Below are 144,179 nucleotides of genomic sequence, written 5' to 3'. Positions count from 1 at the left end.
ATTAAACATTAGGGTTTTACCACCTGCTGGTAATTTAGAAGCCCAAACCTTTAGACCTGTGGGAGTCAGAGGGTAGGCCTGAGCAGCTGTTCCTTATGGTCAACTTTCCAAGTTCACGCGCGGACAGCTTGTTTATCCTCAGCCATATGGTAAGTGTAAACTTTCCAGAGGACCAAACTCCACTCTGGGTGAGATTCAAAAACCTGAGACGGGATTATTTTCAGGGTCAGGGCATTTTATAGAGAGACTAAAAACTGGCACCAGCAATGAAAAAGCAAAAGAATGTAAATCATTTCAGACTTTTCTGAGTTCTGCATCTGCGTTTAGAGTCAGAGGCTATGGGCTATGGCTGTAGATCCTAGAACAGTGCTGACTGTGAAACTGATGGGCTCAGGCCCTCTGCTTCACACAGGAAAAACCTCATACTCATCAGGCTGTGATTACTTCCATTCAAAGGCGAGCTTTGGGAGGAAGCAAAAATTTTCTCTGGGGTGGCATCTGATACTTTAGGAAAGTAATCGGCCAGTTGTTTGCAATCCATTTCCCAGTTCAGGAAGGCTCAGAGATAAGAGGACAGACTGTGAGAATCAACTAAATTGGGTATTTTCTGTCAAAGAGCTAGCTCAGGCAGTAGAACATGAGACTCTTAATCTCAGGGTCCAGGGTTTGGCCCCCTTCCCCCCAGTATCACACTATAAAATATCTCTCTCATTGTATGGATATTAGCTGATTTCCTCAATTGTCTATGTGCTTGGTGGCATATCACCTGGCTGTAAAGTCTCTGCCTTTAAGCAGAGAATTGTTTGTCATCGGATGTCCTAAAACTCAAACTACTAGTCTTAGGATAATCATTGTCCAGAGGATTCTCTGCTTCAAGGTCCCCTTGGCTCACAGCACCAATATACTTGGTGCTGACAATCCAGGCCAAATAGTCATTTCAGACCTCAGTTTCCCCAGAATCCTAGAAATTCCCACCTTTGGGATCACCTCTTTGTCTTTGGGTACACCAATCAAATTAAGTCTTGTGTCTATACTGTCTAATCAGGTCTGCACTTCCTCTATACGCTCCCTTAAACCTCGACCGTAGCCAATTACGAATAAGTGTTAGAGCAAGGGGCAGTCTTACATCAGGGGTAAAAACTGAGGGGTCCTTCCGCCCCGTGTGTGTGGGGTGTGTGTGTGTGTGTGTGTGTGTATGCATGCTGGCTTGCCTGACTTAGATGAGACACGCACACCCTTCTGCAGAAGTAAATTTTGCCTGGTCTGTCAGCTTTTGAGAATGTGTCTGATTTGTGATTGTGGCAGCACCATGATATTTCTAATAAGACTACTACCCAATATATTTATTTTTAATTTAACAATTTTCACTAGCAGTGTCTTTCACTGACATATAATATGTAACATGAATTGTTACCCAGGAGAGGACAGCTCTGAAAGAACACAGAGAAGTTGAATTTGATGAAGTAGAAAGAAGAATGGGGATAAATGGTAGGGAACAGCCTCTGCTACAGGGAAGGAGAGAAGAGGATGTCTGGAGAGGAGAACCACTCTGTCTCCCATCTGTTCTCATGGTCCAATGTCAAGAAACATTTTCTATGTCTTACTGATATTGTTCTAACATTGCCAGAACATTGCTGAGGAAAAGGCTGTAGCCAATAGTAATTTACTTTTCCATACCATGTCTTGGATCCTGGATTCTGAGTCTACTATAATTTACTCAGGGTCTCCTATGGGCTGTGTTCAGTGCTGGGAATTTTCATGTGTAATATTTCTGCCCATGCTTACAGCCACCCTTTGTTTTAGGAAACACCAAGTACTATGCAACTCTGCTTTAGCCCCAAGTTTCCTTTGCATGTCAGGAGATTAGATAAGGGAGGACAAACAAACCAGGGCAAGATTCAGGTCAGATTCACCCATTTATGTACTCATGGGGCAAATGCCTTCTTTTCTTCTCCCACAAATTATGTCTATAATCATTTACCAAGAAAAAGAAACAGGAATAGGGGAGAATCCATTTTACTATTCCTCTAATGGAGCCATTGTTCTAAAGAAATCCTCATCACTTTCTGGTCAGTAATGAAAGTGATATCCTTACCCTATTGGATGAGTGGCAGCTGAACACTTTATTCCTGTTTTCTCATCTTTCCTTCACTGGATTCTGATGAAGAATTAAGTTACTCTTTACTGCCAAAATCCACATGGGGTTAGAGATGAGTGATGACAACAATTGGTTGCCTTATCTTTGATCTAGCCTTTGTTCTTTGAATAACAGAAAAAGCTTTAGTACCTGGAGCTTCAAAGATATACCAATCCCTAACTCTTCCTTCTAATTCTCTTGGTGCTCTGTAAGCCTTTAAATGCCCAAGGAAGGAAGGCCCGACCACCTCATCAGAATAATCTAGTCCTTACCTTCTTGTTGGGCATGACAGTGCCAAGGCTGTAGGCATATGATGACTGTAAATGATTTAGCAGAACTTGTTTTACCATTACTGTCTTTGCTGGGAAGTACAGGGTGGTGAGGGAGAACTTTTGGACAGTGCAATGCTGTGAGGATGTGGAGTGGAGAGGGTGAGTTTTCCATTCTGAGATGCCCATGGTGTCTACACTCTACTCATCCCAATGGTATGTGAAATGGAAAATATTTTACCATCATGAGAATTTTATTCCTTCTTCAGAGTTTCCTATCACCAATATGAACAATTAGAGAACTTCAAATTTCTTTTTTCTATGATATTTCTTAGAAAACAGTCAGGGTGGGGTAAAGACCACCCCTTTCCACCATGATTACAATCCAGAGCCTTCTCTCACTGTCAGACAATGGAGAACTCCATAACTTCATTCTGAATCGGCTTTTCTCCTTTGAGCACTAGAGTGAAGGAGAAAGAAATGTTTTATTTCATTCTACAGATGCTCTCCTTGTCCCCCATCTGAACCAAATAAAGACTGCAGCCAACAAGCAGAGAAGGCTGGTCTTTCTCAGGTAGCAATCAGGAAGCCACAGAACACATGTGCACGGAAGAAGCTATGGAGAAAAAGACCTATACAAAGAGAGCAAATGGGCTGCTTACTCAAAGGTTTTTATGTCAAGGAAGTCAGCTACCATCACTTGTTGCTTGGCAGAGACTCAAAGGCAAGTAGAGGAGTGGAAAATTCTGATGAATGGGGAAACTAGAGGCAGAATGATTAGAAAGAAGCATCTTATGTGACTCATTTAGGGAACATTTATGGTTTTCTCTGCTTTGGCCTGAGTTGGAAGTAGGGGAAGTCATTGCTGCAGTGTTCTATTTAACATGTAGCCAGGCCATTGTCCCTCTGTATGTTCAGTTTCTCTATGCTTAACCACCCTGGTTGGTCTGTACTTCCTGCAGCTACCTATAGTGAAGAGGAAGATAGCCTTGAAACAGGGTTGTAAAACATGGTAAACTGTCAATTAAAAGCTGTAACCTCGGACAGAACTGTAAGGAGTTGCCCATTAGAGCCATGCAAAAGTTTGGGACCAAGATGAAAGGCACCATGCAGAGATAAGCACCCATTCCTGCCTTCCTTTGTCTCCACTTGTAAATAAACTTTCCAAAGCAGGCCTCCCCCCCCAACCCCCCACTGCTCTTATCTAAAACTTAGGTCTCTAACCCACTACTAGCCCTACTTTATGGGAGAGCACATTCCTTGTAACCTGATACCCTGCACTGCCTTTTAAATATCCTGTGAATCCTTTGTTCGGGGCTCAGACACTGGTACACGTCTGGGCCCGCTAGCGTAAAAATTAAAATCTGAGTTCTCCACTCCTCCGAGTGTTGCTTGGTTTCTCCTCTGACTATATTGCCACAACAATAGGAGGCAGATTCTGTGTTCCCAGGTCTTAGATCTGCTATGGAGGACTCCCACCATGAACTTTGATTAGTTACCTATTGCTGTTGTCTTTATCTGTTTTGTGCTATTACAACAGAATACTTGAGACTGGGTAACTTGTAATAAACAGAAATTTATTGGCTTACAGTTTTGGAGGTTGGGAAATCTAATGTGGAGGTGCAAATATTTACCTCATTCATTGTGAAAGGTGAATGCAGAAAGGGTGAGAAAAAGCAAGAGAGGAGGAGAATGTAAAAGAGTAACAGGAAGCCAAATTCTCCCTTTTAGGAACCCATTCCCAGGATAACTGCAGCAACCCTTTCATCCCACTCTCATGTCCTCATCACCTCCCTTTAGGCCCCACTTCCTAACACAGTTTTACTGGGGATTAAGTTTCTATCAGACATAAAATCAGTAGGAATGTGAAGGGGGTTCTTTTATAGAAGGTTGCATACAAGGATAGGAAGAACCCACTGTAGAGATATGGAATGAAGGAGGTGGCTCCAATGGCTAGTAATTCAGAAAGCATTTTACGCTGAGGCCAACCTCCTTTCTGGGAAGGACTCTTAAGACAGGCTATAGTTGGCTCAAGCTGCATGTGGTCAAAGTTCAGGGGCCTGGATGAAGGTGAGAATTTTAAACCAAGTTTGGCTAGCAAATATTTTTTTCTTATTGATCACTATGGACCAAACAGTTTAGGTAATTATGAGACCTTGAATGGGAATTTGGAGTCTCTTGTCTGGCATTGTCCTTGTTAAGACTTTTGTCTTACCTAAGTCAAATGGGAAGAGTTTTTTTAATTTTGTTTTGTTTTTGCAGTAAGCTGTTTCTGGAACACAGATGTTAAAGAATTTTCTTAACTTTCCATGTTTTCCAGGTCATAGAGCTCAGGTAAATTTCAACATGGTCACTTCTACTTCTGTCCCTCCCTGCTTCCAGCCTGGGGATACTTCTACAAAGGCCATTTGCCTTTATACTCCAGTTGCTTGCTCAATTTGAGCTGCCTCAGGCAGGATGAGGAGGAAGAAGGTAAGGAAAGGAAAGATAAAAATGGAGGAGATGAACCAATTTGGGATGTAATACATATATACATGGAAATGTCATAATGAAACTTACTGTATAGGTATCTTAAACAAATAAAAATGTCTTTTTTGTTTTTCAAAAATAGAGGACAGGAAGGTAAAACTGATCATGTCTGGGGGTTGGCTGAAGGATATAAGGAAAGGGTGAATATGGTAGAGATATTATGTACTCATGTATGAAAATGGAGAAATGAAACCTGTTGAAACTAGTCTAAGAAGGGGGTGGAGGGATAAAGAAGAGTGATGGAGGGAATGAATTTAAGATATATTGTAAACAATTTTCTAATTGTCACAATGTACCCCTGATAGGTAGCAGTTAGAAATAAGCAGTGACCATAAGAGGAGACAGGGAAATTACACTATTTTAATGAATATTTAAAGGGCCAGACTCTGACATTGGAACAAGGAGAGCCAAAACAGCCAGTCTCCTCCCATTTTTTAGATGCTAAAGGTACAGGAACAGGGAGACAAAGAGGAGCTACCTGCTTCTGCTTTCCTCTTTGAGAAGTTAAGGAGCTGCAAGGATTGATTCTTTAACGGGAGGAGAAATAATCATGTCTAGGAAAGGGAAGTTCTAAAGTACCCTATTGTCTCTGTGACTTGGTGGGTTGTGGGGTGTGATTTAGGAGGGTGACCCCTCCCTGTTTTGTCAGGCATCTTAGCCACCCAGCCCCATTATCTTTGACCATGTGTATTTCCCCCAGCTCTCCAGTATAAAATTAAGAGTTGGGGACCACCATTTTGAGTCTTTGCTCCCATTTCCTGCTTGGGGAACAGGAAATGCTTCTCTCTTTCTTTTCTCCCCACTGTTCCTTTCCTACTAAATTTTACTATTACTTTTACTAAATTTTTGCATCTTGCTTGAATTCTTCTCCTGCCAGACACAAGAACCAAGGTAATTTTCAGGATCATTTTCTGGTAATGTCCCCAGTACAACAACTATATGATAATTTTTTTTAAAAAAACTTAAGAATTGTTAAGAGAGAGACAGAGAGAGAGAGAGAGAGAGAGAGAAATGTCCATTGAGTATTTGTGCCAGGAGTTACACTAAATGCTTTATCCATGCAGTCTTATAATGTTCCTCTTTACCTGTCTTCTGCACCCACCCTTTTAGTTTAGCACCATGAGAACTAATGAATCCATGCTACCCTTACAAACTCAGGATCCACAGAGAGAGTCCTTTGGAGTACAATGTGCTGGGCAGTGCTCACCTGAGCAATTCCTGTGGTTCACTGTGTTATTATTTGTCTCAGTCTATTTGGGCTACTAAAAAGAAGGCCTTAATCTACATAACATATAAATAAATAGAAAATTATTACCATAGGTCTGAAGGACCCAATTATCAATCTATCTAACTCCATTTTATTTCTATATGATGTTCTTTCCTTCAGTTTATCTTAAATTCCAGGATCATAACTCTGAAAGATAAACATCTTTCATCAAAATTTCAGGATCACAGGTCTGGTAAAATTCTGCAAAGGAAAATGAAACTACATTCCCATCCCACCCCTCAGCAGTGCCAACTTCCTTGGTACTTATAAGATTCTATGACCAGTCCCAGGATAATGACCAACCAGATTATGACCTGACAAGATCACTAGCTACGCATAATCCCTTGATGCTTGCCTTTGTTTCTTCTCCACAAAGCTATGTCTTAATGCTCTAAAGATAACCTTTAGATCTGTCTTTCTAGTGAAGCCACACTGAAATAAACTCCTTTCCTGATTAAGCATTAATTTTTCCATGTGGTTTTCTTTTGGAGCACTTGGGCAAATTTGGTCTGATAGGATCCACAGAATCAGGCCCCATGAGGTAGGACATTTTCACCTAATTTAACAAAGGATTTACAGTTGAAATGGAGCTCTCTGGGCTCAGAGGGGATGAGTAAGGGAGGGCTGAGCCAGGTGTGGTAAATCAGGCTATATAGTTCTTTAAAAGTCCTGAACTTTCCCTAATGTCTAGTCTAGTCTAGTCTGTCTCAATCTCATCATTCAACTCCTATCCCCTAACAAAACCAAGGAGCAAGTAGGGAGACTTTTGATGTTTGGCTGCTTGGGGAGGTTTATTTTTTTACCTCCTTTCCACTGTTTTCTAGAATTCCTTGACTATAAAATAACTTCTTCCCTTCTTCAATCATTCCTGACTTCCTGGCATCTACCATCTTTTAAATTCAACCTGTCCAATAGGAGAAACAATTTCCTGTCAAGAGGGCCATAAAATACTACCAATAAGAGGAAATAGGAATGTAACAAAGAAAGGTAATTACATAAGCAACATTAAGAGCTGTTTGGCCTTGGGGAAAATGTGACTCATTTGCTCTGCAAAATCACTTGTTAGAAGACAGAACAGAGTGGAGAGTAAGTTCCACTTACTTATAAATTCTTCTGTTTTTCAAGGGTAGTATGATTGTAAATATAAACCTGCAGTTTCCATAGTATCAGTATACATTAACATACATTATCTTTCTCAGTCCTCCTAGTAGCCCTTGGGAAGTTTGGTATTATAATCCCTGAGGAATGAGGTACCAACTTTGTGAGCAGTTGCCCAGCTCAGTTTACACAGTCCATATGTGGCAGAGCCTTAATTCAAACCATCATGTCTGCAAAGAGGATCCAACATGCCTTGTATTCTTCTCTCCCCCCAAATGTTGTGTATTCCTGAAGGCATGACTATATTTAACAATTATTTGTGTATCTCACACAGTGATTCACATATTATTGGTCTGCAATAAGTAGTTAAAATCCAAAACCTATAGAAACCTCATATCAGAGTAGGTTCAAATGAACAGCAGAAAGTTTAGCTTAACAGTGGCTCAAATAGATAGGGGCTTATTTTATTCACATAAAGGTAGGAGTACCTTAGTTTCTACTGTTTACACCAGCATCTCTGGGGTTCTCTCTACCTTTCAGAAGCAGCCCCAAATTTTCATTCTACAGATAAAGAAAGTATAGCACAGGAAGGTTAAAAGACTTGACAAAGATTTCTCATGTAAGTGGCCACTGAGGTTTTTTTTTTTTCCTTTTTTTTCTTTTATTGTTTTATTATTCATATGTGCATACAAGGCTTGGGTCATTTCTCCCCCCTGCCCCCACCTCCTCCCTTACCACCCACTCCGCCCTCTCCCTCTCCCCCCCACCCCCTCAATACCCAGCAGAAACTATTTTGCCCTTATCTCTAATTTTGTTGAAGAGAGTATAGGCAGTAATAGGAAGGAACAAGTGTTCCTGGTTGAGATAAGGATAGATATACAGGGAGCTGACTCACATTAATTTCCTGTGCGTGTGTGTTACCTTCTAGGTTAATTCTTTTTGATCTAACCTTTTCTCTAGTTCCTGGTCCCCTTCTCCTATTGGCCTCAGTTGCTTTTAAGGTATTTGCTTTAGTTTCTCTGCGTTAAGGGCAACAAATGCTTATTTTTTAGGTGTCTTACCTATCCTCACACCTCCCTTGTGTGCTCTCACTTTTATCATGTGCTCAAAGTCCAATCCCCTTGTTGTGTTTGCCCTTGATCTAATGTCCACATATGAGGGAGCACATACGATTTTTGGTCTTTTGGACCAGGCTAACTTCACTCAGAATGATGTTCTCCAATTCCATCCATTTACCAGTGAATGGTAACATTTCATTCTTCTTCATGGCTGCATAAAATTCCATTGTGTATAGATACCACATTTTCTTAATCCATTCGTTAGTGGTGGGGCATCTTGGCTGTTTCTATAACTTGGCTATTGTGAATAGTGCTGCAATAAACATGGGTGTGCAGGTGCCTCTGGAGTAACCTGTGTCACAGTCTTTTGGGTATATCCCCAAGAGTGGTATTGCTGGATCAAATGGTAGATCGATGTCTAGCTTTTTAAGTAGCCTCCACATTTTTTTCCAGAGTAGTTGTACTAGTTTACATTCCCACCAACAGTGTAAGAGGGTTCCTTTTTCCTCCGCATCCTCGCCAACACCTGTTGTTCGTGGTGTTGCTAATGATGGCTATTCTAACAGGGGTGAGGTGGAATCTTAGTGGGCCACTGAGTTTTAAATCAAATTCCCTAAACCATGGCTATTTTTCTGCTTCTAAGTGATCCTCCTCCTACAATCTTGTTTCCATTAGAGCTAACCTGATATTTTTAAACACACTTTTGATCATCCACCTTCTTACCAACTTAATAGGATTTTTTCTATCCTAACCAGAGTTTTTAATGGTCATAAGGGTGGAAATTCAGTTCCTACATGGTTCAAAGTAGTAAGAGATGTTTCAAACTAGAATTGAGAGAGCCTCATATAATGTGTCTCCTAGAAATCACATGAGAAGTTGGTGACTGACATGGGTTATCTATCTACTGAACTTGTAATCAATGTTTTAAACCCAGATGAGTTATAATAAATAATTTGTTTCCTCCTTATCCTAGATTACTGTCATGGAGCCTCCAAATCCCTTGGAATTTCCTAAGTGATAAGTGTATCTTTTTATGCTTTGTTTGTCCCTAAATAGCAGTTGGATGGAGGCTGGTTATCAGAAAGTCCAACCATGTGATTAGACTCCAGGGAGTTTAGAGAGAAAGGGAGCTAGAGATTGAGGTCAATGACAAGGCCAATGATTTCATGCCTATGTAATGAAATCCCAATAAAAACTTTACACATTGAAGTTGAGTGGAGCTTCCTGTTTGGTGAACAGATGATGTTCTAGGATGGTTAGATACACTCTGATTTCCTAGCACAAGGGCACAGAAACTCCTAGACTTTACCCTGTGCAAATCTTTTACAATAAAACTGTAATCATAACTAGAGCTCCTACCTGAGTCCAGTGAATCTTTCCAGCAAACTATCCAACTTGAGGGAGTTGTGGGAACTCCTGAAATGTTGGCCACACAGTTACAATTGCAGGTGCCTGGGGACCTCTAGAATTGGCATGGAGCATTTGAAGTGAGTAAATGTAAAAATGGGCCATCATGCCTGGCCCAAGCCCTTTGAGAACTGTCTGTTCAATTCATTTGCCCATTTATTAATTAGATTATTTGTTCCTTTGGTGTTAAAGTTTTTGAACTCTTTATATATTCTGTATATTAATCTCTTGTCCAATGAATAGCATGCAAACATTCTCCATTCCATTTCTTCACTGACAATTGCTTCCTTTAATGTGTAGAAACTTTTTAATTTGATGCAATCCAATTTGTCAATTCTTGCTCTTATTTCCATAACTGTTGGAGTCCTATTCAGAGAGTTATTGCCTAAACCTATATCTTCTAGTGTTTCCCTTGTTTCCTGTAGTAATTTCAGAGTTTCAGGTCTTGCATTAAGGTCTTCAATCCATTTTTCAGTGATTTTTATACAGGGTGAAAAATTGGGATCATATACTTTTATATCTTCTAACTAACTACATTTGTATCTCCTAAAGAAAAAGATTGCACCCTGCCAGTTTTACATGTGTTTCTTGCCACTGTGCTTGGCACACATTTAACAAAGTAATGGCTAAATGAATATGTGAATATTCAATACTCTCATCTCTCTGGTCATGATTTCCACCTCATATGTTTCATCTACTTTCCTGCTTCTTGTATAAACCAGGGTAATTGACCACTCTAGCACCCCTCTAGCATGGGTACTTTTTGTGTTCAGCTGAAGAACAGAGTCTGTCCACTGCAAAGGAGTTTAATTCATTTGTGTCTTTTGGCTGTACCTCAGTGAGAAGTAACTAGCAGGATGTGGCCACATGAAGAGCTGCATGTATACACAGGCTCTGAGCATCTCTCAGGTGCTGGACAATATTTTCTGGGCTTTTTGCTTTTGTTTCCTAGAAAAAATAGAATAGCAGTATTTATAATGAAATCAAGTACCTGAAATAAGTATCACTGATGGAACACAGTAAGAATAGTTAAATAATACCTCATTCCATCTTTGTTGCTTTCCTGCTTCCCTACCATGTTGGACATGATATGTGCTTCTCTCTGAAGCTTGAAGTCACCTTAACTTATATCTGAGAAAGAGGAGCACCAGCCTAGGTATTCCTCATCACTGCAACTTGTCTGTCTCAACCTTCAGCCCCCTCAAGCACTGGGAAGAGAGGCATGGTTTAGGGAGAGCACTTGTATCTTTCTTCTCTATTTTCTATTTTCTCTTTTCTTCTGTTCATTCCCTTCTTTCCTCTTTTCCTCCTCTTCCTCCTTCTTTGTCTCCTCTCTCTCGCTCTTTCCCTCCTCTTCTATCTTCTTCCTCCCTTCTCTCCATTCCTTGCTTTTCCCTCTTCCTCCTTTCTGCCTTTCTCCCTCATCCTTCCAGCATCACAGGGGTTTTTGCTTTCCTTCTTCTACCTGGAAAGAGCTCCCTTTTGTATAGATTCTTTTATTCTTGTATGGGCTTCTTTCTTCTAGATTATTTCCTTCTCTTATGGCCTAGTCTTAATGTTTTAAGACTAGGATGGGAGAGGAAGATCTTTAAGAGGAGAAACTGCTGAAGTATTTATAAAGTGTTACACAAACATTTGGCCAACATCTATTCCCAATTATTCTATGCTGTGCACTCAAGAGAAGTCTATCTGAAGGGTAAGACATCATTTCCTTGCTGAGGCAACAACCAAGTTAATGGGAGAGACACGCAAGCAATGAATCAAAAACATAAAGAGTAGTTGGAAGACTAGTTTTCTTTTCATTCACAGACAAAAGGCACCTAGCCTAGACTTGGGGACCAGGATTTAGGGGCATAATCCTGACCTAACACTTGAAAGAAGAGTTAAAGGACAAGAATCTCTGGTTTGGAAAAAGGAAAGGTGGAAGGACTCCTAAGCAGGAATATCTTCTTGTGCAAAGGGCCAAAACATCAAAGGGACGTTAAGCCAAAAATCCAGCTTAGTGGGAACAAAGGCAGGAAGAGAAGGCAGGAGAAAGGCTCTTGTAGGCAACAGGGACATTAAAGAGTTTTAATAAGGGAATGACAGGTTCGGCTTTCAGTCAATTCAACATATGACATGGACAGCAAATTAGATACCACAGGACTGGCACAGGAAGACCAGTTTGGAGAATACTGGGTTATCCAGGGGAGGTGAGTGAGGTTCCATAGGCACAAAATTTAAGAAGCTGTTCACTCTCAGAGTTGTGCAAGTGCCTTCTTACATTTGTGCCTGCATCCTATTTGCCTCACCCTAGTCCCAGTTCTGACTGGGAACAGGAGTTCACTGATAGCTGATAATTTGTATTAATAAAAACCTTCACACTAAAGGAATAATTAGTAAAACTGAGATCCTGATAAATTCTAATGTACTTAGCAAACAACAGCACACATAAACATGCCCATGAGTGTGACAAAAAGAAGGAATTAATCCCTTTTTCTTATAGCCAGGAAAGGTGACTTGGCTGCTTAGAATGAGGCTCTTGGGAGGCAATAATGATAATGAATGAGAAAAAGATGTTTTTTCTACTGATGTGGGAGCCAGTCTATCTAAACAGAGATGGTGAATCCTCAGTGTGGGAGGGAGCTTAGTTTTAGGAGTTAAGATTATGTCAAGGTCAGGGTCCATCCATGCCCAAGACAGCCTACAACAGTGTCTAAGTTTCTTGGTACCCCATCATATGCTCCAGTGCAATGGCTTTCAACCCCATTTGTTTAGGTGTCCTGTAAATAAACCACAAGCCAAAACAAAAGCTTTAAGAATGAGAGCAGAGAGCATGATGAATGGGAAGATAGAGCATCACAGGGTTGTGAAAATTAAGTGAAAGAATAAATGGAAATCCTATAGCACAGGGCTGGTCATGTCTGCTCCCTTAATATCCATTCACTTCATCCTTTCTGAACTATGTAGGGGATCTTACAGATATTAATAAGGGTTACTTTTTATGGAATGATTACTAAAGTGTAAAAATTTTATCTGCATTATTTAATCCTTACAACAAAACTGTTTTACAGATAATGACATTGAGGCTCAAAGAAGTTAACTTAGTGTCCAAAGAAGTTGTAACTAGCCTTGGTTTATCTGGAATTAAGCCTCAGTTTATCTGCTGCTAGAAGAGCCACTACTTTTACCACTGCATCCTATAGTCTCTCCTGGTTTCTGAATCAGAGGAAGAGGAAAATACCCACCAAAGGACCTTTTTACTGAGCCCTATGTCCCAGACAAGCATCTCCAAGAAGAGAGATTTCTCAGCCTTCCTGAAGAAACAATTTCATATCTCAAAGCTTCACACTCAGACCACTCTGAGAATTTGTCAAAACCTAATTGCTTCTTGCTGAAATTTCAGCTCATTGCTTCTTATTTAGTTTAGCTGGAAAGATTTAGAAAAAGTGAAATTAAAGAGCAATTTTGAAACATTTACATTGCCATACTTCATCAAAAACAGCTCCACGTTGGCAACAGTGATTCATTTCTTGTCAAGAACAAGCCTCGATTGGTATAAGTAAAACATACTTTTGGGGTAACAAAATAAAAATTTATTCATTGCCAAACATTCACTGCTCAAAAATAATTTTTCCTTGGAGGGAACTCATGAAAACCTACCTAGCTGCTTTCTTAACTATTGACTCCCTCTTTGTTTCTTTTCCCCCTCATGCTAATGTCAAGTATTCATTAACATCTAATAAACTTTTACTATTTTACCTTCAAAAGAAAAAGAAAGGCACGCTGCCTTACTAGTATGAGATATTTTCAAAGGGTATCCCCACAGCTTTTACAAATTTCTCAAAGATGACACGTGAAAATGTCCACACTGGATACTAGTTGCCCTCCAAATTACATTTTCATCAAAAGTCACATATTTCATATATGCAACTTTATAATCTAAATAAGTTTTCAGTTTTTATTAAAGTTTTATCTTCCTTTTTTAAAGGAAGCACATTGAGGCAAACTGGACACCTACTGATAGTGAGTGACTTCCATCAAATTCTTTGTTAATTTTTTCCCCTCTGATCCTGTTCACATTAGAATCTGAGTCCTTTCTAACATTCCCTACTTTAAAGTAACTTGAACTTCTATTATCTGGTCAATCACAGTGACTTCTAGAAAGTAAGTGTAGGAAACTGCTTTATTCATTTTTTGAGATGAACAATCAGGATAAATGTTGTCAATGTGATAAAAACAGGGAAGTTTAAGCAAATTATATCTGCTGTCAATTGAATTATATGACCCCTTCTCCTGAATTCATGTGCTGAAGCCTTAACCTCCTGTGTGACTATTTGATGATGGGGCTTTTTTTTTTTTTAGTGGCACTGGGGCCTCACACTTGCTAGGCAGGTACTCTTACCACCTGAGCCACCACTCCACCAGTCATGACAGGGTTTTAAGGAGCTAATTAAGGTCAAAAGCAGTTATAAAGGAGCCAGAAATGAATGACAGTTTCTGTTACTCCACATCCTCTCCATAATTAGGTATTAGAATGGCCAAAGTCTGGGATGTGTGATGTATTGCTATATCATTATTTTCTGAACATTTTCATTACCTATAAAATTGTAATTTTCCTTGAAATTTTCAGTATATTTTAAATGCACACATCTTTTCTGCTTGATTTTTGTTCACCATGACTCTTTTGTTGTTGTTTTTCCCTTTTTATTATCATTTTATTGTTTTACTGGGGGTACATTGTGACATTTCATAGTGACTCTTGAATAAGCTTTTAACTTTTTGACTAAATTACACATATCTTCTCAAGTAGTTGATGTATAAGAGAAAGTGAATTTAAAAAACACTTTAAGGAATCCTTAGAGTACATTATTGGTGTTTTATTCAAGATGCATGACTGGGCTGGTTTAGGATGTTTCAAGCCTACATAGAAATGTTTAAAGGTAAAATGTAAAAAATACAGATATAACCAAGAAGTAAACTAATAGCTAAACTGGTAGGTAGGAGGTAATATCAGAACTTCTCACAGAGAGATCAAGGTTGAACGTATAATGTATGTACATTAGATATGGAAGTTATATTGCCTTTGAGGATATGGAGGTTACATTCCTTGGTGGAGTGCCCTGCATAAAGTTGGAAGACTATAAGTGGCTGTGTTAGCAGAATGAGTAGTAGAGGTAGGACTAGATTCTATCTGGTATAGGAAAGTGATGTGGCAGCTTCCCACTCATCCTGCGCACTCATTTATGTTCCTGCATGGAATATAGAAATTCAAAATGTAAGTCAGATCTATGTTTTTATATGAGGCCAAAGTCACAATACTTGCTAGGATGGAAAGTCTATGCTGTGAGGAGCCTCTGGAGTTCCAGCCCTCTGTGCATTAGGGGGTGCTCCCCTTTCACTTTTCTATTTCTCCTTGCTTTGTCCGACTATACTAAATAAATCCTTGTAAACTTCAAAAAAAAAAAAAGTAAAAATAAAAGAAAAAATTAAGAAAATCTAAGCTGAGAAACAACCTTTAAAACTGAGAGTGGTAATGGTAAAAGAACTGGGTCAGATTAATCCTTCTAGAGGAATAAGTAAAAATTTGGAGGATATGTATTAAAATAACTGCAGGAAGCCTGAAGAGCAAAAAGTATGTAGAGGCTGGATAAAAGTACCTTGAAAACACACCGATCCCCACTGGAGTGATTGGGGAGCTTAAGGTGCCCCAATCTGCATGATACTCAGGACAAGTTTCAGGGCTTCTTCATGGTTGGAAAATTAGGCGAGAAGGTATGGAGGAGAAGGAGGTGCAGAAAGAGTGAACCCCAAAATCTGAACAGACACAGAGCCCAATTTCTTAGCAGACCACACTAATGGTACATACGCTAGAAAGACCCAGAGAGTCTACCTGAGGACAGCAGGAGGCAGCTGGAGGAACTATAGCAATTTCAGCTGATGCCTGATGTTAAGGCTAATTGCCAGCAAGTCCAAAAACAGAAAAACAAAACTCCTTGGAGAAATAAAATCCAGGATGTCTTCATCATACCTTCATAATGTCAGCATGCAATCCGCCAATTATCACTAGACATGCAAAACAATGGAAAAATATCCATATTCTAGAGGAAAATCAGGCAATACGAACCAATTCTGAGATGACCTAGATGTTACAAATGAGAAACTCTAAAGCAGTTGGTATCATAATATTCAAATATTTTAAAGGAAAGTGTATTTGTAATGATAAACAGAACTCTCTGTAGCAAAATAGCATTTAAAAAATCCAAATGAAGAAGAATGGGACTCCTTTAATGGTGGCATTACGGGGTCAGGCAATTCCTCTGAAGATAGCGATAACTTTAAATACTGGACAAAATGATCAAAAGCTATTCAAAGGTACTACAAAAAAGTGCAAATGACAGGCAGAAACCTGCTAATGTGTCAGGTGAGAAATGTGGGTTCATGTCTATCTTTTCCTGGAGGAGCTCCCCAACTTGCCAAGCTCTGGGGATGAAAAACAGCAGGCTTACCAGCTGGTGATAGCATATAGTAGGATGCAGAGCAGCAAACAGCTGGAAATTTAAAAGGGAAATTCCAGAAATTAGAATACTGCAGAAGGGCTGAGCTCCAAAATCTGAGTATAAATTTTACACAAATCCTTGGCTTATCACAGGGACTTCCAAGGAGCTAGGCTCACCAAAGCAGAAGCTATGGGGTAAAAAAAAAAAAAAAATGTGAGCAGAGAAGTGTAACTTCCTGAGAAAGCTTAACTCCTCCCCAACTTCTCTTTCCTACTGATTATAGCAAACAAACTGTGGACAAAATTTGAAAGGCAACTAACTATCTAAATTGAGAGGTTGGGGGAGAGGGAAGAGAGAGAGGGAGAGAGACAGACAGACAGATGGAAGAGAGGCAGAGAGAGACAGAGAAATCAAAAAAAAGAAAAGGAAGGAAGAAAGGAAAGAGAAAGAAAGAAAGAGAGAAAGGGAGGAAGAGAGAAAGAAAAGAATGAAAAGTGGAAGTGAGTCACAACTTGGAGAGGTGGCTTTCTTGCCCCATTTGCAGAGTTGTGTGGTGGAGCAGCAGTGCAAACAATCAAAACTGCTATAGAAACTCCATAATTCTGACTAGTGGAACCTAAGAAAGAGCCTCTGTGTGTACAGTGGGATACAGGTGGGACAGTTTCTGATGAGGAGAGAATCTTAGAAGGTGATCTCCTGAATCTGTGTAGGTACCCATATTGGTCTTAGGCTCAATTCTGACCTTTGCCTCATGGAACAGATCTATAGAAGCACAGTGAAATCACTGCAGCATAGTAGGATTTGAAAATTGAACTGAGGTCTAAATGCTAGTTGAAACATATGAGACAAAACTTGTGGTCTGAACCTACAAGGATCAGTGAGCTCCAGAGAGAATATATTCAAATAAAACCAAATGTAGACATAGCATAACCAAGTTGCTGAGAACTGAGTTTTAAAAAAATCTTGAAAGTAACTAGAAAAAGCCAGCTCAAATAAATCCAGGTTTGTTTTAGAAATTATGGCAGAACACAATATAATAATTTTTTTTAAAGTTCTAAAAGAAAAAAGAACTGCCAACCAAGAATTATGTACTAAAACAAATTACTGATTTTGGCATATTTGTAGGATAAGAACTTCATTTGTGTACATGTGCACGCACACACACACACACACACACACACACACACACACACACCAGATAGGATTTATCTCAAGAATGCAAGGTTTTTACTGTACTCAGTTAATATAATTTACCATGTTCTTAGAATAAAGGCAAAAACCCATATGATCATCTAGATATATGGGCAAAAATTGTTTGACACAATCCAGTATCCATTCATAATAAATCTCTATGCTCATTAGGAATAGAAGGGGATGTCCTCAAACATGATAAAAGGTATCTACAGAAAATATATGCATACATCATACTTAGTGGTAAGAGACATCAGACACCATTTCTAGTCACTATTCTACAGGAAAAGAGAAAAATCACATCCATTATTTTCAGAAGACATAGACATGAACATAGATAAGCCTAAGGAATCTACAAAAAATATCTACTAAAATAAATTACTGAATTTATAATGTATTCAGCATAAGAGTTCAATAACTTTTTAAAAAATATTTTCTTTGTCTTGGATCTATAAGAAAGAATGAGAATTACCAGAAGTAATAACCCTTAGGATCTATAAGATCTAAATACAGCTACAGAATTTCTGAAGGGCAGAGGTAGATTATTCTTCCTTTTGAAGTGGTTGTCTAACTCCTTGTACTCGGCTGAAAACAGAAGTCTCTGATCCTAGGACCTAAGCATGTTACTTATATAAGAGGATATTAAAAACTGGTCCCTTCTGCTTTCAGTTTTACTGAAGGACCAATTCTATGTCTTTCTGATCAAAGTGAGTATAAGACAGACCTCAACCCATATTTCTTTAATTAAATTTCTCTGCTAAATCAAGGATACGTAAAGGGCTCATATCTGAAGAGGGAGAGAAATTTGTAGAAAAAAATCCTTTGCAAAGCTGTTACCTTTTTTCACCCCCTCCTCCTTCTTCAGATGGGAACTGTTACATTCTCTCTTCTTTACCTCAAACCTACAAAAGAGTTTCCTTGAAAGTCTGATACATATCCCTTGGAGTCTAGGGCCACTGTGGTCAGGTGTTTGACTCTGATCAGAGGATCATAGGAGTTTGGCTAAGGTCTTGATGCACTTCTTTGGTGAACTATCCAAGAGAAGGCTGCCATGTTAGAATCATCTAGAAAGAATCCCTAGGTGACTTCTGTGAATATGACATTAATCACATGGATAGTTGGAGCTACCCAGAGAGGGAATGAGTTTAGCATGCAAACCTAGTGGAACAGATCAGTGGTGAGCCAGAAACTGAAAGCATAATGTTCCAGAAAATTAAATGTAACTCCTTTGTTTTGAGGACTGTGTTTAAAGGGTTTCAGAGAACTGCTGCAGACCCACTGAAGGCACCCACAAGACAACTACCCAGACCAGAGAGGAGGAAGTCTCCCCATTAAGTAAGAACACTTATCTGTCCTTCATCTCTTTGACTCCTCCCTGATTCAGGATCAAAGTGGGAGCAATGAGTGAGGGGTTCATCATGAAGGATGTCAGATGGAGGCCAATCATACTTATGACCCCAAGGGTAGGATGGTGTTTCTATGGGGCAGGGGCCAGAGATTTAGCTTAGCATAAAGAATAAAGTGCTGATTCTTGTGTCCAACATTTTAATCTCTGAAATTAAAACTTGGAACTAATTTTTTTATTTAAGACTATATCCAATAGTAAGCAATAAACTGTTAGAACTTACAACATGAAAAGTAATGATTCATGAAAGAAAAAAATAGATTCAACTCCCTTAAAAGTTGAAATTTATGCTCTGCAAAGGACAGTACTAGATGATCCATCTGGCAATGGATTAGAGTTGAATACATCGATATGATCTCATGTTAACTCATGAGTGGCTACACACAGAAATATTTATAGCTATCTGTGTACACACAAGTTAGTATACACACACATATTTCTTCACTGCTTACTGAAAGGTTCTAGAATTAATGACACCCTAGAAGCAAAGGGCATACTTACCCAGATACTGATTTCTAAAACTATTTTCCAATAAAAGGAGCCTTTGGGAAACAGTTGATTCTAGGATGAAGGAGGGAAATATAAAGGATGATCCTAGAGCATATCAAATTCCAACACATAAGAAAGTACTAAAAAAACAAGAACACCCCCCCCAAAATAGCAAACCTGCCTAGATGGGAACATGTCAAATGGATACAAGAACCAGATAAAAGTCACAAGTGAAACAAAATAAGTTATAACCCAAGCATAAAATAAATATCCATGAATCTATATTGATACAAATAAATGACTGAAGAAATAAATAAGGGAGGAGAGGCAAATCTTCTGTGCAGCAGAATTCCAAATAATTTATGTAACTACTTTACCTTCAAGGAGGTGGAGTGTGTTAATACCATCCTCCCAAGGAATATAGTATAGAAAAGGGAAAAGGGATAAAAAACCTCAGAGTGGAAAATCTGAGGAACAGTGCCTCAGCCAGATGATCAAGTATTAATAATATGAGTGGGGATAATTCATGTTCATAGGAAGTACCTTCAATATGACGTGACAAGAATAGCACTTTGCTTCCATGATCTTTCTGCCCAAAATATATAACCTTATATGACCATGAGAAGCATGACACAAATCCCAGCTGAGGGACTTCCTTCAAAACACCTGAAGAATGCTCCTTAACACTGTCAAGATCATCCAAAACAAGGAGAGTCTGAGAAACTACCAGTCTCAAGGAACCTAAGGAGAAATAAAGACTAATTGAGATGTGGTATTGTGATAGGATCCTGGGACAGAAAAGCACCATTAAAACTGAAATATGCATAAAGTATGGATTTTAGTTCTGAGGAATGTATCATTATTGGATCACTAATTGTGACAAATACACCATACCTGTACTCTCTGTACTATCTTCACAAGTTTTCTGTAAATCTAAAACTGTTTAAAAAGATAAAAGTTTATTTTTAAAGCCATAAAGCCTGTGCAAGCTTTCATCTAGGATAGGAGAAGATTATATGAAGAATAAATTTTAAAATTATGATGGAGTGAAAAACTAAAGTTTGATTAAATCACAAGACAGTTCACTTAGAGTTCAGTGGCCCTAAATGTTAACTCATTCTTTGGGACACATGAAGTAAATCTATAGAAAATGAGTCCTGCCAAATATGAGTCATAGGCAAATACTACAAAACACAGAAATCTGCTCTCATGAAAGAGATTGAGCAGGCACAACAAACAGGAAAATTTGTAGCCAAGGAATGACAAACATGAGCTCCATCTCTGAGGGACTAAGACATAGAATGAATAAACTGTTAAAGGGATAAAGGGAGAAATATTGTCTATAACACAAGGAGAGGAAGGAGATAAATGAGTAGACATATTTCAGAACAAAATATATGGCTGTATGACGAAGATGAGAAAATAGTCATTGATAACTTTAAAAATGTAATAGTGGACTAGGTTCAGCTAGAGAGAGAAGTAATGAAATGAAACTCCTTGCTATAATTAATATATGCTATAAAATGTTAGAAAAGGATCTTTAGAAGTTATACAGGATGTAACACAGAGACATAAGGAGATGAAAAGTATCAAAGGCAAATTAAGAGTCAAAGAAGATCTATTACATTCTGAAAATGACAAGAGCTACAGCGTGACAGGCAAAAAGTTTCAGACCCTTTTGGAGTTAGTGATCTGTGTGTAACTTGTGTTCTGACACAGAACACACAGAAAATTAGGTCAAAGTGCTCTTCTAGTTAATACTGAGGTGGAGGCCTCTGGCTCACTTGTGACAGCTATGGCAGATTCTACTATCCTAAGTGTTGAATGATGGCCAATTTGGTTTTCTTTTAGCACAGTCCCAGAGAATAATTGGGCACTTTTCTTGTCTCTACTGTTCTGCTTGTATGGCATCCAAATTTCTTTTCCTTGCGATTCTGAAAATCTTATAATATCCTATAATAAATTGCTTTTAGTTTCAAACTAGTTATAATGGTGTTAGTCAGCTTTTGTTTGCTGTGACAAAGTATCTGAGAAAAACAAGTTACGAAGGAAAGATTTGATTCATGATTTTAGTCTGTTGTTGCTTGGCTCTGTTGTTTCTGAGTGTGTGGGGAGGCAGAGCATCATGGCAGAGAGGACATAGTAGAGCAGAGCTACTCACCTCATGGCAGCTAGGAAGCAGAGAGTGATAGCAAAGGAAAAAGACAAGATATGTCCTTCAAGGGAATGCCCCCAGTGACCTACTTCCTCCTTCTAGGCTGTACCTCCTATTGTTTCTGCCACTTCTCAATAGTCCATTCAGCTGTGAATGCATACATGAATTAATCCAATCACCTCTGAACATGACTGCATAGGGAACCAGGCCTAAAACATATGAGTCTTTGGGTGACTTCCTATCCAAACTACAACAAATGGATACTGTTTTCTACAAATAAAAAAAAAAAAAGAACACTGATTAACAAAGAATTTGTTTCACAAATGGTGGCAAGCTAAAGACTTCCAAAAAATGGAAGTAGCTATCTTCTTTCATATGGTTTGAAGGCAATGAGAATCCAGTTAGTATTATGGGATGAGGCACAGGCGTTCCATAGTGTGTAGTGACTAAGCAGTCAGTCACTGTTTTATATCCCCACTACCTGTGTGGACTTGTGGAAGTGAAGTGATAAAGGGAATGTGGGCTTGTGTCTCACTCAGTGTGGTCCATGAATTTATTCTGTGGTTAGTTCATGAGTTACTAAGTGTAGAGTTGAAACACCTAGCAACTGGCAAAATCTACACATGAGAAATAGTTACAGTAGTGTCAAGTGGAAGCCCTTGGAGCTCCTCCTCCTATGAAAATAATGAACCAAAAGCATCATCACATCCTTGGAGAAATCACAGAGACTGGTGTCAACATTAAGTACTTGAAAGATGCAGGGCATCAGAAAAGCATCCAGCTTCTCTGCAGAAGACAATGGAGCAATGCCAACAGACAGAATATTGGCCCTCTCCAAAGATGTTCATATCCCAATGCCTAGAACCTGTATGTTCAGACAAAGGAGAATGAAATTTGCAAATGGATTTTTGTTTTGGTAGTACTGCGGTTTGAACTCAGGCCTTGCATTTGCTAGACAGGTGTTCTACCACTTGAATCATGCTGCCAGCCCTTGCAGATGGATTTAAGGTTGCCAGCTGACTAAGAGCATCCATGGTTACCCAAGTAAGTCCAATGAAAACATAAAGTTGTGATTAGTGAGCAGGGAGGGTAGGGACAAAATGTCAGAGGAAATGTGACAATTGAAGAAGCTTAGAGGCAAATCTGCTAGCTTTGAAGCTGGAGGAAGGAGGCGAACAGTCAAGGAATAGGTGTGTATCAGGGTGGGGGGGGTCTCTAGAAGTTATAAAGGCTAGGAAACAAGTCCTTCCCAGAACCAACATATAGAAATGAAGCCCTTCTGTGTCAGACTTCTGATCTACCAATGAAACTATAAGATAAGCAATTTTTGTTGTTTAAGCCATTAAGACTGGTAATTTGTTATGACAGAAACATAAAACTTACACAAATGCCTTCAAAATTATGAGATAAAATGATTTTCAACCCATTATTCTACATTCAGGCATACTATTGATTAAGCATGAGTTTAAGTTAAACACATTTTCAGACAGATAAGGTGTCAAAAGAAATGAGTTCCTGTGTTCATTTTCTCAGGAATCTGCTGGAAAATGTTGTCTTCCAAAATAGGAGAATAAACCAAAAAAGAATAATAGAGGACTCTAGGAAACTGAGCTAGATCTAATCCTGGAGAGGATATCAGGAAGTCCTAGAACAGGTGATTACAGTAGTAGAGAGCAAGTGTCCCATGGCAAAGCCACCCAGACAAATAGGAGGTCTGAGGGAGCGTGACATGAGGGCCTGTAGAACACTTGATGCATGCACTAATGTCACACAAAGGGATTTTAACTATTTTGAAAATAGTGGAAGAATTAGTCACAGTGATATGGAAAACTAAGCCAAGAAACAGAGGAAAGTTTCAACTCTAGAAAAACAAGGTAGTTATAAAAAGGAAAAATAATTGTCATATCCTGGTTGTCCTAGCAGTGAACTCTATTTGTATGTTTTAAAGATACAGATGTAGAAATAACCTGATTGGAAAGGTACAAGGAAGAAAAGCAAAGGCCTGAACCTCTGGGTCTCCATTTTCATTGATTTACTGATTGGTTGGCTGGTTTATAGAACACAGGGGCACAGGACTAGATCAATTATAATCCTTGGTTTCTAGCACACTAGTTTATGTTAACATGTATGACCTGTTTTTAGCTATGTGGTTAGTTATCTGATTATTTTAAATATGTAATATAATAAGAACCCATGAGCCCACTGTCCAAAACAAATGCTCAAATCTGGATGATTATCTATTTCCAACTCCGTGGCTCCTATTCTACCCTTGCACCAACCTGTACTCCTTCTTCCCTATCTGCTATAGTCAATATCCTGAATCTTGTCTTCATGATTCCTTTGACTTCATGTTTAAACTGAACATAATAAACTTATAATAAGTCTGAAAACAGGGACCCTGCTGAACTAGAAATAAGAGTAGAGGAGGAGCTGTCAAAATCATATACTTTGCTCCCACGAGGCAGCAAATAGATTATTTTCTGCAAGAAAGGCTATAATGCATCAGGAAGGAACACAGGGTTTTCTCATTAAATATCACTATTTTTTTGCTTTTTCAAAATGTACCCAGCAAAATATGTATTTCTTATTTTCCATTTCCCTAACAACTCATTGAAATGAAAGAGAATTGGCATAAAATGGATGTTCAGAGATGCTGAAGGAAGATGCTATGGAGCCACAGTACTAGGAGGCTGGCAGTGTGAGTCTGCTGTCTTCAGGCCACACGCTATGACAGGCATGCTCTCCCAGTGGATGCTCCAAGATCCCCAGTGTTCTTAGATTCCTCCCTGGCCTCAGACATCCTGGAAGGGTGCCCATCGCCAGAGAGGTCCTAGTGGCATGTCACAACAAGCTTGGGAGCTGAATTCTGACTGTGCTAGTGGTGCCCTGGCAACCTGCCAGGGTCTAACAGGCACCGATAATGTGGGAATCACTTCTGAGCTTGTTTGGTACAATTAGAACTAGGACAGAGCTCACAAGGCAGCCATGCCAACCTGCCTGTGGCTTCATTGACCACTCAGCACCAGCCCTTGGAGATCACATACTCAAACGTTTCCCAAAACATGTAACTCAAGCACTAGTTTTTAGGATGGTTAGTAGATTTAACCTAAAAAAGTATCTTTCAATTAAGAAAATTTGCAGAACTCGGATTTTTTAAAAAAGCAAGATTCTTTTCTACACATGTTCACAGAACTTAATGTCCAAGAGGGTCACTTTTTTGATGTGTGGTCTTTAGCAAGTTATCTAAAAAGCCTCGGCTTCCTCATCCACAATATAAAAACAATAATGCCAATCTGGAGGATTGCTGTGAGGCTGAGTAAGTACTGAACATAGAACATGTCCATGAATCTTAGTTCTCTTTTCTTTCTCCTATGCTTTTCATTTTTGTTTCAAATTTTCTTCTATGAGCTGGAGGCATAGCTCAAGTGGTAGAACACCTGCCTTGCATGCACAAAACCTGGGTTCAAACCCCAGCAGCGCCTCCCATATTTTTTTCTCATAAGTTCAACTGATCACCCCTACTTACCACTGTGTGTGAAATTGTTTAAAACTAATATTAAAAGATGCTCTGGATGGAATCAGGGTAATTATGTATGTGGTGGAGGCCCAGCTTTCCTGGCAGGGTGTGGCAGAAATCACACTCAACACAGGGAAGGCAGCACCTGCCACACTGAAAGTGGGAGACTGGCTCTCAAGGATCAGTGGCAGCTTCGCCTTCTCCTGAATCACCAAGGGACAGATGGAGCTCAGGGTTCAGTCATATAGTGTAGATGCATCAGAATCAAAGAGAGGACTTGGCAGCTAACTCAGTGGAAGCAGCTGTGAACAAGGAGTCAGAGGCTGTTCTCAACTGGTTGTTACCCTCTCAGTGCTTGAATTTCCCCAGCTGAAATTCTGGGCTTTAGGTAGATAATCTCCATGCTTTCTTCATGTATTCTATGTCAGTCCTCATTTTAAAGGTTACCAACTGTGATATAGTCATCAGTCCATCAGGCAAGTCCAAACACACACACACACAAACTTTATTGAGACTAGATCAATGTACAATAAAGCACTCTTCACAGCATGATGAAAAAACTCAAGTTTTACAAATTTCACAATTACAAGTCACATTTTGCTCTGAGGCACAGAGGAGACCCAGAGGAAGGGACATAAAGGTGATAACAGCAGACCTAGACCTAAGGGTTTTCTCTGTGACTCAGCAGTATTTCTAAACACCTCAGACAGGTGTGAATAAGATTTCTCCATAAGTCCCAGGGAAGGTCACACTTTCTGTATTCTTGCTGCCTGTCCTCTGGTTCATACAATTGCTATGGCAGCATTAAGATAAAACTAATAGCTACTTCTTCACATTACAAAGATGATAAGAGCAGACACATGAGCCATTTAGGCTAAAAAATTCATTAGGAGATTCCTTTGGACTTAGAACTTTTCTGCCCCCATGAAAGTCTTTTTCTTTTCTTGGTACTAGGGTTTGAACTCAGGGCTTCACACTTGCTAGGCATGCTTTCAGCCCTTTTTGCTTTAGTTATTTTTAGGATTTATGCCTGGGCACCCTACACCATAATCCTCCTATTTATACCTTCTGCATAGCTGGGGTGATAGGCATGTACTACTAAATCCTGCTATTAGTTGAGATGGGGGTCTTGTGAGCTTTTTGCCGGGACTGGTCTCAAACTGCAGTCCTCCCAGTCTCTGTCTGTTGAATAGCTGGGATAATAAGAATGAGTCACTGCATCTGACATAAAAGTATTTTTTAAAATTTGCTGTTTAGTAAATAATTTTTTTAAATTTTGTATCTTGAAATTTTTCCCACATCCTTATAAATAGATCAGTATAAATAACTTCCACAGACTATTAATGGGAAGCAGATGATGCAACCAAGTTCTGTTTCAATTTACAGCCAAGCAATCTAAGTGAACTTAGACAAGTCCCTTCTCCCCCAAACCTCAGTTTCCCACTTAGCTCCATATGTATGGGTTGCTTCCAGGACCTTTCTGGGGCTAGAAGGAGACCTACATCCAGCATGACACTGGGTGACACTGTGAATTAGTAAGGACCAGATGGAAGATGATGAAAATGTTCAATCTCTGGCATGAGATTTCTCTGGCAAGTGGGCTCTTAAGGAATAAGGTTTCTCTGATGATCCTATAAGTTTCTGGAATTGATATGTGAATTGTAAAGGTGATGCTGACAGTGAATCTTCCTTCAGGAATTGGCGTGAAAAAATTTCATTATACAGACAACACAGAGAAATGGCCTGTCTAGAGAGCTTGGGTGGATGAGATGTCTAAGCACAATTATTTCCAACATGTTGGAAAGTAAGCTCTCTCATTTCCTGTGAAAGCAGAACAATGGCTCATTCCCTCTTGTTTCTGTGTGACTGCATGAAAGAAGGAAATATACCTCCTGGCTGTCTTGTCCTCTGGCTCATTATGATGGCTGCCATCCAAAGAAAGGGACCTGAGCAAGGCCCTGCCTACCACTGACTACAAGATAGAGCTAGTCCTGTCAGCTTGGTGATAATCTTCACTGTGAGCTCCTTTCTAGCCTCTTTTTCAGTTTTTGGTGGGCACTATTCTTTGAAGAGGGGCTGAGAAGTACACTGATATACCCCTTTCTTGCCAATCATTATAATCTAAATGAAAAAGTATGGTTCAGAATTTTAAAAACACACATACATTAAACACACAAAGGAAAAAGTTGCAAATAAATGCACAGCATGTTAACAGAAGCTATCACAAATTGATGGGAGTAATTTAAATTTTCTTTCTTTGTGCTTTTCTAAATTTTTTTGAGGTGGTAATGATAATTGCTTTTTGTTTTAAGGAACCTTAATTGGTTCTTTCTTGTCATGTACAGGGCCAGGCCACTGAAGACTTATTCATCTTGGTCCAATGACTTCAGAAGGTGAGGCATGAAAACTCAGAGTCTGTTCTGATATGTTGACATTTCACTGACTAGTGAACCTACTTCCAGCAGGACCTTGTGCATCTGGGTCAGCCATACCCAAAGTATGACTCAGGTCTAGTGTGAGTTAATAGGAAGGACAGCTGTTTAACAGTTATAGGCAGTTGACTGATTTAGCCACCTTTAGAGCTGAGGTTGTCTTTAATTCTTTTGCTGGGGATTCAGGGTGATATACCTCACAGAATTTTCTATGTGGGAATTTATAAACAGATGCCTCATTGGTAGGGTTGTCTTCTGGTTTGCACGTAAAATGGGGCTAGGAAGTTGGAAGTTTCTTAGGAACTCAACAGTCCTACTGCTTTTGCAGGAACTAATTTCCAGCACTGTGAAGATCAGATTGTGTGTGAGGAAAGATCTGTCCCTTTGCCTCTTCCCAACCTCCCCTAATTCATTGCCATAATGGTTCCACAGATGACAAGTCTGTCTTCCCAGACTGGAGCTGGGAGGAGGGCAAGAGGTTATTGGCTAGCAGAGTTCTCCGACCATTGCTCTTCTCTGTCCAAGCCACCCTGAGGGAAAGGACTGGGGAGGGCAGCCTCTCTTCCTGACGCTTGGGCAGCCTTTGGCACATGTTCAGTAATGCCTTTAGTTCAACCCTGAAGTTCTCATTTAGCCAGCAATAAATGAAGGGGTTGTAGCAGGTGCTACTCATGGCAAACCAGTGGAAGACAAAGTAGACAGCATTATTAGTGTGAATGACCTTGCTGGACAGAAGGAGGACATAGCAGTTGAGGGGGAACCAGCAGAGGGCAAAGAGAACCACCACAAGCATCAGCATCTTGATGGTCTTCTTCTTCTTGCGTCTTAGGGCAAGGTACTGCTCTGTGGTCACATCACCAATTGTGTTGCATAACCACAGCTTCTTGGCCACACGGGTATAGGCCACAGAAATGATGAAGAGGGGGAGGATATAAAGCAGGATGAAGGTGGCCAGGTCCAGGTACTTCCAAAAGAGGTCAGCTGGCTCAGGGAAGTCTGGCAGGCATAAAGAACGCACAATGTTCTCACTGGGGGCAGGAAAGAGGGAGAGAGAAAGAGGAGGGAAAGGAGGAAATACGAGTGTGGAAAGGTTTCATCCCAAGAGTTTTGGACCCTCCCTCCCCTGGGCTCTAGGCCTATCTGTCTGATACAGCACTTTTGACACTGTAGTCTAATTATCTGATCACCTTTTTCCATGAGGCTGGGAGTTCTGCTAAGAAAGACACCTAAACCTCTGCATGTCCTCTTAACCTCATTTTGTTCATAGCCCATAGTAGAGACCCAGTAGATTCTTGAATGAATGAGTAAATGAAATGGTAGTGGGCTGGTAGAGTGGCTCAGATGGTAGAGTGCCTGCCTAGCAAGCATGAGGCCCTGAGCTCAAACTCCAGTACCACGCAAAAAAAAAAAAAAAAAAAAGAAACAGTAGTGTTCCTGCTCTGAAAACTAGCTCTTTTTTGAGGAAATCTTGGAATTTTTCATTGTTCTAAGGTCTCATTGCAAAGAGGAACTAAGAAATGATTTTTACATAAAGCCTGCATTAGTGAACATAACTTTAGCACTCATATAGAATGTCCCTGGTTCTTTTCACCTTTTTTCAGGTATGTCCATATGGCTTGTTCTTGGTATAAGTGCTGCTGGCCATCATGGACAAAAGAAAGAGAAAACTTCCTTTGCATCTGTTAGAAAATAAATTGGTCCTTACACGATGTGAAGGCAGATGGAATCTGTGGAGGAGCCTTTTAAAATCAGTAGAAATTAGCCTTTGGGGCCTGCTTCTGTCACAAGAGTGAATGCAAGTATGTCTTTTGGGGCACAGCAGATGGTGATGGCAGCAGATACTGCTACTGCACCACCTCGATCCCCAGGTCCCTCTTTATGAGGCAGAATACCAGGTCCCAGCTCCTGCCTGCTAAGCAAGAAACAGCTGGCACCTTGTGCCTAGGAGTACCCTAGGGACAATGGCACCTGTTCAGGCAGAGTCATCAAGAACAGAAATGGTTGGGAGTTTCTATTTTCCCCAGGAAGCCTAGAACCAATAACTGAAGGAGGAATGTGAAAGCCTGGCTCTCTGGGCCCAGGGGGGCAAACTCTGGTGACCAGATTGCTCCAGAGTCCCCATGGCACATAAGTTTTTTTCCCTAAAATCGTACCCTGCTTGGTCTCTCCCCATCTCCATCCTGTCTCTCCAGTCCCTCACTCATCATTCCTAGGAGTGCTGACTTACTAAACCACTTACATGTGTACTTTCTTTCATCTCAGGACCTGTTTCTGCAAAATGTTGAACATCACTCTAAGCTCATTTATTCATTTATTCAGTGAATATGGTGGAGGACTTGTAACTTAGAGATAGTAAGCTAGGGAGTAGGATCACCAAGGTATCAAATCAGAAACAAACCAGCTCTTCCTAAACTTATAGCTAGTAGGAAGATCAGTTTTAATAAACTAGTTTAACATTTTTTAAATCTGATTGGTTAAAAAAAAAAGAAATTCTCATTTGGTGAGAACATATGACAAAAAAACCAGAATGTAGGTGGGGGAGGTAGAGAATCCCATTCTACCCCAGACGCATACAGGCATGTATGTTTTGTCTCTAAGTTGTGTAAGAATTTGAACCTGGCTCATTTTAAACAAGGAGGTATGGATTCCCATCTCAGTCTGTGTGAACATATGCCCCTTGGTGGCAGAAGCTGGAAACTAGTACCACGTCCTTGCAGACAAACTGTAAAAAAAGAAGGAAGCTAAAGTTGTTGAGAAACAAAATGGGGAGAGGGGAGGAATTCAGAGAATACATGTGGATCAGGGGACAACAGGATGGAATAGAGGCAAGGAGAATGGTTCAGTGAGGCAGGTAGTTTCTTCTAACCTTGAGTGTTGTGGAACCAGACAGGGCTCCAATTCCCCTTTGCTGTGTTCCCAGTCTATTTGGGAGAAGGCAGGGATGGGGCAAACTCCTTGAACCCTAGGCTGCTCCTACTAATGCATCTCACCTGTACTTGAAGGTAAACAATTTTTGGCAGATAGCATGTGGGAGTGAAAAAAATGTAGCCATAATCCAGATCACAGCAATGTAGATGACACCTTTTGTGATGGAGATCCGGGGTTTTAATGGATGCATAATGACCTGGAAAACAAGCAAAGGGTATAACACTAGCTGAAAAACTTTGAAGCAAATGAGATTCCAAATAATACAGCTCATATTCTCATTCATTGTTGAGCTCCTGAATCACAGTAGGCAGCTGGGGATGGGGGCGGGGCAGGGAGAAGCCATGCTCTATTCACAGCCCACTTGCAGGGAGTGGGAAGAGGATTCATCTGGAATCTCAGGACCCTTGGCAGCTCAAATATCTCTTGCTACAGCGAGCCTACCAGGGAAGGTAGCTCCCACAGCAAAGCTGGCAGAGGGACAAACCCATCCTTGATTCCTACTTCCTCAAAATCTGACTTTCTACAATTCTAGCGCCCTTAAGTTGTGAAGAGTTAGGTGATGGTCTGAGGCTGAGCAAACTCTCATTGCTTATCATGAAAGCTGTGTTGACACTATTGGGGGCTCACAACACTATTTATGAAAGCTGTTACTAAAATTGCAATGGATCATCCAGCTTTCATGAGCGTATAACAAAGCCAGTGTGATAGACTTCTCACTCATATTTATCTTGGAACTGCTACTGTATGGCAATCAATTCTTCTAAAAGTTTTAAATAAAGACTTGGACATTTAAAAACACCCTCATTTTAAGATGAGAATCATTATCTCTTGAAAAAAGGTACTTGAGGATGAGTCCAGCTGTTGCTATCTCAGGATACCATCCCAGAACATATAGGGCATTCTGGCTGTGTCCTCAGGTGTGTTGTTTTCTCCCAATTATTTCAAGGTTTTATGAGAGGGTGTGATAAGCTTCAGAAGCTTTTCTGTCCCTTGTACCCTTATGTTTAGGTTGCTGAAGGGAGTGGTAGCCTAGGCAGAGGCCCTAAATACTACCCAGGGATTCTGTTGGCTTTGGGTGGGTCCTCCAGATTTAAGCATATGTCATAGCAATGTGGTCACCATGGGCAAAGACTTAACCTCTTTTTCCTCAGACCCACTCTCAGCCCATGGGTCAACTACCAATTCGCAGTGTTAAATGGGTTAAACATGGGCCAAGTAAAGGTAACCCACAACTCTTACTGAATTAGGGGAGATTAAGAAAAGGAAGGAAATAGTTGTATGCAAACTTTTCACACTTAACCCAAACATTCCTGCAAGAGTTCACTTTTACAAAATTATGGTATTACAGAGACAAACAGATTTCAGAGTTTGGCCAGTCCAATTCCTTGCCAGATGTATAAATCTTTTAAAAATGTCCCTATCAAGTTGTCAACAACACTTTGCTTAGCTGTATCTGGTGGCATGAAATTCATTACCTCCTAGGCAGCTTTGTTTATCTTTGGACATTTTCATTAGAAATTCATTCCTCACATTGAATCTGCTTCTTCGATGCCCCTTATCCTTTGGTCCTTATTGTACCTCTTGCCAATTCTTAGGATAAAACCCATCTCTCTTTGTCCTACTAGCCTTAACAATACTGGCCTGGTAGGACCCTTTGAATCTTTTCAGAGCAGGTGCCTTAGTGATCAGAACTTGAGTTTGGAGCCAGTCAGAACTCAGTTCTCCTTCTAGCTTCACAATTCATATCATCATCTTGGGAAAGCTACGTATGGACTTCTCCAAGCCCCTGTTCCTTGATTCAGCATAGTCTCAGCAGACAACACATGCCTATTGAGTTAGCATGTGTGAGACACATGGCCTAGAGCCATTCCCTTCCAGAAAGGACATGTTAGGGTCCTCTTTGGATTCCTGCCTCCACATCTACCCATGTGCTTCTGATGGGGGCATCACCCATGTGTTCACCCTAGGTGGTACCATGTACCACTCTGACACTCTTGCCATCTGGACATCTTGGCTTGTTTTCCTCCTCAACAGTCTGGGTCAGTGAAGGTCCATGTCCTATTCTAGAGCCTTATTTCTGACCTGCAATTATTTGCAGATTTTTTTTTCATCTGTGATTTTTCCCTGTTTGCTGTTCTATGCCCCAAAGCAAGTTCATAAATTTCTGAGACAGAAAATGCCAGTGGTGAGTCTTAATTGGAAAAAAAATCAGGAATAACTTTTTGCAACAGTAATAACTTTAGGACAAAGGGTTTAATACCTCTAATTTCTGTGAACATAGGAAGACAACATTCATTGGACACTGGGCTCAAACACTGTCTTAAGAATTTTCCCAAGGACTCTAGAAAGGCAAAGCCATAGAGGGAAGGACAGAATGTTGGGGGTAGGTAACCTCACCTGGTGGCGGTCCACAGCAATGGCTGTCAGTGTCAATGCTGAGACATGCAGGGAGCAGTACTGGGCAAAGCGGCTGACATGACACATGCCCTTCCCAAACACCCATGTACTATTCACAAAGCGGACCTGGAAACAAACAAATAGAGGTCAGGACCTTGACTGTGACCCCCACCCCCACTGCTCAGTGGTCTCTGAGGAGCAGAACATGGAGGGTTTCTCAGTTCTACCAGGTCCTCCCTTATTTCCATCTATGATGTCAACTCATGGGCCACATTTGATCTTCTGCAGCACAGCTCATTCTCATTCAATTATTGAACTCTGATAGTGTTTCTAGGATATTAGGTGTCAGAAGAGCTTGAGAAGGACATGGATTTTGGAGTTAGACTTCCCACCTCTAGTAATTTATTTTTGTGCAACCTTGGCAATGTATGTAACCTCTCTGAACCTCAGCTTCCTCATTTGCAAAATGGCTTCAAAATCTTACCTTTATAGGCTTAGTATAAAGTCTATAAAGGGTAGAATAAAATGGCAAATTTCTAGAAAGCTATTATTAAAAAATAAGTAGTAGGTATATTTATATGTACTAATAAAATTCATTCTTAGCCCAACAGAATTTGGTGTAGTAGGAAAACACATCTGAATAGTCACAATACAGGTTATTGTGTGTGTGTGGTGCTGGGCATCAAATCCAGGGCCTTGTGTATGATAGGAAGCACTGTACCATTAAGATGTATTCATAGCCCCCAGTGCTAGAAATTTTGCCTAAGCTGGTCTTACAATTCAACTCATTATGGGAAGGAGGGATTGAAGAGGTATGGTTTGGGGTGGGGAAAGATGAAACCTCAGGAGTAGGCCTACTTCTACTTCATTTAGGGCTGTTTGATCACTCAATTAGTGCTTGAGCAGCTACTGTGAGTAATATTTCATGTCCAGGAGAGACTGAACATTGATTCTGACCATGGAGCTTCCAATCTGGTCAGAGAAGAGCTCAAATAACTTGAATGCAAGATAGAAAGTAGACAATGTTTTATAGAGACAAATGGGAGGGCAATGGAGCCACCAGGTGGGCAAAGAAAGAGAGTAGTTATAGAGACAGAAACAGAGGGATTTAGCCCAACAGAAAGAGTACTCTCTGTACTAAGAGATTTATAGCAGAGTTTTTGCCACCTTCTGCTGTCACTTTGGGCAAGGCACTTGGGTCCTCTGAGCCTCACTTTCCTCATCTGTAAAATGGCTTAACTGTTTCCCCATGGTTATTATGAAAGTCAAAGAAGATAGACAACACATGTAGAATAGATAAACCTTGCTTCATACATAGCAAGTATGTGAACCTATAATTTGCCATTATGACAACATAGGAGACATATGAGATGAGGAAGGACTTGCACATACAGATATCAGAACAAAAGACATTCACACTCAACCAGAAATCCCAAAGCTGGTTTGGGGAATGAGGATGAGTTGATTTGGCTGACATACATACAGGAGAGTTGGGACAAGACTGGCCAAATCATGACAAAAGGACAGCGGGCCATAGGCATTACTCTTCCATGCAGAAGGGAAAAAGCCATTTGAGCAGTCTAACATTACAGATCTAGAAATCTTCAGCTACTCCTGCTTATCACCCTTGTACTCAGTAAGTGATAAATACAAGCCTCTAAACGGTTTTCAAATCTGCTCCCTTATTCAATCCCAAGGCCGTGGCCCTGTTACAGCCTCTTCAAAGCTTTTTCTGTTCTCCAGGCTTGACCTCTTATAATTTAGCCTGCACACTTCTGCCAATATGTTTCTTAACCAAAAACCAGACCATTGCCTGCTAAGAATCATCATGGCACTTTGGACACAGTCAGATGCCTATTAGTATCCAAGTCCATCAAACCTGTCCCCAGATTCCCTTTCTGGCCTACCTTGGTCTTTCTACCCTCTACTCCCACCCTTCTGCTGTGCCTTTTGAATCTGCTGCTCTGGCTACACTGAGTCCCTCAATGTTCCCTTGACACACAGTGAACTTTGATGCTTCCTTGTCTTTGTTCTCTCTGGTCCTTCGGTCAGCACTGAGCATTCATCTTGACCTCAGAGATTCCTACTCATCTAGGTCACATTAAAATGTCATGTCCTTTGCAAAGTTTTCTTTGAGGACTCCAGCAGGTCAGAATGACTCTCCTCCTCTACATGCTGTGTATGTCTCTACTATAGGAAGCATAAACAATTATTTGCTTTGCCTAGGTCAGAGCTGGGCTTTATGCTGACTATAGAGCATGAAGTGGATGGGAAGGGAGGTCATAGTGGAAGGATATTGTCACTAATCAGCTGAGGGCAGGATGACCTAACTCCCTATGCTGTGCAGGCTAAGAAGTTAGAAGACCCTTCCCACAAAGTTGCTGTCACTGGTTGCCAGCACTTTGGAAGCTCTAATAAAGGTGTGGATTGGGGGAATCCATTGGTCAGGTTCAAGGCCAAGTTATTTCTGAAGGGAGTGCTGGATCTTTTGGACCTTGACATCCTCTCTTAAAGGGGATCCTCTGAGGTTCTCAGTAGTTGCTGGCCTTGGGTCCATGGCTTCCTCATCCACTCATGTCTGCAAACTGACTCTGGGGAGCAGCACCAAGGGCATGCCCTGGGGTCTCCCAACTCTCATCCTAGGTGGGGCTGGGGGTCATGGCAAAAGTGGTAGAGTGCCTGCCTAGCAAGGGCAAGGTCCTGAGTTCAAACCCCAGTACCACCAAAAAAAAAAAAAAACCCAGAAATCCCATCCTAGGTGGTTCAGCTCCATCCCAGCATTTTCCATTCTTAGCTCAGAAACCAAGAAGTCAAAGAGAGTCAGAGTGCTTTGTTTTACATCAAGGAAGCAGAGGGGGTGTTATTTGGAAACCACTGCATCCTTGATTAGTGCCCAGAGGATCCTGGATCCTAGGTTAGATGTAGGATGGAAGGAGAATAGGACAAGTTCATGGTTTGAAGCAGTGGGAGGGGAACATGGTTTAAGAGTGTCCCCTATTCCCACAGGTGGCTTAATGGACAGACTACAGGACTTGAGTTAGGGTAACTTTTATCATGCCTCTTCCAGGTAGCCTTGGACAGGGTTGAACTTCTCTGTGCCTTAGCTTCCTAATCTACAAAATGTCAGTGATGTTCTCATAAGAAAGAACAAGAGAGTGTACAAGTGCTTTGAAGATGATAGATTTTGAAGATTATACACACAGATGAATGGACTTGCAGGGTTTCATCCTCTTTTAGTTGTTTCTCATTTCTGTTTGTGTGTATGTATGTGTGTATGTGTGCTGAGAGAAAAGAGAGAGAGAGAGACAGAGAATGAGAACAGAGAAGGATGAACAGTGAACACATGAACAAATTCTGCTTTGGTAATAACTTAAATAACAATAGTTACTCTATAAATTGAGACAAATATAATTCATGCTATAGAAAACTGCTGTACAACTGTCATTATGATTGCTAAGTCGCAGCCCTTACAGTTCTGAACCTTCTGAACCATCCATGAGAACCAGACTCCTAGATAACAGAGGGACAGAAATGGCACCACCAATACTGAGCAGCCAGGGTTTGGGGGAAAAAAACTGCCCATGTGCAAATGCCCCAGGCCTGTCCAGCTCTGGGGCCCAAATCTACCTTATCCTCATTTCTTCCCCAACAGAGACTTTGTACATAACCTTATTGTCAAGTCACAAAAAGGAATGCAATTCAAATAACTAGACTAGGAAAATGTACTTAAGGCTCCATTGACAAATAGTGATTGTTTATTTCATTTGTAGCACAAAACAGCATCCTAAGGGGGAGGTGACCTAACAATGTCTGCCAACATTTCAACGGGTTGATTTATTGCTTGATAATAAAAAATGCCCGATATAATGAGTTTAAATGGAAAATGGTCAATCATTTACAGAAAGCTGGAGACACTCAAATCATTGACCCAATGCCACCAACTGTAGAAAATAATGGAATAGATAGAAGGGAGGGAGGGGATGAGGAAGAAAATGTGAGAGAAAGAGAGATGGAGTGAAAGAATGAGAGGGAAGAAGAGGAGAGACAAAAATAAAACCACAGAGACACTGACAAGAAGAAAAGAAAGATGGGGGAGGGGCAGAGAGAGAGAGAGAGAGAGGACATGAGAGAGGACTTGAAAGAGGCAGAGACCATAGAAAGACTGAAAATCAGAGAGGAGAGAGGGTTGAGACATCTTAGATGAGTGACAAGAGAAAACAGACTAAAAGATTAAGACAGGAAGACAGAGGCAGAGGTGACTGAAATGAGGAGGAAGAGCAGGAGTGGGGAAGATGGGAAGACAGGGAGAGCCAGACAGTGATTGATAGAAGGAGAGAGGACTAAGGGATGAAATAAGCAGAGATGAGAGATGAGAGATGAGAGATGAGAAAGGCACAGGGAGTCAGCCTGGCCAGGATCCTTACCAAAGTGAAAGGGGTGTTGAGCAGTGTGATCATTATGTCTGCGACAGCCAGATTAACAATGAAGAGGCTGGTGGCTGAGTGCATCCGCTGGTTCTTGAAGATGACATGACAAACCAGGACATTGCCAAAGAGCGAGAAGATGATGATGAAGGAGTAAGCTACGACAAGCAGAGCTTTCACCGTGGGGTTCTGAGACTCGGCCCCATAGCGCCTCCTGCCCACAAAGTTCTGCCAGTCGGAGAAGGTGTAGTTATTCCAGGCGAAGTGCGAGACATTGGGCATGGTCAGGGCCACATCCAAGCTCTGCTCGTCACCCCAGCCCTCAGGTCGCTCGGTGGTTCTCACCAAGGGGAGGAGGAAGAGCAGCAAGAAGAGAGGGATCATTTTTTCCGGAACTACTCCTTCCCTGGGAACTCGAGGCCCGGACATCCCCTCCAGACTCGGTGCCCGCTGTGGGGAGCAAAGCGCGCCCGCTTGGGCGCGGAGGGACCGCCCCGCGCCTAGCGCCGCCTCGCAGCGGTGTTCAGCCAGCTCCAGCCCTCGGTTCGCAGGCACACTCGTTTCAGCACTTTTTATGTCTGTTTCCACCAGGCTGTTAGCGAGCGCCTCTGCCTATTGGGCTCTTGCGGCGGGTGAGGCGCTCTGGCTCTGACAAGCCTAGTTCCTCCAAGAGTGCTTGGCGCGCGAGCTGCTGTCTCCACACCCAGCCCACTCCCACTCAGCATAAAACTCCCCCGGCGCTGTAAGGACTCCTCCTCTACCACTTGACTTCTGCTTAGCCTCTGATAAAGAAATCAGGCAGGCAGGTGGAAGCAGCCCATGGGGACGAGATGGGATTATGTGGGGTAATACAGAAAGCCTGAGTCTGTCTGGGTCTCCTTAACAAATGGATAAATTCTATTTGTTTCAGTCTGAATTGTAGCCTTGGTACAGTTTCAATATTGAGGTGGATCACTGAGTTCTGGTGGATCTGGAGAGTTTCTCCAAGCTTCCTGATTTTAGACATGCTGGAGGGCTAATATATCAATGGCTTATTATTTCTTTGGCAGCCGCCAGGAATGCAATGTGAGGAGCTTTGTTTTCCAGGGAAACTCTTCAGAACAGTTCTGATGGATGGAAGGAGTAAATCAAATAATATGTGGGGGAATCTTGGGTAACTGAGTTTTCTGCCATGGAAATTTTGGAAGCTAACTTGTAAGGTATATTGTGACCCATGCTGTATTTCAGACTTCCACCTACGTTTTTGCTTCCACCCTTAAATCTTTCTTAGTCACCCCTCCTCTGCCACCCGCTGCTTGACTCTGCAGTTAAGACCAGGAATTTGAACTCAGAGTCTAATGCCAGTTTTGCCACTTCTTAGCTGTGAGATTTTGTGCAAGTTATTTAACCTTTGGCATTGGTTAATGGCTTTCCTTTTCCTATATGTGACATTTTCAGAGATCCCTATATAGATCATGGGGAGTCCATGAATGGACATCTGCATCCTGGAGAGACAGAGAACTCAGTAGATTCTCAGTCAAAGAAGCTAGAAGTCTGAGAATACTAGGAATCAATGAGGCTGGAAGCTTGCACTGGAAAGTGGAAGGCCTGGAAACTCCTTAGCGTTGCTGGTGTGAGTCCACAATGAGAGACTGAAGAAGTCAGGTTTGGTAGCCCACACCTGTAATTCCAGTTACTTGGGAGGAAGAGATAGGAGGATTGTGGTTCAAGGCCAGCTCAGGAAAAAGTTAGTAACACCCTATCTCAAAGAGCAAGCTGTGTGTGGTGGTGAAATTCTTGTAATCCCAGTTATGTGGGAAAAGGAGGTAGAGGATTGTGGTCATGCAAGACCCTACCTGAAAAATAACTAAAAGCCAAAAGGGTTAGGGGGCGCAGCTCAAGTGATGAAGTGCTTTCCTAGTAAGCAAAGCACTAAGTTCAAACCCCACATTTGTCAAAGAAAAAAAAAAAGAAGAAAGGAAAGAAGAAAGAATAAAGAAAGAAAGAAAGAGAAAAAAAGAAGCTGAAGGAGCTGGAATCTGATGTCTACCTGCAATAGACAGATTCTCTTAAAGGGAAGACTGGAGCTTGTACTCACTGGCTGGACTTCTCTTTCACCACTTTTATTCCATTTGGGCTCCCAGCCTTTTGGGTGGTGCTGCCAACCTTCAGGGTGGGTCAGTCCTTCATTCTGTTGTTCTCCCACATGTTAATCTTCTGGAAATACCTTCTCAACACACCTAGAACTGTGCTTTACTAATCTCCTAGGCATCTCTCAATCCAGTCAAACTGACAACCAAGATGAACCATCACATGTGACATTATATTTGAATTACAAAGGAACCAAATAGGACTGAAATACTGATGAAGATAGGCTCAAATGCAGTAATTATGCTTCCCAAGGTCTAGCATGCTGGGGTCATAGAGTAAAAAGGGATATTTGGGATAAGAAAAAAGAAGCATACCCAAGCTCCAACTTAATAGTTTATGGACCCAAATTAAATTGTCCAATGCTTGACCTTACTTTACACTTTTACATGAAAATTTATAAATGCTGACTTGGGTCTGGAGCCAACTCATATCAACCCATTTAACTTATTATGTACCCTTAGTTATACCACAGATGGCTAAAGTTTCCAGTGTGCTATCCTCCATGATATCCTTGAGTCAAATGTCCTACTTGGTAACCCCACCTCTACTGGTTTCATCACTCATCAGTGATTCAGATCACTCACCACCTCTGTCAGATTCTCCAGACCAGTATTACATATTCACTGTTGACAGGACATCTTCATCTGGAATACTCACACACACTTAACATTCAGTAAGTTCCAAACTAAATTCATTATATCTCATTCTTCACTCAATTTCTTATACTTGCTCCTTTTCCAGTACACTGCTCACTCAGGTGAGAATCTTGGAGTTATCTCATATCTCATCAACCTACCTGCAATCATCATCTCTGTCAGTGTTGGGCAGAAAAAAACTCTTCTACTCTTCAGGACCTAGCTCAAATGTTGCCTGCACTTTTAAGATTCCCTTAACTGCCAGACTTTGGATGAACAAATCTACTCTTTTAACAGTGCTCTGGTAACATGTGAGGCATTTTCTAATGCTGTACTTTTCCTTGTTATATTCTTGCTATTGCTACACAACTCTTTCCCACAAAACTGTCAATTCCTAGAGGCCATGAATTGTCTTATTCTTAATGTCACCTTATATAACCTAGCATAGTATTCAGCAGGGAACATGTGCAGTATTGTGGTAAGATACTGGACCTGGAATCATCAGAAAATCCAGGATGGGGCTGGGAATGTGGCTTAGTGGTACAGTAATTGCCTAGCACGGTCTTGAGCTCAATCCCCAGAACCACAAGAAAATTTAGGATTGCAAACTATTAGTTCTCAAAATACTTCTTGTTCTAGTAGGATCCTGGGACATATCTAATTCTTTAAAATTATATGACTCCATCATCTATATGCAATGTAGTTATTTTCTGTAAAAATAACAATTTTCTGGCTCTGTTTATGGTTAACCACTTAAAATGAACATTTCTTCATTTGATCTTGGAGTGAGCAAAGATCACTCTTTTTTTTTACCTCTAATGGGTAGAGCCACAGAATTGATGTCTCAGTGAACTGTTTGTGATTCTATAGGACGAATCATATTCCTTGCACCAGTTCTAATTCTATGCTTTAAATTGCTATTTAGCTAGTTTTTTTCTACCTCTGTTATTCCGGCTATTTGCTTTGTTTCAAGTCAGATCTTCTGAACATGAAAGAGGATAATTAGTCATGATATTTAAGGCATTTGAGTAATACTGCATCTGATAGAAGGGAGAATGGTGATTAAAGTACTTTTCTTTTACCACAATACTGAGTAAAAATTTTGTTAAAGATATTTCTAGAAAGCTTTACCAGAACTGCAACTTATTTTCACAGGATGCAAACTATACCTGTCACTTACATATTCTACTGAAAAATGCTTTAATAAGATTTTTTTTTGAATTACCACGTGAGGTCATTCATTTTGAGCTCCAGAGAAAGAAAAGTTGTCCTTTATGAACTATGACAGAGATAATTATATCTAGCAATTATAGTTGAAAATTCTGCTTGCAGGCAAGGGACCCAAGGGAGGTTGTTGTGGTGGTTGAAGGGTGATAATCATACTTCATAGAGGAAATAATGTCCACAGTGACCACTCCTCACCTTTGTTTGGGCAGTACTGGGGCTTGAACTCAGGGCCTTTTGCTTGCTAGGTAGATGTTCTGCCACTTGAGCCATACTCCTAGTCTGTTTGAAACCAGGGCCTCATGATTAGCTAGGCAAACACTCTACCACTTGAGCCACTCTGCCTGTCTAAGTCAGATCTTGATCCACCAGTTAACTATTCCAAAAAATTACATAAAGATATTATAAAAGGCTGAAATTAAGGGTGGAATAATAAATCTAATTTAAATTGTGTGAGGAAGACAATCATACCATTATACTGTATCTACAAGTTAAATTGCTAAATAAAAATCCTTATCCACAAGTGACTTCTGGAAAGCTCTTGGGGTCATAGCCAGCATTCATCCCTAGCTTTCCTTCACCCCAGCTTTTATTACATGACTTAATAGCTATTAGCACTCTGCCTCTCCCATTACAGAGTTCCCTAAAGGGCAGGCACCCTTCTTCTTTAACTTCCTTAAACAAAGCTTAGCATGATGCCTGGCACAAAGCAGGTTCTTACTAAATACTTAATGCATGAGTAAATGAAAACATGAATAGATTTTGTTAAAAGAAAAAAATAACCAAAGCACTCACAGAAATAAAGCAGAGTTGCTAATTACACCATTACTCCTTGACAACTCAAATCTCTTTCATGGCTGCTGCATTCTGCAGAAGAGGTAGAGTATAAATTACAAAGCCCAATGACCAATTTCCTCTTGGCCAAAGACTTTCTTACCTATAATCTATAACCCCAGTCAGATTGGCTCAGTTGGTTGATCAGACCAGTAATCCATCTCTGACAGTGACAATAAGGAGCCTGTTATAGGTATAGATTGATTGTCCTCTTCTGGAAACCACTTTTTTTTTTTCTGAGTATAAAAGGTATTTATGAATAACTAAAAAATACAGAAGAAAATTAAGAAGGAAACAATTACCACAATCCTTCCATTAATATTTTAGTGTACTTTAGTTAACTTTTTTATATAACTGAAATGAAATTTTATTAGTTTCATGTCATGTTTATATTATTCTGAAAGCATATTCCAAGTGAGCATTTAAAAAAATCCTTTTAAATAACTTCATATTTTCTTTCTTGGAATATCGTAGCATAATATATTTTTCACTGTAATAAATGCCTGGTGGAATAATGTTTTCTTATATAAATATTTTTAGAATTTTCCTATAGGGAGATACATGCATCCATTATCCAGCCCCAATCAATTTCCTTTCCACTGGTCCAGATAACTGGCAAGGATAGAGCTCCCCCCCCACCCAAAAAAACCCCCCAGAATTTTAGGTGAAAGAGATGAAAATGTTTTAAGGCTTATGATAATTTTGCCAGATCACCGTGTAGAAGGATGTATCCACTTATACTGCCACCAGCAACATGAGTGCACCTCTTTCAGTGTACCCTACCCAACAACTAGTCATTTACTTAATTTAGTGAAATGCATTTTAAAAGGTTTCTTCCATTGATTTCAGGCTTTAAAAATCCTCTTCACCCACAAACTAAGGGTAGGATCACTGGTCAGTCAGTCCTGGGCTTCCATTCTTCAGCCCTTATAGCTATGTGATTTATGCAAGTCAGTCTCCGAACATCTTCCCATTCAGTGGATAAAAATACCTGTTAGTGGTCATCAGATGCAATGATGTTTACATATGCTTAGCACAATTCTGGCCCAGAAAACAACTTAGTAAGTGCTCTGTGAGGTCATGTCTATCATAATTTTTTGTCATTTGCTTAGTGCCTGATGCATACCTGACACCCAATATTGAAGAATGAGAAGTTTTATTTAAATAGTGTTATAGTTTGGATCTGAAATGTTTTCCAAAAGCTTATGTGCTGAAGGCTTGGTCCCCAATGCAGCAGTATTGAGGTGGGACCTCTTGGAGGTGATCGGATCATGATGTCTTTCATCTCATCAACGGATTAAGTCATTGATATATTCACAGCTTAAAGGGCTATTGGAACATGGAAGAAACTAGGAGGTGGGGCCTAATTCAAGGAAGTAGGTCACTGGAGGCCTGCCTTTGTAGAGTATTATATTGTCCCCATCCCTTCCTCTTCTTTCCTTCTTTCTCTTTTCCTCTCTCTGATTCCTGGCCACCATGAGGTAGGCCACTTTACTCCACATGCATTTCTTGCTATGATGTTCTGTCTCAATAACAGGACTAAAACAATGGAGCCAGTCTACCATGAACTGAAACCACTGAAACTGAGTGAAAATAAACCCATCCTCCTTTAAGCTGATTTCTCTCAAGTATTTTATCATAGTCATGGGAAACTAATACAAAAAGGAAAAGGTGATATGTCACTTAAAGTTTAACTTAATTACTAACAAATTCCCAGGCTTATTAGATATTTGCATTTACAGTCTATCATATTATTATTCAGCTAAGCAATCTGACAGTTTGTAGTATCTGTAAATATGAGCACACTCTTATGTCCAACACTTCACTTATCCTAAAGGAACAAAGTGGCTAGATTGACAAATATATATATAACTATTCTTTATGTTGTCTAGTATTTTCATAGATTTAAAATATATGTGATTTGAAATAGGAAAACTTCCTGTAGGAAATCACTATTAAGTAGGTTTTTACCTAATGGACACATTAAGCTTAATGAGCCTCAAGAATCCCAGCAAAAGCCATTCTCAGTGTATAATCTATTACAGATTTTATCTAAATAAATTAGAAGCTATTTACATCTTCAATATTCACAGAACTTAAACAGGTCAACCAGAGTTACTACTCAAAATGTTTCCTATGAATCTCCGTACTATCAGAAATGCCTTTTGTCAAAAGAGAGAGCCCTCTTTTTATTCACCCTGCTTGGGCCAGTCACCATCTTTAGATGAACCATGCTCTCTCCTGGCTTTTCTTTTCTTTTCTGTTCAAATATGCTTCAGGACTTGAGGCTTTTTTAATTTGGTGGGACTGGAGTTTGAACTCAGGGTTTCCCTGCAAAGCAGGTGCTCTACTGTTTCGCCCACAATTCCAGTCCATTTTGTTCTAGTATTTTGGAGGTGGAGTCTTCTGAATTATTTGCCTGGGCTGTACTCAAATCACAATCCTCCCTATCTCAGCCTCCTAAGTAACTAAGACTATAGGCATGAGTTTCATCTGGTGAGGCTGCTTTTGTTTGTAAGTCACAACATTCCTCAGTTGGTAGGAGGAAGTATAACCACATGGAAAGAACAGGATTTAGATTCAGACAGAACTAGATTTAAGTATTAGCTCTACTATTTCTTTACATTAATACAGAATTGAAAGTTTCAAATTTTTAGATCTCAGATTTAAATATCAATGTCTAGCATTTATTATCTATATGATCTTATGCTTAAATGTTTATTCTTCCCTATTTTAAAAAACGGTAATAATGTCAACTTTATACTGATATTATGATAAATAATATTTGTTTACACTTAAGCCTGGTATAGAATAGCAACTCAATAAATAGTTCCTTTCGTTTCTTCATAGAACATTCTATATTTGATGGGGAGATGGAATCCTTGCTGAACATGAGCTGGGAATGTTAGAGAACAATAAATAAAGAAAAGACCTGGTGCCTTTGTTACTAGGTCTGACTGTGGATGGAGGGAAAGTGGTGCATGAAGATATGGGGAAGATCAGAACTGGAAGCAAGTTTTAGTTTGTTATTTTATAAATGTAGACAGGGTGTCAAGAAGAGAGAAAGACAGCACATGCTTTACACAGGTTGGAGGAAGGGAACATAGGTAAGATGGACCATAAGAAACTTCATTACCCTCTCTTGACTGGGCTGAGTCACAAATGGCAAAAGAACAGTAAGCCAGGTTAATGGGGTTGATAGCATTTCAGGAAGGAAATGGAAAGATTCCAGCAAGTGTAAAATATGTTTCTAAGCTCACACAGCAAGCTTTAGCTCTGGGATCCAAAATCAGTTTCTTTATCAAAGGTAATGTCCAGTTAAGCCTGGGAACAAGATCAAGGATTAAATTAAATCAAGTGCAATTTACAATAGTTATGGATTATAATCAAACTGAAACTATATGGACATTTTTGTTAAAATCCTGTATTAGGTCATGATAGAACATATAACTAAAGTGTATTTGAAAGTGTAAAGATCCAAGAATTTCCAAGACACCCTTGAAGAAAAAGTAGGAAAAACTATTCTATAGATAAAGGCATTATAAAGCTATAGTAATTAATTACAAAAAGGCCAATGGAGCAGAATACAGTTCAGAAACAGATCTGTGTATACAGGAACTCTTAATAACTAAGACTGGTCTGCAGAAAAGGGAAAAGGGTGATCGTTTCAACAACGGTGCTGGGGCAAGTACACTTTTATATGGAACAGAGTGAAACATGACCACCTATCTCACATCATACGTAAAAAAATCAATTCACAGCTGGACAGCAGAGTTAAATGTGAAAGGCAAAATATAAGCTTCTGGGAGATAACATAGAAGAATCTTCTTGGGAGTATTTTCTTCAAACAGGATAAAAAAATATTAGTCCTTAGTCTTTGATGAATTGGAAAAAGTCCAATTATGAAATTAAAACTTTTTGCTAAAAGAACTTCTGTTCAAATACTACACCATTTATAGAAAAGTTAAAATGTTTAAAAAGATAACAAATTTGACTAAATTAAAAACAATCTATGGCAGTGCAAAATTACTAAGCAAAATCAAAATATAAACAACAAATTGGAAAAATATTTTTGCAATATATTATCAAAGGGCTAATATCTCTCATATCAATTTTTTTTAACTGAGGGTGAGAAGGGACTCAAAATCCTAGAAAAATGGACAAAATACTTGAATAGGCAAACTCGCCCAAAAAAAGATGTAAAGATGGCCTCTATACATATTTTTACAAGTTCATTCATAATAAAAGAAATGTAAAACAAAACTACGGAGGTACCATTGGTTTGGCAAAAAATCAAGTGTAATAATGCATTTTGAAGCTATGGAGAAATAGGGAGTCTTATGTATTGTTGGTGGGAATACAAAATAGCACATATTTGGCAATATTGAGTAAAACTACATATGCTTTTACCCTTTTACTTAAGAATCTAGGAATTTTCTCTGAAGATGAACTTCCGAAAACATAAAAATAACACACGGAGTATTATTTGTAATTGTAAATATCAGAACTATTAACATGCACAAATATAGGAAGACGGTAGAAAAAACTAAGGTATTTAAACTCAATGGAGCCAGGTATGGTGGTACACACCTATAATTCTAGCACTCAAGAAACAGAGGCAGGAGGATCTTGAGTTTGATTGAGGTCGATCTGGACTTCATAGTGAGACACTGTCTCAAAAAAAGAATAACAAACTCAGTGGAATACTACAATGCTATAAAAAATGTGAGGAAGATCTGTGTAAAACAATATGAAGCAACTTCTAGGACATAATGTTCAGACAAAAAGAGTACATAAAGCACAAGATCTTTTGTGTAAGAAAGAAAGGGCTATAAGGAAATAATTCTGCTTATTTTGGCAAAAAGAAATGTAGAAAGAGAAAATTAGAATGGAGTTGGTTACTTACAATCCAAAAAGAGGTAAAGGGATAGGAAAGGAAGTAAGATTTGAGGATACATTTGAGTACACTTTAGGAAGTATGTGAATGTCCTACATATTCAAAGAGTAAAACTAAATTGGAAGGAAAATATGCTATGTAAGGAAATTATTGGAATAACTAACCAAAACAGGAATATGGACTGCACATTAACTGTACTATGATTACAGAAAAGGAAATACTTGTTCTTTGGGACTACCCAGTGGAAGGTTAGGTAGTAAAGGAGCATAGTATTACAATCTACTCTTGAAAAGACAAAAAAAAAATGCATTCACATTTGTATAGAACTATATACGTACACATGTAACATACATACATGTGTATAGAGAATTTAAAAAATGACAAAGTTAAAAAATGGTGAATTTTAATAAAGGATAGCAAGTTTTCTATTGTTCTTGCCAATTTTCCATGAAATAGTCATTAATTCAAAAGTAAGTTTTTTGTGGGGTTGGAGGTACATGTCAGTAGTAAAGTGCATGCTTAACAGATGTAAGACCCTCGGTTTGATTCAAAACACCAGCATAAAAAAAAAAGTTTTTAAAAACACAATGTGAACTTAAAGCACTACTAAAAATCTCAGATATGAATACTGTGATGATAAACTACTGGGGGCTTATGATGGCTGGATTGATGAATTTCACTGTTTACTTTATGGTATATATTTTAATGAATGTAAAATAGTTACCTCTATTTCATACATCACAGTTCCAGACTATCAAAGAACCAAAAGAAATCCAATGGTGATTTTTTTTTTTTTTGCATAAAGGTCAGGTATATTCTACCATCAATTCAAATGCACTAATGGGTAAAATGGAGTTCTATTTATAATACTATGATGCATATACTGACTTTTACATAAAATGTAAAAAAACCTTGAAATTAAACAGGCATTGTGACCATTAGGCATACAAAGTGGTTAAAGACAGAAAGAAGTATTAAGTAGGCCAACCAGCCCAAGACCCAGTGTACCTCTTTCAGCTGGTCAACTTTTAATGTGTAATCACTAGTAAGAACTCTTAAAAAATCACTTTACCACTTCTGATGTCAAGATGCCCCACATCAAACCTTATTTTATTTGACCCAAACTGAACAACAACATTTACATCATACATTGGGAAGCAGAAGCAGTGCAGCTATCATTTAAAATATGCAATGATGGTTTAAGTAAGAGGGCAACAAAGCAGATATGGAAAATTAACATGCCAATATAAGTACCAAGTTGAGCACCTACCTTAATACAAGAACTAAAATATCTAGCTATACAATCTGGGGTTCTAATACAACAAGTTTTGGCAAAAGTAGTTGGAGAAACACTTATCTAATTGCTGACAGGTTGTACCTGGAGACAGTACAGGGAAACATACAAATTTTGATATATGTAGGAATTTTGAAGAGTAAGTATGCATTGGTTTTACAGTTTAAAAAGTGCTAAAATTGGAATTAATGATCTGTCACAAGGATACACAAGTGTGCATGGCAATAGCAAGCTATGTGAACTGGCTTCATAGAGACCAAACTAAAGTTTGAGTATTTTCAGATCTAACTAATAAAGATAAAAACTCATTAAAAAGAAGTAAGATAAGCAAATGTTAAAATATGGATACTTCACTCGAGAGTATGGGCTGAAAAAAACCCAAGACTTTATTATGTAAAACTTTTATGATCTTAATGGAAGTTAGCTTTAAAAAGCCACAAAGGACTATGAATTAAATGTCTGACAGATAGAAAAAAAAGGATTCAGATCACTTTGGGAGAAAGTTGCTTTTAAATAGTATACATTTCCAAAGAAAAATTTTACACTGGATTACTTTTTAACTCAAGTTTTTTAATGAAGGATTTTTCTCTTTATAAAAACAAAACACTTTCATTCTTCTTGAACCTTTATATACAAAATTTATCAAATTGGCAATTTCTATAGCAACAGGCTGACTCTTATGCAAGATTTATCAAATTGGCAATTTCTATAGTAACAGGCTGAATCTTATATATAAAGTGATTTATATATAAGATTAGTAGGCTAATTATTATATTGTTGCATAGGTCTAGTACTACTTGATAGGCTCTAAATTTATTGCAAAACTCTAACAACTCCTTAATTTGAGATTTACAATTTAAATATCTACACTGCATCTAATGGTGGCAACACCACCTTGTGGCAAAAGAAAGAACTCTGAATTACAGAAGTCAGGATTGCTTTCCCAGAGAGAACATGGATGGCACTTGTGGTAAATCTTTTTAGTGACCTGTATAGCTATTCCGTGAGTGTTCACTTTAATATAATAATTTGTTAAACTGCATGACTGTTCTATATTTATTTTAATTAAAATTTTTAAAGTTTATGAAAAAAATGTTTTACATGTATCTAAATTAAAGGTCACCTGCCTAGGTGTTTCTATTTTCTAGCCAGTTCTATTTCCCAAAATTGCCTAGAAGTAAAATGCATTCTTAACCTTGCCATACTTTTATGTTAGGAAACAAGACAGTACAAATGGAGTTTTCTCTGGTAAGTATAAGTATGGAAGGGTTCCCTATAAATGTTTCCTTAGGTGTTTTCACTGCTGTTCTCTCACAGCCTCCAAAAGCAATTGCAGGTACTCTGGAATCACCTGGAAGGATTCTGCACACCTACACAAACAGATCTGAAAACTGTCATCAAAAAGCAAAAACAAAAACAAAAGACTAGCAACAGATTTTGCAACCTTACTATAGAACATCAAGGGCATGTGGCACATTTAACTATGCGACATTTAATCAAGAGGGTTTTCTTTACCATACCCCAAGGAATGATGCACAGTAACTATTCACAAAATTACTGGAACTACTTGGGGAGATTTCCATCTTCTGTTCTACCATTTAATCACTTCCCTTAGCAGATAACTGTATCATGTTAAGTAGCTCCTTTCTCACCCTGGAGCAACTTTTTTAAAAGGGAAAAAGCCTCACTCCTTTTCCCAAGTAGTCTGTCAGGAGATTTTAGTGACAATGTCCTCATTAACTGGCACGAGACAAGCCACTGATGGTAGCTCAGTTGCAGCCACGTGTCACGTGCAGGGGGAGCAATGCCTATCCCTACTTAGCTCCACTCAAATACTAGGAATATTTTGGATTTAAATAAAGGTTGCAATAAAAATGTGGCAAATCTGCCTGAGAGTATGTCACAGGATAATGCCTTCAGCTGTTAACTGTACTTGGTAAAATAATCCTATCTTCAAGTTAAGTGCAAAGAATATTTTTTAAAGAAATTCATTAGAAAGTTATATTATAATTTTTGACTCAAGCTGTTTATTTAATTTTTTTTTGAGATAAGGTATTACTGTATAGCCCAGGATGGCCTTGAACTCACCATCCTCCTGCCTCAGTCTCCCAAGTGCTGGGATTACATGTGATTTACGGTATGCTATAATATAGAGGGCAGCCACTATGCAAATACTCTGTCTCTTAAAACTTGACCAATTCAGATATGATTATTTTAATAGTCAAGAATAGTGTTCAGCTAAGTGTTTGTTTCTGTCTGTGAAGGCGGGTCAGGCTAAAAGAATAAAATAGAGTTGCCTTATGAAATTAAAAGAAGGAATACTCTCAGAGAGCTCTCTATATAGAGTATTAAAGAGGAGAACGTGATTATTTAACTTAAATCTGAAGAGATAAAATTTTAATTTCCTTCTTAAAACAAGTAAGAAAATATAAATTTAACATAAGCTGCTGTACTAAGATTTCTGGAGTTGTCCATTCAGAAATGTCTTATAGGAACCAAAGCTAAGATAAAATATTATTGGTGATAAAGCTTGGCATTGATATTCTACATAAGCTACATAATGGTTTCATCTATTATAACCACAGGTTCAACTTAGCACCCTAAGAAAGTTTTCAGTATTTTTAAGATACAAATATTTCTTAATCTTTTTGTTCTCAGAAGTGGATGAGAGAGAGGGAGGGAGGGAGAGAGAGAGAGAGAGAGAGAGAGAGAGAGAGAGAAAGAGAAAGAGGGAAAATTACTATAAGTCAATGGGATCAGAATCTTTTGAGTCTTTGCTACAACTGGAATCGAAAACGGAGAAATTTTAACAGACTGCCCCCCCCTTAAACAAAAATCTTACACTTAATCATTCAAATCTTAGGGGCTGATGCCATAAAAAAGATTGGAAAACATACACATACTTAGTAACAGTGAGCCTAGGCAGTTTCATACAGAATGTTATACTTACAGGAAATCCAGAGTCTCTAGGAAATTATTAAAATTGTGAAGAGATTAAAATGTGTATGCTTTTCCCTTCAACTTTGGTTAAATGTAAATTTAGATACTGACAGTTTCTGATCAGGAAGCAGAAATGTGTAACGTTATATTTATTTTAATTGTCATTTGAGAACAGTATTTATGCAAAGCTCATATTTAGCAGGTTACACACTAATATCACAAACCAAAGATTCTAAATTTTATAGAGCATCCCAAGCTAATGGTAACAACCAGATTAATAATAAGGAGAACCAATGCTATTCTTATAGCATTAAGCTAGGAAATAAGTAATACAGTCATGTTCAGGAAATAATACTTAAAAATATAAACTACTATACATTAGATTTTTCTGTTCAAATCCCTTAGTTAACAGCAATACCTAAAACACCTTCAACTGTAAACTCAGCTTGCAAGTTTTTGAATTTTTTCCTGCATCTTGAAAATTTCTAGGTTTGATTAAATATGTTATCTTCTATTTCTTCTTAAAGAGCCAATGGCCATAAAAGGATCATCATCATCATCATCCTGAAATGACATATAAGTGTTAATGTCAGAGATGTTCCATGCTTCATTCAATGAGACAAGACAGACTCTTTTTTTGGTGGGACTGGGGTTTGAACTCAGGGCTTTATGCTTATAAAGCAGGTGCTCTATCACTTGAGCCACACCTGCAGTCCGGGACAAAAATTCTTGTGGCAAATAGTATCAGTGAGATTCTGTGGAGTAAACTGCATTTTCCTACTTCCTTTACAAATGTGAGAAATATAAAATCCAATTAAGTTCAGTTTATTTTTTTGAGAAAGGTATGTAGCCCAGGCTAGCCCAAACTCACTGCATGCCCTAGGCAGGACTCAAACACATAATCCTCCCTCTTCAGTGCTAGGATTATGGGTGTATATCATCTTGCCTGGCTTCCAATTAAATTCTTAGTAAACATCAAAAATAAAATATTCTGCTATGCTTGTGGCTCACACCTGTAATCCTAGCTACTTGGGAAGTAGAGATCAGGAGGATTGAGGCTTGAGGCTAGCCCAGGCAAACAGTTAAGAAGATCCCATCTCAACCAATGAAAGCTGGGTGTGGTAGAATACGCCTGTCATCCCAGCTACATGGGAAATGTAAATAGGTAGGAAGATCACAGTCCAGGCCAGCCCAGGGATAAACATGAGACCCTATTTGAAAAATAACTAAAGTAAAAAGGGCTAGGGACAGAGCTCAAGTAGTACAGCGTCTTTCTAACACTTGAGTTCAATCCCCAGTACCACCAAGAAAAAAAAAAAATCTCATTGCATACATACACACACCTACCCCTCATATACATGTGTTTAAATAACATGTAATATCATATATAATATATATCACATTCATTTCCCTCAGTTATTAACATTAATAAAGGCAAATGAGGTTTGGTTAAGTCAGGAAGAAAACTGCTCCTCAAATCATTTCTATTTGGTTTGTGAACAGTTTTTTTCATTTATATTTTATTACCAGTGTCTGCTCTTCTAGAAATTCAGCCAAAAATTAATGAAGCCACATGGGGAAGCTCTAACTCAGAAGCAGCTATAATTCTTATTTTCTATTAGTCAATTAATGCTTGACGTAGATGTTATTCTCAGACTGATGCAAGATACAAGTTAGCAAAGCAATATTTGAGCCTTTTGGATAAAGAAGTAGAAGGGATATATCAAAAGTCCCCAAGTTGATGGCCTGTTGGTTGTACGTATGGTAAGAAGGATGAGAACAACTAACAACCGCATATAAGCTCAGATTGTGTAATTTGGTGAATAATATAAAACCAATTATATCTAACAGCTAAATATTCAGAAGATTTGTAAATTCCTGATTTATGTTTCTATTAAGACATTAATGAAAGAAGTAGTTATTTCATGTTTAACTTTATTGGAGGAATTAAAAAATTCAAACGCTAGCTAAGTTAACCATCTCCAGTGAGAAATGGCTATCTTGGGAAAGACAAATGCATTTTCAGTTACTGATTGTAAGTTTTTGCTTCTAATCAAAGGCAGAACTTGTTAAAGATAAATCCAAATGAAGACTAACAGAGAATTGACATACCCACTTTTAACTTTAACATGTAACCACATACATATCTAGATGCTTTGCCTGCTTTCCTTCTGATAGCAGCATGTTAACGTTCAATAGGTAGACAGAGCTCTTGCTGTCATTTTTATTTGCATTGTGAGTTGTAGCAACTCCTGTCCAGCTGTTGTAAAACCCCAGGTGAGATACAGAAAACATGACAACAATAGCAGAGGTTCAAAACGAAAGAGATCAGTCACATACTATAACATAACCTTGTAGACATTTTGCTAAGTAGAATTAGTGACTCACAAATAGAAAACTATTGTAAGATTCCCCTTATTTCAGGTATCTAGAGTAGACAAATTCATAGGAGGAGAAATGAGACTTGTTTAAGGGATATAGTTTCAGTTTTGCAAGATCAAAAAGTTCTAAAGATGTTTTACAATGATGTGAATACATTTAATACTAGTGTACTATATACTTAAAATGTTTAAGATGGTTTTATGTTATGTGTTTTTACTACAACTAAAATATTTTGAGTAAAAACTAAATAAAGCAGAGGTGTAACAGGCCTAACTTGCAGAGGTCATTGCACTGGCAGCTGTGGAGGAAAGGGAAAGGCCAGTATCATTCAGTCATGTTGCTTTGATTAAAGTCAACTTAAGTAACAAATGAATAAAGGAAAGAGGAAAGTCCCGATTTTACTTCTTCCTATTCTTCTTTATTCAAGTTAGAGGAGATTTTACAGGCAAACATCTTGAATTGGAGTTTCTTTTACACATCCTGCCAAACAGGACTCCAATGTCCCAATACTTCCATGACATGAAAATCACTACCATGTGTCATCTTATCTAAGAAACATGTGGAGCACATAATGGATTCCTAAAAAGCATTCTATTAAAGTAACATTAAATTACATTATCATCACCATCATTTCTCCAAATATTAATGCCAGAGGTTAAAAGTCCTATTCCAATCTGTTAATGGGGCAAATTAAATAAGAGCTGAGTGGACATGGTATTTTAACATTGGTAGGCCTTTTATATGAGGTAAATACATTGATGGGCACTCAACAAATGTTACTTATTGACATAGTTCAAGGGAAGGTTATCAGAGAAACTTTTTAAAATAACTTTTAGCATCTAGTGTTCACCACCTTATAAACAGTTAAAATTTAACAATATTACTTTATTACCTCACATGATTCAAAATCGACACCTTTAGGTATTTGGCTTTGGGACATGCGTTTGCTGGATGATGTGCTTGACCACCTGAGGCAAAAAAAAAAAAAAAAAAAAAAAAAAAAGAAAAAGAAAAAAAGGAAAAACAAAGACAGTGAACAAGAACAGACACAATTTATCAAAAATGCACTTCTACTTTTGTGGTTTTTTTGCTGTATGGTTCTTCTGATGCACCTGGGATGGCAAGCATTATCTTAGACACTACACCCAAGAACCAAGAAACACCTGGAATACCCAAATACACTGGGCAACATTTTGGGTTGTGACTCAGATCTAGGGTTCAGCAGCTTCCAACAAGGGAAAGGACTTCCACTGGAACATACAACTGATTGCCTTCCTAGATTATAAGATTTTTCTTTGCTCCTATACTGCTCTAAATATACTGGGGCAGAAGCAATGATAGGACTTCATTAGGGTTTACTGAAATCTCAAAATTATAATTTCTGATCCGTGACAGCTCTTGTAGCTAAGCTTCCTCTTTTTGAGAGGAATAAGGAACTGCACCCAGCATCTTGAGCATTGAAGTCAAATGTTTTGACTACTGACCAACACACCCCAAGTCTATAGAGACAACAAAAGACAACCCAGCCATTATACAGCATTGAATAGTCGATGAGAAATTCCTAACTAAAAGGATATAGAGGACTGAAACCCCCAAACAAAAACTCGGACCCACATGGGTAAAATCCCAGCATAAAAAAAAATTCCATGAAAAATAAGCCAGTATGTCTCCTCCAAAAGCCAACAATTCCACAAAAAAGGATTTAAATAACACTGAGGAGGAAATCTCAAACAATGAATTAAAAAAAAATTGATGATAAAATTGATCAATGAAATTAAAGAGGATACACAAGCAACTGAATAAATTCAAAGAAGATACAAAAAAACCCTAACAGAACCCAAAAGAGAATTCAAATAAACAGCAGAATGAAATAAAGAAGACAATGTAGGTATTAATGAGGAATTCATTAAAGACATAGAAATCCTAAAAAATCAAATTGAAATCTTGGAAATGAAAAGCTTAATATTCCAAATAAAAACCTCAATTGAAAGTCTTGCTAACATAGTGAAGCAGGTTGAAAATATAGTACCAGGGTTGGAAGATAAGTAGAGGAATTAGATCAGTCAAAAATAATAAAAAATTACTAAGAAAACATGAATGGGACATGGAAGACCTCTGGGACACCATCAGAAAACCAAACATACAAATCATAAGCAATAAAAGATAGAGAAGATATACAAACTAAAGGCAAAAATAGTTCATTCAATAACACAGAAGCAGAAAATTTTCTTAATTTCCAGAAAGGAATGGACATTTATGTATAGAAAGTTTTCAGAACACCAATCAGTCAGAAAGGGAAAAGAAATACCCCAGATATATTATAATTAAAACACTATAAGGAGAACAACAAAAGAATATTGAAAGCTGCAGAAGAAAATGACAAGTCACATATAAAGGCCAAACCCATTAGAATAATTGCAGATTTCTTAAAACAAACTCTAAATGCAAGGAGGGCATGGAATGATATATTTCAAGCTTCAAAAGAAAACTATAAACCCAGAGTAGTTTATCTAGTAAAATTATCCTTCATAATTGAAGGAGAAATACAAACCTTCTGTAATAATCAAAAACTAAAGGAATTATGACCACCAAACCAGCACTGCAGAAAATACTTAAAGGAATCTTAAACATAGATGAAGAAGAAGATAGAGAAAGTGAAGAAATGTAAGAAAGAATAAACCCCACTAGCCAAGTAGATTAGCAAACAAGGAATAGGGAAATACTAAATATAAGAAAGACAACAAAATGACTGGAAATACTATATTTTTTCAGTATTAACACTGAATGCTTCTCTGAGCAAGATCCAACCCTTTGTTACTTACAAGAAAGATACCTCACTGATGAAAGCATTGGCCTAGAGTGAAAGGGTGGAAAAGGATCTTCCAAGCAAATAGACCTCAAAGTAGGCAAGAGTAGCTAAACTCACATCTGATAAAGTGGATTTCGGACCAAACTTAGTCAAAAGAGACAATAAAAGTCACATCATATTAATCAAAGGGAACAATCCACCAAGAGGAAATAACATTCTTAACATAAGTGCCAAATGTTGGTGCACCTAACTACATTAAAAATTATTGGGCTTAAAAGTACCAAAATAGTAATAGTGGGAGACTTTAATACTCTACTCATACTAATAGATAGGTCATCCAGACCAAAAAAATAAAAAACAACAAAGAAACCTCAGAATTAATAGGCAGAATAGTCCAAATGGACTTAACAGACATCTACAGAGCATTTCACTCAGCTATTGCACAATACATATTCTTTTCAGCAGCCCACAAAACTTTCTTCAAAATAGATCATATTTTAGGATACAAAGCAAGTCTTAACAAATGTAAGAAAGCTGTATTCTACTAGACCATAATGGAATAAAACTAGGACTCAACAGCAAAAGAAACTATAGAAAAATTTGAACACATGGAGACTGAACATTGTTGAATGACCAGTGAATCACTGAAGAAATAAGGAGGGAAATCAAAAAGTTCCTAGAGGCTAATGAAAATATAACCTACCAGAGCATTTGGGATACTGCAAATACAGTGCTGAGAGAAAGTTTATAGCTTTCATTAAAAAGTGCCTATATAAAAATATATATATATTAAAAAAATTTTATAAATATATTTATATATAATATTTACATAATATCAACATATAGTTAATATTATATAAATATAATATTTATTATAAATAATTATAAATATAATTATAATATTATAAATAATATTTAATTTATATATATATGAGATCACAAATAAATAAGCCATTGATACACCTTAAGCTCTTAGAAAAACAAGAACAAGCCAAACCCCAAACTAGTAGATGGAAGGAAGTAATACAAAGTAGGGCAGAAATTAAAGAAATTAAAGAAATAGAGACCCAAAAAACTATACAAAGATGAATGAAACCAAAAGTTGGTTCTTTGAAAAGATAAATAAGATTAATAAATCACTAGCCAACCTGACTAAAAGGAGGACAAAGTCCCAAATTAACGAAATTAGACATGAAAAAGAGAGTACCACAACAAATACAAATGAAATCCACTTGATCTCAGGAAGGAATATTTTGAAAACCTGTATTCAAATAAATTGGAAAATTCAGAAGGAGTGGATAAATTTCTAGATGCATCTGACCTACCAAAATTGAACCAAGAGAATATTAAACCACCGAAATAGATGTATAATAAGCAGTGAGATTGAAGCAGTTAATTCTACCAGACACTTAAAGAAAAACTAACACGTATACTCCTCTAACTTTTCCATGAAATATAAAGGTAAGGAACACTACCAAACTCTTAATGAAGCCAGTATTAGCCTAATACTAAAATCAGGTAAAGACACATTAAAAAAAAAAAGTCAAAGGCCAATTTCTCTGATGAACATATATATATGCAAAAATCCTCAATAAAATACTTACAAACCAAATTCAACAGCACATTAAAAAGATCATGTACCATGATTAAATAGGTCTCATTCCAGAGATGTAAGGATGGTTTAACATATACAAATCAGTAAATGTAACATAACGCACAAATAGAACCAAGGACAAAAAAAAATCACATAATCATCTCAATACATGAATTAAAAAACCTCTGACAAAATTCATTATCCTTTCAGAATAAAAGCTCTGAAGAAACTAGGAATACCTCAACATTATAAAGGCTCTACATGACAAACTTATGGGTAACATTATATTTAACGGAGAAAACCTGCAATCATTGCCTCTAAAGTCAGGAATGAAACATGGTTTCTACTGTTACTCAATATAGCACTGTAATTCCTAGCCAGAGCAATGAGAAAGGAGAAAGAAATCAAAGGGATTCAAATAGGGAAAGGAGTAAGTCAAATTATCCTTATTTGCAGATAGTATGATATTATACCCATAGATCCTAAAAACTCCACCAAAAAAACTTCTAAATATTATGAACACATTCCACAAATAAACAGGATACAAAATCAATACACAAAAACCAGTAGCTTTTGTATATACCCACAATGAACAGACAAAGAAATCAGGGAAACAGTCCCAATTCAAAATAGCCCCCAAAAAATTCTTAGGAATAAATTTAAAGAAGGAAGTGAAAGACCTCTATGAAGAAAACTATAAATCATTAAAGAAAGAAATCAAAGAAGACATTAGAAGATGTAAAGCCATCCTGTATTCGTGGATCAGCAGAATCAATACTGTGAAAATGGATATGCTACTGAAAACAATCTATATGTTCAATGCAATCCCTATCAAAATTCCAATGACCTTCAGAAATAGAAAAATTAATCCTAAAGTTCACATGGAATCATAAGAGACCTGAAATAGCTAAGGCAATACTGAGCAAAAAGAGGAACCCTGGAGGTATAACAACACCTAACTTCAAACTATACTATAGAAACATAGTCATAAAAACAGCAACAATAATGGCTAAAACCAGATACAAACACCAATGGAAAAGAATACAAGACCCAGAGACAAATCTATGTAGTTACAGGTATTTGATTTTTTGACAAAGGAGTCCAAAGGAAATGTTGGAGAAATGACAGTCTCTTCAATGAATGGGAAACTGGTTATCACCTAGTTTCAGTGGAAACTAGATCCCAGTCTCTTAACCTGTCCTAGGATCAATTCAAACTCAATCAAAGATCTTAATGTAAGACCTGGAATTGTGAAACACTTACAGGAAAGAATAGGGAAAACAGTGAAATATTTCAGCATAGTTGGTAACTTGCTGAATAGAATTCCAATAGCTCAGTAGTTAAGAGGATGGATTAACAAATGGAATTTCATCAAACTAAATAAAAATCTTCATATGTATGGCAAAGGAAACAGTCACTAGACTGAAGAGACAGCCTAAAGAATAGAAGAAAATCTTTGTCAGCCATATATCTGACAAGGGATTAATTTAACAAGGGATTAAAAATGTATAAGGAGTTCAAAAAACGAATCCTCCAAAGAATCAACAACCCAATGAAGAAATGGGCAAATGAACTCAACAGACAATTCTCAAAAGAAGCTCCAATGACCAGTAAATACATGAAGAAATGTTCAACATTCCTAGCCACAAAGGAAATGCAAATCAAAATGACATTGAAATTTCACCTCACTTTAGTCAGAATGACTATCATAAAGAACACAAACAATAAACAAATGTTGACAAGGATTCAAGGAAACAGGAGCTCTCATACACTGTTGGTGGGAAGTTCATCACTATGGAAAGTAGTATGGAGGGTCCTTGCTCCAGTGATACCACTCCTGGGCATATGAAAGAATGTAAGACTGGATACAACAGAGACACTGCACTCCCATGTTTATTGCACCACTATTCACAATAGCCAAACTATGGAAACAGCCCAGATGAACAACTGATGGATTAAAAAAACGTGGTATATAAACATGATGGAATATTTATTGTTTAGCCATAAAGAAGAATGAAATCATGTCCTTCGCAGGTAAATGGATGAAACTGGAGCTCATCATGTTAAATGAAGTAAGGTAAGCCAGGTTCAGATAGACAGACATACATATATACACATACACCACACACACATGGTGTGGGGGGAAATACGTTTGTAATAGTGGGACTATTAGGGGACTAGGGGGAGCTGGGAGAGGAAAAGAAAATGATGGAGAATGAATCATATCAAAGTACAATGTATCCGTGTATGAAGAGGGGCTAGCAAAACACACTGAATGTTGTTGAATATTGGGGATGGTGGAGATATAGAAGTAGAGAGTAATAGAAAGGGTTAATCTGATTAAAGTACAAGATATGCATGTGTGAAATACCACCCTTTTGAAAAGAAATATACACTTAAAAAATGAAAGACAGGAATGTAAAAAAGGTCTTATTCTTAGTTGGGTACTAGTAGGAAGGGGGAGGGTAAATATGGAGAGGATGAATATGGTCCACATACTTATAGAAAAACAAAACAAGGAAACCTGTAAAAAAAATTATAAAAACTGTCAGACTTTCTTAAAAAAAAAAAAAATTCTCCCAAAACAACAGAAAGTAAAGGTCCTTTTATCCTTCCTCCTTTGAAATACATGTTTTATCCATATTTATGACTGTATCTTGGAAGTTTTAAATGGAAATGAATAAATTTATACCTATCTATCTGCCAAAGAAAGAAAATTTAGGTGTTTATTGCTGATCTTTTATTTATTTCTTAGTCCATATTCTATAGAAAAACTGGTACTAGTCTATGAATGCAAATGAAAAATTCTTAGTAGTAGTAACATGTACAATTATTTTTTCCTTAATTATATCGTCTGGGTTCTGTCAATTTAATATTTTTTAAATAAAGAATAGCACACAAAAATGCACTTTTAGTTAAGTTTTTAATCCCATACCAGTCAACCAGCCACTGAATAAACACAATTACCTTCAATCTACATTAGAAACAGTAAAAATTTAATAATAAGAAAAAAGGCTCTGTAGACAAAGTTTGGATCCAATTTTTTCATTTACTAGCTATGTGGCTTTAGTACTGACCCTCTCTGTGCTTCAATTTCCTCATCTGTAAAAAGGGGAAACAAGTTTTTTTTCCCCTAAGATTTATGTGTTAATATGCTTAAGCACTTAGAACAGTGCCTGACATATATTTAAGTTTTCAGTGAAAATATTTTTGATAATGCTCCATCTACTCTATGCTAGCTTTCTGTCTGTTTTTCATTTTCGTCTACATACTTTACTAGTTAAAAGTAATTCTGCTTAACTTGCATGGCATTAAAAAATGTATCACTATAGAATTGTGGATCATTTTTAATTTTTTTGACTTTTGTTTTACAAGAAGTCCCTGGCCTACCTTTGATCTGTTCTTGAAGCGGTAGGAAAAATTTCTTCTTCCTCATCGGATTCATCTACTTCAATTACCTAAGGAAGGAAAGTAAAGCACAAATAGGTCTTGGGACTGGAACACTGGAGTAAAAAATGAATTACAACTGAATCTCAAAGTGACTTTTTTCTCAGAAAAGTGTTACAAAAAGGGGGCTGGAAGTATGGATCAAGTGTGCTGCCTATCAAGCACAAGTGCTTGAGTTAAAAATCCCAATACTGTCAAAACACAAACAGAATACTCAGCCCCAAACTCCAAAACAACAGAAATTATAGAAAGGCAGCTAGAAACACGTAAGAAACAACTATTAAAACTAAACCCAGCCTGACCTCACTCTATCATTCACAAATGGTATTCTCCACTCTATGTCTTAGTTCACTTCTCTCCTGAACACCACAGGAGCCACACTTCTTAAATGAACACAGACTGATGAGTGACTTGAGTGCAGTTATGCCCTGTAGTTTTCTTTGTGGTTTTGATGAAGAGTTAGATCTTCAGTGTTTCAATTGTCATTTCTTTGTTTCAGAAAATCCCTACTTTTAATAAAATTTTATATTTAAATGGTATTTCAATTTTAAGTTTAATTATTAATTTCTACCCACAAAATTCACCTACTCTTTCTTTCCATTAGAACTTTTTTATTCTACAAAATGATGGGTTTCATTATGACATTTTCACACGTGCATACAATGTACTTTAATTAGAACTTTAAAAAAAATTGTTGTGCTGGGTGGGTGTACACTGTAGCATTTACAAAAGTTCTCACAACATATCAAATTTATCAACTTGAATTAACCCCCTCTACCATTCTCCTTCATGCTCCCCTTCCCCCATTCCTGGAATAGTTTCAACAGATAAAATTTTTTCATTTACATACATGTGTACACAGTATTTGTACCATATTCACTGTCCTTTACCACTTCCCCCCTCCCACTGTTACCACCCCTCACAGCCAGGACCTGTTCCACCCTCCTGTTCTGATTTTTACACAAGAAAAAAAATGACATTTTTGCTTGTTTAAGATAGCATCACAGGGAGTTTCCTTTTGGTACTTCCATGTATATATGTATTATAGCTCAATTTGTTTCATCTGCTCTATTTTTCGTCTTTCTACCTTAGTTCCTTTCTCACGGTGCTGCCTATCAAGCACAGCTGACTTAAAAATTGTATTTTCATTCTTGTATAGTGAGTACATCAATCATATTCACCTTCTTAACTTCTTTTACCCTTCCCCTCTTGAATGTGACTTCCCCTTAGCGTGACCTGTTTAAAAAGCTTCTGCACAACAAAAGAAAATGGTCTCTAAATTGAAGAGGCCATCCACAGAATAGGACAAAATCTTTGCCAGCTATACATCTGACAAAGGGACAGGAGATTGATAACCAGAATACACAGAGAGCTCAAAAAACTAAACTCCCAAGAAAATCAATGGCTCAATCAAGAAATGGGCAAATGAACTGAACCAGAGCATTTTCAAAGGAAGAAGTTCAAATGGCTAAAAACACATGAAGAAATGCTCAGCATCCCTGGCCATAAAAGAAACGCAAATCAAAACCACATTAAGATTCCACCTTACTCCTGTTAGAATGGATGTGAGGAAAAAGGAACCCTCATATACTGCTGGCAGGAATGTAAATTAGTATAACAACTATGGAAAACAGTTTGGTGGCTCCTCAAAAACTAAAAATAGAACTGCCATATGATCCAGCAAAACCACTCCTAGGGATATACTCTAAGGAATGTAAGTCAGGCTACAACAAGGGCACCTGCACACCCATGTTTATTGCAGCGTTATTCACAATAGCTAAGCTATTGCAACAGCCAAGATGCCCCACTATGGATTAAGAAAATGTGGTATTTATATACAATGGAATTTTATTCAACCACAAAGAACAATGAAATTTTGTTGTATGCAGGTGAATGGATGAAACTGGAGAACATCACCTTAAGTAAAGTTACCCAGGTTCCGAAGGCCAAAGCTGCGTGTTTTCTCTCATATGTGGAATATATACCTAATACAAATACAGCAATAATCTGAAAAACAGGTCATGCTAAGGGTAGGTCCCATTTCTTTTTTTCCCTGGTGATAATGGAGTTTAAATCCAGGGCCTATGAGCCACATCCCTATCACCACCATCCCCTTTATTGAGACAGGAGCAGGCCAGGTTGGCTTTGAATTCACCATTTTCCTGCCTGTGCCTCCCAAGTGGTGGGATTACAGGTATGCAGCACATCAGCTAACAGCTCCAATTTTAAATGAGGTATCAGACCATGTGGGAAATACTAGATATCATTTGGTTTCACTTATCCTTGTTAATGACATTTCTTATTGTTAAGAGACAACAAAAATATTCCTGATTTTTGATTCTGTCATGCAGAAAATTAAACTATTCCTTTGTGTTCTGCATGATCTTGAGTGTAGATACACACATGTATCATGTCTTTATCTAACTGAAATGCAAACGAGGATGAAGTCAAGAAACAGAACCTGAGGCCAAGGATGCTTCTAAACATTTTATCATGTAGAGGACATTCCTTCACAAACAGAATTATCTGATCCAAAATGCCAAAATAGTGCTGCCATTGATAAGTCCTCATATGAGACGAAGAATATTGGCTTGGGAATTAAGACACATGGGTTTTGAAAATAAGGTAATAGGACAGACAAGCACATAATGGACTATCCTGGAATCCAAAGGATGGGCAGAAGGTCCCAGTTAAATCTAGACCAGAATATTCAAAGAGATTCTTAAGACCCTTAGTCTGTCTTGAGTTTACATTAGTGTAATCAAATCTCTACATGCAATGAACTCACTGTCAATATTAGTATTCCATGCATGGACCCTTTTGGTTCATCATTGTTATCCTTAAAAAAAATTACTGAATATACAAAACAATAGATTTCTAAATTATGAACCATTGTTTTTAAAAAAGAAATAAAGAAGAAAAAGAACTCCTCGAAGCCCTGAATGTACAATTGGTAAAGTTCTGTCTAGGTTTAACTGTCAACACTATTTCCCACTTATCTACTTTGTAAGTCAAAGAACTGACAATTCATAATACAGGAAACAAATTATTAAAACAGAACTATAAAACCTTTTCTTACCTCTGAATAATTCTTAGAAACATTTTGAGAGGGTTGCTGTTTGGTAGATTTGAAAGCTAGAATGAAAAAGATGAAATACCCATTATGTATTTTTAAAAATAACTTAGAAAAATGTGTACATTTCTTTAGCTGGAGGTTTTTAAAGCTCTATCTGTAGAAACCCATGATGATCAATTGTAAAACCATTTGTTTTTTGAAATCTGAAGAGACACAGAATTACACTACCAAATAACTTAGTGCCTGTCAGTCTCATGCTTCTCTAGCTTTTTCAAACATAGTAATAAGCGGAATTCATAAATACACCCATATTAAAAATACTGTATAATAATATCAGATGAAATCCAATCACTCCACCAACTGAACTACAAGTATAATAAAGGTAAGCCTTTGAATCCTTTCCTTCTTTGTAGTCAATGTTAAGTTTTTTCTGTGGCTACATTAGGAGCTTTCTCATTCTCTTCTACCTTGGTGGCCATATCCAGTACCTAAGAAATACACCAGAGAGTAACTATACAAGATGGCAAGTGTTTTATTCCATGATCAATCTTTCTTCTAAATCCTTATGTTTTGCTTTATGAACTTGGCTAGAAACTTGAGATTAGGCTAACTCTTTTCCTTTTCACTTCTTTCCCCTTGAGATCAAAACTTACAATAATCTTCAAACATCTACTTGAGTTTATTTTCTCCTAAGTCTTGTCAGTTTTCTACTGTCAAACATACCTCCTCCAAGACAACACCCAATCTAAACAAGGCAAGGAAAGAAAGAGGATTTAAAAGCTAAACTCCCAGAGAATCCTTCAGAATCCTGTATCCTCCTAGTCAGAAGACTTCAGGAATCTTTCCACTTAGTCTAAATTTATTATTTGCTCACACTTCCCATTCCTGGTCCTATCCCCAATCATATGATGTTGGAAAGAAGATATGAAAGGCAAAAGTTTTTATCTGCTCTCTCAATTACTGGTCTTATTTCCTACTCTCCTAAAAAGGGTAGACAGGGCAAATGAATAGAAAAGCTAGTGATCCTGATGCTTTCAAAGACTATTTCTACTTGATACAATTCTTATTCATTAACTGTATCCTCAAACTCTGAGAACCTTGAAAATAAGAAACCTTTCTTTTAATCTCCAGTGGGTAGTAAAAGATGAATGCAGGCTTGTGAAATAAATTAACTTTGTCAGAAAATAAACACCATCGGGCTTGGTAGAATGGTACCAAGTGGTACAGTGCCTGCCTAGCAAGCAGAAAATAAGCACTATGTTCTGTTAGGGAGGCAATATATTATGGTGTTTAAGAGGTCTAGTTTTAGAGTTAGACACATTCTAACTTCCTCACTGAATAGCTGTAGATAAGTTCCTTGGCTTCTTTAAATTTCAATTTCCTCATCTGTAAAATAGTGCTAACAATTCATGTGGAAAACTGTTGTAAAGATAAAAAAGGTACTTAACAGAAATTGCTTTGGCAAGTGCCTAGGAGAAAGTAACCATTCACATATACAGAACTATTAGAGAATGTAGTGAACCACAGCAATCACATGTAAAGGCAATAGCTACACATGTATTTTATTAGCTCAGTCATTGTCCTCTGCTGACTAACTTCAAAGGAAAAAATGTAAGCTGTCAACTCTTACTTACAATTCCTGCTGGCTAAAGTGTAATTTCTACCTTTCTCAAAATTTCAGTACAACGAAAAATCTCATATTGCATGGAGCTTGTTATCATAGAATGTGACCTTTCTTTTTATTCCTCCATTTATAATGGAGAGCTAGAAGAAACGGTTTTAATTTTGCTTCTGTACCAATGTGATGACAAATACAGCTAGTACCTAGGATTATTTTGTTACAGGTTTAAAAAATCATCTAATCTAACCTGATAAAAATGTTTCACACATTTGTATTTAAAAAATCAGTTCATTTTTTTCCAAAAAGGTCCAATATTGGAAATAATTAGATAAATTAGCAAAACCATTAGATCAAATCAATTAAAGAGAAATTTAGATCAATGAGCTATATAACATCCACTTTGGGCTGGGGGGGAGGTAAGTCAGTGAGTAAGCTCTTGCCTAGCATATGTGAGGCTTGAGTTTGATCCCCAGCAGTGAAAAAAAAAGTATATGCCAACTATCTTGACAAATTTATTATGAAACTCCCAATAATGTGGGTGTTGGTGACTCATGCATGTAATCCTAACTACTTGGGAGGCTGAGATTGGAAGATGGAGGTTTGAAGGCAGTCCACACAAAAACTTAGTGAGACCCCCTATCTTAACCAATGGCTGGGTACAGTGGCATGCACCTGTCATCCCATGCTACAAGGGAGGCTGATATGAGGACTATGGTTCCAGGTGAGCCTAGGCAAAAAAATTTGTAAGGTGAATAGAAAAAAGCTGGGTGTGGTGGTATGCACCTGACATCCCAGTGACAGCAGAAGGTTATTCTGAGGTTTACTGAATAACCATGGTTCATTCTTATTCAGAGCTTAATATGTATAGACATTGTGCCAGGTAACTCACAGGCATTTTCTCAGTAATTTTCAACACAACCCAATGAGGCAGAAGTAATCACCACCCATCTTACAGATGAGAACCCTGAAATTTAAAGATAAAAGTTTAACTAGCTAGTAAATTGAGGAGTTAGGATTCAAACCAAAGTCTTTCTGACTTTAGCACGATGCTCTGAACCTTTATAGTATACAATCTTTAAGTAATTTGTCATAGTTATTCTCAATCACTTAATGAGCATCTACTCTGTGCCAGGCACTGTAGATACAATAATGAATAGACACTTCTCACACACAGTTTGAGTGCTCTGAGCCAGCAGGTAAAGAGCTAGCTTGACTAAACTAAACCAGGACTGACTCCAGAGCCAGGTTTTCTACAAAATGCTATGCTGTACAAGGCAACACAGGAACATAATTTAGAAAATCTGAAGCTTTATAGTAATTTGATTTACAGACATAACTTCTTTCACAGACAAATAGTACTTTAAAACAATTAGTCAGGCCAATTTGTAAAACTCTTAAAGCACCTTAAACACTGATCTCATACCTCTACACTAAGATCTCTACACTAAGAGGAGCTTCGTTGCACTCTGTCAATGAGTAACAGAGTGGTAGTCACTAAAGGATGTTTTTGAAAGTCTCACTACCCTATAGAGTTCTGAAAGAAACTGATGTTTGAAAGTAAAAAATGCTCATAAAACTCCTATGAAACAGTCCTCAATGCAAAGAAGTCAGTCATATGTGAGTTTCAAATAAATAAGGATAAAATATCCATCTCTATTCATCATAGGCTAGGTTATTTGGATAAATACTTCTGGTGAAAACAACGCAAGTTGCTGTCTTAAAACATTTTCCTGAGGACACCTCTGGGAAAATGTTAACATTGGTGGTCTTCAGAGTCTTAGAGGAAAAGGGAGAGAGCTACCATCTGCCAAAGCCTGCCCAAGGTGGGGAGCCCAATGTATCTTCTCCCAACCATAAGCTGGGACCCCATGCACCACCTGACTGGTCCAGATAATCCTCAAGTTACACATTTGGTTCAAGTGTTTTAAAATCTGAGGTACCCTACAAGCCTGAAGAGACAAACATGAACCTTCTCTGGAGAAAGAGAGCTTTACTCAAGGTCACAGATTATTCCTTCCAATAATTTTCTAGGAACAAGAGATAAGTTTCCATATTTGAGAGGTAACAAAAATGGAAAGCAGAAAAAGCTAAAGACTTTATTCAGATTTAGATCTGGTTATTAGGCACAAAACACAAAACAAGTATGCTTACTATGCACATGAAAATAATTAAAAACAGGTCTAAAAATAGCTGCTGGGAATTTTAAAAAAACTATTAAAAGTGACATGTTATTTTTAAAGAATGATATAGAATTTCTACACCACTACTCCCAGAAACAATAAAAATTAAAAATTCAAGAGACAGTTTTGGCAGCACTAGGGTTTGAACTCAGGGACTCATGCTTTCTAGGCAGGTGCTCTACTGCTCGATCCATGCCACTAGCCTCAAAGAGTTTTAAGAATAGATGAGTGAGTTACAAGGCTGATCAGATCTAATTATTTAGAATGTAGTTCAGGAAGAGAAAACAGAAAACACAAGAGAAGTTGAGTCTTGGGAGAACAGAATGAAAACATCTCACATTTATTTTTACTGAAGAACCAGAGGGAGGAGTAAAAGAGTAAGAGGTAATACCTGAAGGGAAAACAGTTAAGGATTTTTTAAAAATGATGAAAGATACCAATTTACAAATTGTGAAGTCCAATAAATCCTAAAGCAGGATAAAAAAAGAATACCATATTTAGATTTGTGATAGCAAAACTGTAGAATACCAAAGACAGAAAGCTGAGTGAAAAAAAACAGGTAACTTAAAAAAAGCAGCAAATTTAATAGCTCATACCTTATCAACAATTGTGGGAACAGAAAGACTCTCTCTAAGTAACAATTCTACCCACTGGTGTCAAGAAAACCTTCAAATAAATGAAGACAGGATAAGAAAAGGCACTCTGAGCTAAGGTAAAGGCAGGTAATCTATGACCTATGATCATGACTATGGCATGCAAACCAACTTCTGGTGGTTTAACACGGGAAGCATTCATATTTTACTCACTCTTTTTCTATGTTCCTCTTTTTTCCCATTTTTTTATAATAACATTTTGTAAGTGAATATATCAGGCTTTTTTTCCATTTATTTTTCAGAACAACCTACTATAAGATGGATTATAATTCGCAATTTTCATATAAACAGCTTAGAACAGTGAGTGACTTGTCTAAAGTCACAGAGCTTTTCCATGTTGAACTTGGAGTACTGAAGTACTGAATAATACTTGAGTAAAAACACAGTAATAGAATTTTTATAAAAAAGTCCTGAAGAGTCTTTGTTGATCTGATGTTTGTGTTCTTTCTTTAATGTCACTATTATTTAATAAAGGTTGAAAACTTCCTTTAAGGGAAGTTAAGATGCCTTTCTAAGGCAGCTTATTCCATCTTTGTATTAATTAGTTTATTCTGTATAATCCAAAGTCTCCTAAAAATCAGTAGCTAGCTTTTTCTATGCATTCATGATCCCTCTGTGAAAGGTAAATAATTACACTGTCTGAAAGTAGGAGACCATAAAATTTTTTTAAAGCTTACTTTCTTAAATAGTTCTGAGGCGATCTTAAAAAAAAAATTTATCCTGTGATCTTAATTTTTAACTCTAATGAATGCAACATGAGTAAATGAGAGCTACTAATGGGGATTTTCTTAGTCTTCCTATGTTGGAATTTATAAGTAATTGCTAGCCCAAAGTACATACTCACCATCTGTAATAGACATATTTCTAGATGTTGACACAGTGGCCTTTGAGCTCCTGCTTCGAGTATAAGTCTCCAGAACAGTGCCTGTTATTAGAATAATGAACAGTTAATATACAATCCAATCAGTAGCTAAGGCCAAAATGAAAGCTAAATACTTTTATGTCAAAACTGTTTTATAAAAAAGCTAAAGGCATATATATAAGAAAAAAATATAGAGTCTGACCAATCAATTTTTAGACTTTGTTGTTTGTTTTTTAGATAGGTCTCACTATGTAGTCCAGGCTAGCCTCAGACTCACATTCCCCACGTCTCAGCTTCCCAAGAGCTGAGATTAACATGCCTAGCTCTGAGTTTTTCAGGCCACATCTGAATCACACATGTCCAGCTAAATTTTAAAAAAAATTATAAATGTAGTGATAATGAAATTTATCATTATTAGAGGGTGGAAATTTTTTTCCCTAGAGATTTTAAACTAAATTACTATCCATTTTATCAGCTTAAAATTCCTGCAGGTAAGAACTTAAAGAAAACAATTAAAAAATTTCCCTAGAGATGGATTTTTATAATACGTCAGGAAGTTACTAGATGACCATTTTTTATTGTTTGAACTATTCAAAGACAATGGTGTCACATTAAATGCAGTGATGACAGCTAATGTTAATGATTGCTTTTAGGAATAAAAATTGTCTTGGGGAAGTTTTTCTTTTTTTGTTGTTATTGGTATTGGGAGTTGAACTCAGGACTAGGCTGGCGCTCTACCACTTGAGCCACTTCTGCCAGCCCATTAGTTTTCCTTTTTAAACATATTTTATGGAGACTACTTTATATGCATGCAGGTATTTTATGACAGTAATAAAAATAGCAATTTTTATGATCTGAAATAGCTATCAGTCATTTTCCTTAATAATTAATATTTGTCTCATTGTTACTTTGGGTACTAAATGTACCCAAATAGTACTATGCGAGGCTCACAATGAAGCTTTTAAAAAATATGTTGTGTGTGGCCATTCAAAATTCATTCAAGGAACAAATGTATCTCTGAAATGCACTAAAGACTGTCATTATGCATTTTAAAGATAAATTTTTAAGGAATTATGCTTTAAAAACAAAACTAACAACTTTGAACACAATATACAATTCAGTATTTCCCATTTAGCTTCTAGTCCAAGGTGTATAAAGATGGTATCTGGTGCTGACCTCTGCTTCTATGAGCTGCTTCTCTCAGTGCAGAATTTTGCCCCCTGCCTCCTCTTCGCCCTCTACCTCGGCCTCTTCCTCTGTTGTGTGCTGCTGAGATACTGTCATCAGAGTCATTTGCCGTCTGTTCTGCTAAATCTATACTCATGAGGTCATCAGTACTGAAGGCAGAAGCAGAGTCTTCCAACTGAGACCTGAGAGCTCTGGCCCTATTCATTGCCTGGGTAGCAAGAAGAAAGTACACTTTAGCAAATAACGCACCATCCTGACAATCACTGATTCAGTCATTCACATGAAGATTTCATATTATTAAAGTGCCTACATTACCATTTTCACTAACCGTGCCATAATAATGTAAAGGCGGACTCCCGACCAATCAAATTCAATGCCAATTATCAGATCAATTTATGATATAAATTGATCTGTAAAAAGAGACCTTCTATAAAGGTTTACCAAGAAAAACAGATTTTCACAGAATCAAAACTTTCAGAACTGGAAGGAATATTGGCAATCACCCACCTCTAATTCAATACTGTATTTGTAAGAGATAGGCACTGAGGTACTTTGGAGAATGGGCTCTTAATAAACAAGGAAAATACTGGGGATGTGGCTCAAGTGGTAGAGTGCCTGTTTTGCAAGTGTGAAGCCTTGAGTTCAAACTCCAGTCCTGCCAAAAATAAAAGAAAAAAACCTGCAAAAATTAGCTGTTATCTCTGGAGGCTTTCTTCGTGCTTTCACACTATTGAAATAACAGTGGATTATCTATTCTTCGAAAATTTGTTAGAATTTACCTTTGAAACTTTCTGGTTATCATCCCTTTGGGGATGTTTTTCTTTTGGCTCTATAGCAAATGGGATTACAGGTGTAAGCTACCACATTAAGTAACATGTTAACTATGTCCTTTCTGTACAGCGGAGCTTGTGGAGTTTATTGATCTCTAGTAGTTTCTCATCAGCCCAAACTGAAACTCTATATACAATCAATAATACTGCCCATTCCCCACAGTCCCTGTAACCACTATTCTACTTTCTGTCCCTATGACTTGAATAATACAGGTACCTCACATAAGTGGGATCATATAATATCTGTCCACTTTCACTTGTGTTTTTTCCACTTAGCATGTTTTGAAGTATCATCCATGTTAGGCATTAAAACATAACAAATATAAGAAAAACTTAAACAATTTCTTGTATCATAATGGAAAAAAATTAGAGATAAATAGCAAAAGAAACTATAAACACGTGGATGTTGAACAATACACTGCTGAATGACTACTTGATAGTTGAAGATATCAAGGAGGAGATTTAAAAATTCCTAGAATCAAAAATAACCAAATGATGTACCTCATTAGAAAAAGACCAAGCTAAAACCAAACCTAGTAGACAGAAAGAAATAATAAAGATCAGGGTAGAAATTAATGAAATGGAGATCCAAATAACAAAACAAACTATCACTAAAACTAAGGGTTGGTTCTTTGTAAAAATAAGATTGATAAACCCTTATCATGAGAGAGAAAGAAGACTCAAATCAAAATTACAGATGAAAAGGGGACATTACAAAAGATACTGATGAAATCCAGACGATCACTAAGGAAATGTTTTGAAAATTTATACTCCAATAAATTGGAAAATCTAGAAGAACTGGGTACATTTCTAGACACATATGACCTTTCAAAATTGACCAAGAGGATGTAAACCATTTAAACAGTAATAGTCTCCCAATGAAGAAAAGCCTGGGACCAGATGAATTTGCTGTTTAATTCTACCAGACCTTTAAAGAAGAACTAACATCAATGCTCCTCCAACTAGTCCAGAAAATAGAAAGGGAAGAAACACTACCAAACTCATTTTACAAAGACAGTATTACACTAATACCAAAACCTCATGAGTACCCAACAAAAAAACTACACACCAATTTCCTTAGTGAACACCAATGTGAAAACCCTCAATAGAATATTTACAAACCAAATTCAGGAACACATTAAAAGGATCAAACACCGTAACTGAGTTGGTTTCATTCCAGGGCTACAAGGATAGTTCAACATGCGCAAACTGATAAAACATAAATCAGGACACAAACTGAATAAAGGACAAAAACTAAATAATCATCAATAAATGCAGAAAGCCTTTGACAAAATCTCTTCATGGTGAAAGCCCTGAAGAAACTAGGCATAGAAGGTTCAACACATCAAAGGCTACACATGGCAAACCTAGCCCACATCATACTAAGGAAAAACTGAATTCCTTCTAAAACCAGAAATGAAATAAGGGTGTTCACTCTGTCCTCTCTTATTTAATACAGTGCTTGAATTCTTAGTTGGAGCAATAGGCAAGAGAAAAAAATAAGAGGAATAAAAAAAGGAAAGGAAAAAGTCAAATTATCCCTCATTGTAGAAGATATGATGCTACACTTATGAAACCATAAAGATTCCACCAAAGACACTCCTAAATCTGGTAAATACTTTCAGCAAAGGAGCAGTATAAAAAAATCAACATACAAAAATCCATAGCTTTTCTATATACTAATAATGAACAGACTAAGAACGAAATCAGGAAAACAACCCCATTGACAATAGATGAAAAAAAGATAAATATCAAGGAATAAACTTAACCAAGAGAAAAAACTTCTCAGTGAAAACTGTAAACACAGAAGAAAGAAACTGATGAAGACACAAGATGATTGAGAAACCTCCCATGTTCATGGATCAGCAGAATTAACACTGTGAAATTGGCCATATTACTGAAAGCAACCTACAGATTCAATTCTAGAAGTGGAAAGTTCCTAAAATTCATATGGAAGGAAAAAGATCTCAAATAGACAAAGTAATTCTAAGCATAAAGAGCAATGCTTGATTTCAAATTATACTATATAGCCAGAGTAACAAAAACAGCCTGGTACTGGCTAAAACCAGATAACCCACTGGAATAAAATATAGTACCCAGAGATAAACCCACACAGATGGCAGTGAGCAGATTCTTGACAAAAGTGCCAAAAATACACATTAGAGAAAAGACAGCCTTTTCAACAAAGGGTGTTGGGAAAACACCCTTTGAATATCCTTAGGTAGAAGTCTGAAACTAGATCCCTATCTTCTACCTTATGTAAAAGTCAACTCGAGCAGATCAAAGACCTAAATGTAAGCCTAAAACTTTGAAACTACTTCAGGAAAACAGAGAAAATACTTCAAGATACAGTCACAGGCAAAATTCCATTTATCCTAAGCAGAATAACTGTCATCAAGAAAGCGAACTACAAATGTTGGTGAGGATGTAGGGGAAAACTGAACACTTATACATTGTTGATGGAATATACATTAAGACAAGCCACCATGGGAATCAGATCAGTGATTTCTCAAAAAACTAAAATTAGAGCCACTATGATCTGGCCATATTCCCTTGGGCATATACTTGAAGGACTCAAAGTCAATATACAAGATAGATAACTGTACATTCATGTTTATCTCAGTATTATTTGCAATAGCCAGGCATGAAATCAGTGTAGGTGTTCATCAAACAGATGAATGAATAAAAAAACATGTGCAATACATATATAATGGAGTATTTAGCCATAATGAAAAATAAAATACCATTTGTAAGAAAATGGGTAGATCTGGAGAGCATCATGATTAGTGAAATAAGTCATACCCAGACAAATAATACATATTTTCTCTTGTATGTGGAATATAGATTAAAAAAAAGACATGAAATTCAAAGGGCAACTACCTTGGAAGAGAAGGGGCTAGTGGGAGGGGGCAGGGAGAAGAAAGGGTTACTTAGGGTGAACATGGTCAAAGCACATCGTATACCTGTATGAAAATGTCATAAAAACCCCAGTATTTTCTAATTAATATAAGCTAATAATTTTTTTTAAATTCGAGATTTTTCCATGTAAATGAGAGGCTTTAAAGTGTATATATATATAAAGTGTATATATTACTGTGTGTGTGTGTGTGTGTGTGTATACGTATACACCTTATATAATATGCACATATATATATATTTTAAACTGGAAAGATAATACTTTTGTTTTTGCATTTGTTTAAATAATTTAAGCATGATGCAAGAATTCATATTCAAGCTCAATGATTTTTCATGGCTGTGAATTACATCTTAAGAAAGTGTCAAACTCTATTAACCCAAATGCTAAATAAGATGCTGAGGCTGAATACTTTTAACATTCTATGCCATGCTGAAAAATCACTTAGTGCTATGTGTCCTCTGAATTTTATGCTTTGGAACCTTAACCCCCACAAATCATGGGTCACGATGTCTCTGTTCTCACAAATGGATTAATGAGTTCATAGGCTTTCAAGGGAGTGGCCATGCTATTGTCCATTAGGAGGCCATCACCAAATGCTTGGCAGATGCTGGCACCATGTTCTTTGGACTTCCTGGCTTCCAGTAATGGCAGTTCAAAAGAGGTCTAGTTTTTATAAATTATGTGATCCTAAGGCATTTTGTTACAGCAAAAAAGAAAATGGACTAAGACAACCAGGAAGCCATAGTGACACGCAAGTCTTACAATAAAGCTAAAAGTCTAAACTTAAATGTTTTCTTATGAAAGATTCCCACCCCCCTTTAATGGTACTGAGGTTTGAACTCAAGGCCTTTCTTGTGCTAGGTAAGTGTTCTACCACTTGTGCCACCCCTCCATCCCTTTTTTGCATTAGCTATTTTTCAGATAGGGCTTGCTTTTTGCTGGGGTCAACCTGGGACCATGATCCTCCTACCTGTACATTCCACCTGCTGGGATTATAGACATGTACTTTTGTGCCTGGGAAGAATTCCATTTTAAATCTGTCATATCCTTCCTTTCCTTATATAAAATACTCACTTTATTTTTCTTTGTGGTGCTACTTCACCATACTGTGTCACTGAGCTGTGACCCCAGCCTCAACTTTCACTTTTCAAAAGATTAATGGAAAATTGACGTTAGTGGCTTCAAACACAAAGGATCCACTAAAAAAGAAGTGTTTCTGTAATCTGTTAAATCAAAAGGACTAATCAAGATTAATGCCAACGATCCAAGAGGCAGGAGACATCACTTTCTAGCATACAGTTTTGCCATTTGGCAACCTCTTCTGTTTTTAAGAGCACCTTTTAAGATGAATACAAATTTAATAAATGTGGTAAGGGATCCCTAATCTATTGCTTCTCCTTAGCTTCCAAAAAGCAACCTATAAAAGACATAGTAGGCATTTATGCATACTAACAAGAATGGCTTTGAAATGCTCCATGACAGTTTTAAAATTTTAGCCATTCTTTCTTTGGCTGTGCACTAATATTATGATAATTTAAAATTTGTATAAGACATAGACTAGTAAAAAAATCTAGACATGGAAGCAGAAACAGGTTCAAAGTCAAGTGCCAAAATGAGAACTTGAGTTTGGTATTAGTCTCCTCATTTATAAAATAGGAACTGACAAAGTGTACGTAAGATGCCTATCAAAAAATATTCAATAAATATATTCTTTAGACATACATCTCTCACTTATAAACTGAGAGAATTTTATGGATACATACCATACTTTTTTCATTGCACTCCTAATAAAAAGCACAAGGTCTATGTGCTTACTATGCAAAAAGTATGCTGACTGTAAGCACTCAAGAAAAAAAAACAAAACACAGCAAGGCACAGTGGTTCATATCTATAATCCCAGACATGCAGGAATCAGAGAATGGGAGGTTCGAGGTTCAGGTCCAGCTTAGGAAAAAAGTTAGTCAGACTCCATCTTAACAAACAAGCTATACATGATGGCATATCCCAGTAATCCCATCTATGTGGAAAGTATAGGTAGGATGATTGTGGCCCAGACCATCCCAGGAAAAAAGCAAAACCCTATCTGAAAAAAATAACTAAAGCAAAAAGTGGTGTTTGAGTGTCGCATGGTAGAGTACCTGCCTTGTAAAGTGCAAGGCCCTGAGTCCTAAGTATAAACCCCAGTACTACCCAAGACAAAGCATAACAAACAAACAACAAAAAAAGAAAAACACCCAAAACTTATAAATTAACTTTGAAATACCATGTAGCAATCATAAAACACTAAAAATAATCAGAAAATAGGAAAGTTTTAATGAGTTCATCAAACACAAGATAAAGGCCCAAAAATTTAATAAGTGGTTGCTAACTTATCGTTCCTAACCTGCAATGAGCCTGAGAAAAGAGCAATGTGGTGCCTAACCTAATTTTAACACTTCATAACAGATAAGGGAAACTGCCTAATTTTCCACAGTAACACTGTTAGTCAAAATACTAAGTTTTTAATTTTTCTTGCCTTAAATCCTATCAGCTCTATAAGGTATGATTTTATCTTATATAGGTAAGATGGTCTGATAGCAATGAAACATGGTTCTGATTAAGAACTTTTTATATATGTCCCCCACATACAAATAAGTTTTAGACAAAGGCAGAAGGAAACAAACAGCAATGACAGTAAGCAAAATACTCATAAGCTGAAATAAACTCAACTGAAATAGACCAAAAGTTGCTATCTTAAGCCAGCCCCAGCCACTTCCTGCACACTACACCCACGGATGGACTATTCTATATAAACCTACTAGCCACTGCAGTTTAACAAATTAACTTATGAGTATAGGAATTTGCAGCAGAAAAATTACCTCTCGAACTTCATTATCTTCTTCATTAGTATTTTTTTGTCTGCTTTCTCTGAAACGACGCACCTAAATAATGAACAGAGTATGGTCATAATAGAGTAACATGTTGCTTATTCTGCTTATGTAAATATAAAATAAGGGCTAAAATTAAGAAATAACTTTCATTATAACACAAAACTTGTAAATTTAACCATAGTTCTTCTCACAAAAGACTAGTAAATACATATTTCCCAGTTACATGCATTAAAATCAGAAATGTATTCTAAAAATATTGGCTCTAAGCAAAATTATATTACCTGTTGTCAAAGTATTTTATCAATGAAAAACAGTTGGTCAGACTGTAAAGAAAAAAAAAAAACCCTAATATCCTATGGTCACTATATCTCAGTAAAATGGTTATAAAAGTATCTTTTATGAGTCTTGAAATTTTTATTACATTGCTCAATTTACTCTTGTACGCCTGGCTGCAAGATACTCTGAAGGCTCTCTGCTATGGTATCTGAAGTGAGCGGGGCCCTGAATACTATTTTTATCAGTAGTCAACTACTGAATATCTGGGGACTGTGGCCCTGGAACCATGAGTGTTACTACAGATTTCTTTGCTAATGGTTCACAAGGCTTATAATATAGCTATATAGTGAGAGGTAAGTCCCATTTAACAATCTACCAAGCACATTTTACTGAGCATTAACTATTGCAGGAAATAAGAACATAAAAATGAACAAAAGTAGTCAAAATTCTATTCTCTCAAACTTTACAATCTAGTGAGCATACTGGAGAGAGGGCAGCCAATAACGTAACAAGAAGTTGTATTGTCTAAGGCATCTAGGACCAAGTTAATTAAAAAAAAAATAGCATACATTAATTATACAAAAGATTTCACTGTTAATTCCATATCATCTACTTTAATAAATTCACCTCTTCAATTTCACCCCTATAACTACCTTTCCTCCAGCCAATTTTCAAACAGTATTTAGTGGGTTTAATTATATCTTCACATATATACATGTGCTGTGATTCAATCATATTCACTACTATACTCCCTCCTTTCTACCACCTCCTCTTCTGATCTGTTCCAGAGTCCCAATTTTATGCTTATATCACATTATTCTTGTTAACATTTTAGGCCTAGATTCCACATGTGGGTGGAATCACACAGTATTTGACTTTTTGACCTTGGCTTATCTTGCTTAACATGATAATCTCCAGTTCCTGTATTTCCTTGCAAACGACATAATTTCATTCTTCTTTATGGCTGAATATTATTTCCTTGTGCATTTATACATTACAGTTTCATCATCATCGATAGATGGGTATCTAGGCTGATTCTATAGCTTAGTTAGTATGAACAGTGCTGTGATAAACAGAGGTGTGCAGTATCTCTAGTATATGTTGATTTACAGTCCTTCAGATATATAATCAGAGTTACAGCACAGCAGGGTCATAAAGCAGGTCTGTTTTTAGTTTCTTGAGGAGCCTCCATTCTGATTTCCACAGTGGCTTGACTAATTTAAATTCCCAGCAACAGTTGCTTTCCTACCACATCCTCACCAGAATTTGCTATTGTTTGTTTTCTAGCTGATTGTCATTCTGACTGGAAAGAGACACAATTTCAGGGTCACTTTGGTTCACATTTCCTTCATGGCTAAGGATGTTGATGAACATTTCTTCATGCACTTATTAGTCATTTGTATCTCCTCTTTTTAAGAACTGTTCAATTCACCTGCCCATTTATTAATTGGGTTACCTGTTCCTCTACTGTTTAATTTTTTGAGCTCTTTATATAGTGCAGAAGCTTTTTAATTTGATATAATCACATTTGTCAACTCTTGCTTTTATTTCCTGGCCAACGGGAGTCATGTTCAGAAAATAACTGCATATGCCTATATCTTCAAGTATTTTTCTGCAGTAGTTTCAAAGTTTCAGTTCTTATATTAAGATATGTGATCCATTTTGTATTGATTTTTGTATAGATAGGGATCTAGTTTCAGTCTTCTACATGTGAATATCCCGTTTTCTTAGCAGCATTTGCTGCAGAGATTTGTCTTTTCTCCAACATATTTTTGGCTCCTTTGTTGAAAATTATGTGGCTCATTTTCTGGATTTATTTCTGGATCTCCTGTTCTATTCCAGTGGTCTATGTGTGTGTTTTTGTGCCAGTACCATTGGTCTAACATGTTGGTTTTGTTTCCATGGCTGTGTAGTATAACTTGAAATGAAGTATTAAGATATCTCCAGCATTGCTCTTTTTGTACTACATTGCTCTATTTGGGGAGGGTCTATTGTACTTCCATATGAATGTTCGTATAGATTTTTCTATTTCTGTGAAGAATGACATTGAGATTTTTGAAGGGAATTTGCACTGAATTTTTAAATCGCTTTTGGTAATATAGCCATTCACAATATTAACTCTGCCATAAATTTGGAAGGTCTTTCCATCTTCTACTGTTTTCTTCAATTTCTTTCTTGAAGGTTTTAGTTTTCTCTGTAGAAGTGTTGCACTTCTTAAGTTTATTCCTGGGTTATTTTGCTTTTTGATGCTATTGTCAATGGGATTTGTTTTCCTCATTTCTCAGCCTATATATTGTCGGTATATAGAAAAAAATTTTATATGTTAATTTTGTATCCTGCTACCTTGTTGGAAGAATTATCAGATAGAGTTTTTTTTCTGGTGGTATTGAGAGTCTTTTATGTATATGATTAGATTCTGCAAAAGGGGATAAACTGACTTCTTCCTTCCTGTTTGTATGCCCCTTTCTTCCCTTTTCTCTTGCCTTATTGCTCTAGCTAGGAATTCATGCAATATCTTGAATTGTCTTCTCCCTAATTTTAAAGAAATTAGTTTTTGCTTTTCTCTGTTTAGTAGGATGTTGGCTATAGGTTTGTTCTATATAGCTTGTATTATAATAAGGTATGTTCTTTCTACTCCTAATTTCTTCATAGCTTTTATCATGAAGGAATGTTGAATTTTGGCAAAGGCTTTTCCTGTAGCTATTGAGATGATCGTGTGGTTTTATGGTTTACGTGCTATATTATGATTTATATATCCCTGGAATGAAACCAACTTGATCATGGCATATAATCTTCTTAATGTGTTACTAAATTCAGTCTGCAAGTATTTTATTGAGAATTTTTGCAGTGAAGTGAGTCAAGAAATGGATGTATAATTTTTATTTTGGTTGTGTTCTTATTAGGTTTTGGATCAGGTAAAACTGGTCTCATAGCATGAGTTTGGTAGCATTTCTTCCCTTTACATTTTATGGAATAGTTTGAGAATTGGTTTTAGTTCTTTTTTAAAGGTTTGGTAAAATTTTACAGTGAATCCATCCAGTCTGAGCTTTTCTTTGTTGGGAGACTCTATTATGCTTTAATCTCATTATTTATCACAGATCTGTTCAAGTGATTTATATACCATTGGTTCAGTTTTAGTAAGTTATATGCATCTAGAAATTTATCCATTTCTTCTGTATTTTCCAGTTTATTACAGTATAAGCTGTCAAAGTATTCATTAAAGATCCTCTGAATTTCACTGTTTTTTGTTGATACTCCCCTTTTCATCTCTAATTTTATTAACTTGGGTCCTCTCTTTTGGTTAGTCTGGCTAAGGGGTTATCAATCTTGTTTATCTTTTCAAAGAAGTAACTCTTTGTACCACTGATTCTTTTGTCTTTTTTTAGTTTCTATTTCATTAATTAACATCCTAACTTGATTATTTCTTTCTGCTTCCTAAGTCTAGGTTTGTTTTCCTAAGTGCTTGGGTCATTAGGTTATTTGAGATGTCTCTTATTTTTTAAATTTTGGCACTCATAGCTATAAACTTTCTTCTTAGCACTGCCTTTGCTGTATCTAAAAGGTTCTGGTAAGCTGTGTTTTCATTTTCATTTGATTTTAGGAATTTCTGTATTTCTTCCCTTATTTCTTTGATGATCCACTGGTCATTCAACAGTGTATTAACAAATCCAACACATACAGAGTCACAGAATGAGTGGTTTTTAAAAGTACATGGCATTGAGTAACACTAGTTACACAATAATATCATAAGGCTTTAAGAGAACCATGCTAATTAAATGCATTACAATGAAAGCCAAAGGGAATATGTTTTTGAAATAATGTTGTTTTGTTCTTCCATTTAAAGGGAATTTGAGAAATATAGAAAGTAATCCTCTGTAATCCAAATATGGAATTATAACTGTTAATAGTATCTTTGGCATATTTGCATTCTTTATTTACAGGCACATAACATACTCACATATATGATAAAAACAAGTGGGATCATATCATGCATAGCTTAGAATTCTTTTCTTGTTTAATACTATATTGGAAATGTTTTTCTGCATTCTTCAAAAATGTAATTTTTAATGACTATAAAGAATTCTGTATGCCAATATTTAATGTATTAAAATATTTCCAATTATTTCTCACTGTAAATGACACTGAGATTAATTATCTCATACATTAATCTTTATCTTACTATTTTCTTAGAAAAGTCTCTCAGGGCTGAATAAATGGTAAGCCTTAGTTGGCCACTTGATACACTCTGCCAAGCTGCTTTTCAATAGATATTCAAACATAATCCTTCTATCAGCAGTGTACTTACAAATTACTAGTTTTCTCAAATCCCTGTCAATTTAACAAATAAAAAATACACTTACATTTAAATTTCTCTGATTATTCCTGGCTAAATACTATTTTCATATGCTTATTAGCAATTCATATTTCTTTTGTGAACTACCTATTCACGTTCTTGACTTATTATTCTACTGAAATGTTCAGTATTTTTAAAGGTTTATATTAAAGAAGTCTTTAAGATATTAAGAATATTAACTTTTTTCTGCCTGCATACAAATATTTTCTCCATGTCAGCATCTTTTTGCAATTTTACATGTGAACATTTAAACTTCTATATATTCAAATCTTAACAGTGCTTTTATGCTTTAGTGAGAACAAATGCTCTAGATGAGATTCAAAAGCTCAATCAAAATTGACTAAAACAATAAAATAAGCTGGAATTTTCAGCCTACCAGTTCATTTTAAAGCATTCTCGAGAGCAAATATTTTCTAAAAGAATAAAATGAATGCTTATTCAGTATCAACTTTATGTAAGATTCTGTTCTAGGTACTTTCTAGACATTTTCTCAATTATTTTTTATTATTTCAATTTTGCAGAAAAGGAAACTGAACAAATTAAAGATTAAAAACTAGATTATCAGAAAAAACTCAGGGCTACTCTTAAGGAAAGACTGTCTAAATAGATTTGTGCATTTAAACTAGTTACTCACCTCTTCATCGATTTTATCCTCTAGGGCATCGACATGACGTTCTTTAAGAAATCTCTGTGTTTTTTCCAACTGGTATTTCACCAATTCTTCAATGGCATCTTTTTCTTCCTTGTCTACAAATTCTTGTACTGCCTCACCCATCCCTCTTTCTGTTAGCAGTGAGAGCTGAACATTCTGTGTGAGAGGTACAAACTACTAGATGCAGAAATTATATCTATTTCTTACAAAATTTTATCTATTTCTTACAAAATAATTATAGATGAGGAAGCAGAATTAAAATAATGTTATACAGGGAAAAAGGTAAAAGAAGTTACCTAGTTATTGAAGGAAAAAACCACCCAAATTGTAGACAGTACTTAAACCTGATAAAAATTAAGGGTCAGAAAAAGCAAAGTCAGACCAAGAAAAGGAAGGGGAGTCTCAGTCAGGTGAAGGTGTAGAGGCCTGAAACTGAGCTAGAGTCTAGAAATGGCCACAGACGATTACTAGAGATTAGGTTAATCCACTGTTGTAGGCAAGATAATGGCCCCCTTAAAACTGTCCACATCTTAATCTCTGAAACTGTGAATATACTACATGGCAAAGGGGAATCTTAGGCTGCAGATGGAATCAAGGCTGCAAATCAGCTTACTATAAAATAGGAAAATTATTAGGGACTCTCCAGATGGACCCAGTGTAATCACAAGGGTCCTGAAAAAAAGAAGATGGAGGTAGAATAAGTCAGAGGGAGATGTAGCTGGGAAAATGGTCAGAGATACAACATTGCTGGTTTTGAAGGATGAAATCGACCAAGGATCAAGAAATGGAAGCACCTCTGGAAACTGGAAACTTCTTTAGAGCATCCAGAAATGAACATAGCCCAGCTGATTTCAGTCTAATGAAACCTGAATCAGATTTCTGACCTTCAGAACTACAAGACAATAAATTAGTCTTGTTTTACACAAATACAACTAGAGGATCTCAGAGTGGCATACCCTCGTGATAGTAAGTTTGAGTAGCTTTACAATCATGTGGTTGTATTTGCAAAGTAATCCTAAAATTATATCCTAACAATAAGAAAATCAAATCCTGGATTAAGACTTTTGCAGTAGAGACAAAAAGAGAAAGGAAAACATCAACAATGATAGCCACATTAATAATGATATGTAATTTTCTAAACATTAATTTTTCTTGTGCAGTAAGCACAGATGAATATAACTCAATATCATCGTACTTACTTCGTAGAATCATTGTGAGGAGTACTTTATCAATTATACATATCCTAAATTAAAATGTTTCAACACAGCTATTTAAAATGTACACTGTTAAGAAATTACCTTCTCTGCAGTTTGAAAATATTGTTTTACAAGGTCTTCTACCCTGAGGGTTGTGCCTTCTGAAGGTTTTGTGATAAGTTTCCCAAAGTGGATCTCTTCTCCTAGAAAAAATAAATCATCAAAAAAATTGCAGTTTCTATCATAATGGAACAAATTCTCTGCAGAATTCTCTGTCAGTGGAGGAGGATGGTCAAACTTTATCAACTGCAGGTTTGCTCAACATGGCAAACTGTGAGGCAAAAGAAGCCATTTCTTTTAATAACCAGTTTTTTTTCCCTTCTACAGTCAGTATTTGCTTTCTCTATCTTTAAGGAGTATGTTTCATAAGGTGACCCCAGACTTCTGGAGGTTCCCAAAACACTTTTAGGGAGAGTGCAAAGTCAAGCCAACTCTCATGTTAATATTAACATGTATTAGCCTTTTTCACTAGTGCCCTGGGTAGAGTGAAGGTAGTGGTCCAAAACTCTACTACGAGTCACTACCATGTATTTACAGTTCAAAACAAAACAAGCCACTTTCCCTTCAAATTCTCCTAACGAACTTATGCTGCATTGCTAAACAGTATGACTGTCTGAAAACACAGCAGGCATAGGAACATGAAGAGTGCTGCACAGGAAGCACTGTGGAAGGAACATAGGGTTCAGTATTAGCAATAATCTTTGTCAGGTAAGTGAATATTAAGTGTATGGCACGTGTGGGACCTCATGCTAAAAACAAAATGATGAAAACTTGAGATTTCCTTCTATGAGAATAAATGATGACAATACAAGGTAGTAAGTGCTAGAGAGAATGTGACATATAGAAGAAAGCAATTAATTCCTCTCAAAGAAAGCTGAACATAATTAGGCAACAAATGCAGCCACCATTTGATACAAGAGCTACAGAATGAGTAAGATTCACTAAGCAAAAGAAGGACAGAAAAATATTTTCAGCAGAGGAAAAATATATACAAAGGCCTAGGAGGAAAAGAGACACAAAGTTCACTGTCTCTTGCCAAGTAAACAAAAATCTTATTTCTGTTTCAAGGCAGGATAGTTAATACACTTCATACTTGCTAGACACATTATTTAATCCTCACAATAATCCTGAAGTTGACACATTTATTATCCCAGTTTACAGATGATACAGATGGTAACTCTAAATAACAGAGAAGTTGTTAATTTGCACAATGTCACATGCATAGTCAAGTGGCACAGCTGGTCAAAACAACAAAATGTTTTCAATAAAACATACAATTAACATTGTTTCCACTGAGCAATTTAAGTTTAAACAACAACAAAATAATCACCAGGACAAAACTCATTAGGGGTAAAACTCAAGTAGAATATGGTACTACTGCATATTTTGATTTTTTATGAATGCTACACCCATGAGGTTTCCAAGAATTGATAAACAATTAAAGTAAATGTTATCAAGAAATACCTAATTAAAATTCATAACAAAAATACAACTTTCTGATAAGGCTTTCTTTCCCTTAGAACATTACTATATGAGCTACATTTAAATAACTACATGATTATTTCAAGTTAAATTCTCAGCATACTTAATCTTTATCACAATCTGACAGTAAAAATGGAATTCCATTAAGTCTGGGCTAATAAAAACCAGAATAGCTTACTTGTAAACAAGGACTGTATGTTTCTACAAAAATTCCCATAATTAGTATCTTTAAGGAGAAGAGTCTCTATAGTTAATATGATCAATATTTCTTATGAAAAAGCACTCTTTCAGCTGATAACTTTTCTTATTTCAATAGTCTACACCACTGTATAGCTAAAGTCTTACATACTTCATAATACAAAAATTGAGAGCATATTCTTTGGATATTAGAAGTATGTATGGCAAGTAATTGACATTTATTTTGAGTAATAAATGTCTAAAGGTAACATGTTATTACTAATCAGCACTGTTTTAAAAAACTATTCGCAGAAAAATTCTTCCATTTCTTCACCGTTAAACATAGGTTTAAAAAAAATGAATGCCATCTAATTTTTAGAAAATAAAAGATTTAATTATTACAATCACCATTTTTGCCTAAGATATGTTTTAATATTTTTTGTATGAAGATTTTTTCAGCAAAAATTCATTCACACAAGACCTGTAAGAATATTCTTTAGTTTGTAAAAATAACTAGCTTACCTGTTTTTTCTTTTTGTTCTCTATGCCTGAAAAAATGGATAATATCTTTTGGATTGGCTACCCGATCCACAAATTTCTGGCTAAAGCGAAGAACATTGAAAGGTTCAAAACCTCCACTATAATCCACCTGGAAATACAGAATAACCCATGAAAGCCAGGAAACAACTTGCCAATTTTTGAAATATACTAATATTTGGTATATAGTTTTATAGTTTTTATGCTCAATACTTTTAAAGTTAGAAATTAACTTCCTGAATCTTTGCCAGCTATACATTTGATAAAAGATTAATAACCAGAATATACGGGGAGCTCAAAAAACTATAAACTCCCAAAATATTAATGACCCAATGACGAAATAGCCAAATGAAGTGAACAGAGCTTTTTCAAAGGAAGAAGTCCAGATAGTCAAAAAACACATGAAGAAATGCTTAACATCCCTGGTCATAAAGGAAATGCGAATAAAAACCACATTAAGATTCCACCTCATTCCTGTCAGAATGGCTATCATCAAGAACACAAACAACAACAAATGTTGGCAAGGATGCAGTGAAAAAGGAACCCTCATACACTTCTGGTGGGAATATAAACACAACCACTATGGAAAACAGTATGGAGGATCCTCAAAAAGCCAAAACTAGAACTGCCATATGATCCAGCAATTCCACTTATATGCAGGTTACAATAAAGGCAACTGCACACCCATGTTTATTGCAGAACTATTCACAATAGCTATGCTATGGAAACAGCAAGATGCCCACTACTGATGAACAGATTAAGGAAATGTGGTATTCATATACAATGGAATTTTCTTCGGCCACAAAGAAGAATGAAATTTTGTTGTATGCAAGTAAATGGATGGAACTGGAGAACATCAGAGGAAGTGAAGTTAGCCAGGTTTAGAAGGCCAAAGACTGCAAGTTTTTTCTTATATATGGTATATAGACCTAATACAAATACAAGCAATATTATGAAAAACAGGTCACACTAAAGGGAGTTCACATAGGAGAGAGGGAGGGTAAAAGAAGGAACTTAAGAAGGTGAATATAGTTGATGTACTTCTCATATGAGAATGAATATAGAATTTTTAACCCTGCTGATAGAACCACAAGAAGGGAACTAAGGTAGAAAGGAGAAGAACAGAGGTGATGAACCATTTGGCTTGTAATACATATACATGTGTAAATGACAAAAGGAAAATCTCTGTATAGCATCTTAAATAAACAAAAAAATGCCATTTATCAGAGAACAGGACGGCAGAACAGGTTATGTCTGGGGGGTTGGTACCAGTGGGAGGAGGGAGGTTGTGGGGAAAGGGTGTAGGAAGGTGAATATGGTGTAAATACTGTATACATATGTATGTAAATGGAAAAATGAGACCAGCTGAAACTATTTCAGAAGTAGGAGGAGGGATAAAGGAGAATGATGGAGGGTGTGAATTCAAGTATGATGTATTGTAAGAACTTTTATAAATGCCACATTGTACCCCTAGGCATAACAATAAAAAAAGAAATTAATCTTCTGCAATACATTTTAAAGATCATGATGATGTACCATTTATGCTACTGAGAAAACAATGTTTGGAAGGTAAAACTTAAGCAAAATATTTTGCTTGATGGGATCAGTTTCCAGCAAGGACTTCCATAATAGGGGCCAGGTGTGGTGGTGCATACCTGTAATCTCAGCTACTTGGTGGGTGAGAGGTAGGACAATCATAGTCCAAGGCTAATTCAGACAAAAGCACAAGACCCCATCTGCAAAACAAACTAAAAGCAAAAGGTCTAGGGTATGGCTCAATTGGTAGAATGCTTGCCTAGGAAGCACAAAGCCCTGAGTTCAATTTTCATAACATACACACACACACAAAATCCACAATGTTGGAATGATCATATCTCTCATGAAAACAATAATAAAACTACCAACAGTACCATCTGAAAAGTACGTGAAATTTCTAAACAAGTTTCTAAATTTTCAAAATAAAAAAAAAATAAACCCTGAACAAAATAAAATACCAGCCTTAGATACATTAGTGCATTGGTCTATCATTTCAGGGATGTACCATCACACTGGGAAAATCTAGATAGGAAAGAATCAAGTCTGTGAACTTTGAGAAATGATTCCTTCAAACCATACATGGCAGCACTAACAATCTCTCTCAAGGCCAGATCTTTCCAAAGAAGTCTACAGTGATAAAGAGACCTTTACAAAGAGAAATACTATCTTTCCACTGAAGAGATATAATCATTCTCTTAAAGTAACCGTTCTCAAAGTATGCTCTAGAATCAGCATAGCAATAGCCTATCCAGAACATTCCCTAAACTAACCCTACCCACTCACACCCTCCATCACATTTAGCACATCTGCTCATTTATTTGATATTTATTATATCTCTCCTAGTTCCTTCACAAGTTCAAAGCCTCATCTGCTTTAAATCATCCCTATGTCCCTCAACACCCATAAACAGAAGGCAGTCAGTAAGATCTATTCATTGAATTAATAAGCGTCCTCTAATTGATACAATGTGTTTTTGTAGCATTAGCTACATGACAATATCTGATCTTTTATTTTCAGAATGCATTAATAATTTCTGTGTTTCAGAAAATCAATGCAAGTTTGCTATTTAAGTCTGGCTGCTTTTAATAGTATCAGATGAAAAAACATGGACTTTTGCCCTGAAGAAGAGGACTATGTGGTTCCCCTAAAGTAGCCATCTTTGTATTACCCAGATCATTTGCCAAACCATATAAGAGAAAATACTAAATATTACAGCTACTGGATCTCTCCAAGACTCCTCAGACCTTTTCCTTCCCTGTTCTTCCCTCCCATGGTGGGGAGGGAACCTGTGGCCTTGTGTGAGGCTAGACCACTGAGCTACCTCCCCAGCCCATAATTAAACACTTGTACTCCAACAACCTTTATTTACAATTTCCTGCTCCTAAAAGTAATGAAAACATGTTCATTAAATTTTATTGGGTGTTCTCAGTGTTCTAAGTACTCAGCTAAGGGATAAGGATAAAATTATAAATAAAACATAATCTTGGTTGTCAAGAAATTCACAAGCTGACAGGGAAGACAAATGAAAATAATCAGAGTATGGACAGTGATATCAGTGGTATGAGCAAAGCACAATGAGAGCATAAAGGAAGAAGCATCAACTCTAGGAAGGCCCAGAAAAAGATTCTTTGAAGAGGAAGGATTTTTTTTTTTCTTCTTTGCAGTACTGGGGTTGAATTCAGGGCCTTGTGCTTGCCAGGCAGGTGCTCTACCACTTGAGTCACACCCCTATCCCTTTTTGCTTTAGGCATCTTTTTGAATAGGGTCTCAAATTTATGCATAGGCCAACCTGTACTGTGATCCTATTTTACACTGAAATGACAGGTGCATGACATTGTGCCCAGACACTGCTTGAGATAGGGGTCTCTTGAATTTTTTGTCTAGGCTGACCTCAAGCCACCGATGTCCATCTCCTGAATAGCTCTGACTACAGTCATGGGCCATGGTACCTGACTGAAGAGGGAGGCTTTAAGTGGGTACTAAAGGAAATACAAAGCAAGGAGGAGGAAAGTACATTTCACACAACAGGATCCACATGGGTAAAGGTTCAGAAGTGAAATAGCTCCTCTGTGCCTAGAGACCAGTAATTTTAGCCCAGTGTGATTGGAGCTTAGCATGTGCTTAGGTTGAAGAAGCCTGAGGTTGGTTTAGACCAGGTCATGTAGATACTTAAGTGTTATACTAAAAAGTTTTAACTTGTTCCTGCTAGAGAATCATTAAGTTGCTTTCAGCAAGAAAGACATGCAAGTTGTGTTTTACAAAGATCAATTTGGTATTAAGTGTGGAGGAAAGGCTGATGGTAGGAGGAGGGGGGAACTGAGGCCAGGTAGGATGCTGCAGCCATAGGCCAGTAAGTGATAACAAGGACCCCACTACAACAATGACAATGGGAGAGAGAAAAGGGACCAGACTCCTTGCTGTGCACCATTACAAACAACGTTTAATTCACTTAGACCTCAAAAATTTATGAAGTACAAACCAATGTACAAGACAGTTGTTCAAGATCATAAAACTAGTGGTAGGGCCACAATCAAACCCAAATGGTCTGGCTTTAGAGTATTCTCTTTATCTCCACACCCTACATACTAGGACTTCTCAAAGCTTAATATGCACACAATCTCTTTGGGATTTTGTAAAAGGCAGTGGGGTCTGATGTTGAAAGGGTTCACTGTATTTGTTGAAAGGGGCCTGAGAGTCTGTATTTTAAGTTTCCCAGGTGATGCCAATGCCACAGTTTAAAGACCACATTCTTTGAATATCAGGCTTTAGGGCACTTTGAACATCCAGATCAATAAGGAGGTCTAAGTAAAGATGTGTGGTCAACAAACACTTTATAGGAAGTTGTTAAAGCCACATGCCTACACTGAAAGGAATGCTAAGTAAGACAAAGGAGGAATAAAGATAATTCAGAGTGACAGAATAATTCAGTAAGATGAAAAATAATCTACTGGATTCAACATAGAAAGTCATCTTTTCCATCACAGTCTTGTAATTATAGTGGCCTGAGGAATACAATGTTAGATGAGGAGCACAGTTTTGTATCTTAGGGACACAGAGAATATGGAAGACCAAGTAGGAGCTAGGAGAAGGGGAAAAGCACAGTGGCAAATAAAAGATCTGTTTTGTTAATGGTTTGTTTATATTACAATGGAAAAGATGAGTAGGTTTACAGGCACAGAAATGATTCAAATAACTGAAATAAAAATTACATGCGATTGGTTAGGACTTATTATAAAAGAAGGTAAGCATCATCAGCAGTGATTGGGAAGAAGGGGGACTGCCATTTTAATGAGAGTGGGCCTCAGTGAGGTCGCACTGGAGCAGCCTTTTAAGAGAGGTAAGAATGCATCAGATATGTTTTAGGAACTTGCAGGAAGGGCCAAGGTACTTTGAGTGGAGTGATAGGGGAGAGCAAAGATGAAGTCAGAGGTCTTAGCCAATCTATTAAATATAACAACAAATTATTCAGAAAATGACAAGAATATAAATAACACATCAAATCCATCATAATTAAATCAAATCCTTACAGCTTTATTATTTTTTTCTCTAAAGGTGAAAAGGCACTTGTTTTATTACTTAAAAATAGGCACTTGTTTTATTACTTAAAAAAAAATCCCTATAAACTATACATTACTGTACTTTGAAAACTGAAAAGTTTAATTTATAGAAATAGGACTTACTCGCAGTCGTATAAGAGGTTTCTCTGGCTGTTGAGAATTTCCTAACCTTTCTCGTTCAGCATTTTCAAGCATTTCTTCGACCTCAAATAACAATAAAGATTTAAAACCAAAATTTTAAATTATATTAAACTTATTTTATTAAATTTTTTTCTGAGTATGGTCATTTAAAATACCTTATAAAATATACTTTCTTAAAATGTTCCCACTAATATCATTCCTTAATGCTTTTCTTTTGTGAAAGTTCTTAACAATTTCTCAATCTCTAAGGTAATTCTTTTACAAGAAACTGTAACACACTGTTCCTGCTCCAATTTTCTACTCAAGTTTCAATATAGCTTCCCTCATCTCACCAACTTAAGACCAAATAAATCCAGTTTTTTTTCAATTATATCATGCAGTATAAGAATCTAAAGGGTCTTGCATTATTTGCCTTAGAAAAGGTCAAGCTAAAAGAAAGTCAGACAAATATTTTCAAATATATAAAGCTGTGTCATGCAATAAGAGGTCAAGATTATAAAATCTTGGCTGGGTAGGTAGCTCAGTAGTAGAGTGCTTGCCTCACATATGTGAGGCACTGGGTTCAATTCTAAACAATCGATTAAAAAAAGATTATATAATCTTAGATTGGAAGTGATCTGAGAACAAAAATAGTTGTCCAGTAAGAAGACATTTTAATTCCAATTCAACTTTCTTAACAGCTAGAGTTGCTTGCATCTGAAGATAGCGAATCACTGTGCATTCAAAGGATTCTAGTACTCCCTCCTTACTAATTGGTTCTCTCCTCAGGAACAATAATAGAACAGTAAGTGTCCTCAGATCTCTTCCAAGTCTAAGATTTTTACAACATTGTCCTTTAAACTATGACAATGCAGTCCAACAGAATTTTCAGTGATATTGCTGTATTACTGTACTGTTCTACACAGCTGCCATAAACCACATCACTATTAAAGCACTTGAAATGTGGTCGATACAAGTGAGAAAGTGAGTTTTTAATTTTAATTAATTATATGTCAATTGTTACATGCTCTAATAACTACCATAATGAATAGCAGAGAGCTGTAAGAGTATGATCTGCTAGGTCAATTCTTTCAATTTATAGAGTACCTGTTTGCTAGGAAGTAGGTGGGTCAATTACTAAAATAGAAAAGTTAAGATATTGGCCTTGTTGCCACATGCATATAAATATAATGAAATACAATAAAATAACAGAAATGCAATAGACTATAGAGGGAACAAGTCACGTGCACACCCAGGTGTTCAAATAGGCCCTTTACTTTAGCTATTGCCAGTTTTCAGTCTCCTTTCTGCATTCATGTGACCATTCAAAATCTATGAGATTTAGATGGAACTGATCCAGTGGATCTCAATCAGAGGTAATTTTGACCTGAAGGACATTTGCCAAAGTTGTTTTGATTGTCATGACTATGAAGAAAAGGAGCTAATAGAATCTAGTGTTTAGAGGCAAGGGAGGATACTGCTAAACATTCCACAATGCACAGAACATCCTCTTGCAACAAAGCATTATGTAGTCCAAAATGTCATTCAAGCCAAGGTTCATAACCTTGGACTAACTTTAGGAAATGGGACATGGCTCAAGCATGGGTATGATCAATGCAAAATCAATGCATCTATTTTCTATCTCCCTGACTTCAGGGATTGGGTTTTGACATGCATACCTGACCTCAGTCCAATAAAACTCAATGTTTAGGGTTTATTTGGAACTAGTGGGAAACACATTTTGTCCAGCTATAAAAGGTAACGTAAGTCTGTGGGACACCATATGATACTGTCTTCCTTATAGTGAAGCTCAACATAGAAATCGAGTAAATGGTACAGGACTGGCCACAAAAACAGAGAGAAACCTACAACCTTAATTTAAGCTTGAGTTTGTGGAGTCAGTCACCTTGAAACCTGTATAATCTGCATGGAAAGGGAGGTGTGAGGTTTGTGCTGAGGTACAGGGAGCAAAGCAAACACATTTTAAGATTTTATTTTGGGTAATTTTCAATGAGATAAAAGAAAAAAGAAAGATCTTTGTCACAACTGAACTGATTTACTGAGCAACAGTGGTCTCACCAGCATCAGGAGAATGTAATACATATAAAGGCTTCCTAATACTCCACTGAATCATTTAATTAAAGGTAAATAATTTCTCAACCAAAGTAGATCTCATTGACTTTAAAAGAATACCTTCTCCAAACAGAAGTTTTGTATGGCTTGGGTTACTTTAGGATTATCTGGGTTGAAAATGTCTGAATGGTTAGCCAGAACAACATCCTCCATAAAAAATTGCCGTACTGAACGAAGAGGAATTTTTTGCATATTCATCTTCCTCCCCTTAATTCGCAGCAAACCAACATGTCTGAAATGGGAGAAAATTAGAAAGCAGATGATGCAGCCTCCAGAACTGTGAATAATAAAGTTTTAGTATATGTAATTAAAAAAAAGTAAATTTTCTCAGGAAAATGTACATATCAAAAGTATCGTATTTCTTATTGGTTTCTAGAAAATATTTCCCTATAAAACCATATCCTTAAACATAAGGATGCTTTTGGCAGTTTAATCTTAATGTTATTATTACAGGAGAAAATGGTAAACATTCTTAGATTAAATAGAATAAAACCCCCCACTCATCCATCATTTTTCCTGTCTGAACAAGTTTTGTACAGGAAGACAGAACAATAAGTACAAAAGATTGTTATCATGACTATGATAAACTTATAGCAGAGCCAGAGGAAAAAACCCCAACAAGCACACATTCCATTACCATATTCTATATATATGTTATCATAACAATAAGGACAAGAGATTTAAAGAGTAAGACCTATTATAAAAATTGAGTTTAATCACTATTGACTGCATTTTATAATCACATCATTCTGTCAAAGAATTTACAGAATTACAGGTAAGCAACATATTGCTTTTATAACCAGAAAAATCTCAATTAAGTTACTTTACAGGAATCTGTTTAGTAATCATCCATATACTATCTAATTTGAAATTTAATAAAAAAAATGAGTTTTGTATTTGCCTAGTGAGCAGCAAAATCATCACCAATTAGAATATTCTCTTGTTAAAAATGGATTAAAACCTGGGAAAAGAGTAAAACTACAAAGAGTGATCAACTGTCATAAAGAAATCTATTGTACACTGTATACACCTTAATAATAACAGATTATTATAGCAAGGTTTTTAAAAATTAATTTGGAATATATAGTAAGTACTCACTTCTTCACAGCTTCTCCTGGGGAAAGAGAAGTAACTACTGAACTTCCAGGCTGTGATACATAAAAGAGTTGTTGTTCATTTTTGGTTGGAGCTATTTTACACTCATGTTCATGGCCCCAGATAATGAGATCAATGAAGTCATCCAAAAACTGTTCTGGAATGAAGTTAGTACTTCCATGTTTACTCCTATACCAAGATTTAAAAAAAATAAGTAATATAAATTCAGAGTAATATAGAAAAAAATTCATATGAAGTAAGCCTGTACAGATCATTTACTACTGACATATTATATCCTTCTTGTGCCAGAAGCTGCAAAAGGGATCAGAATACAAAGATAATAACTATTTCTGACCGCCAGCAATTTACAGACTTGCATGAAGCAGGAACCCTGAAAGATAAAAGTAGTGGATTCTACATTTTAAGGAAGATCACTAGTTAAAAAAAAAAAAAGAGCTCTGTAAGCTCTGTAATACTAAAAACTCACAAGCTGGTATCACACCCACCTCCCAAAAAAAAGAAGACAAAAAAATGAAAGTTAAACTAAACCTTGTGGTATAAAAACAAATTTCAAAATGTGTCTAATGATTTTTTTGAGCATCTGTTTAAGTAAAAATGATATTAAAAGTATTAATTTAACATAAGAGATAAGATTTTTCAATATTAAATATCATATGAGAAGCCATTTGCAAACTGTAGTTTTATACTTAAAATGGCTGTTACCTAGTGAGAGAAGAAGAGCATTAACTTTTGTTATTTGTTATTAAGTGAAAGTGTTCAAATATGTCAATCTAGTATTCATTTGATCCAAACCTGTATTCATTCACTTTAACAGCTATTTACTGAGTATCTATTAAGTGTTAAATGTCTCAAGCAGTGAACAAAGTCATTACTCTTGTGAGGGAACCAACAATAATGCAGCGTGTGTGTGTGTGTGTGTGTGTGTGTGTGTGTGTGTGTGTGTGTGTGTGTTTGTTTACATGTAAATAAAACTTACCAGGTAGTGGTATGTGCTATGAAGAAAAATAAAAAGAGTGACAGTGACTGGGAAAGCTATTCTACATACATAGGGTAGTCAAGAACATTCTCTCTGAGGAGCAACAAATGAACAGAGAACAGAGAGGAGTGATCAGTATTCAAGGGAAGAGAGTCTTCTACAGTGGAAGAAGAGATGGCAAAGGTGCTAAGATGGGAATGTGTTCCAGGGGTTCAAGGAACAGCAAAGAGATCCATGTGGCTAGCAGAAGAAGGAAGAGAAGACAGAAAATGAAATCAGGAAAGCAGTAAGCTTGTGTCGTTGGGGATGCTTTCATGTAAAAAATACCTAGAATATGAAATTATAACAACTACTAAGGAAAAGCAATTAACTCTCAAATACAACATGACATCATTGTGTCTTCAAGAAACACTAGTACTAGCTCTTTCCTGGAAGAAAGAAGGAAAATTATGCAGTAGGCTGACACTGATGTGTAACCTAGAAGTGGATCCAAACATTCATGTTGAAAGACTTTGTAAGCAAGGTCCTTATCATCTTTAGATTCTGCCTTTTTTTGTAACTAGAAGAAAAAACTGGTCAATGCAGAGAAACAGATGAAATAAAGTAAATGGAGAAGGTTCAAGTATTATTACCCAAAGTGAGAAAACCCTCTGTTTTTTCTAACTCTTGAAGAAGCAGTAACTGCAGAAATACCTAATAATGCAAAGGGTGACAAATAAATCTAGTAGTATTAAAAAATTTCACATAACCACAGTGAAGGTGTCAGGGACGAAAGGAGCTAAGAAACTTCAGAGCTGGTATTTTGACTAGGTATAGTAAGGCTAAAGTACACAAACACTGTACCCTAGTTGGCAAATATGTTTCTCACAGGGTATTTATTAGCAGCATAAAATTACTTTTTGTAAACCCAGTATTAAAAAAGGAGCAAGTAAATATTTATGGATAGTACAATCCAGGCTTGAATTAGAGAAAAAAAGTCACAAGTAAGGATAAGACAAAAATAGACATTGTAGGGTTGGATTAGAATCAGCATGAATTTAGGATCATGTTTTTAACACATAGAAGGCTACATATAGAAAGACAGGCATGCGTAATGCATGAGTTACTATCCATACTAACATATGTATCTACTCCCTTAACTTTGCTCACTGAGAGGGCTGAGAGAGCCCCAATAACCACAGCTCCTTGGAAAGGTTGTTGATTCCAGGATTAGGGCAGGAAAACACAACAGGAGACTGCAGCATTTTGTGGTGTTAAAAAGCCAAGATCAAGTTCAAAACAGAAAAAAAGGGGGAGGGATAACGTTGAAAGGACACAGTAGTCAACATAAAAGACCTTCCAATGGTCAATGGTCAAATTATAACAATCTGAGGAACAATAACAAAAGAAAAACTGATAGTATTAGATAGTAACTCAAAGAATAAAACAAAAATTCTTAAGTTCACAATGACAAAAACAATATGAGTAGATAAAAGGGGGAGAGGAACAAATTGTTTTTTGTTTTCACAAAAAATTCCAATCACTAAATATAGAAAGAATAAAGGAAATGAGAAATCACCCTTACAATTCTATAGCTGTTGGAAACATGATCACAGGTGGATCCTACATCAATGTCTCAAAGTTTATGGTGAAACAAAGTATTTTACATAGTCTCAAAGATTTCTTCCAAAATATTCATTAATTACAAAGTAGAAAATAGGAACTTTACAGTGAAGAAACCAAAAATGTACTTCTGTAAGTCACCATTATCAGCAATGAGACACATCAACATCTTATGTTGACTGTCTGTTCTCCTAACCAATGCTGCCTTCTACGTTTCATTCTGGCTTAATTCAGAATTACTTAAAAGTTTTCCTTCCAACTTATCCTACTTTGACATAGAACCAAGTGTGGCAAAACTGAGAAGCCTTATGCAAGAGAAGTGGTATAGACACATGGAGACCATTTACATCAAAACTCTGGACTACTCTTCCTCTGAAACTCACTCAAGCCTATTTGAGAATATACATAAGGCAATGCAACTCTGCCTCCTGAAGTCCTTCTCTGATTCAGAGCTTATTATAAATCTGTACTCAAATAAATAAATTATATAATCAGGTCCCAAATCCCGTGGATTCTTCCTTGACAAATTCGCAGGGTTGTGCCGGGTGTTAGTGGCTCATGTCTGTAATCCTAGATATTCAGGAGGCAGAGAGCAGGAGAATAGAGGTTTGAAGCTAGCCCTAAGCAAATAGTTCTTAAGACCCTATCTCAAAAATACCCAATACAAAAAAGAGCAGGTGGAGTGATTTTAGTGGTAGAGCACCTGCCTAGCAAGCAAGAGGCCCTGAGTATAAACCCCAGAACCACTAACCACCAAAAAAAAAAAAATAAGAAGAAAAAAACCCAGGGTTGCTTCTTCCATGTCAGTTTCACTGTGATTTCTGTTGTCACCTACATTTTCTACTGTAATGACCATATAATAAATCATTTCTGTAAGTCTCTCTTCCTTTCAATCAATCTTGTACCCTACAAACAGATTAGACTTCTTACAGCAACTAGCAAAACAAAGTTATTCTAGCTAGATTTACATATTCTGGAAAGATACTTGCATATATGGTTGGGGAGATATGCATAAGAAATGCTCAGAACAACAAGTTTTGTGAGCAAATACCTGGAAATAAAATGTTCACTAACAGGAGGAAAAAAACTATACATATGAGTAAAAACGACATATAGTGAGAGAGAACAAAATTGTATTAGTGAATATGAGGGGGCTACAGAAGTTGGGAGAAAGAAAATGTGAGAGAATGAAAAATACTGAAACAACCCATCTATATATGAATATTAATAACTCACTGTAGAATAAGCTGTTGAATATCAGGGGAACATGGTGACAGTTGAATGAATAAGCAACGGAGGGGAGGGGGTTAATTTGATAAAAGCAGTGAAATCCCCTTGGACTATCAATATACACTTAATTAAGACAAAAATGAAGGGCAGAAGGGAAAAATAAATCTTTTGCATGGCGGGTACCAATGGGAGGAAAATGGGCACAAGAAAAGAAGAAATGAGGGTGTATATGTAGAATGAAATCTACTGAAATTGTTCTAAGAAGAGGGGGAGATGGAAAGAAGGAGAATGATGGAGGGGATAAATCCAATTAAGATACATTGTAAGTACATATGTAAACATCATAATGTATTTCCCTATATAACTATTATATGCTAATAAAATCATAAATAAAAAAATGCATTGCCCTTCTAAGCATCAAAATAGATGCATACCAGTAATGTAATATAAATTGTCTGTAAAATAAAACAGCATGACTCCAGTTATACCAAAACTAACAAAGTATCAATTATGTGTATATTTATATATGATTAAGCAATAAAGAAAACCAATGGAATAATTAACTCAAAATTGAGAATTAAACTTTCCTTGGGGTATAGGGAAGCAGGTAAGATCAGGGAAGGGGACAGGACAATATACTTGGTAAGGTTGTACTTTTTAGAGTATTCACTTTATAGTTATTCTTATGCCTTGTCTATTCATTACCAGTATTCTTTTAAAGGTATTAATATACACTAAAAATGACTTCAAAATGAAGTCATGCAAAGCAAATCTAAGTTTTTTCTGATCCTGCAGTGACAACATTGAAGAAATACTAAAGTAGGTGAGCTCAGAAATACATTTTGGGAACCTCAATACTTGGCTCAAAAATTTTCAGAGAACACTTTTACCTGTTCTGATGAATCACAAACAAGTTAAACCAAGAGTTCTCATCTTCTTTTGGTCTCAACATTGTTACTTTTTTATTGACAAACATTCGATAGAGCCTTTCATCTGGAATGGATCCTGAAATGGATATTACAGAATTTAAAAATTATTTTCTTACTTTGGTTAAGAAAATGAATATATCTAGTTTCTAAATCATGTGTTTCTCAAAATATTACATTTTACTGTTTATAAATGATTCTGGAATCATTTATAAACGATATCATTTATAACACACAAAAACAGATACTGAAGGATGAGATAAAAATGTATCCTAAACCACAATATTGATATATATTGATTTTTTAAAATAAAAATATTGTACACTTAATGATATTCAAATAGTTCTCCCATAAGCTTGTCTTGGTCTAGTACAATAGACAAACAAAACCAAGTAAACCAAATAACAAATTGTAAATATTATAAAAGGGGAAAAAGATAGAGAATAACAATGCAGGATGGAAAAGGGGGCAGATAAGCTTGCTACTTTATATTATAGAAGGTCTCAGAAGAAAAGCCAAAAATGTCGAAATATAAAGCAAGAAGTAGATTCCTGAAGAGAGTTGAATAGGGTCAATGCAATAAACAGTTGAGGTGGGATGCAGAACATCCAAGTAGAGACAAAAATCAAGGCATACAAAGCCCTGGGCATTAGAAGGCTGACCTACTTAGTTGTTAAATCATCAAGAATAGTGACAAAATCTGAAAAAAAAAAGTTTAAGTGAAAGGGGAGCACGTTTAAACAATCCAAACATCAATGAGCAAGGTGTTTGAAGTAGGAAAGAAAGTAGTGGTGGGGAGCAAAGAGAACAATGAGCCCTGCTTCTTCCCAAAGTCCACAGATACAAGAACTGTGGGGACCATGGGACCCTCAGAAGCTGAGCTGGTTTCACCTAAGGTGAGAAGGTGGAGGCAACATTCCACAGTTTCTAGTGAAGGGAGAGATAGGTGGGAATAGAGGTTAATTAGGGAAGGTAGAACAGAATGAGATAAGACTTTGGGGGAAAATGGATAATTGGAGAGATAATTAGTCAGAATTTATTAGGAGAAACCATTTTTCAGGAGATAATATCTCTAACACTGCAGTGATTAAAACTGTTGCTCTATCACTTCCAGAATGAAAAAGGTATGAGAAATGGACTTTAAAAACCTTATTTCTATGCTTAAAAATTCTCGAGATATAAAATACACAAAATAATGAATATATGGTTTAAAAATTGTCTTTGGTCTTTCATGTTTTTCACTGAATACTAAATAAATTGAAGACAATGGAGTTGATAAAGCAAATTTCTTATCACTAGAAGTGATATTGGGCTAGACTAGCAGATATATCATGTGAGCCACTAACGCACAACAAATATATAACTGAATTTTCTTGTAGTGACATTAAAATAAGGAAATTAGTTTTACCTTATTTAATCTGGTATGTTAACAATAGAATTTATATTTTTAACTCAGTTTCTTAAATCTGGTGTTTGCTTTAGTTATAGCACACCATGATTCAGACTAACTACATTTCAAGTGCTCAATATATACACGAGGCTAGTAGTTACCATACTGGACAGTGATGCTTTAGACCTTTCAAAGATTTGTAAGATGCCAAAATACAGTTTTGCTAATTATTCTACAGTTCTAACATTCAGGATTCTATATCTGAATCTAAAGGAAATTTTAAAAATCTCAAACAATAAACAAAAATATTTTTCCACCAAAACTGCTATTGAAAACAAGTACTAACAGCTAGTGGTCTTTATAAATACTAAAAACTTTTTTACCAAAACTCTGCATCATTTCTTACAGTCACCAATAAGGAATAATTAAATTTGTTCCACTATTTTTCAAAGTGTTACAAAGTTATTTCCAAAATTTCATTTCCCAATTGTTTAAACAATTACCCAGTAACTGTAAAAATAAAGCCCTCTTACCTAAACCATAAAGAGCAATTTTTGTGCTTCCTTTTTGAAGTAAAACCGGGCTAATATCTATCTTCTCCACAGACATTGAACGTCCAAAGTGATTTACAAATCCGGCACAACTTAAAATATCCAGGGCACAGAGTGCATCTGCCTATGTAAAATATTTTCAAAGAATATCGTGTATATAAAAATAAAAATAAGTGATCTGTGTGACTATCAGATTACCTATTAAAACTGTTCCCCATATACTACAGTTTCCATGCATATACCTTATCCAAAATTCTTGAGACTGTAAAGATTTCAGATTTTGGAGGGTATTTTTGGATTTCTGAATGTTTGCAAAGATCTTACCAGTTGAACACCTCAAACCGAAAATCCAAACTCCAAAATGACCCAAAATCTAAAAACTTTTTGAGCAGTGACTTTTGGAGCATTTTGGATTTCATGTTTTTGGATTTTGGATGCTCAACCTGTAATTACAAAACTGTAGATTAATATAGTGTTTTCTCAAAACAGAATTTCAATAGTAAAAGTGTTGCTACTTTTTTTCTACTACAAGTGACTTACAAAACCTAGAATCACATATCAAATGCAAATCTCATCACAACTATCATGACTGACTACTAAGCAATAAAAGTCAGCCATGCAATAAGTCCTTTGTAATATTAAGCAGGCCTCTAATAAACTGGGAAAGGGGCTATACCTCGTGATTTATATTAATGACCAGATGAAACAAATGATATTTTGAATTTAGGTCCTCTAATCTTACCTCCATATCAACAAGTAATAAGATAGCCTAATTTAGATGCAAAAGTGTTCATGGGATCATCATTTCCTGCATGTGAGACTTCAGGAGACATAAAGACAGTGGCAAACTGAGGAGCACTATGCACATGTTCGGTGTTTATTCCTAATCTTGGCTACTCATGGTTAAACTCAGCTCATATACCAATTCTTATTCTAGACTTAAAACAATAAAAAAACACTATAAATGCTTTTATTAATGGTAACAAGTCAATTTTACTTGTTGAGTCAATGAAAAAGGGGAGGAATGTTTTCCACAAATAACCCAAACTGATCATTTCTAAAATTTCAAGAAAATATAAGAAAACAGTAATTACCCCTGTGGGATCATCATGATTGCCATGAATACTAAACACCGGAATTGAAATGTTGAGATTGCTATCCTGGTAGTTTACCCATGGAAACCTTAAAAAAAAAAAAAAAAAAAAAAAAAGTTAAGTGTTTATAAGGGACAAAAGCTGCTCCCCAAGATCCAACTCTGAAACATTAAATTCAAAAGCAAATGACTGACCTATATGGCAGATGACCACCAGTTTAGAGTTTTACAAAATTATAGGCAACAATTAAAGCTTGAAAATACATACAACAGTACAATATTTTAAAGAAAACTGAATGATAATTGAGAATTGCATAAAAGGATGGTATAGCTGATATAATAGGACTTTAAAATAATAAAAAAAAAACCCTTTGTATAAAGTTTTTATGTATATTGGGGGAGGAAAGAAAATGCATGTACTTTGGAATCCAAAAGACCTAAATTAGCAATTGTGGCTCTATCACCTCTGACCTATACAACTTAATCTTCTGTCCACTCCTGTTTCCAACCATTCAACTTCTCTTCTCAGATGCAAAAACTGTTATCAATTTCTACTGCATCTTTTAAAAAATATTTTTTACTTATATAAGCATAAAAATATTTTCTTCTTTCTCACATAAATGGTAGTACTATACAGATTTCTACACCCTACTTTTATCATTTAACATACTTTAGAAATCATTTCATAGAAGTACCGGCTATGAAGTGTTTCTATATGTTGTTTGTGGGCTTTTTGTCTAATGTAGGCTCTACTGTATCATGCTGAAGAAATGTCCACTGGACATTTAAACTCTTTCATTTTTACAATTACCTTCACAAAGGTTTCCCTTTGTAAGAGTGTACACAGAAATAACTAGAAGGGAATTACTGAGTCAAAGGATACAGGCATTTCACTGCTAATTCCCCTCCATAAAGGCTATTCAAATCTGTACAATGACAGTGTACCAGAGCGACAACTTTCCCAAATCTTACCACCTCAGTATGTTATAAAATTTTTAAACCTATGCCAGTGTTTCTGAAGCACTGTAGAATGACCTGGGCATCTTTTAGAAACGCCAGTGTCCATGCCATATTCTAAAAGGTATGTCAGTTGGGATGGAATGGGACACCAGTGATCTTAACATTCCTAAGTAACTGTTATGTGCACTCAGAATTGAGAATCACTGATCCATGCCAACCTGACAGGAGAAAAATATTTCATTATGGCTTCTTTTTGTAACTATGAATAAGAAAGATCTTCCTCTAAATGTTTAAATGAGATTTAAACATAACATGTCTCCTTTTCTGTAAACCATACTGAATTTGTTTACCTATCTTTTTTTTTTGTTTCATTTACTCATGGATTTTTATTGACTTATTGGGAAATTAGGCCTTAATTTCTAATGAAATACAAATATTCTTCCAGGTTGAACTGTATCTTTTAAATTTAAGTTTGCTTTAGGCAGTTTTTGGCATGCAGAAATATATTTTTATAAAGATGTATCGATCTTTTTTTCTTTCATGGCTTCTGGATTTTATATCATACCTAGAAAATTCTTTCTGCTTCTAACTGACCCATGCCCCCAGTCGTTTTGTTTTTTTTTTTTTTTTCAGATAGACTCTCACACTTTTGCCCGGGCTGGTCCTGGACATGACTCTCCTTATCTCTGCCTCCCACAAGGCTGGGATTTCAGGCATATACTAACATGCCTGACTGTTTTTGAGATAAGGTCTTGCTATTTTTTCCCCCAGGCTGGCATTGAATCACAATCCTCCTACTTTCATCTCCCAAGCAGCTTGAATTACAGTTATACTGTCTAATAGTTTCTTTTAGGGTGTTTGCTGATTAATCTGTCTTTTTCCCCCAAGATGTGAGATATCACATTCATCAAATACTAAATCCCTACACATATATGAGACTATTTCTGGAATGTCTATTCTTTTATTTAGCTGTTAATTCATGAGCCATGCCATACTTTTAATTACTACAGCATTATACTATACCATAATATCTATCTGGGCTACTCATTGCTTTGTAGTCTTCTTTCAGAAGTTCTTTCAGATTTCTGTTTGCCTATTTTCCTGTATGAACTCGTAAACTGAGGGGAGATTAACCAGCAAGGAGTAAAGGTAAGAGTAATATGAAAAAGAGGGTAAAAACTGAGAGTGCAGCTCAGTGGTAGAGTACTCGGGATGTGTAAGGCCCTGGGTTTAATTCCAGCACTGCAGGAAAAAAAAAATCCAAACTTGCTAATAATTCTTAGATTAAAATGCATGATGAAACTGAGTGCCACTGGTGCCTGTAATCCTAGCTACTTGGCAGGCTGAGATGAGGAGGACTGTGGTAAAGGTCAACCCTGGGAAGTAGTTCAAGAGACCCCTTCCATCTTCAAAATAACCAGAGCAAAATGGACTGTAGGTGGGACTCAAGTGGTAGAGTGCCTACTTTGCAAGTGGGAAGCCCTGACTTCAAATAAATAAAATGCTTGATAATGCCCAAGTAGGATAAACAGAATTAGATCCATAGCTAAATAATATTTTGAGTATTAATCCCATGAGGAAACCTTAATAGTTACCGGAGTGTTTTCTTCATGCCAGTCACCATTCTACGCAATACTCTTATTAACTCAATCTTCACAACTGTAAGACTGGCATGATGCTGTCCCACTTCTTCCATGATGGTCTAAGGTATAATGGATGACTGGACGGGGCCCAGATTCAAACTGAGACATCCAGAATCCATGCTCTTAAACATTAATCATTGCCTTTCCAGCAAGTAAATTGACAGCAGACTCAATAATAATAAAAAAAGAGCTCACTACCCATGGATACTCAATGTAAAAACTAACCAAAGCTACTTCAAAAAGGAAATTAGCCAGACATGGTAGCACACCTGTAATTCCAGTCTTTTGGGAGACTGAGGTAGGAGGATCCCAAATTCAAGGTCAACCTGAGCAATTCAGTTGAGACCTTGACTTCAGGGGGAAAAAAAAAAAAAGTATATACGTAGGGCCAGGGATATAGCTTAGTGGTAGAGGCTTGCCATACCCAGAGTGAGGCCCTGAGTTTTATACCAACATCAGGGGAAAAGATAAAAAAAAGAAGGAAAGTCAATCAATGAAAAAGAATAAAATACAAGAAACAATAATCAAGACAGAAGTAGGTAAATAAGTCTACAGGGGTGAGGGGAGCAATGTAAAAATAAGATGAATGACAGAAGAAAACACTGAAGTTAAAAAGTTCCAACTTGTAGATTTGAGTAGAAAAAGAACTGAAACACTGATCAAAAATTTTAAAACCAAGGACAAATGTTAAATATTACAGGCCTTTTTAAGAACCCAATTCTATACTCAACTAAATTATCAATCAAGAGGACAATTAAAAACAAGCATTTTCTTACAAAAATCTCAAAAAAATGACCTCCCCATATAAACTTATTTTTAAAAATTTCTCTCCCAACATGTATTAATCACTTTGTAGTTTCAACATATGTCCATAAATTTTTTGATATTCCTCTGTCTAGAAGTTGAATTTTACTCCCCTCCCTCTGAGTGTGGACTGGACTTAGGGATTCCTGTCTAACCCAAACTGCATATGGAAAAGAAAAAGTAACCCACCTTAAGGCAGGCATCACCTTAATCAAACAATCAAGGTTTAATATCATCAATGTAAAGTCCTGCTGATGGCATGTACCTCCTAATACAATGCTATCAGAAGACCTCCTTCAACCTCTGTGATATTCGCCACCCAGCCAAATCCACAATCCTAGTCTAGAGAAAAAACAATTGTGAGACATTTTACAAAATACCCATCTAGTACTCTTCAAAAGAATTAGGGGTATGAAAGACAAGGAAAGACAGGTAACATGACACAGGGTAAAAGAGATTAAGGAAATGTTTCAGTTAAATGTAATGTGGTATCCTATACAATATTTAAGAAAAATCATGTTGATTTCTTTAGCATACAAGGTACTGGATGAATACTGTAATTAATTTTTTTAATTTTTATTTTATTCATATGTGCATACAATGTTTGGGTCATTTCTCCCCCCTTCCCCCACCCCCTCCCTTGACCCTCCACCCCGTCCCCTCCCTCTCTCCCCTACCCCCTCGCTACCTGGCAGAAACTATTTTGCCCTTATCTCTAATTTTGTTGAAGAGAGTATAAGCAATAATAGGAAGGACCAAGGGTTTTTGCTAGTTGAGATAAGGATAGCTATACAGGGAGTTGACTTGCATTGATTTCCTGTGCATGTGTGTTACCTTCTAAGTTAATTCTTCTTGAAATAACTTTTTCTCTAGTTCCTGGTCCCCTTCTCCTATTGGCCTCTGTTAATACTATAATTAATGATTCAAAAGCACTTTTCAGTTTTTGTAGTCATCCATTTTATTTTTAATATTTAATACACCTATTATTTTACACTTTCAGAAAACTTATAGCTAGGACAGAGAGTTCTTGTATAGTTCATACCCAGTTACCTCTAATGCTGACATCTTATATTTCTATGGTAAATTGTCACAATTAATGAAACAATACTGATATATTTTTACAGATTAAACTCCACACTTTATTCAGATTCCATGAGTTTTCTCCTAATGTCCAGGATGCCACATTACATTTAGTCATCATCTCTCCTTAGGCTCCTATGTGCTGAAAATTGAGATTTTCCCTGTTTTGATGACCTTGACAATTACTGGTTGTTTTGTAGATTGCTCCTCAATTCTTGCTATTAACTTATCACTGTTGAACACACGGCTCACCTAGTGTCAAAAGCATTATCTTAAAGAATGATATATTTGTTGCTATCAAAATTAAATATTTTGATCAACAAAAGGCCCCCATATACCAGAAGTGGTGGCTCAGGCCTGTGATCCTAGCTACTGGGGAGGCAGAGGTTGGGAGGATGGTGGGTCAAGGTCAGCCTGGGTAAAAAGTTTGAGACACCCCATCTCAACCAACACAGTGGCACTATAAGTACACACGAAGCACAAACAGGAGGATCGTGGTTCAGGCCAGCCAGGCATAAAGTGGGACCCTATCTCAAAAAGGGCTGGGGGAGTGTTTCAAGGGGTAGAAAAATCTGCCTAACAAGTGTAAGGCCCTGAGTTCAATCCCCAGTGTAGTCCAACAGAACAAAACAAAAATAAAACCCATAAACAAAGTCAAGATAAGCCAGTAATTGTGAAAAATATTTATGCCTAAATATATTTAATCAAGGGTTAGTATTTTGAATACATAAATAACTTCTACAAATCAAGTAGATAAAGATAAAAAAAAATCTCAATTTTTAAAATAGGTAAGGGTATGAACAGAAGAAGATATCAAAGAGGGTTAAAAAAATCTAAGAAAATATTCAGTTCTGATACTAGTTAGGGAAATAAAAATTAATTCAATAAAGATAGAAAATGAAAGAACTGAAATTACTATGAAACTAGCCTATTATAGTGAAGGTAAAATGACTAATTGTTACTGTGTTTATACAGAAATTGATTGGGGATATAGGCAGCTGAAGGAGGGACAGAAGCAGCAAAATCACAGATCAAAGAACAGCCGGAAGATAAAGAGTGTGGGCATGGCAACACACACATCATTAAGAAGCAGATACAGGACAGAGAAGAGGCAGGAGGGAGGAGAGAGACACCTTGAAACAATGTCCTGGAGAGAATGGATAAAAACCTTAGGTCACATCATTGTTTGGACACCCTCTCTTGAGAACTTCCCCCAACTCTGGAAGCTCTACTCTTTTCCTACCTTACACTTTTCTATCTCAAAACCTCTCCTACTTTATGCTTTCCCCCTTGAGTTTGAACTTGTCATTCTTCATGGACTTCAACGCAAACTTGACACTGGTATCACAATCACACCCAAGTAAATGTTTACTCAAACACATAAATATACTTACTTACTAAAACCAAAGTTGACTGACTGATCACTGATGATTTCAAACTGTACAGGTCGATCACCCATACAATATTTTCTTAACAACTCGAGGCAAGTATGTAATGTTTTTCTTGAGGGCTTATTTTCATGGAAAAGATCACCTCCTAACAAAATAAAATCCACCTAGTCAACAGAAAATGATGTTACAATTAGTAGTTTTTAAGTAAAAAAGTTTCAAACTGTAGATGAACAAGATAGAAGAAAAAAAGATTCATACCTAGGCATGGTAGTACACATCTGCAATTCCAACACTTGGGATGCTGAGGCAGGAGGATGGCAAGGTAATTCAAGGCTAGCCTGGCCTACATATACAGACCTTGTCTCAAACACAACAATAAAAAAACACCAAACTAAAACAAAAATTTCACCAAAGACATTATTATGTATAACCACCTAAAATCTTACATTTCATTTATTCAAAGGGCCTTTCAATCTGGTGATTAATCAGACTCCAATTTGGGTTCCTAAGATACCTTAAAAAAAAAAAGGCATCACTAGGGACTGGTGGAGTGGCTCAAGTAGTAGAGCACTCAAGTGTTGAGGCCCTTGAGTCCAAACCTCAGTACCCTCCCCCCACTAAAAAAAAAAACCCAGAAAAGGTCACCATTAAATTACTATACCAAATTGCTAACTCAGGTTATCCAAGGTGACTATGTTTCATTTCCCTTTTAAATTCAAATCAAATATATAGAACATTAAGAGATATCAAATACAACCCAAATTATTCACTCGATTTTTATTTATAGAGTTCCTACAGACTCTGTTAGCTAAGGAAATAGAAATCTACAAAAATAATGTCCCTTATTAAGTACTGACTACGTACTATTTGGTATATTGGGTCTTGAGGATATAATGATGAGTAAAATATGATTGTTTTCCTAAATATGTTCAAACTCTAGTGGACAAGACAAACTGTTGGTACACCTAAATGCAAGTCAGACTCTGACATGCACTAGAAACAGGAACAGAGATTGACATGGGAATGAATTCTGAGGGAAGGACATATTCTTTTGAAGACAGAAGAGATGTGCTAACACGGTAGCATCTGAGTTTGCACCATGAAGATAAATGAGATTTTGAGGAAGAGATATCTAGATACTTCAGTAAAGGTAAATCATACAGAAATAAGTCCAACACACTCATGCTTCTGAGAAGTATACCTAAAGAAACTTATGTTCTTGCCATGTATGGAGGCACATGCCCATATAACTGCAGCTGTGCGGGGGACAGAAGGGTCACTTAAGCCTACTAGTTAGAGACAAGCCTGGGTAACCTGGGTCCCAACTACTCCACCATTAAAAAAAAACCCTTAAATTCATACACAAACAAACCAAAAAAGAACACTGGAGTCCAGATCACTGTGGCTACCGTAGTTAGGTAAAGAAACTCTAAGAACAATGTGAGATTTATGGCACGCCTTCAAGAATGAACATGATTTGTTTAAAAGAAAAAATGGTAATCAAAAGCATGGAATGAAAAACACAAGAAAAACATACTGGGGAATGAGACGTTGTTAGCTTATAGGTATCACTATTCATGATGAAAGGAGTTCTAGAGAGTGTGTGTACAGCAATATGAATGTACTTAACATTACTAAACTGTACACTTTAACATGGTAAGTCTTGTTATATGTATTCTGCCACAATTTTTAAAAAACTGGTTCTTGCTTCCAGAAAACCTTGAGAAGGGTTAATTCACTTCTGTGCTATTCCTGCCAAAAGTGCAGGACCTGAATCTAATCATGAGGAAAAACCAGACATATCCAGTTTGAGGAAAATATCAGTTATGAAAGACAAAGGCAGAATGAGCAAACAGCAGATAAAAGGAGACTGAAAGAGATGTGACAACTAAACGCATCATGTGAGACCTACTTTCCCCTAAGAGACATTACTGCAATATCTTAAAACTACATAATAAAAATAAAAAATATATTAAAACAACAACAAAAAAAACTACATGATAGTATTGAATCAACATTAGTTTCCTTGTTTTGATATGTGGACTATGGTTATACACATAATTTACTCTTGAATGATTCAGGCAGAGGAGGTGTGTGTGTGTATATAAAAGGAGAGGAGAAAGCATGTAATAAATTTTTAAAAATCTGGGCAAGTAAGGAATTCCATTTAGCATTTGTGTAACTTTGTAAGTGATAATTATTTCAAAATTGTTCAAGCATGGGGTGTCTGGAGATAGGGGGAGCCATTAAGATTAATAGATGCAAGGAAGAGACTCAGGAAACAAAAGGGACAAAGAAGAATCTTGGACTGAGTGACAGAGATGTTTTAAGGTCTAAGAGTCAAAAACAAAGAGCACATGCAGGATTCTGCAGGAGGAAAGAGACCTCCATTGTATAGAAGTTTTTCTGCCCTATAGGAAAGAATGCATCTTAAAAGGAGATAAAACTAGCCATTCCTCCACTCAATAACAAGTTTGTAAGAGTTCTCACTGCTTTCTAGAGCTTTCCTAAGTTTTATGATATACTATGAAGAAGCAGAAAAGAAGGTGGGCATAGTGGCTCGTACTTACAATACCAACTTCTCAGGAGGTGGAAGCAGGAGGATCAAGAGTATGAGGCCAACCCAGGCAAAATCAGTGAGACCCTATAACAAAAGGGCTGGGAGCATGGTTCAAAGTGTATAGTGCTTGTCTACCAAGCATGAGACATTGGGTTCAATCCCCAGTAACCCCCACCCCCCCAAAAAAAGTATGCATACACACACCCACACCCACACAAACACACACAAAATAAGCAGAAAAGACTTTACTATCATTGAGTTATTTACCTTCTAGTGGAGAACACAGGTAATAAACAAATAACTCAATGAATTATTTTACATGGGGTTATTAAAAAATACAATAATGTTATAATAGAATGCTTGGAGGTATCAAAGAAGATCTCCTTAAAAAGGTAAAAACTGAACTGAGAAGTCACTCCTGCCAAGATCAGGGTGTTGCAAGCATAGAGAATGAGACCTGTAAAATTCCCAGAGTAAAACATATCCATGTGGATAAAGTACTATAAACTAGGTAGAGTTGTAGGAGATGAAGTTTCCCGGTAGGAGTCAGATCAAGTTAGTCTTATAATCTGAATTTATTCTAGATTTATTGTAAGGCTATTTGGAAGATTTTAGGCAGCACAATGACAGGATATGATTTATGATTGTAGAAGGTTACTTTGGCTGCTATGTGAATAGATATAAGGGAAAATGCAAGTAGAAAGATGAATGGGGACAAAATATGATAAAAATTTTGTGCTAAGTTTACAGGTACGAAGATAGAGTAGTGGGGAGGTTCCATATACATACAGGAGGAAGAACTAAATGCCTTACAAGAAACTGCAGAGAAGTCAAGGTGGAAGTTATCAATTTGCAAGCATAAACATTTATGTTTACTCTCCAGCTCTCTCCTGGGTTCTAGACTGCATGCTGGAATGTCCTATTGGACTCTTCAAAGCTTTATTAGTATAAATCAAAACTCACCACCTTCCCACATGAATAATTGTGCTTTCTTTTCCTTTTTCTCTTTAGTATACTGGACATTGAACCTGGGGCCTCTACTACTACTTGAGCCATGCCTCCAGTCCTTTTATTTTTAGGTTTTTTTCAGATGAGGCTTCCTTAACTTTGCTCAGGCTAGCCTCAAACCACAAACTTCCTACTTCCACCTCCTTAGTAGGAGGTGGACCACAGGTATGTACAAACATACCTTTTATTTTTAGGTTTTTTTCAGATGAGGCTTCCTTAACTTTGCTCAGGCTAGCCTCAAACCACAAACTTCCTACTTCCACCTCCTTAGTAGGAGGTGGACCACAGGTATGTACAAACACATCAAGCCTGTTTTTGAGGACAGGGTCTTACTAACTTTTGCTGGGCTGGCCTCCAACGGTAATCCTCCTGGCACCACCTCCTGGAACTACATGCCTTGCACCACTACACTTGGCCCGGACTAACTATTTGTATATTTCTACTGTGGCACTACCATTCACTTTCAGATTCAACACATTTCAGGCACTGTCGTTCCTTTTCCCTGATCCTCACCCCCTACAATTGACCAATCAAAGTATGCAAAGACTATCTTTGTATTATCTCTCCCATTCACTTCTTCTTCCATCCTGAATGTCACCACTTTTTAAAAAGTTTCAAAATGGTCTTGAATTCATGCTGTAGTGCCTGCCCTCCTTCCAGAACATTTTCTACCTAATTCAACGTACACTCCATAGTCTGGCATTTGAAGCCCTCCTTAGGCAGGTCAAACCCTCATTTCTACTCTCTCAGCATACTTTCTGACACATGGCCTACAGGTGAGCCAAACTGACTTCCTAGTTGCTTAACAAGCCCCATTTTGTCCCACATCTGTGCTCTTACCTCCTGCTTCACTTAGAATTCTTTATGCTCTTTAAGTATCAAAGTCTATCTGCCTTTATCTATTAAGCCTAAGTTAACTGTCAGCATTAAGGTAAGTTCATTTTACTATTCTCATTTAATGTGATCTCTTCTATCTCTAAGCAACCAAGAAATGCTGTTTATATTTTTCTTAAGGCTCTTGTCACATAGGACCTTGCATCTGAGTATTCAAATATCTATCTCATTTCCCAGTCTGGTATGCTATATGTTTGAAAGCAGAAACTATGACAGTGATCTTTTAATTTCAAATAGAAGTTACTATGAAACCATGCACGCATTAAGCACCCCAGAAGTATTTGTAAATATAAAAACTATTTGCCAGAGTATCTTCCACTTGAATTAAAGACAGAAAGCACACAAAATCTGCTTTGAGCTTTTAGTACACTGGTATTTGAGCTCATGTGAGCACATGAGCCTGTAAAAGTAAATCTAACCTAAGGGATAAGAACCTGGTGATTAAGGGAATACAGTAGAAATTGTACAGTTATAAACCAAACTCACTTCATTTTCCTGGGCAAGTCTTAAAATTTCATCAAGTGTGACAAATGTATCATTTCCTCTGACTGCATCTTTCTCCATAAATCCAAGATGAATATCAGTCGCAACTAAGATTTTAAATGTATTTCCATCATCACTGTTTTGAACAAGAAAAATCGTTTCAATGTAATGCATTAAAAAGATATTCAAACAAACTGACACCTAAGCATAAGGTAAATAAGAACAGTTATAGAGTGAAATAACTGTAGTCTTAATGAAGTATTCAATAGACCTTTAACATCAGTTTACTTTTCCTGACTGATAATACAGGACTAATGTATATAAATTTTTAAAAGGTTCTATACCTGCTTCTAAATTTAACACCTTGGGCTAGAGGTGTGGCTCAAGCAGAAGACTACGTGCCTAGCAAGCATAAAGTTTTGAGTTACCCAAGTACCACCAAAAAAAAAAAAAGCCCAAAAACCAAATTGGAACCTTGTTAAAAATCAGTTTTATATACTCTCATGTAACCCAGACCTTAAAGCTCATTGTTTCTACTCTCTTCTACCACAAAAACTTGAAAGGTTTTAAGCTTGGTTTATCTGATTTTGCACTTTTTCGGAAAACCAAATTTTTAAAATGTTTCTGTAAGTTTAAAAGTAGATTTTATACTAATATAGTAACTTATATTCAGGCCCCTGAAAACATTTGATTGACTCTACACTCTACATATAGTTTTCATTAATAAGTTTGGCCAAGTAACAAAACAAAATTGTTTCAATCCAAATGAAATTTGATAAAGGTACTTTAATGTGAAGCAGAAATGCAAGTTATTAACACACTCTTTTTTTTTTTTAAGAGAAAGTAAGCTTTATTAACACACTCTTAAACTTAATATAGCTTTGAATTCTTTAAAATACTTTTATATATATGATCTCATCTCAACTCCCATAGGTACAGGGCAGGTGTTATTATCTCCAAAAAAAATGAGAAGACTAGACACATAGAAATTAACTGATTATTACACAATTAGTGGTAGAAACAGGACTAAAAGCCATAATGAAGCCCAATCTATTTTCACTAAACTATAATGAACTTTTAAGAAATACCTCCAAAATACAAATTTACATATAAAGACATTTCCAGCAACTTTCTCTTCAGAAATTTAAAAAATGATATGCACAAAGTTTTGATTGCTATACATAAATTCAGATCACATTACCACATTCTTCTAAAGCACTGTATAAAGTATTTTCACACAAATTCTCTCATTTAAACCTCAAAATTAGTCTGAGAAAGGCATTTTTATTCTAATTATACAAATGAAGAAATTGAGACAGGGCTCAAATACTTGCTGACTTGCCTAAGGTCACACAGCTAGTTCTGAATGATGAGTTGAAACCTGGATGAAAAACTCCTAAAGACTAAGGTTTTTTTCTATCTAACTTTTATAGTCCCTTTATTTATTTCCATTTCATTCAAATCATTTTCAATTTATTCAATACTAGAGCAATTTACCCTAAACTCTGCATAAACAGAATTGTATTGGCCAGTAAGATTTCATCATGAAAATTCGAGGATATCTGTTAAGTTTCAATATTTTGAGGCGAAGCCTAAGAACATAAGCTTTATAACAATAAAACAACAGTATGGGGTGTAGTGGTGCATGCTGGTAATCCCAGCTACCTGGGAGGCTTGAAGCAGGAGGATCAAGAGTTCAAGGCTAACCTTGGACAAGTTAAGTCCCTGTCTCCAAATAAAGAGGTTGATGTTAACTCAGTAGTAGAGTGCTTGTTTAGCATGTGTGAGACCCTGAGTTCAATTCCAGTATCACCGAAACAAAACAAAACTCAAAAAAATTACTGCATGATTCCAATCAATAGCTACATACTACTATTTTTAGTTAATACAGTCTGGATTTTTAAACATCCAAAATATTATTTTTGATGACTAACACTTTTGTTCACAAGTAGTTCCTTTCGATAATTTATTTTTTTCAGTACTAAGGCATGCTAGGCAAAGACACTACCATTTGAACCATGCTTTCAGTCCAGTTTTCTTTTTAGGTGATCATAGTTGACAGACTAGAAACTTAAAGGACTCCAAAAGTCAGTCACAGGCTTACAGCGAATCTGCAGGACTCATTTTTATGGTTTGTAGAGCTCTTGAAGGACCAGGTTCCTCTCCAATACCCTTGGATCCTGTGTTCAAGTATGTTAGAAAATCCAAGTCTAAAAACAAATATAATAATACACATATTAAGAAAGTCTGCATACAGCTAATCAATATGAGTTAGGATGAGTAGGGTACAGACTTCTTAAATAAGAAGACTGGCAATTTTGAAAAAACTCTCACTTTCATTTAAGCACCTACTGTACTCCTATTGTTTAAATGAGCTAAGAATAAAAAAAAAATCACACCTCCAGTGTCACTCTAGCTTCATTATCATGATTAATTTTACCTACTAGTTTCCTTTAATTGCTATTATGGAGTATTAGTGAATGTTAAATGAATGGGCAGAAAGGATCACATCCGGCTCTGGCTCAGTATACAACTCTGGATATGCAGAAATGTTTAAGTTGCATAAAGAGAATACTCTAGAGCATGGAGGCAAATCCATATTTCCTGTCCAAACATAAGATTAAAAGGTGGGCTTAATTTTGGAAGAAAAGGGCCCCATGTTTTAAACATAAGCCTACGGAAGAACACCTTTTAATTTCTCGAAGGCGCCAGTAGAACCAGTGAAAGATTTGGAAAGGAGTAGCTGCCACCACGAAACAATTCCTTCCACGTTAGGAAAGGCAGGTTCCGCGGGATTCCAAGCCTCACCAAGCCTCTCTAAGGGCCTCTGAAGACAGAAGGCGGGGCCTTCCAGACCCTCTCTCCAGTACACTAGGCCCACTTATCCCAAAAGGTTCCATTCGCTCTGGGATTCTGCCCCGGAACCCGCAAAACTAAAAGACGGATACGATTCCTAAGTTACCTCACTCCTGGACGCTTCAAAGCCCGACATCAGGACCCAAAGCTGTCTTCTGTACGATGAGAAGAGGAACTTGCAGAAAGAACCAGCCACGAATTAGGCGCGAGAGAACTGCACCTCCGTTCTCGCGACACCTCTTTGATGACGTAACACGTTATGTCCTCTTCCACTTTCCCGCTGCCTTGCCGGAGCCAATCCTGGGCAGCCGAGGAACAAACCCGGAAGCGAGGTTTGCGGAGATTTTTCATCGGTGAGTTCGGCTTGTGGTGTTGGTCCTGGAAGTCGCTTCCTGGTAGGGTCGCGCGGTAAGAAGTTCTAGGCTGTCACCTGTGGACCCCAGACAAGCGTTGAAGGTCGGGCTGTGTCCTGGCCCTAGGCAGGACTGAGGCGGCTTCTTTGCTCTTGGCTGATTGGAAGGCTGCAGGCGGTACTCCCGGGCCTGTACGTGAGCCCCTGGTGGCAGAGGCAGATCTGGCTGCTTTTTCAGTCCGCTGGGCAGACCAGCTAATTCATGGGCCTTCATGTCTGCTTTCCCCTACTGTTGCCCTTATGACCCGTATTCAGCACTTCCGTGTTGCTTTGCGCTGCGCTGAGAACAGTAGAATTATAGTGCTGTAAAAAATGAGTTGGACTTCTGAGTTAGATCTGGCCTTTTAGTTCCATTGAAGAGGTTTTGATCTGTGGCAAGTTGTTTTAATCTGTTCGAACTCTCCTGTATTTGTGTTTATAGCCCCCATCTATCACTAATTGCTTATGAGGAGTTGGCACTATTTGGATCTCTCTCAAAATGAAATGTGCCCTTTAAGTTAGGAAATAAACCCTATACTTCCTGAAGGGAATCATCAAGCAAGAATCTTGATCATTTTATTAACCTGAATCACGAAGATACATCCGAGTTTGACTTTTTAAATTAAACGTACCAAGAAACTTTATGTGTAATTTTTTGTTTTGAACAGTAAAACCAGAATTATGTATAAAGGGAGTTTTTATAAAACGGAAAGGCGTATTGGAGTAGGGAGTTTAAGATCTTTGCTATAATAGTACTATTTTCGACATAATTACTTGTTTATTGGCATATGTTCCGTGTTTAATAACTGATGGAAATAGTTTGATTATAAAGGAAAAAATGGAAGCTCCAAGAGAACTAATAAATCACAAGGTAATTGTGATTGGGGGAGGGGGTCCTCTCAGTAGACTCTGAAAACCTGGACAGGACTTAGAAACCCTTAAGTGCAATCCTTAAATTTTACAATGTAGTTAAAAGCCCAGAGAAATTACTAGTCATGAGTGATAGGTTTAAATTGCATTTTGTGCTCTTGTCACTAATAATAAACTTTAATACCACATTAGGATTATATACTATTAAATTTGTAAAGTTAACTGGAACAAAATCAGTATATCTTAGGGGTATGATTAACTAGGTCTTCTCAATGCATAACAGCCACAGTCATGCTAGATTTTAATTAAATCTAATGCTACAAACATTTCTTTTTTTGTGTGTAGTACTTGCTAGTCAAGCATTCAACCACTGATTCATCCCTAGTCGTCGTCCCCCCCCCCCCGCCACTTTTTATGTATTTTTTTTTGGGATGGGGTCTTGCTAACTTTTCTTGAGCTATCTTCTAACTAACCATCCTCTTGCTTCTATCTCCCAAGTAATTGGAATTACAAATGTATGCTATTCTTGGCTTAATGATACAAATATGTCTTAATATCTGCTATGTACAGGTGACATGTACCTATCAGTTAAATATGGTCCCTATTAAATTTACAGTCTTTTAACTGGCTAACATAAAAACAAAGTTTGTGGTGAAACAATATCACAACAAGAAGAGGAGAAAGCAGAGAGATCTAATTGAGAGGATAAAGAAAGAATAAAAGAGAACATTTAAAAATAGTCTATGAAATTCAGTGAGGGTTCAACAAGTATAGTTCAGTGATTAGGAAATTGTATTATTAGAATAAGTATCCTCATTTTCTTTGGTTGATTAAGGCTTATATGCTGTGTAACTCTTTAAGCTGATACTAATTTATAAGTTAATATAGCAGCCTAGCAGAATAAACATCCCTTCCTTCATGGAGACTGCTGTAATCCCCTATGATTGAGTGAATTATGATCCTCTTGTATATTTGTGGTGATTGAGTATAGTCCAATAAGTACTTATCATGTCTTTGCAGTCAGCCCCACTCACTTCTTAAGGTAAAGACATAGCTCTAGTTCATTATTGAATCCCATCAACCAGGCATTCTGTTCATATTAGGTGAAGAAGGGAGTAAAAGCCAAAATACAATTCAAAACAAGAAGTTAACTAAGAACTAAAGTTGTCTATCAGCAAACAGGACTACTTGTTAAACTAGTAAATTTTCCCAGGCATGAAACTATTAAGGTAGAAATAGGATAATTACAGTAGACCCTTGTTATCCTTGGGTATATGGCTCAGAGGAGACCACCATTGAGGAAAAACTGTCAATCAAGATGGATAGACTTTAAACACAACTGAGGATAACTGTGAGACTGACTGAGAGCTTCTGTGCATCAAGCTGTATAATGTGTGAGTGAGATTTTTTTTTTTTGACCACACTTGTTCAAAGCCATGTGTAACAAGTCTATGAGTACGACAGGCTTACTGTGTTAAAGATATTGTGGTAAAGACATCTGTGTTGATGACCGATTTGGACAGGTATTCTTTTAGGGACTATTTCAACTTTAAGAATCCTTTGTTTTTTAGGAACTGGAAAGTATTGTTTCTATTCATATTATTTGTCTAGTTTATAATAATCTTCAGTGGACCTGAATTTATTATATTAGTTAGAGTTTAAAACCGTGTAGCATTCATTACCCTTTACATAAAACTATCATACCTAAACCAATAGATTCAGAATAATACAGTTATTGCCATTGACTTAGTGGATAAAAACAACAAAGAAATAAGTGTTAGACCATAAAAGATCATAGATACCTGAAATCTATGAGTTCCAGTATTTAGTAAGTTTAGTGGCTTATCATAAGAAAACCACAAAAGAGTTTAGGTAGAGCTTTATTTGTACATGTTCACAAGATTGTTATCTATGCTATTGATAAAGATGTAAATACCCTTTGAACTAATATTTTTTGTATTTGTGTTTTCAGATTGTGACGACTAAAGCAGACATAATTCTTCTCTTGAATGTGTATACTCTAGTATTTGAATTTTTTAAAAATTTAGAATAGTAGTAAAGGTGGAAAACGAGTAAATGGTGATGGAAAACCAGACCCAGAAAATTCCTTGAACTTTTCTGAACGCTTTAACTAATTTGAACTGTTGGAAACATGTGGACACCCTAGCCGCACTGGTACTCAGAGTCTGTGTAGGTAATTCTAATGAAGACAAGGAAAAAGATGAAAAGTGGTATCAATTGCAAGAAATAATAGAAAAAGATCTGGAGGAGGGGGGCAGGGGGAAGAAATGACTCAAACAATGTATGCACATGTGAATAAATGAATAATAAAATTTTTAAAAAAAGAAAAAGATCAAAGCAGATTGCCTCTTTGTGCTGCTGAAAAAAAAAATCCTTGGGCTGTTGAAACAAAAATAAAAACAATAAAATAGAAGGAACAGTTACATAGTAGGAAAAGCAATGGGTTTGGAGCCAAAAGACCTGCATCTGAACCTCCATTTGATCTGTATCTTTAAGCAAATTCTACCATTTCTGAACCTCTAGTTTCTTATCTGTAAACATGGCCACCAACATATCTATCATTCAGGATTATGAAAATCAAATGAAGCAATGTATATAAAAGCACATGTTAAGTTAAAAATTGTGATGTTAAATATTGTTTAGGCGTTTAAAGATAATTATAGAGATAGCAAAGCATAGCACTGGTGGCTCATTCCTATAATCATAGCACTTGACAGGCTGAGATTTGGAAGATTGTGATTCCTGACCACCTTGGTCAAAAAAATTAGCAATACAATACCCCATCTTCACATAAAAAAACACCTTGTGGTGGTGCACACATTATCCCAGCAATGGCAGGAGGTGTAAAATAGGAGGATGCCGTCCAAGCCAGCATGGGCAAAAAGCCAGACCCTATCTCCAAAATAACCAGGTAAAAACCTGTAGTAATGGCTCATGTGGTAGAGTACCTGCCTAGCAAGCATGAAGCCCTGAGTTCAAACCCAGTACTATCAAAAAAGAAGCAATCCTATATATTTTTAGATTATTTATATTAGGTCATTAGGATCAGACTACAGTTAAGTGTCATTTACGCTAGATAGATTGAAAATGAACACTTAGTGAATACCAACCATACCAGGTGCCACACTACATTGTTTAATTTAATCCGCATCCCTATAAGAAAAGGTAAGCTTAATTAGCATAGAATCATCCAAGTAGAATTAACACCAAAAATCAGTTCTTCCCACTTGGCCATTTCTATTTCATTTTACTATGTTCACCTTTGCCTGTGTTGGTAAACTGAAAACTAAAAGGGTTTTGCATTTTTTAATAATCCTAGAGCATGCTGCAGCATACCACAGGCCCATATGTCAAATTGAAAAGCACTGCCTGTTGGCATGTTTCTAAAGCTGTATTTGGAAGGAATTGAGCCCTTTAACTCCTGAATTTCCTTGTCCTTGTTTTATTTTTTTTTTAAGTTTTATATACTCTGTATGTTGATATGAAGATCCTATTATAGAAAAATTAATGTTATGCTTTCTTTATAGGTGAAATATATAAACTATGTGATGTAGTTATGACCTATATTGTTCTTCTAGGCCAACCTGTGAGAAATAAGCCCTAATTGGAGCAGGAATAAATGTGTAGTTTGATATTCAGACAATTATGTCTTTAGAAACAAGTGAGTACAGTTAACATTAACTTGTTTATTATTAAATCAGTTGCCCTCACTGCAAAAAGAAATTTTAAATTATTTTCATTTTCAAGTCATCTGCTAATAATTTTTTTAAACTTAATTAAATCTAAAGCCACGGGACAATTTTATTTATTGTTTTGCTTTGATTTGGATTCTTAAAAGATCTCTTCTCAGCCTACTATTGTAAGCCTTCTTTCCAAGAATGCCACTCAGAGGAACACTAGGAAGAAAGATGAGTGTATTTCTCTTCATTGAGCATCCTACATGGACACTTTGGTATTGTCCATGAGCTGGTGGCACAGGGGGCAGATGTTTATGCAGTGACTGTGGATGACTGGACATCTTTACACAGTGCTTGTAAGTGGAATAATACCAGAGTGGCTTTTTTCTTCAGCATGATGCAGATATCAGTGCTCAGACAAAAGGCCTCTTGCCCCCCTTGCTACTGGGGACAGAGACAGCGAAGATACTGCACCTCCTTCTGATGAACTGTTAAATCAAATCAGGTCTGAGGAAAATTTGGAAGAAACTGCATTTGATATCAGCAGGAGGACAGGTATCTATCACTACCTGTTTGAAACTGGAAAGATATACAAATTCTTCACCTCAGTCTTAATGGTTCTAGTAATTTTCTTAAGTTTCTAAATACCAGTGTTTCCTTTGTGTGAGATGTAAGATATTCTCATAATACAAAGTGGGTATCAAATGTCATAATTCAATTATTCATTGGTCTTTATACTGTTCTTCCAAATAAAATTGGAATTGCCTGATCTTGCTGTCAGAATGTATTTGAACATTGTTTGGATGCATCTTTAATGATTTCTGTGGAGTTTTTGAGTTTTTATTAGAAGTAGTTTTAATGTATCTATAAAAACTTGACACAGATAATATAGAAATTAAAGATATTTTTGGTGCTGTCTTGAGAGAAGTGTATTTTTAAGTATCCCATATTTTGGGTGTTTATTGAGCATTTAGTATTGACATACATTGTCAAAAGGCAAGGTAACTCAGAACTTCAAAAGGCTTTAATACACTGGTGTAGTTCAATTGTCTTTTCTACATTATGATAGCCCAGTTACTTTCATTCTAAACCAGAAAAACTAACATTAGTAACTTGAATCCTTTTAAATTAAAAGAATTTGAAAAGCTTAGATATTTGCTTATTAGAATGTGGATCATTTTCATAAATATAGTGTCTCCCCTGCCACAATTCACACAATCTTGTGACAGTCCTGCCTCACCCTGGTCAGACCACATGATCCTTATTTTTATGATGATCTAGTATGAGCTTTTATATATGTACACAGCCATACCTTGGCCAAAAGACCATACCTGCTATTCAGGTGTTTTTACCCGCCTGTCTTTAAGTATATACATATGTATGTCTGTCTATATATGATCATATATGTATCTATATATACATTTAACTTAAAAGTCTAGCTTCCACATATGAGGGAAAACATGTAACCTTTGACTTTTTGAGCCTGGCTTACTTTGCTTAACATGAAGTTCTCCAGTTCCATTCATTTACCTGCAAACAACATAATTTCATTCTTCTTAATGGCATAATAAAACTCCATTGTATATATAGACCACATTTTCTTAATCTGTTCGTCAGTTGTGGAGCATTTGGGCTGTTTCCAAAGTTTGACTCTTGTAAGTAGTGGTGCAGTAAACACAGGTGTGCAAGGGTCTCTGTCATTTCATGGAGCACATTCCTTCGGATGGATGCCTAGAAGTGGTATCTCTGGATCAGATGGTAGTCATACTTTTAGGTTTTTGAGGGGCCTTCATACTGTTTTCTCTAGTGGTTGCACTAATTTATGTTCCCACCTACAGTGTAGATGTGTTCCTTTTCCCGACATCCTCACCAGTATTTGTTGTTATTGATAGCCATTTTTACTGGAGTGAAGTAGAATCTAAATGTACTTTTGATTTGCATTTTGCATTTGCTTTATGGCCAAGGATGTTGAGCATTTTGTCATAAGTTTATTGGCCAGTTGTACTTCTTTTGAGAGTTGTCTATTCAGTTCATTTACCATTTTATTAAGTGGATTGTTGATTCTTTGAGAGGTTAGGTTTTTTTTTTTGCAGTACTGGAGCTTGAACTTAGGCCCTTCACATTGAGCCACTCAACCAGCCTTATTTTTGTGAAGGGTTTTTTGAGATAGGGTCTCACGGAACTCTGCATAGGCTGGCTTTGAACCGTGAACCTCCTGATCTCTGCCTCCTGAGTAGCTAGGATTACAGGTATGAGCCACCAGTCCCAGATGAGAGGTTAGTTTTTTTGAACTCCCTGTAAACTGGTTATGTATCCCTTGTCAGATGTATGACTGGCAAAAATTTTCTCCCATTTTGTAGGCTGTCTCTTCAGTTTGGTGACTATTTCCTTTGCTGTGCAGAAGGTTTTTAGTTTGATGCAGTCCCATTTCTCAATCCTTTGTCTTAACTGCTGAGCTATTGGAGTTCTAGTCATGTAATTATTTTCTGTGTTTATGTGGTCCAGTGTGTTCCCTATTTTTCCTGGTTTAATTTCACTGTTTCAGATCTTACATTAAGATTTTTAATACATTTTGAATTGATGCTAGTAAGGTGAGAGACTGGGATCTAGTTTTAGTATTCTGCAGGTGGAAATCCAGTTTTCCTGCCACCATTTGTTGAAGATGCTGTATTTTCTCCAATGCATATTTTGGGCACCTTTGTTGAAAATCAGATGGCTGTAGTTGCATGGGTTTGTGTCAGGTTCTTCTGTTTTATTCTATTGGTCTTCATGTCTGTTTTTGTGCCAGTACCCTGTTTTTATTATTATGGGTTTGTAGTATAAATTTTAAGTCAGGGATTGTGATACCTCCTGTTTGCTCCATTGGCTTGGGATTGCTTTGATTGTTCAAAGTTTTATGTGCTTCCATAGGAACTTTAAGATTGACTTTTATTTCTTGGTGAAGAATATTATTGGAATTTTGATGGGGATTGCATTGAACATGTAGATTGCTTTTGGTAGTATAGTCATTTTTACAATACTGATTCTGCTGATCCACAAGCATGGGATGTCCTTCCATCTTCTAATGCCTTTGTTGATTTCTTTGTTTAGTAACTTGTAATTTTCATTGTATGAGTCAGTCATCTTCATTAAGTTTATTCATAGACATTTTAATTTTTTGAAGGTATCATGAATGGTTTTGTTTTCCTGATTTCTTTCTTAGATTGTTCACTGTTTGTGTGTAGAAATGGTGTTAATTTTTGTGTATTGACTTTGTATCCTTCTGCTTTGCTTAAAGTGTTTATGAGATCTAAGAGTTTTTTGGTTGTGTTTTTATGGTCTTTCAGGTATAAGATCCTATCAGCTGCAAATAGGGACAAGTTCACTTCTTTCTTCCCTATTTGAATCCCTTGTATTTTTTTTTTTGATTTTCTCATTGTTCTGGCAAAGAATTCCAGCACTATGTTGGATAAGAGTGGGGAGAATGGACACCCTTGCCTTGTTCCTGGTATTGCCAGAAATGGTTTCAGTTTTTCCCCATTTACTAAGATTTTGACTATAGGTTTTTCAAATATAGCCTTTATAATGTTGAGGAATGTGCCTTTTATTCCTAATTTCTTCAGAGCTTTTATCATGAAAGGATGTTCAATTTTGTCCAAGACTTTTTCTGTATCTATTGATATGATAATGTGGTTTTTGCCCCTTATTCTGTTTATATGTTGTATTATATGAATTGATTTGCAAATATTGTCCCATCCTGGAATGAAACCTTTGGAAAAGTTTGCTCCATGCTTTCCTGGTTTTAGGGGTTTGGGCTGAGAGGTCTGAGTTGATTCTTACGTGTTTACCTTTGTATGTAAGCTGACATTTTTCTCTTGAAGCTTGCAGTGTTATTTCTTTGTCTTCTAGATTTGGCATTTTAATTATGATGTGTCATGGAGTTCTTTTCTGATCATGTCTATTTGGCATTCAAAATATCTCTTGTATATAAGTGTCTATATTGTTAACATAGATTTGGGAAATTTTCTTCAATGATTTAATTGAATAGATTTCCTATGCCTTTACTTTGTAGTTCAACTTCTTCTTCTACCTTGTGAATTCTTAGTTTGGTCTTTTGATTGTGTCCAAGAGTTCTCATATGTTGTTTTCATGTGCATTAATTTTTTTTCTTTGATTGTTTGCATACAGTGGCTGCTCAATCTTGTCTTTCAGCTCTGATATTTTTCCTTCTGTTTGATCTTATTTGATATTACTGTCCATTGTGGTTTGTATTTGATTCATTGAGCTTTTCATTTCTAATATTTCAACTTGATTATTTTTCATAATTTCCATTTCCTTGCTGAATTTCTCTTCCATAATGCTAACTTTCTTGTCTAGGTCTTGGATTGATTTCCTAACTTCATTTATATTTATTTGAGTCCTCTTTTAGGTTTCTGATCATTTTTAATAGTAAGCTTCTGAATTCTCTCTCCAACATTTTGGCCAATTCGTTATCTTTGGATTCAGATGCTGAGTTGTTGTGGTGGGAGTTTGAAGGTGAGACATTGCCTTGGTTTTTAATATTTAAATTTCTTTTGCTGTATTTTACACATCTGTTGGTCTAATACTGCTTTTACTTCCTTGGATGAGTGGAGAACCTACTGCAGAAGTGAGGTAAATAATTCAGGAATAGATCAAGTATTTGAATGTGTAAGGAACAATTGAAGCCCTAATCTGTCTTTCCAATAAGGTTGTATGGGAGCAAAATTCTTATTTCTAAAGGGATGATCTGAGAGCTTAACACTCATTGAGGGTATAAGGATTAGAAACTGAGTAGTGTATGGGTTGCATGTGGGGAAGAGAGGGGATGGTAGGACCAAGGGATGGGAGATATAGGAAATATTAGTATGAGAAGGCTCTAGATATCAATAACTGGCAAATAGAATTAAAGAAAAAAGAGAAATACTTGAACAAGAACAAATTAGCTTCAGATAGGCTTGCCCTTCCCACAGAGGACAGAGACAGGCAGGCACTGCAAATTGTTTCTGTGTTGTCTTTGGTTTGGTATATTTTTCAGGTATCTAATTGCTGTTTTATGTTTCTCCTGTGCTTTCCTGTCTTTGGCTCTTCTGTATTTAGTCTCTTCTTTGTTATCCAAACTCATATTCATGTGGCCTGTTGCAGAAAGTGTCTAGTCTCCCACCATCTTCCTGTTGATGTCTTTAATTCCTGGAAATTTCCCCTGGAAACCCCAAAATTTTGCTTTTGGGGACTTAAGTAGAAATTATCTAAGTTAGCACTTTCACATTGAAACAATATGAGCCCCATATAGAATTTTAAGTTTTTCTAGTAGTCATATTAAACCAGAACATTTTAAATATGTACTTAACACAGTATACCCAAAATACTCATTTCCACATGAGATGCATATTTAAAAATTATTGAGAGATCTTACATTCATTTTGGTAGTAAATCTGAAAAATACAATGTATTTTACACACATCTTAATAGAAACTAGACACATTTTAAATTTCTAGTAGCCCTGTTTGACTAGTGGCTGCCGTATTGAATAACACAGATCTAGATACTAAGACATTCCCAGAGGCACAATAGGATATTTAAGAACAATAAACTTTGAGTTACACAAATCTGGGTTTAAATCTTGATTGCTACATATGTGTATGTTACTTTGAGCAAATAACCTCGGTTTTTTCACATATAAAAAGGGTAGTATCTTTTTTCTTGCATTTTTGCAGGGAATGAATGAGGCACAATGCAGATAAAGTACCTACCATTGTAGGTAGATACTGCAAAAGTAATATTCCCAGCACTCCTAGCAGAGATGTCCTTCCTATCTCAGTCATTGTATCCTTGAAAATTAAAGATGTAACTCTCTCTTTATGCTGCTATAGCTCTGACAAAACTTTCCAGTAACATTTACAGCATAGAGCTTTCAGAAATCCAAGCAATTCACCAGGCATGGTTGTGAGCACCTGTCTAGCTACATGGGCAGCAGAGATAGGAGGATCATAATTCACAGACAAAAGTTAGTGAGACCATATCTCAAAAACAAGCCAGGCATGGTGGCACATGCCTATAATCCCACGTACTCAAGAGACAAAGGCAGACCACCTGCAAAAAAGCAGAAGACCATATCTGAAAATCAGAAGCTAAAGAGCTAGGGATATGACTCAAGTGAACAAGGCCCTGAGTTCAATCTTCACTCTTGACAAAAACTACTGGAACTACTCTGTGGAACTTGGGGGAGGAGGGAAAGAAAAGAGAATCAGAGAGAGTCAACAATATTGAAATACAGAACTTCTGTGTAGATAGAGGGTATAATGATGTATACTAAAAGCTGTTGAATAATGGGAGGTGGGTGGGAAGAGATAAGGGAGAGTAACGGAAGCGGTTGAACTGACCCATAGTAAAGTCATACATGGGTATACACTGAGAAGCCCCTTTGAACATTGACTTTGGAATTAATGAAAGACAGCACTATAAAATAGATACAGTGTGTGGGTGGGGGTGTACTTGTGGAATGGGAGAGGGTGAATGGAGGAGATGAAGGTGAGGGAATATGGTTGATGGGCTTCATATACATATATGAAATAGAACAATGAAACCTTGCAATTGCTTTAAGTGGGACAGGAAGCGGTTCAGGGTTGGGGGCATTCTAACATGTACAATGTAAGCTTATTCACAATTGTCACAATGAATCCCCCCTGTACAACGAAGGTATCCCAATAAAAATGAGAAAAAATCCAAGAAGCTCCAATCCTAGGAAAAACATTTGAATACCTGCTGAATTTTCAATAGGAAGCATCAAAGAAAGCCAAGTATCAAAGGTCTCACAAAAGGTCTCACTTCAAAAGAAGACTCAAGAAATAAGCAGAATAAAGGAGAATACAATTACGCATCTTGCATAACCGAAACTTTAAACCCCTTGAGCTTCCTCCTTACAGTCCTGTCAACCACATTCTACTCTACTTCTATGAACTTGCCTGTTTTAACTACCTCATATAAATGGAATAATGCAGAGAGGAAAAAAAAAGAAGTTCTTAATGAACAGTCTGATTTCAAGATTACCTTTGAAACAGCAGTATGGTTTTAGTGGATGAAACATATGGTCCAATAGAAGAGATGGGCATACAGGTGAGTAGAGTTTAGAAACACATCCAGATATAGATTTGATTGTTTACAAAGGTGCCAAGGAATTTACTGAAACATCTCTTAAATAAACGGTGACAGAAAAATGAATATTTATTTGGGAAAAATGAACTTGTACATAGGCAGAAAGAATACTATTTGGTGACAGGTTAGATTGAATCATTTGGAGATGTTTGAAATATTCTGTATCATTTGGAGATGATTGAAATATTCTGCATCTTGATTGTTGTGGTGATTGTGCAGGTATATCCCTTTCAAAAGTATTCAGATCCCATGATAGAATGCAGTTTTTGTACATAAATTGTATTTCTATGAAGTTAATTTTTAAATGGTACTTTGAGGCAGGGTCATTTTTGTAGCCCAGACTGGCCCCAAACTCAAGATCCTCCTGCCTCAGCCTCCTGAGAGCTGGGATTATGGATATGAACCACCACACCAGACATCAATAAATTGATTTTTTTAAAGTCCATATTCTAAAACGAGTGAATTTTTTTGTTATTTTTCTATAGCAAGCAGGAATACATGATCATCTCTTTCCCAAATTATAGGGAATATGGTTTATGAGGATATTCAGGATACTACTATGAGTTATAAAAAATACATTTTACCAATTCACTGGAATTTTAAAATCCCAAGAAACAAGCTTTTATAAGAAACAGTTTCTCTATTAAATGACAGAGAAGGAAATAAAACAATTGTCCCCAAATTCAGATGATTTGGCAGATTCAATAAATTTGAAAATGTGGCTAGTTACTATATAAGAAGAAGTTGGTTTGCTTTTAAAATAATTTAGGTGAGTACTGTTAGAATCTGGAGTATGGTACCAAAATGGTTACAGCATCTACTTCTCTGAAGCAAGCCAATTTCTTATTTAAGTACTTAAAAACTAAGCAGACAGACTGAAATGGTTTCTTCTGTTCTATATCTATAGAGTTAGACACACAAAACATAATCAGCATGGATTTTTACTAAAATATTAAATAATATTAAGTAATTTATTAACTTTATTAATACTTTAACTTCAATAAATACTTCCTGATTCTACATTAAATGTATTTTAAAACTTTACAGATAAGATTTGGTCTTGGGTTTTTTCTCCATCTCATGGACATTTTGGCCTTTTTATTTAATTTCAGTGAAAGAAGGATAAGCCAAAATTCTGTTTTTATTGTTTTAGTTTTGTGTAATAAAGTACAAACCACACTCCATAGCTAGGACAGTACATTTTATGTTTACTTTTAATCAGTAGCTTTTCCCAAGTGAATTTGAAGTAGTGTATAACTGAAGATAACATAATAAAAAATAAAAGATTCACACCCCATTAGAAAAAAGTAGTAAATAAACCACCTAGGTTAATGTTTTTGTATCTACTGACAAACTGTTTCCAAGTTTTTGATGTTGGAGAAGAGGACAATTGATACACGATTGTTATTTGATCAAATAAGCTGCATTATTTTTATAAGTAAAATTTCAGACTTATTTTTTAACTAAAATTTACTTGATTATTGTAATTTGTAGTGGTATACCATATATACAGTAAAGTTCAGAAGTCTTGCTTAACCAGACAACATGAACATGCCCATGTAAACTGCCTCCTAGATAAAGGTATAGAGCAGAACTAGTCCCCTCAAAACCTACTTTGCTCCCACTCTCTGCCTTTTTTCAAAGGTTACCTCTATTCTAATTCTATCACCATTATTTAGTTTTTGTTTACTTAAACGGAATCATTTACTATGTACGTTTATATGTTTCTCTTCTTTCACTAAATAATATGTCTTTAAAATTCATTCCACATTTCTACATGTAGAGGGTTTCTCCTTTTTTTATTGCTGTATTCTGTTTAAGAACATACAATAATTTATAGACACGTTTTATTTTAGGCTGTCTTATGAGTTGTTTTATACTCTCTCTTTGGATTGTTTCTAGTTTGGAGCTCTTGTGACTAGTGCTGCCTAGAATATTTTAGTATATTGTTTTGGTACAAATGTTATACATTTCGGTATATGCCAATATTAGGACTGGGGCTACTTGTATTCATCTTTAGTAAAAGCTGCCAACATAGTTTTTCAATGTGGTCATACCAATTTTTGTTGCTTTTTTTGAGACAGTCATCTTATGGAGTTGCCCAGTATGGCTGGTGGGCTTAAAGGATCCTCCTGCCTCCACCTCTGAAGTAACTGAACTAGTCATGTGCTACCAAACCTAGCTCAATTTATACAATTAACAGCAGGTAATGAGAGTTGCACTTGCTGTATATCCTCTGAATGCTTGCTACTGCTAGTTTTGTTCTTGCTGTTTTTATTTCATAGCTATTATAGTATGCGTGTACTAATAACTCTCTTCCAGTTTTAATTACATACTCTGGGTGACTAATGATGTGAAATATTTTATCATATGTTGATTGGCTCTTTGGATCTCCTCTTTTGTGAAGTGCTTGTTCATCTTTCTCCATTTTCTTATTGAGTTATGTGCCTATTGTATTGGCTCGTGAGAATTCTTCATATATTCTGGATAGTGGTCATTTGTTGTCTGTATGCATTGTAAAAATGTTCTCCAACCCTGTGGCTTGACTTCACACTATTAAGTGATTTCAATGGAGAGAATATCTTAATTTAATGTTCCATCATTTATTGTTTTTCTTATGATTAATACTCTTTGTTTATTGTTGAAGAAATACTGGGGCTGGGAGCATGACAAGTAATAGAGTGCCTGCCTAGTAAGCATGAGGTACTGAGTTCAAACCTTTGTACTGCCAAAAAAAGAAATATTTGCCTACCCTAAGACCATGAAGTTTTTTAATAGTTATCATCTAGAAACTTTAGCATTTTACCTTTAGTGCTATAATTCATCTTAATTTGATATTAGTGTTTGATGCATGATAGTTCATTTTTCCCAGATGAATATCCAGTTTATCCAGTGCTACTTATTAAAAAGACCTTTCCCAAGGGGGGAAAAATGACCCAAACATTGTATGCACATATAAATAATAAAAAAAAAAAGACCTTTCCCAAATACACACAGGTGAGACTGATGCTACTGGCCCAGAGACCCCATTTTGTCAACCACTGAGTCAGCAGAATCTAAGTCATTAAAAAGAGGTTACATTATCCAAGGATTTTATCTTACTATTACATACTGTGTGAGTTAAATGGTTTGAGCATTGCTGGCTTTCATGTGACAAGAGATATGCTCCAGAATCCTCAGAATCCCATGAAGACATTATTTTGAAACTTCTGGGTCCTTTAATTTTCATATTTCTTTCTCAATGATTTCTAGAGAAAATTTCATGCTCTTCAACTTACTTGGTTTTTCTGGCAATGCTCTTGACACTGCTTTTAGCAGTTGCTAAATAAAATGAAAGAATCATAAAACAAAAACCCTGTGCTCAGAGAACTTGAAGTTTTCTGAGGAGGGTTGTTTTGGGTATATGGGGTCCAGATTCATGGTGTATTCTTAAGAACAGATGCTGAAAGCACAGAATTGTGTCATTTAAGACACAATTTTAAGAAATGGGCAAATGAACCGAATATTAAGTTTTTCAAAGGAAGAAATACAAATGGCTGGGTACAAATGCTTAACATGCCCGGCCATAAAGATAATGCAAATCAAAACCACATTATAACTTTCCCTCATTTCTGTTAGAATGGCTATGATCAAGAACACAAACAACAACAGATGTTGATAGGGATGCAGGGGAAAAATGGAACCCTTACACAGTGTTGATAGGAATGTAAATTAGTACAACCACTATGGGTTGCAGTATGGAGGTTCCTCTAACAACTAAAAACACAACTTCTATATGATCTATCAAATACCACTTTTAGGCATATAACCTAATGAATGTAAGTAGTGATACAATAAAGACACTCACATACCATTGTTTTTGCAGCATTATTCACAATAGCCAAGCTATAGAAACAGTACAGATATCCAATAACTGATGAATGGTTATGAAAATGTGATAATATATCTCATAATGGAATATTGTTCAGCCATTAAGAAGAATGAAATTATTTCATTCATAGGTAAAAGATGGAAGTAGAGAACATCATGTCAGGTGAAGTAAGTCAGGTTCAGAGAGACAAAGGTCACATGTTTTCAGTCATATGTGGATGATAGATCCAAATACAATATGCTTCAGATCTCTTAAGAGCAGATTTAAAACTGAATTCCAATTGCTTTATTTTTCTCATCTCTCGAACAAATATATTAAGATATGTGTTCTGTATGGACAATTCTAGCTCTTTTTAGCTTTAATTTTATTATCAATATAGTAAAAAGCTTTTATATGTTCTGAAATAAGTGATGGGTTATGCAAAAATATTTGTGAGAAGAATATCTAGGTAACATCATGAGATTTGGGGAAGAAATAGATTATGGGTGTATGGTAACCAAATGAGTAAATATTAACAAGAATTTAAGCACAGGATGTAGGTTAGATGTACCACTGGGATGTAGCCAAAGTTGTAACTAGCAAAATACTTCTGAGTTTGATTAAAAGTACAGATCTTGCTTAAGATCCTGATGCCAATTTGAAGTGATAATTTACAAGGTCAGCAAAGCAGAGCAATGCAGATGGAACTTGCAGTGCATAAATTCAGACAATAAAGAGAAAAGTAACAATCAAGAACTAGTGATTCTATAGTAAATGAAGGAGTGAAGTGACTACAAAATCACTTTGTTCTATGAGGATAAAGGGAAGGGACCAAAACCCAGGAAGTAACCACAGTGAACTACCACTAATAATAAAAACAAGCCAACAACAAGGAGAACCTTATTTTGTTTTTTTTAAATCAGGAAATTCCTAATACACTCAATCATAGTGGCCCAGTGGTCTACTGGAACATAATTATTTAGAAATACATGGTTAAATGGGAGTGAAAATTTTGCCAGAAAGTCACTGTCTTAGTGAGGATTTAGGAGTATCCTAATAGAAGAATTATGGGGTATAAGTTGTTTTTAACTAGAAAATATTGGTTGTGGCAAATATTGTTTTATGTATAATGGATTGGTCAAATAGAAGAAATGGTGTTTATAAGTGATGACATATTTTGCTTTGTTCTTCAGATTCAGAAATGATGAAGACACAGAATAGCACACTGGTGGCAAAATTCATGCTGTTCCGTCTGACAGTCTCAGGATGCTGTACTCCTGATGTTTGTGCTAATCTCAATTTTGTACTTTATAGTCCTTCCTGGAAATTTTCTTATGATTTTCATCATAAGATCAGATCTTAGACTCACAGTCTTCCTCTGTTTTTTCTTGGGTAACTTAAACCTTCCTAGAAGACTCTTACTCTTTAATTATTGCTCCCAAGATGCTGATGGATCTCCTCTATGAGAGGAAGATAATCTACAGAAGTTGCATCACTCGGCTCTTTTTCTTTCACTTTCTTGGTGCAGGAGACGTGTTTCTTCTTGTTGTGATGGCCTTTGACCACTACATTCCCATATGTCGTCCTTCACCTAATGAACCTCTATGAACTCTGCTATGCATTATTGTTGGCTCTGTGGCTTGGAGACTTGCCCGTTTCATTGTAAAACTGAACTTTATACTGTGATAAGTGAACTTTGGGCCTTTCTGTGGCCCAAACCAACTAGGTAAATTCTTCTGTGGTGTTTTGCAGATCATCAAGCTAACCTGCACTGATATATTTGTAGTGGAGTTCCTGATGTTCTCTAACAGTGGCCTTCTCACCCTCCTGTGCTTCCTGGGACTTCTGTCTTCCTATACAGTCATCTTATGTCATGTAAAGGGACAGTCCTCTGAAAGGAAGAACAAGGCTCTGTCCACATGGCATCACTCATGTTGTAATTGTGTTCTTCATGTTTGGACCTGCCATTTTTATCTACCCTCACCCCTTCTGAGTTCTCCCTCCTGATGAAGTTCTTTCTCTCTTCCACAGTCATCTTTCCTTTGATGAATCTTGCAATTTATATGTTTCAGAACCAAGAAATGAAATCTCTCATGTGGAAAATGCTAAATCAGTATGTGGCTTGCTCAATGGAATAAAGGAATGAGAAGAGTAAACAAGGAGAAAACCCAGTTGGAATCAGTTAAATTGAATTGAATTAAATCCAAAAATCAGTCATTTAGCAAATATTATATCAAACTAATTTTCTGATACTATCATAAGCAAATGTATAAGACAAGTACAATTATTTGACTCCTCAGGTTAAATTCAACTGGATAAAGACAGGTTCAACTATTAAACTAGAAAACAATAGTATCAGAGCTGTTGCTCTGATATAATTAAAAATAGTGTTATACTAAAGATTGACTGGAGAGGTATTAAGTACCTTACTTTTGATTCTGTTAGGTGTTTAGCTGATACCAACATTTTGATACATTTTAAGACTGTAAGGAGGAATCAGTTTGAAAGTGGGAGGAGTGATGTTGGAGATGTTAGTAGGGTCATTTTTTTAGATACTAGAAAACTTTAGGAAGTATGTTTAATTGTTAAAACTTCAATAGGAGATAATAGAAAGATTTTAAGGAGATTATCTAATGTTTCTTGTTTGACTTAATCCAGAATTCTCAAGATTCTGGATAAGGGGCATGAATATAAACTGTCACTAAGTGGAAAGTATCATGCTGTTACACATTTTGAGAATGCTTAAAGTCTTAGTTATTTTTCCTAATTTGCTAGAGGAAAAGAAAGCAGTAATATTTCATGGAATTTGTCATGATACAGTTTAACTGTGTTTTTAAAAGTTTTGTAGAGTTTTTGCGATAGTTCTTATTGGCTATATTTTTAAATTGTAGGAAGGATTTGAATTCACTAACAAGTGATTTCACCTTGAATACAACAATAATACTATATGGTATGTCAGTCATCATTTCATTGCAGGTAATGAAACTGTTCTGGTTCTGCTTTATAAATGAATGTATATAGAATATTTGATGTTTATAAATCATAGGAAGGGCTGGAAGACTAGGTTGTGGATTTGGCATCTAGAAATAAATCTTAAAACAGTACTAATAATTTGGTGTGTCTAAGAAATTACTCTATTATAGCAAGTCGTTACTATACTCTGCAATTATAGATAGTGTATACAAACAACACTTTTGACTGCTGGCTCCAGTAATATAGCATTTGAATCATAGCTAATGATCAGGAAAATGATCCTGATCTACTCTAACACTTCTACCCCACAAAAGTAGAAACTTTACATCCTGAAGTCACTGCCAACTTCCTTCATTTCTACATTTAAATTTACACATGAGTTAGATTTTAATTTTGGATGTCTATCAATGAGCCAGATATATAGAGTCTTATAAAAGCTACAGATAAGCTTCAAACTGCCAAAATTCCATTTACATTAGGAAGAATTTGTCAATTTTGGCTCTATTGGCATTTGGACCAAATAATTCTGTGTAAATTGTAGATTGTGAGTAGCATGACTAACCCTGATTATTAAATGCCAATAGTAATTCCTTCTTTGTAACAACCAAAAATATCTGCAAATACTGCTAAATGCCCCATCAAATGAAAACTTTCTAAGAGTGAACATAGCATTAAAGTTATTTATTTTGACTATATTGATCTTATAGTGAGATGAAAGACATTTCTAGGAAAGTAACATTAACTTAAGCATATATAATTACAGTTTGTAATAACTAATATCCATGATGTAATAAAAATTGCTACACTCACAAAAAGATTGAAACATATTATGAAAATGTAGGAAAAAGTAACTGAAATATAACCAGAGATTATCCAAAGTGTGGAGGTAAGCAACAATATCATAGTAATATTAATAATAGTATATTTCAGATAACAGAAAATATAGTTAATTCATAAAAGGATTGAAGATTTCAAAAGAATTGGAATCTATATAAAGAATTAAGTGAATATTCTGAAGTTGAAAAATTATGAAGTTACAAATTCATTAGATTAGTTTGAAATTAAATTAGCCATAAGAGAAGACTAAAAATGAAGTGGACTTTAAATCAATACAAAAACATGAGGTCCTGAATGCAATCTCCAGTAATACCAAAGAAATAAATAAAAATCAATACCAATGGGAGATGGAAGATGTAATGAAAATCTCTTTTCTATGTGTATTTGAAATTCAAATGAATAGGAAAAGAATGTGAAGGACAGAATATTTGGAGATATTTGGCGATTACCAAGAATAATCACAAGCCAGTAAAAGACATCAGCCCAGGTCGAAAAAACAAAAACAAAACACTGCAAACTAAAAGAATGAACAGCAAGAAAGACCCACTGACATAAACTTAAGACATAAAAATCAAAGATAAAATTAATGTTAGGATAAACTGGGACAAGGGTCAATACTTCAATCTGAAAGAAATAAGTGTAAGAAAGTGTAAGACTTTCTTCATAACACAAACACAGAAATCAGAGAAAATGAATGGCATCTTTAAGTGCTAAAAAAGAAATGCCAGCCTAAAAATTTACATGAGATTAAAAATATTTTAAATGAAGGTGAAAAAAGACATTATCTTGGTGATAGTCCAATATGGCTTGTAGAATTAGTAGTCTACATGATTTAACACTTTCTTGAAAAGGAAAGATAAAGCATTGAGTCATGATTGATAAAAACTGCACAACTCTTACTCTTATCAAAAGACTAGTAAGTACACATTTCCACACACACACTAATTGTGCTATTTAAGTGTTTCTGGGGAAATATATGATTTTTTTATATTTTTTCTGTGAGCTTTATATTTACTCCATCATTCTGACATTTTTCACTGATTAGATTCTCTAAATTAAATATAATTTTCACTGATATATAAATACACAAAATTGCACATATTAAAAGTGTATCATATAATGATTTGATATATAGTAATGTTTAAGCTTTTGAGCCATCTCACTCAAAGCCTTTGCTTTCTTGCAGCATATTTTCCTGCCTTCACTTTCAATAAAACTTTGCTGATGTGTTCTTCTGGTTTTTTGTTTTATTTTATTTATCTCTGTTTTGTGAAAAAAGTTCTTATTTATGTGGACCTGGCTGTTCTCAGACTCATTATGTAGCCCAAGTTGGCCATGAACTCTTGCTCCTTTTGCCTCAACCTCTGAGTGCTGGGATTACTGGTGTAGCTCACTATGCCTGGATCTTTCACTGTTGTTATCTGTAATCACAACAGTACAACAGACCTTCTTTATTCGGTCTGTAACTTAGTACTCTTTTATCAAACTTTTGTCTCCCCATTTCACTCTGGATTACTATGAGGTCAACATTTTTGTATTTAGCATAGGATTGTGATATCATGAAGTAATTGTTTTTCATATTTGATTTGTTAAACTTAATATAATAATCTCCATTTTCATCCATGTTGTTTCAAAAGACAGAATTTCATTCTTCTTTATGGCTGAATAGTATTTTACTGTGTTAGGTACCATTTTTAGATGCATTAATATTGATTGATATTTTCTCCTGATAAATTGACAAAATGTATAATTACAAATGAAAATCTTTAACATAATACTAGTTGTTTCTACTAAAATCTGTTTAATTGCTTATGTAGCCATTCTAACACTGTTATGATTCATGGTAGCATAATTTTTTGTTGTCCACCCTTTTACTTGTGCATTATGTGTCTTTGCTTTTTAAATATTTTTCCACATGTACCAAATAGTTCATGTGTGTTTTTCCAGTATGACAGTCTGTACCTTTAATTGAATTATTTAGGTCCATTACATTTTTTCCTTTCTTTTATTTTATCATTTTTACATTTAGTTACATGTGTATACATTGTTTGGGCCACCTCTCCAATCCTCCCCCCAACTTCCAGGTAGAACCTGTTCTGCCCTCTTGTTCTCTGATTTTATTGAAGAGAAAATATAGGAAATAATAAGAAACACACAGCATTTTTGCTAGTTTGAGATAAAGACAGCTATACAGAGAGATTCCTAGCATTGCTTCCATGCACTTAGGTGTTACAACCCACATTGGTTCATCTCTGCCAGATCTCTCACTACTTCCTGGTCCCCTTCCCATAGTAGCCTCTACCTGTTTAGGATTACTTTATTCACTCCTCTAAGTGAGCTCATCAACGACATTAAAGTTTTAGGTTTACTTCCCTCCCCTATTCTTCTGGTGTTCATTTGCCCCTTAGTGTGTGACCCATGTCCAATAGCATTACTGCATTTGTTTTGGGTCTGTAATTCACATATGAGGGAGAAAATATGATTTTGGCCTTCTAAGCCTAGCTAGCTTTGCTTAAGATGATGTTTTCCAGTTCCATCCACTTACTTTGCAATGACAAAATTTCATTCTTCATTGTGGATAAGTAAAATTCCATTGTGTATAAATACCACATTTTCTTAATCCATTTGTCAGTAGTGGGACATCTCAGCTGTTTGCATAGCTTGACTATTGTAAATAGTGCTGCAAAAATATGGTTGTGCAGATGCCTTTGTAATAACTTGAGTCACATTCATTTGAGTATATCCTTAGGAGCAGTATTGCTGGATCATATGGCAGATCTATGTTTATTTTTTTAAGAAGCCTTCATATTGTTTTCCAAAGTGGTTGTACTAGTGTACATTCCTACTAGCAGTGTATGAAGGGTTTTTTTCCCCCACATCCTCACCAACATTTGTTGTTGGTGATGTTCTTGATGCTAGCTATACTAACAGGAGTGAGGTGGAATCTTAGTGTGGTTTTGATTTGCATTTCCTTTTTGGCCAGGAATGGTGAGCATCTTTTCATGTGTTTTTTGGCCATTTGGATTTCTTCCCTTGAAAAGTTTCTGTTTAGTTCAGTTGCCCACCTCTATATTAGTTCATTAATTTTGGGAGGGGGGGAGCTACCTGTATATTCTGGTTATCAGTCCTTTGTCTGATGTATAGCTAGCAAATATTTTCTCCCACTCTGTGGGTGGTCTCTTCAGTTTAAAGACCATTTTTTCTTATTGTGCTGAAGCTTTTTAACTTCATGTAGTCCCATTTGTCCATCCTTTCTCTTAGTTGCTGGGCTGCTGGAGTTATGCTGAGGAACTCCTTGCTTATAGCTATTGTTTCCAGAGTATTCCCTGCTCTTTTGTGTACTAGTTTCAGATCTGATACTAAGGTCCTTAATCCACTTTGAGTTGATATTAGTACAGGGTGACAGGCATGGATCTAGTTTCAGTTTTCTGCAGGTCGATAACCACTTTTCCCAGTAACATTTGTTGAAAAGGCTGTCTTTGTCTCCATCATATTTTTTTGGCACCTTTAAAAAAATAAGGTGGGCATAAGCTGTGTGGATTCATATCCGGGTCCTCTATTCTGTTCCACTGGTCTTCATATCTGTTTTTGCGCCAGTACCATGCTCTTTTCATTGCTATGGCTCTGTAGTAAAGTTTGAAGTCAGGTATTGTGATACCTCCAGCATTGCTTTTTTTGCAGAGTATTGCCTTGGCTATTCCAAACAAACTTTAGCATAGATTTTTCAATCTCTGTGATGAATGTCATTGGGATTTTGATGGGAATTGCATTGAATATATAGATTACTTTTGGTATGATGGCCATTTTCACTTTGTTGATTCTGCCAATCCATGAGCATGAAAGATCTTTCCACCTTCTGTAGTCTTCCTCAATCTCTTTCTTCAGTGGTTTGTAGTTCTCCTTATAGAGGTCAATTTATATCCTTTGTTAAGTTTATTCCTAGGTATTTGATTTTTTTGAGGCTATTGTAAATAGAATTGTTTTCCTGTATTCTTTCTCAATTTGTTCATTGTTGGTGTATAGAAAGGCTACTGATTTTTGTAAGCTGATTTTGTGTCCTGCTACATTGCTGAGGCTGTTTATATGTCTAGGAGTTTTTTAGGTCTTTGAGGTACAGGATCATGTCATTTGCAAATGGAGATGCTTTGACTATATCTTTACCTATTTGTATTACTGTTATTTCTTCTTCTTGCCTTATTACTCTGGCTAGGAATTCCAGGACTGTGTTGAACAGGAGTGGGGAGAGTGGGCATCATTGTCTCATTCCTGACTTTAGTGGAAATGGTTTCAGTTTTTCCCCATTGAGTATGATGTTGACTATAGGTTTGTCATATATGGCCTTTATAATGTTGAGGTACATTCCTTCTATTCCTGGTTTCCTTGGAGCTTTTATCATGAAGTGGTGTTGAATCTTATCAAAGGCTTTTTTCTACATCTATTGAGGTGATCAAGTGGTTTTTGTCTTTGCTTCTATTAATGTGCTGAATTACATTTATCAATTTGTGTATGTTGAACAATCCCTGCATCCCTGGGATGGAGCTGACTTGGTCATGGTGAATGATCTTTCTGATATGTTGTTGGATTCGGTTTGCCATTATTTTATTGAGTATTTTTGCATCGATGTTCATTAAGGAGATTGGCCTGTAGTTCTCCTTTTCAGAGGTGTCTTTGTCTGGTTTTGGGAGAAGTGTAATACTGGCTTCATAGAATGAATTAGGCAGTTCCTTCCCTTTCTATTTCGTGGAATAGTTTAAGGTGGGTTGGTATTAATTCTTCTGTAAAGGTCTGATAGAATTCAGCAGAGAATCCATCAGGTCTTGGACTTTTCTTTTTTGGGAGACTCTTTATTATTGCTTCGGTTTCATTTTGTGTTATAGATCTATTTAGGTGGTTAATATCCTCTTGGTTCAATTTTGGATGGTTGTAAATATCTAGAAATTTGTTAATTTCTTCACATTTTCAAATTTCTTAGAATATAGGTTCTCAAAGTAGTTTCTGATTCCCCGAATTTCCATGCACTTCTGATTTTACTGATTTGGGTTTTTTCTCTTCTCATTTTAGTCAGATTTGTAAGGGGTCTGTCCATCTTGTTTATTTTTTTCAAAGAAACAGCTTTTTGTTTCATTGATTCTTTGTATGGATTTTTTTTATTTGTTTGTTCTACTTCATTAATTTCAGCCCTTATTTTTATCATTTCTCTCCTTCTGCTTCTTTGGGTTTTGCTTGTTCTTGTGTTTCTAGGAGTTTGAGATGTAGCATTAGGTCATTGATTTGAGATCTTTCTGTCCTTTTAATATATGCACTCATGGCTATAAACTTAACTCTTAGGACTGCCTTTGCAGTGTCCCATAGGTTCTGGTAAGTCATGTTTTCATTTTCGTTAACTTCCAGGAACCTTTTATTTTCTTCTTTTATTTCACTGATTACCCACTTATCATTGAGCAATGTGTTGTTCAGCTTCCAATTGTTTGCATATTTTCTGCTGTTGTTTTTGTTTTTGAGTTCTAGTTTTAATGCATCATGATCAGATAGAATGCACAGTATTATTTCTGTTTTCTTATATTTGCTGAGGCTTGCTTTGTGCCCTAAAATATGATCAATTTAGGAGAATGTTCCATGAGCTACTGAGAAGACTGTATATCATGCAGAAGTTGGATGAAATATTCCATAGACATCAGTTAGGTCCATTTCATCTATGGTGTGATTTAGTTCAAGAATTTCTTTATTGATTTTTTGTTTGGATAACCTATCTGTTGGTGATAGGGGGTTATTAAAGTCTCATACTACCACTGTATAGGAGTTTATATATGCTTTATGTCCTTTGTATGTTTGATGAAATTGGATGCACTGACATTGGGTGCATATAGGTCAATAATTGTTATTTCCCTTTGGTGTATTTCTCCTTTTATCAGTCCTTTATCTTGTTTGATCAATGTAAGTTTGAAGTCTACTTTGTTTGAGATAAGTATTGCTACTCCTTCCTGTTTGGGGGGCCATTGGCTTGGTAAATCTTCTTTCAGCCTTTCACCCTAAGCCAGTGCTTGTTTCTGTCAATGAGATGGGTCTCCTGCAAACAACAGATTGTTAGATCTTACTTTTTAATCCAGTTTGCCAAATGGTGTCTTTTGATGGGGGAGTTGAGTCCATTAACATTCAGTGTTAATATTGATAGGTATATGGTGATTCCTGTCATTTAGTTGTTTTTGTTGTTTAAGGGTTTGATTGTGTGCAGCCAAATCAGTGTTACTCTCTGATTTCTTGTCTTTCCTTCTCCTGTGGTTTGATACTGCCTGTCCTCTCATGGTTTTGTTTGCTTTCATTTTCTGTGTGCAGAATTTCTTGTAGAATCTTTTGTAGCAGTAGCTTGGTGTTTGTATATTGTTTTATTTTCTGCTTATCGTGGAAGACTTTTATTGTTCCATGTATTTTGGATGATAGTTTTGCTGGGTTGAAGTTGTTTTCATCAGTGCATGGAAGACCTCACTCCACGCTCCTCTTGCTTTTAAGGTTTCTGTTGAGAAATCTGCTGAGATTTTGATGGGTTTACCTTTGTATGTTATTTGTTTTTTCTCTCTTATAGCCTTCAATATTCTTTCTCTATTCTCTGTGCTTGTTGTTTTAATGATAATATGTCTTGGGGTAGTTCTATTTTGGTCATGTCTATTTGGTGTCCTGGAGGCTTCCTGTACCTGAATGGACATAGCTTTCTCTAGGTTTGGGAAATTTTCCATTATTATTTTGTTGCGTATATTACAAATCCCTTTTGCTTGCACCTCTTCTCCTTCTTCAGTGTCCTTTATTCTCAAGTTTGGTCTTTTGATGGAGTCGGTGAGTTCTTGCATATTCCTTTCACAGGGTTTGAGTTGTTTGAGTAATAGTTCTTCAGTTTTTCCTTTAATTGCCATTTCATCTTCAAGTTCTGAGATTCTGTCTGCTTGTGCTAGTCTTCTGGAGTGGCCTTCCATTGTATTTTGTGTTTCTGTTTCATTCTTTTTTCTGAGGTTTTCCATATCATGGGTCACTTCCTCTTTAATAGTGTCAATTTTAGTCTTTAATTCATTTATCTCTCTATAGTGTTCTTTGTTTCACTTTGATGTTTAGTTAGGGCTTCTATGAGTTCATTAATTTGTTTCTGGGTCTTCTTGTATTATTTATTTTTGGTGCATTGAAATTTCTTGAGTTCCTCTTGTATGTTATTGTTAACCATGTGTAGTATCATCTCCATTAAGTTCTCAGTGATTACTTGCAGGATTTCTTCTTTGAGGTTGACTTTGTGGACATCATTGGGTTCCTTGGTGTCATTTATCTTTGTTTTGTTGGAGTCTGGAACTGGGTATCCATTTTCTTCATTTCCCTCTGAATCCTATATTAAATTATTTATATGGGGAGAATGGTTTCCATCCCTTTTTCATATTCCCATTATTCAATTTGATATTGTGCAACTATATTCTTGATAGGTTAGTTGGTGGTTTCTGTCACCTGTTTTCTTTCCCTTGATTTATTTTTTGTTTTGTGGCTGTCTTGGGTTTTTAGCTAATTTGGTGTGCTTTTTCTGTCCCTGGTCTGCGTATAATTTAGTATTAACTAATACACAGATTTAATACCCAAAAAGTAGTTTATGTGTAACATAAAAGACCACTTGGTGGTAATATTTATATGCAGTGAAAGTTGGGGGGGTTAACGTTTTTAATGCTAGCTATAGAAATTTGGGGAGTTGGATAGGGTGGCACTAAAGGGGGGAGATGGGAAGTGAGGTGGGTGAGTGGGGAAATCAATGTAGGAGCTGCTGTTTTTGTGATCCTTCTGTGTGTTTGGGTATATTTCTGTTGTTGTAGAAGAGGGTGTTTGTGTTAGGGATTGCAGGGTTTGGGGGGATGTATAAAGTTGGTATAGTAGGTTGGTCAGCAGATGATGAGTGTGAAGGAGGGAGGGGTAGTCTGGTGACAGGTTGGGAGAGAATGGGAGGGGAAGGTGAGAGCTGGGGGAAGACTGGATGGCAAGGGGCAGAATGAATTGCTGGAGAGGAAAGCAATGAGTTTTAGCTCAGGAGAAGGAGGGAGAGTAGAGGGGGTGACAGTAATGATAAGAGGGTGATGATGGTAAAGTTGGTAGAATAGAAAGAGGAGAAAAAGGATTATAGAAATAAAAACAAAAATAAAAAACCCCACCCACAATAACAAAACTAACAACAATAACAACA

The 144,179-nt window shown here is 36.4% G+C and overlaps 3 protein-coding genes and 1 pseudogene across 10 annotated transcripts in view; 2 read left to right on the top strand and 2 right to left on the bottom strand.

The window, feature by feature from the left end:
• Izumo1r (IZUMO1 receptor, JUNO) overlaps positions 1 to 13,409 on the top strand; it is a 23,427-nt gene extending 10,018 nt beyond the window's left edge. For 2 of the 3 annotated variants that reach the window (XM_074080695.1, XM_074080689.1), the window contains exons 5-6: positions 4,727 to 4,878; positions 12,819 to 13,409. In XM_074080695.1, the coding sequence (XP_073936796.1) occupies positions 4,727 to 4,848 (122 nt within the window). In that variant the 3' untranslated portion in view covers positions 4,849 to 4,878; positions 12,819 to 13,409. The remainder of the gene's footprint in view (positions 1 to 4,726; positions 4,879 to 12,818) is intronic. The other variant, XM_074080699.1, reaches the window with a different exon arrangement.
• Positions 13,410 to 25,247: 11,838 nt separating this feature from the next.
• On the bottom strand, positions 25,248 to 38,183 carry Gpr83 (G protein-coupled receptor 83). Its single transcript, XM_020183397.2, has 4 exons — positions 37,183 to 38,183; positions 32,759 to 32,884; positions 30,424 to 30,557; positions 25,248 to 28,461 (listed from the first exon to the last, which is right to left on the bottom strand). The coding sequence occupies exons 1-4, from the start codon at positions 37,609 to 37,611 to the stop codon at positions 27,843 to 27,845; spliced, it is 1,308 nt and encodes a 435-aa protein (XP_020038986.2). The 5' UTR covers positions 37,612 to 38,183; the 3' UTR covers positions 25,248 to 27,842.
• A 9,802-nt stretch (positions 38,184 to 47,985) lies between these two features.
• On the bottom strand, positions 47,986 to 116,443 carry Mre11 (MRE11 homolog, double strand break repair nuclease). Of its 6 annotated transcripts, none has more exons than XM_020183392.2 (20): positions 116,315 to 116,443; positions 115,457 to 115,562; positions 113,356 to 113,488; positions 108,411 to 108,571; positions 102,531 to 102,618; positions 101,419 to 101,560; positions 99,460 to 99,574; positions 94,744 to 94,929; positions 93,706 to 93,877; positions 91,516 to 91,596; positions 86,285 to 86,411; positions 84,146 to 84,246; positions 82,830 to 83,003; positions 77,554 to 77,616; positions 70,937 to 71,156; positions 69,743 to 69,823; positions 64,448 to 64,503; positions 61,312 to 61,379; positions 54,411 to 54,486; positions 47,986 to 51,700 (listed from the first exon to the last, which is right to left on the bottom strand). In XM_020183392.2, the coding sequence occupies exons 2-20, from the start codon at positions 115,474 to 115,476 to the stop codon at positions 51,641 to 51,643; spliced, it is 2,124 nt and encodes a 707-aa protein (XP_020038981.1). In that variant the 5' UTR covers positions 115,477 to 115,562; positions 116,315 to 116,443; the 3' UTR covers positions 47,986 to 51,640. The 6 variants fall into 6 exon arrangements, with proteins under 6 accessions (XP_020038981.1, XP_020038982.1, XP_020038985.1 ...); XM_020183393.2 differs by having other exon boundaries at positions 115,361 to 115,562; positions 116,315 to 116,358; XM_020183396.2 differs by lacking the exons at positions 108,411 to 108,571; positions 115,457 to 115,562; positions 116,315 to 116,443 and having other exon boundaries at positions 113,356 to 113,472.
• A 16,696-nt stretch (positions 116,444 to 133,139) lies between these two features.
• Positions 133,140 to 135,596, top strand: LOC109698947 (olfactory receptor 4N5-like; annotated as a pseudogene).
• The last annotated feature ends 8,583 nt before the right edge of the window (positions 135,597 to 144,179 follow it).

Source organism: Castor canadensis, chromosome 1 (genome assembly GCF_047511655.1).
Source record: "Castor canadensis chromosome 1, mCasCan1.hap1v2, whole genome shotgun sequence".
NCBI lineage: Eukaryota > Metazoa > Chordata > Mammalia > Rodentia > Castoridae > Castor > Castor canadensis.
Note: the sequence above shows the minus strand (reverse complement) of the source record. Positions and strands in the feature narration are given on the sequence as shown.

What these genes read in the sequence shown, in the direction of transcription:
- Gpr83 (XM_020183397.2), bottom strand. Translation starts at nt 37,611, where the DNA reads ATGTCCGGGCCTCGAGTTCCCAGGGAAGGAGTAGTTCCGGAAAAAATG. An exon ending in TCAACACCCCTTTCACTTTG is followed by an intron (nt 32,885 to 37,182) that starts GTAAGGATCCTG and finishes GTTTGTTTCCAG; the next exon opens with GTCCGCTTTGTGAATAGTAC. An exon ending in TTGCTGTGGACCGCCACCAG is followed by an intron (nt 30,558 to 32,758) that starts GTGAGGTTACCT and finishes CTTGTTTTCCAG; the next exon opens with GTCATTATGCATCCATTAAA.
- Mre11 (XM_020183392.2), bottom strand. Translation starts at nt 115,476, where the DNA reads ATGAGTCCTGCAGATTCGCT. An exon ending in CCAGGAGAAGCTGTGAAGAA is followed by an intron (nt 93,878 to 94,743) that starts GTGAGTACTTAC and finishes CTCCCATTTCAG; the next exon opens with ACATGTTGGTTTGCTGCGAA. An exon ending in AAGATAATGAAGTTCGAGAG is followed by an intron (nt 71,157 to 77,553) that starts GTAATTTTTCTG and finishes CTTGCTACCCAG; the next exon opens with GCAATGAATAGGGCCAGAGC.